The sequence below is a fragment of the Trichomycterus rosablanca genome, chromosome 24 (assembly GCF_030014385.1).
Source record: "Trichomycterus rosablanca isolate fTriRos1 chromosome 24, fTriRos1.hap1, whole genome shotgun sequence".
Lineage (NCBI taxonomy): Eukaryota > Metazoa > Chordata > Actinopteri > Siluriformes > Trichomycteridae > Trichomycterus > Trichomycterus rosablanca.
Genome location: NC_086011.1, coordinates 13,757,471 through 13,901,649, shown reverse-complemented (window position 1 = coordinate 13,901,649; position 144,179 = coordinate 13,757,471). Strand labels below are relative to the sequence as shown.

At 40.8% G+C, this 144,179-nt stretch overlaps 1 protein-coding gene across 1 annotated transcript; it reads right to left on the bottom strand.

The window, feature by feature from the left end:
• Positions 1 to 39,240: 39,240 nt before the first annotated feature.
• fbln2 (fibulin 2) lies at positions 39,241 to 137,879 on the bottom strand. The gene is made up of 16 exons (XM_062986762.1): positions 136,187 to 137,879; positions 116,587 to 116,701; positions 100,433 to 100,562; positions 96,280 to 96,469; positions 90,642 to 90,848; positions 86,620 to 86,727; positions 82,920 to 83,021; positions 61,216 to 61,350; positions 56,774 to 56,914; positions 50,755 to 50,898; positions 49,541 to 49,669; positions 49,318 to 49,443; positions 44,823 to 44,939; positions 43,603 to 43,731; positions 42,616 to 42,739; positions 39,241 to 41,025 (listed from the first exon to the last, which is right to left on the bottom strand). The coding sequence occupies exons 1-16, from the start codon at positions 137,877 to 137,879 to the stop codon at positions 40,668 to 40,670; spliced, it is 3,948 nt and encodes a 1,315-aa protein (XP_062842832.1). The 3' UTR covers positions 39,241 to 40,667.
• Between the last annotated feature and the right edge of the window lie 6,300 nt (positions 137,880 to 144,179).

Sequence of the window (144,179 nt, the reverse complement as noted above, 5' to 3'; positions counted from 1 at the left end):
TAAATAATACCTGCTCTGTGGTGGGCCTATGGGGGTCCTGACCATTGAAGAACAGGGTGAAAGCAGGCTAAAAAGGTATGCCGAGAAACAGATGGACTACAGTCAGTAATTGTAGAACTAGAAAGTGCTTCTATATGGTAAGTGGAGCAGATAAAATGGACAGTGAGTCTAGAAAAAAGGAGGTGGTTTTAATGTTATGGCTGATCAGTGTAATTAAATTAAATAAAAAGAAATGACATACACTTGACATTAACCAGTCACTACTAAATGTAAAATAACCGCTTTAATTATCAGTTGTCAGATGAATAATATAGAGATGATATATAGAGAGATACAATACATTTTTAATGATGTAAACAGCTTTATGAGTGTTATTTAAAATTACCACCAGTGGGGAACAATCTACTTCTAATGCAGGTCATTCCAACAGCAGAATTTGGCAAGAGAGGAAAACCCCACTTAGCTGCTTATCATGAAGTGCCTGAAGCCAGCTTCACTTCTCTGTCAATATTTTGACAAGTTTTTTGATCAAAGTGAAAATGGAATTCGGGGAAATTTTAAGAAATTGGACAAAACACAGAAACCTGTTGCCCAGAAACATGACGATTCCTATTTAAATTGAGTGAGGACTTCAAAGTGTCTGTGGTTCCTCAGGTAAAGCTGAAAGTACCTCCTGCTCACGGCTAATTATGTCTTCAGAAGCACAATCAGTCCAGACAAACAGGAAAATTAGTGAGTAGTCAGTAGAACGCTGGGGGCTGCATTAGCAGGAAGACATCTGCCTGAACTGAGTCTACCTAAGGCCAACAGGTTAATGCTGATGGAACAATGACTCTTATACAGTCTAAACACAAGAAACAGACCGCACCCCATAAATGTGGACTTAGAGTAAGTATTCAATTAGGGATTAAGGAAATGTTCATTCTTCTTCTTCTTCTTCTTCTTCTTGTTCTTATTATTATTATTATTAATTATTATTATTATTATTATTATAACTGTGATTAAGCTTCTATTATTATTATTATAACTGATTAAGCGTCTATTATTATTATTATAACTGATTAAGTGTCTATTATTATTGTTATTATTATTATTATTATTATTATTATTAATTATTATTATTATTATTATTATTATAACTGATTAAGCTTCTATTATTATTATTTTTTTTTAAATTATTATTATAACTGATTAAGCGTCTATTATTATTATTATTATAACTGATTAAGTGTCTATTATTATTATTATTATAACTGATTAAGCGTCTATTATTATTATTATTATTATTATTATTATAACTGATTAAGTGTCTATTATTATTATTATTATAACTGATTAAGCATCTATTATTATTATTATTATTATTATTATTATTATAACTGATTAAGCATCTATTATTATTATTATTATTATTATTATTATAACTGATTAAGCTTCTATTATTATTATTATTATTATTATTATTATAACTGATTAAGCATCTATTATTATTATTATTATTATTATTATTATAACTGATTAAGCTTCTATTATTATTATTATTATTATTATAACTAATTAAGCATCTATTATTATTATTATTATTGATTAAGCCTCTATTATTATTATTATTATAACTGTGATTAAGCATCCATTATTATTATTGTAACTGATTAAGCTTCTATTATTATTATTATAACTGATTAAGCATCTATTTGTATTATTATTATTGTTATTATTAAAAATAATAATAATAAAAGCTTAGTTAGTTAAAATAAAAATAATAAAAATAATAACAATTATTATTACTTTAAGCTTAATTATTTTAATCAATTACTAACTCTTGTAATTTATTTATGTTAGCAAATTTGAATTGTCTATTTATTATATCCAACACCAACTGTTATGACAGCATATTACATGGGGCATGGCAGGTTCATAACATGCTTTTTTTAGTCATAAAGTTCCCTCTTTTGGTGTTATATGGTTCAGACCCAATGAATTAAATGCATTTATTTAATAATACATTAAATAAAATAAAATATCTATTATATAATAATATATAATAGATATTTTTTTTCATTTAAAGAAAAGCAGTCCTTAGAATTCTAAACTGCACCGCAAAAATTAACAAAAATGTATAAAGCACAAATCTGGTGTAAATGAACTGAAACTGTCTGCATAGAGGACCTGATCTTAACGCAACTAAACATCCTTTGGGTGAATTTTGAACATTTAATGCAAGGCATCCTTTCATCCAGCATCACTTCACAAATACGAAAATTGACACAAATTTCCACAGGCACACTACAACTTCTCAAACTATTTCTCAAACTTGTGGACCCAAAATTATTGCATTAACATATACTTCTGAGCATTTTAACAATCTATAATTTCATAAGCTTTAACTGTCTATTTAATATGGGAGCATCACTTATTCTCATTCCAGTATCAGTATTTTTTTTTACTTTAACAGTGAAGTCACAAGAAAATCATGTTCTGTTAAACACATTTTTTAAATATTAATCATGTGAAATCCATGTTAATGCCCATGGTTTTGGAATGACCAGGTGTCCACATACTTTTAAATGTATACTGTATCTTACAAAAAGATCATACAAATATAACAAATGAACAATCGGGTAGTATGCACTGTATTACAAATCATATATTCAGAAAATCTTGGACATTTTTTATATAAAAATGAACAAGAATGCAAAAAAGAATCAGTGATGTGTTGATTAGCTTGAAGCTTTAATGAACTGACCAAAGTACAAAGACATTTTTACTTACCAACTTAATGTAGAACCAAATTCTGAATGTGATGCCTGCAACACACACACACACACACACAAATACTATTAATTACACATTTTATTAGTTCAGAAACTTGAAACTAACTACTTGACTAAGTAACTTGACTAATTACTGCTGTTCTGCAAGTGGAACCTGTGTCCAATTTTGCCTGACACAAAATTGAATTGATGTATGGTTTTCTTGTTTCATTGATGCAAGTTGACAACGTCGGTTTCGTATGCCATACAATCGGAGGGTTCAAAAATCACACGCATTCAGCATTTCTTTCTGGAGTTGCCCTACATGGACTGAGTTTCTTCAAGATTCTCTGAATCTTTTCATAATACTATGCATGGTAGATGGTGAAAGACCAAAATTTTCTGCAATTTTGCATTAAAATCATTTTTTGTCCCAAATAAATGACTACAGTAATCCCTCGCTGTATCGCACTTCGACTTTCGCGGCTTCACTCTATCGCGGATTTTATATGCAAGCATATCTAAATATAAATCGCGGATTTTTCGCTGGTTCGCGGATTTCTGCGGACAAGGAGTCTTTTTATTTCTGATACATGCTTCCTCAGTTGGTTTGCCCAGTTGATTTCATACACGGGACGCTACTGGCGGATGGCTGAGAAGCTACCCAATCAGAGCACGCGGTTAAGAATCCGAAGGAGAGAAGCATTAGATTCCGCTTTATGCTGTATAACTGTGCGAGAAATGTTTATAAGAGTGTGGGAGGGTTTATAAGGGCTTAAAATATATAAAAATAACCATATAAACACATGGTTTTTACTTCGTGGATTTTAACCTTTTGCGGGGGGTTCTGGAACGCAACCCCCGCGATCGAGGAGGGATTACTGTATTCTTTTACTAAGTTTGGTACAAAGTAGTGACTCTACCCCTAGTAGGGATCCTTCAATTATTCCCAATCATGATTCCCTTACCAGATCATAACACACTTTGCCTGCTTATTGTAGAACGCTTCAAGACTACAAATAAGTCAATACATTTTTGACTTTTCTGACCCGTTCCAACTTTTTTAATGTGTTGAAGGAATCAGATTCTAAATTTGTTTGTTATAAAACGTAGATTCACAAGAATTAACAAGAATTAGCAAGATACCAAGATAGATTCTTGCTTTTACTGCATTTTACAAAATGCCCAAATATTTATGGAAATGGCATTTATTGGGGGTATTTAATCACAATTATTTAAAGCATTGATCATGAGAGGTAACAGTTCTTTGGCGAAATAACCAGAACTACTTTCACTTTAGCTTAATGATTGGAGAAGGTTTCAACATTTGATAGACATGCCCAATATACACCGACCAGGCATATAATTATTTATTATTTTATTATTCGCCAAGTACCAGATGTTCAAGGAATTTCTTTTGGTGCAGGTGTCAACATACATACTGTACATACATACGTTAAGTTATACATAAGTTATACATACATAAGTTAAATAATAAAAAGGGACACTATATCTAAATGTATAATAAACAATAAACAATATAGCAGCAGCATGAACAGTACAACATCAGGCAAAGTGTGCAATGAGGATGTACAGTACGGTACACTGACACACTAAGTAAAAAATAGAAAGGGTATATCATATATAAACATAGAATAAAATAAAGAATATAGCCGCGATAAAAAAATTGTGCAATAGAGAATATTTACAAGTACGTAAGGTGCATATGTGCATTAACTGAATAAGGGAAAAATACGGGAAGCTCGTGTGTTAGAAGCAGGAAAAATGGACCAGTGTAAGAATTTGCGCGAGTTTGACAAGGGCTAAATTGTGATGGATAGATGACTGGGTCAGAGCATCTCCAAAACTGTAGCTCTTTTGCGGTGTTTCCAGTCTGCAGTGGTCAGTATCTATCAAAAGTGGTTCAAGGAAAGAACAGTGATAGACAGGCGACAGGGTCATGGGCGGCCAAGGCTCACTGATGCACGTGGGGAGCGAAGGCTGTCCCGTGTGGTCCGATCCAACAGACGAGCTACTGTAGCTCTAATTGCTGAAGAAGTTAATGCTGGTTCTGATAGAAAGGTGTCAGAATACACAGTGCTTATATATATATATATATATATATATATACACATCCTGATCGAGGAGGACGAGGCTGCTCCGCGCCCCCGCCGACACGTGCACAGCAATCGAACATCTTATCACCTACACTTGACGAGTGCAGTGCAGTGCAGTACAGCGCTGTGTACGGAGAGCCACACCCTCTACCGCACTCCTTTCCCATCTCCGTGCAGGCGCCACCAACCAGCCAGCAGAGGTCGTAATCGCACCAGTCTGAGAGAGAGTCCCCATCCGGCTTAATCCCGCCCCTATCGGAACAACAGGCCAACCGTTGTTCATGTGGCCGCTCAGCCGGCAGGCAGAGCCGAGATTCGAAACGATGTATTCAAGATCTCAGCTCTCGTAAACAGCGTAAGCTTTACCGTATATATTGACAAAATACAATCAAGTTTAGTGGCCAAAACATTAAAATCATTTATTTGTACTTTGGTTATTTAGATAAAGATCCACCAAAATTAACAAATGACAGATTAATGGTTTTAATGCATTTTACAAAATGTACAAAATGTCCTTTTATGGAAATGGGGGTTTATTGGGGGCATTTAATCACATTTAATTTAAAAGCACTGATCGTGAGAGGTAAGCTTTTGGCGAAATGACCAGAACTACTTCCATTGCTTAATAAACTCAAGAATAAAATGCTATGGCAGGCCCACCTTAGATTAATGATTAGAGAAGGGGCGGGGGGGTCAACACTGACAGGCACGCTTAAAATCTGTTCTGAGGAAGTTCAACACCTGGTCCACGTCCCGGCTTTGTACCTCCGATCGTACGTGTGTTTATCTGCCCAAATGAACATGTCTTAGTTATCTGACCCTTTCTGACTGATCTTTCATCTGACTCTACATCATTATCCCATCAGCTATTCATCTCCACTGCGAGATATTAATTGGTTTCATTTTGCTTTAATTACAGGTCATAACGTGCTGCTAATGACAGGGCAGTTCAGTTTTCTTTGAAGAGAGATTGCTGTCACCTGGAAGATGAATGAGCTTTCAACCTGGAGTTAAGATATGCGTTGTCTAATGTGATTCATTTCCATTCGGGTCTGCACCCTGTTCGGATGTTATAATTTATAAAACACACATTCTGGAGTCAAAGATGGCTCCGAGGAGATAATTTATGGATGAAATAGATGAATTATGGTTTGTGATTGAAATGTTATTGTTATTGCTGAAGTGTCTTGGTTACGGAGCAGGCAGGTATCTTCAGAGTCTGGGTTTAATGGGACTGCTTTTATCCAGAATGAATGAGAAATAAAATGTATAACTGTGATTTGTTTAATACACTGAAGCTATTATTACTACTTCATTAATATTAAATGCACTATGTTTGGAACCATTAATTCATTCATGCATTCATTTATTAATTCATTGTCTGTTTTATCACGCTTTATCCTATTCAGGGTCGCGGTGGGTCCAATTCACTTGGCGAAACACCCCAGACAGGTCGCTAATCCATCACATAGACAGACACACACACACACACACATTCATGCTTAGGGCAATTTTCAACCTGCTGCATGTCCAGAGCCCTTGGAGGAAACCCACACAGACACGAGGAGAACATGCAAACTCCACACAGACAGGAGACAACAGTGCAACCCACCAGTATATACACACTGATCAGCCATAACATTAAAACCACCTCCTTGTTTCTACACTCACTGTCCATTTTATCAGCTCCACTTACCATATAGAAGCACTTTGTAGTAGGGCTGCACGATATTGGAAAAAACTGACATTGCGATTTTTTTTTTGTTCCTGCGATATACAGTATATTGCGATATTTAAAAAATGCAGGAATTTTCACCACATTATTAATAATATTAATAATGCATGTATCTTACTCTATATAAGGGGCTCATCTGTGAAAAAGGGTGGTGCCTACAAGAGATACAAGAGATTATGACAAGCTACATCGTTGTACTCGGTTGAAACTGAGCATTAAACTAAGAAAGCTTCAATATCACGTGAGGGAATTAACAGGATTGACAAAATGGGTCATTTAATATTTTATTTCACAATCAAAACCTCTTCTAAGTAGTAAACATTATTTAAAAAAAAAAACTATACAAACAAAAGAGCAGCTATACACCTGTTCGAAATCCGAGATGCCTTACTAAGCTCACTACTGAGGCATCTTAATATTTCAATGTTATTTTGACTCAAGAACGAGTGAGAATCGGAAGCGTCCTTAGTGATGAGGGCAATCCCAGAATTCATTGCGGCATCTCTTCTCTCGGTGCGGACAAAGTTATTTTCAAACATAAATAAATAATTATCGATTTTTATTTGCAAGTTTGGGCTTGTCAGCAAATGTAACAGTTTTCTGTACACGAATCGAGATGTTATATTGACATGTTAGCGCTGTCCCACCTCATTCCATTGGTTTTAATGGCAAGATGCTAAATGCTAAACGCGAAACCCGATGGAATCGCTAAGTAGCGCGTTCCAATAACCTGCCTTATAAAAGTTAATGACTTATTAGAATCCTCTCTACTGAGGCAGCTGCATATGTAGGTAGTAAGACAGCGAGGCAGCTCACTAAAATTTTGAACACTCTGGTCGATATGTCGTGGAAAATGAGAACGGTGTGAATTTTCGTTTTGTCAAGCAGCAAAAAAGTTGTAGCGTGACGTATTTGATTTAATTTGCATTAAGTGACATCGCACGTCCTGCCATGTGGCTGAAACGAAATATCGTGCAGCCCTACTTCGTAGTTCTACAATTACTAACTGTAGTCCATCTGTTTCTCTACATACTTTTTTAACCTGCTTTTACTTTGTTCTTCAATGGTCAGGACCCCCACAGGACCACCACAGAGCAGGTATCATTTAGGTGGTGGATCATTCTCAGCACTGCAATGACACTGACATGGTGGTGGTGTGTTAGTGTGTGTTGTGCTGGTATGAGTGAATCAGACACAGCAGCGCTGCTGGAGTTTTTAAATACCGTGTCCACTCACTGTCCACTCTATTAGACATTCCTACCTAGGTGGTCCACCTTGTAGATGTGAAGTCAGAGACGATCGCTCATCTATTGCTGCTGTTTGAGTCGGTCATCTTCTAGACCGTCATCTGTGGTCACAGGACGCTGTGGGTGGACTATTCTCAGTCCAGCAGCGACAGTGAGGTGTTTAAAAACTCCAGCAGCGCTGCTGTGTCTGATCCACTCATACCAGCACAACACACACTAACACACCACCCCCATGTCAGTGTCACTGCAGTGCTGAGAATGATCCACCACCCAAATAATACCTACTCTGTGGTGGTCCTGTGGGGGTCCTGACCATTGAAGAACAGCATGAAAGGGGGCTAACAAAGCATGCAGAGAAACAGATGGACTACAGTCAGTAATTGTAGAACTAGAACTAGTACAAAGTGCTTCTATATGGTAAGTGGAGCTGATAAGATGGACAGTGTGTAGAAACAAGGAGGTGGTTTTAATGTTATGGCTGATCAATCTATCCAGACTGATCTGTAGCTCAGATTAAGATCAGCTCGGCTCTAAAACAATGTAGCCTTTATCTTTTCCATAGTGATGGGGATACATGAGTGTCTGTCAACAGACCACCCCCTAGCCAACACCCCCCTCCAAAATTCGCCTGCAGTCATACAGACAGACCTACAGGTCACTCTCTCTTTTCCACTCTGTCTCTCTCTCTCAATCTCAGGTGAGTCTAACCTGCTACTGAACTTTCCATTACCTCCCTGCCTCTCTCTTTCTCTTTTTCTTTCTCTCCCACTACAAAACAAATGGAGAATTCCAGCACAGTGCCTCAGGGTTCTCATTCTTCCAGCGCCTAATATGTTTCTACATGAAGCTTTTAATCAAGCTGGTGAATTGTTCTCCTCACAGTCCAAGCTCTAGGCAGGGATTAGGGACATAGTGCTCGTCTGTGCACCATCATGCGTGTAGGCTTCTGTTGGTGAGGTGCATAACACGGTAGTCATGGCATTGGCATTAACCCGGATTAATTATGCTAAACTGTTATTACAGGTTTTGGATCATTATACTTGGGTTCGAAACATACATTAAGCATCGTCATAATTGTTAATCCGTAATTCTTTCGTCTAGGCCAGGTATGATTATTTGTCAAACATATTTGCCTAATTATAGCAATTAGTTTAAGTTTAGTTTAGTTCATGACAAATTGACATGAAAATGACAAATCATAAGATTGCACAAGTCCACATTTTATGCATCACTTTAATCAGTAATTAAATCAATTAATTAAATGTAATTATTTTATTTATGCATTTAATGCCGATCCCCGCTCTGAACGAGGAGAACGGAGCTAACCCACGTCCCCTCCGACACGTGGCCAGCAGCCGTACGCAACTTATCACTTGCACTTTGACGAGTGCAGTGCAGCTCAGCGCTGTGTACGGAGAGACACACCCGGAGAGCACTCTTTTCTCATCTCTGTGCGGGCGCCATCAATCAGCCAGCGGAGGTCGTGATTGCACTAGTTATGAGAGAGAGACCCCATCCGGCTTAGTCCCGCCCATATGTGAACAACAGGCCAATCGTTGTTCGTGCGGTCGCTCAGCCCAGCCGGCAGGCAGAGCCGAGATTCGATACGATGTACTCGAGATCCCAGCTCTGGTTCCAGCGTGTGTTTTTACCGCTGCGCCACCTGAGCGGTAATCAATTAATTAAATTAGTGTGCTATCATACTTGAAGAACTTGTTGCAAATTGTTCTTGCTTCTTTAAACAACTTTATTTGCTATATTGAGTATTTCAGTAATAGAATAAAATATACAGTATATGCTGAACTTATATAATTATAGTACTTAACAAATATCCATATATCTATAGTATAAGCTGCAGTGTAAAAAATGCAGTGTTCCTTACATTTACTTCGACTTTAATTTGATTGCAGACAGTTTGAACTCAAGATATTTCATGTTTTATCTGCTCAACTTCATTTCATTTGTTAACATACCTTCATTCCTGCATTTCAGGCATGCAACACATTCCAATAAGAAGTTGGGATGGCGCAATTTAGGGCTAGTAATGAGGTGATGTGATTCCAAACAGGTGATTGTAATCATGGTTTGGTACAAAAGCAGCATCCATGAAAATACTGAGTCTTGATGAGCAAAGATGATCAGAGGATCTCCAGTTTGTCCACAGATGTGTGAGAAAATGATTGAAATGTTTAAAAACAATGAACCTCAAAGAAAGATTGGAAGGGATTTGCATATTTCTCCCTCTACAGTGCATAATATCATTGAACGATTCAAAGAATCAGGAGGAATATTAGTGCATAAAGGCCAAGGGCGCAAGCTTAAGCTGAACGTCTGTCAAACCTTTGTCAAACACTACAATACGGAGTAAAAGAAGCCTTATGTTAACCATGTCCAGAAGCGGCGTCGACTTCTCTGGGCTCGAAGGCATCTAGGATGGACCATCAAACAGTGGAAACGTGCATTGTGGTCAGATGAATCAGCGTTCCAGTTTCACTTTCCAATTTAAAGTATTTCCACACAGCGGACATGCTGACGTAAGACGAAGGATCGGCCTTAGTAAAGCCGATATTGATCAGTTAAAAAAATGACATGATCGGCCCCGATTCCGATCTTTGAGATCGGATCATCCCTACTCCGCTATGATAAGTAAATGCATAAATGAAAAAGCAAAAGATACCATAATATTATCCATTTTTATATTAGTTTTATAGCCAATATAAGAAAATAGCTAAATTAGGGTAAAATATGCACTTATTTACATTACATCACTGGAAAAATTTCCCATTATAAGAAATTGTTTGAATGCTGGTGATTTCCTAAAGGTTTAAAGCTTTTGAATAAGGAACCACTGGCCAAAAAACCTCTGCTAAAGCATACACCAAGTGCCTTGCAGTGCCATATACAAATGCCACCTATGTTTGAAAGGCTCTTTATCTAAAACAGTAGAGGGATAAGGATTTTGCTTAAGGGCTCAACAATGCTTCTCTCTCAGTCTTTAAACTTACAATCGTCCAATCGCTGAGATCCTCAGATCCTTAATCACTAGCAACACATACTTTCTGGTTTAATCTAAAGCCTGGGATGAATACCAAGTCCCTGATCTGTTGATGGCTATCGTGCCACTTTTGAGGAATACCAAAGCCACTTAGAAGATGATGCAATGATGATAAAAAATGCAAATGAGCTCTAGTGCTAAAGAAGAATAAAATTCAACAGTAATGACGATTTAGGGGACGTGATACGCACAAATGGGCAGGTAAGCAACGCGATGTTCGGTGTTGATGTCTTTACAGGCTGATAAGTAATGTTTTCAGGGAGCAGCTTTTTACCAGTAAGGACAAGACAGGGTTGGAATTCCTGAACCTCATTGTGTGGGACTGTTAAGTCTTTAGTAAAAACGCAGTGCCAGAGTGTGTGTCGCAGCGAGGTAGCTTTCAAAAGCACGCATGCATGTGCGCACACACAGGTTGCAGTGTAAAGTGGTCATGGATCCCGACGGATCTGTCACCAGCTGCTTAGTGAGTCCCTCAGCTGTTGATGGCTACTACCGTTATTCCCACCTACCGCCAAAGACACCGGCCTCACTTTCACGGGGTTTAAGATGGGCTGGGCGGTATGACGGAGTGTTCCTTACATTTACTTTGCCTTATATTTTATTGCAGACAGTTTGAACCCAAGGTATTTCATGTTTCAACTACATAATGATGTGATTCCAAACAGGTGATGTCAATCATGGTTTGGTGCAAAAGCAGCATCCAGGAAAGGCTGAGTCTCTGATGAGCAAAGATGATCAGAGGATCTCCAGTTTGTCCACAGATGTGTGAGAAAATGATTGAAATGTTTAAAAACAATGAACCTCAAAGAAAGATTGGAAGGGATTTGCATATTTCTCCCTCTACAGTGCATAATATCATTAAAAGATTCAAAGAATCAGGAGGAATTTCAGTGCATAAAGGCCAAGGGCGCAAGCTTAAACTGAACGCCTGTGATCTTCGATCCCTCAGACTGCGCTGCATCAAGAACCGCCACTCAACAATAGCTGATATAACCACATGGGTGAGGGATTACTTTGGCAAACCTTTGTCAAGCACTTAAAACTTTACTGTGCAAAAAAGAAGCCTTATGTTAACCATTTCCAAAAGCGGCGTCAACTTCTCTGGGCTTGGAGGCATCTAGGATGGACCATCACACAGTGGAAACGGCTATTGTGATGTCAGATGAATCAGCATTCCAGGTCTTTTTTAAAATAAATAAATGCCGTGTGCTCCGGACCAAAGCTGAACAGGACCGTCCAGACATTTATCAGCAACAAGTCCAAAAGCCAGGGTCTGTCATGGTATGGGGCTGTCTCAGTGCCCTTGCTAAAGGTCATTTACACTTCTGTGATGGCAGCATTAATGCAGAAAAGTACATTGAGATCTTAGAGCAACATGTGCTGCCTTCAAGACGTCATCTTTTCCAGGGACGTCCATGCATTTTTCAACAAGACATGGACTGGCCTGCCTGCAGTCCTGACCTGTCCCCAATAGAGAATGTGTGGAGAATTTTGAAACGGAAAATGAGACAACGACGACCCCGTACTGTTCCACATTTTCAAAGTGGTAAATGCTTTACCGTCTCAACTTTTTGAATGTGTTGCAGGCTTACAGCTGTTCAAAATGAACTACGGTAAGGTATGGCAGTATATGGAAAATCCATCCAGTACAAGGAATACCGAATGAACCGTCGTACCGCCCAGCTCTACGTTGTAAGCATACGGGTGGCCGGTCGTGCGTAATGACTCGATATTACAGCGTGAACGGTCGTCTTAGTCATCGCTCGGGCTGAAGAGCTCTCTGAGTGTTTATTTAACGTTGCGAGCCTCTCCACTTCCCCGCCGAGAGCACACAGCGTAAATCACCCGGCAGAAGACAGCCCAGGCTCGTGTAGCTCTCCCTCCGGTCCGGCCCGTCTCACGGAACGTGTCGCGGCACAGACCTCAACCTTGCGACGGTCCCACCTCTAAGGTGGAGGGAAAAAACAAAAACCTTTTGTAATAACAAATGCCCGGAGTAGACGTGCTGCCCCTGCCAGATTGTTTCTTTCTAGGCAAGCCCCAACGCTTCTGCATCATTATGAAACTCCTGCTTCCATTGCTGCACCTCTGGAGAATTTATTGCCTCAAATCCATTTTCAGACCGACAACATGCATTCCTTGGCTGATTTGTGAGTGAGGGCACTGGCTTTTTTTTTTTTTTTTTTTAGGAATGCTTCTAAGAGACTGAGGAGAGATATGAGGAGGTGCCTCAGAAAGAGAGAGAGAGAGAGCTGGGAAGGTGCTGGTACAAAAGGTACTACACATCTGTTGATAAAGATTACATGATTCTTTTAATCGTCTGCACATACATAAACATGCTATAATGGTTCTTCTGCTATCACCTAACAACTACACTGTCTGGCCAAAAGTATGTAGACACCCCTTTCTATTATCCCTTTATTTGTTATATATACACACCAGTGGCAATTTCTCTAAGACTGCAAGGGAAGCTCAGCTTCCCCTAAAATGTCCAAAATTAAATGGTCAAATAAGTACAGTTGTGTTAACATTTCATTGACTACAAATGCGTTAGAACACGTTCATCTCGAAGACGAGTTCGTTCAGAATCAGCTAATTATCACAAATCGACTCGATTTTCTTAACTTAACTCATACATTCCCGTAGCGTCATTGCATTTGCCCGCAGAAGCTGAGCGTCTCTTCACTTCTATGGGACTGCGTTGAGTTTTTTTTTTTTATGCTCCGAAACTCGCCGGTCATTGGATAAATGCCTCGATTTTGTCCCGCCCCCGGACGCTGAGCGTCTCTGGGGGTGAATGGGGCTGTGGCCGGGTGTGGACGCTGAGCTTCTGCAAGATGATTGGAGGATCAGTGGAAAGGCTGAATCCCGTTTCGATTGACAGCTAGTTTGAGCGCTACACCGTCACTTCTCAAACTCAAACTCAAAAGAAGCTTTATTGGCATGACAAATGGGGACATTCGTATTGCCAAAGCAATACACTTCATTAGTCACTTAATTACTAGGAGCTTCAGTCCCATCGCGGATTTTGCAAGTGAAGTCGAAAGACAAACTGCAACCAATTTTAGGCCATTTTCTTGTAAAAGGAACAGAGGGCAGAATTTATGTGTAAATAAATTGACAAATTTTATGATGTAAGCCGACAATGAGCTTCCCCTCTTTGAAAGACCAGCAGCCGCCACTGATACATACACGTGTACAGCACAATGTAATGCTTTTCCACATATACCAGCTGTTTTGTCAGCTGGGGTCAGAGCTGACAGAGCAGACAGGGTTAAGGGCCTTGCTCAAGGGCCCAACAGTGGCTGCATCACAATCTTCTGATTGATAGTCCAAAGCTTTACCCACTAGACTACCACTGTCCCAATTATATTATAATAATAGTAATAATTCAGTTCAGGTGTTTTAGTCACACCTATATGTAAATATATATATAAAGACACATAGGCATAACATTATGACCACCTTCCTAATCTTGCGTTGGTCCCCCTTTTGCTGACCCGTCGAGGCATGGACTCCACTAGACCCCTAAAGGTGTGCTGTAGTATCTGGCACCAAGATGTTAGCAGCAAATCCTTTAACTCCTGTAAGTTGTGAGGTGGGGCCTCCATGGATCGGACTTGTTTGTCCAGCACATCCCACAGATGCTGGATTGGATTGAGATCTGGGGAATTCAGAGGCCGAGTCAACACCGCAAACTCTGTGTTGTGCTCCTCAAACCATTCCTGAACCATTTCTGCTTTGTGGCAGGGCGCATTATCCTGCTGAAAGAGGGGAATACCGTTCTAATGAAAGGGTGTACACGGTCTGCAACAATGCTTAGGTAGGTGGTACGTGTCAAAGTAACATCCACATTGGTGGCAGGACCCAAGGTTTTTCAGCAGAACATTGCCAGCTTGCCTTCCTCCCATAGTGCATCCTGGATCGGACCACACGGGCCAGCCTTCGCTCCCTACGTGCATCAATGAGCCTTGGCCATTCATGACCCTGTCGCCGGTTTACCACTGTTCCTTCCTTGGACCACTTTTGATAGATACTGGCCACTGCAGACCGGCAGATTTGGAGATGCTCTGACCCAGTCGTCTAGCCATCACAGTTTGGCCCTTGTCAAGCTCGCTCAAATCCTCACGCTCACCCATTTTTCCTGCTTCTAACACATCAACTTTGAGAGTAAAATGTTCATCTGCTGGCTAATATATCCCACCTACTAACAGGTGCCGTGATCAAGAGATAATCAGTGTTATTCACTTCACCGGTCAGTGGTCGTAATGTTATGCCTGGTCGGTGTATATGACTAGTCCCATTTGCTCTAGATCACAACTGGAGTAGTATAAATGTCATTCTGGTCACTTGTACCTGCAGAACCTAAGGAATCTGGACCATTCCATCTGGCCATCTGGCTTTTTTGGGCACAATCCATTCCCAAAGCATAAAGGAGTCTTTGGATACTTTAATAATTGGCAGCACCGTGTACTTTTTGTGACCCACTGTCTTTTCGGAGCACAACAAACAGATCAAACGAACTTCCAACCCATCCGTTCTTCTCGGTGAACTGAAGCTAACGGTGGGAGCTGGAAGGCAGCGGTCTTTCTCAGAGCCGTAAACAGTCAGGCCGGACACGCCACACAGAGAGAGCACAGCATCGTCTCTCAACACCACCATTATCCTTTGTTGTAGCCAGACTCACCTAAGTCAGGTGATGAAAGTCCCGGGTTAAAGTGCATTCGTCCGCACCGGCTCCGGTTGCTATCCGATTTCTTTAATCCCCGAATTAATTCCCTTTTATAGAGCCACGACAAAGAGAAGGATATGTTTGTATTGATTACAAAGCCGCATGTTTTCCTTAAACAATTGCGGCACCGGAGACCTTCAGACGGGACCGATTTTTTCCCCCCTCAGAGTGACTCAGCACAGGGATGAGTTTCAGAATTTATTTTAAGAAAAAAAAAGAGACATGACTGCACTAAGATTAGGAATTTCAGACATTTGAGAAGCATTAGAGTCTTTTTACAGTTAATTAAAGCTTAAATATTGCTTGTAGTTAAATTTAACCCAACACAAACTAAAAAAATATAGAAATATAAAATACTAACCTTTTAAACTAAACAAAATTATTGGATTTATATTATTACTGTAAACAGAATTAACAATAAATAATTATATAGCAATTAAAATAATATTTGGGGAAGTTGTAGCCTATTGGTTAAGGTACTTGACTAGTAATCAAAAAGTTACCACTGTTGGGCCCTTGAGCAACACCCTTAACCCTCCTTAGACAATACACCGACCAGACATAACATTACGACCACTGACAGGTTTACTTTCTGTTTTACAACCCCAGATCAGAAAAAGTTGGGACAGTATGGAAAAAAATGTCACAAATCATTATTTATTTATTTATTTACACCGATCAGCCATAACATTAAAACCACCTCCTTGTTTCTACACTCACTGTCCATTTTATCAGCTCCACTTACTATATAGAAGCACTTTGTAGTTCTACAATTACTGACTGTAGTCCATCTGTTTCTCTGCATGCTTTGTAAGCCCTCTTTCATGCTGTTCTGAGTAGGTATTATTTAGGTGGTGGGTCATTCTCAGCACTGCAGTGACACTGACATGGTGGTGGTGTGTTAGTGTGTGTTGTGCTGGTATGAGTGGATCAGACACAGCAGCGCTGCTGGAGTTTTAAAACATCTCACTGTCACTGCTGGACTGAGAATAGTCCACCAAGCAAAAATATAACCAGCCAACGGCGCCCTGTGGGCATCGTCCGGTGACCACTGATGAAGGTCTAGAAGACAAGCAACTCAAACAGCAGCAATAGATGAGCGATCGTCTCTGACTTTACATCTACTAGGTAGGAGTGTCTAATAGAGTGGACAGTGAGTGGACACGGTATTTAAAAACTGATCCACTCATACCAGCACAACACACACTAACACACCACCACCATGTCAGTGTCACTGCAGTGCTGAAAATGATCCACCACCTAAATAATACCTGCTCTGTGGTGGTCCTGGGAGAGTCCTGACCATTAAAGAACAGCATAAAATGGGGCTAACAAAGCATGCAGAATAGATGGACTACAGTCAATAATTGTAGAACTACAAAGTGCTTCTATATGGTAGATGTATTGGTGTAGAAACAAGGAGGTGGTTTTAATGTTATGGCTGATCGGTGTGTTACATGGCAAAACATGACATATTTTGGATTAATTCTAGTCTGCAATGAAGCATATTTCATAACGTTTTCCAGTTCCTGCGAACGGCAGACCTTATGAAACAGCATAATTCCTTGTAAAGCGTCACAGTCAAGTGAACAACTACGAAGACTTAATTTCTTTCCAAGCATATTAACCACAAACTCGCACAGGGCCACCCAGAAATATGGCTTTTCATAACACAGTTCCCATTTCTACTGATAAGCACCGAGCCAAGGTAAATACGAACATGCTTCTCCGCCTGCCCCAGACCTTCAGTGTAAATAGTGCAAACGCGCGCAAAGCGATGGGTCAACATCCACTCTCTGATGTCTGACTAGCTAAAGCCAGGTATCACGATTACGGATTAGCACTCGTGCATCTTGTGACATCACTGAGCCTGTCAGGGGAGTATTACATCTTGGTAGCTGATGGTAGTTACTCGTGGTAGACGTCTAGTATGCAGCAGAGATAGCCGCTTTTGCACTGACTGTGCCGTTGTTTTCTATGGAGTGTGGCGCACTGATTGAATTTGACCTTGTTACAATGCCTCCAATGAGACAAACTGTTTGATATGACATGGTAAAAGTGTTCTTATGTACTTATGTTGTCCATTTACTACATGAATCCCCATTAAGCTTTTTTTTTTTTTTTTTTTTTTTTTTTTTTTTTAACGATAAGCTTTTTAGACTCAGCACCTTCAGCAATAACACAAGTTTAAAAGTGAAACATCTCGTCTGCCTTCACACGCATATGAACTTGAGTGACGTCCCATTCTTAATCCACAGCGTTTAATATGATGTCGGCCACCCTTTGCAGCTATAACAGCTTCAACTCTTTAGGGAAGGCTTTCCACAAGGTTTAGGAGTGTGTTTATGGGAATTTTTCACCATTCTTTCAGAAGCGCATTTGTGAGGTCAGACACTGATGTTGGACGAGAAGGCCTGGCTCGCAGTCTCCGCTCTAATTCATCCCAAAGGTGTTCTATCGAGTTGAGGTAAGGACTGTGCAGGCCAGTCAAGTTCTTCCACACCAAACTGGCTCATCGACGTCTTTATGGATCTTGCTTTGTGCACTGGTGCGCAGTCATGTTGGAACAGGAAGGGGCCATCCCCAAACTGTTCCCACAAAGTTGGGAGCATGAAATTGTCCAAAATCTCTTGGTATGCTGAAGCATTAAGAGTTCCTTTCACTGGAACTAAGGGGCCGAGCCCAACTCCTGATAAACAACCCCACACCATAATCCCCCCTCCACCAAACTTTACACTCGGCACAATGCAGTCAGACAGGTACCGTTCTCCTGGCAACCAAACCCAGACTCGTCCATCGGATTGCCAGACGGAGAAGCATGATTCGTCACTCCAGAGAACACGCCTCCACTGCTCTACAGTCCAGTGGTGGCGTGCTTTACACCACTGCATCCGACGCTTTGCTTCGCGCTTGAAGATGTAAGACTTGGATGCAGCTGCTCGGCCATGGAAAACCATTCCATGAAGCTCTCTACACACTGTTCTTGAGCTAATCTGAAGGCCACATGAAGTTTGGAGGTCTGTAGCGCTCGACTCTGCAGAAAGTTGGCGACCTCTCCGCCCAAAATCTGAATTCGGAAGCTCTGATTGGTTTATACAGCTGGTTTTCGAAGAGTGTGAAAAACTCAATGCGGTTGGCTGCCTGCATTTTTATTTTTACATGAACTATTTGTTTCTAACTAAAATAAGAAAGGTCATTCATATGTTTAGTTATTGACTACGCCTTCCTGCCCTGCTGGGATTGCACTTCATTCACGGAGCATCTCTGTCTCAGCCCCGTTCTGGATCAGGCCGTGCAAGCTGTTCGTCCATAACAGGCAGCACAGCCTCCCCCAAAGTGATGGCGGTGATGACGGCTCGGACATGAAATGCATTCTTTAACTCCTGCTGTGGCTTTATTAAACAGAGAAACCGATGCCAGACGCTCACATGAATGGAAATCTTCAGGCCTCTCTTTTAAGGGTGAGTAACGACCGAAATCCTGTCAACAGACACCTCACAGAACGGAAGCAGTATCTGGCTTTGTTTGCTGGTTGGGTGTCACAATGACATTGATTCGACATTGACCCCTTAACAGGAACAACCTTGAGGTGAAAAAACTAAACAATGATGTGATTCCAAACAGGTGATGTCAACAGGTGATTGTAATCAAAAGCAGCATCAAATGTGTGAGAAAATGATTGAAATGTTTAAAAACAATGAACCTCAAAGAAAGATTGGAAGGGATTTGAATATTTCTCCCTCTACAGTGCATAATATCATTAAACCATTCAAGTAATCGGGAGGAATTTCAGTGAGTAAAGGCCAAGTACGCAAGCTTAAGCTGAAAGCCCGTGATCTTCGATCCCTCAGACGACACTGCATCAAGAACCGCCACTCAACAATAGCTGATATAACCACATGGGTGAGGGATTACTTTGGCAAACCTTTGTCAAGCACTACAATACAGAGTTACATGCACAAATGCCACTTAAAACTTTACTGTGCAAAAAAAGAAGCCCTATGTTAACCATGTCCAGAAGCGGCGTCGACTTCTCTGGGCTCGGAGGCATCTAGGATGGACCATCACACAGTGGAAACGTGTATTCAGGTCATTTTTGAAATAAATGGACGCCAGACTGTTATCAGCAACAAGTCCAAAAGCCAGGGTCTGTCATGGTATGGGGTGTGTCGGTGCCCTTGGCAAAGGTCATTTACACTTCTGTGATGGCAGCATTAATGCAGAAAAATACATTGAGAGCTTAGAGCAACACGTGCTGCCTAAAAGACGTCAATTTTTCCAAAGACGTCCATGCATTTCTCAACAAGACAATGCAAAACCACATGCTGCACATATTACAAATGCACGGCTGCGGAAGAAGAGGGTACGGGTACTGGACTGGCCTGCCTGCGGTCCTTACCTGTCCCCCAATAGAGAATTTTGAAAGGAAAAATGCGACAGCCCTGTCCCAACTTTTTTTTGGAATGTGTTGCAGGTCTGAAATGCAGGAATGGACCTGCATTTCAGACCTGCATTTCAGACCTAAATGAAATGAAGTTGATCAGATAAACTGTCCCAACTTTTTCTGATTTGGGGTTGAACTGTATCTACAATGAAAGACTATAGATATGGAAGCATAATAAGACATGCTGTTGAAGAAAGAAATAGTAGGATCCATGAAAGATGGTTATCTCTTGCTTTTGGCACGGATTCAGTAGTACCCATGGCGTAACCATGGCAATGGCTGGCGGGCTGGCACGTCGAATTACTGGAGGCACATGGCTAAGTTCACACATGAGTAAACAGTAGGTAAAGTCATCCCTCATACAATTTATGATTGTGCAATGTTTGTTGCTATTATTGAGACCCTGGCATGATCTAAATACACAAATGAGACCTATAACACAATGTATTACTAACTGGCAACCGTACTAATCTAGACATCAGTCTAGGCATTATTACAATGAGCGGTAATCACTTCAGGTAGGTCCGCCACTTCCTTGCTGGGCTCCATGTCACCGTGGTAGATCTTAGCCAGACAATGCGTGCTTTCAGCCTCAGCCAAGTCAGTAATTTGGAGATACTGAGTACCTGAACTGAGCTAATGACACCGCTACTGAGTAGTTCTGGGCTTAAACCTTTCCCACCATTAGTGTCGCCGGGACAAACAGAGCAAGCGAAAGCAAGGAAACCCTATCTTCAGTATGAGCTTGGTTTGTGTACGGGCCTTTTAAAGTCATTGCAAACTGTGGACCAAATCCAGCTTGTTGCTAAATGAGTATAAATATTTTCTGTCTTGGAAGAATAAAATTACTTACATTTAGTTTCTTACATTTACTTTGACTTTTATTTGATTGCAGACAGGATGAACCTGAGATATTTCATGTTTTATCTGCTCAACTTCATTTCATTTATTAATAAACATCCATTCTTGCATTTCAGACCTGCAACACATTCCAAAAAAAGTTGGGACGGTAAAGCATTTACCACTTTGTAATGTTGCCATTCCTTTTCACCACACTTAAACGACGTTTTGGCACCGAGGAGACCGAGTGATTTAGTGTTTTATCTTTTATTTTGTCCCGTTCTTCCTGCAAACACGTCTTAAGATGTGCAACAGTACGGGGTCGTCGTTGTTCGTTTCCTGTCTCTATTAGTGACAGGTCAGGACTGCAGGCAGGCCAGTCCAGTACCCGTACCCTCTTCTTCCGCAGCCGTGCATTTGTAATGTGTGCAGCATGTGGTTTTGTTGAAAAATGCATGGACGTCCCTGGAAAACATGAAGTCTTGAAGGCAGCACATGTTGCTCTAAGATCTCAATGTACTTTTCTGCATTAATGCTGCCATCACAGAGTGTAAATGACCTTTACCAAGGGCACTGACACACCCCATACCATGACAGACCCTGGCTTTTGGACTTGTTCCTGATAACAGTCTGGATGGTCCTTTTTATCTTTGGTCCGGAGCACACTGTCCACATTTTTCCAAAAAAGACCCGGAATGCTGATTCATCTGACATCACAATACACGTTTCCACTGTGTGATGGTCCATCATAGATGCCTCCGAGCCCTGAGAAGTCGACGCCGCTTCTGGACGTGGTTAACATAAGGCTTCCTTTTTTGCACAGTAAAGTTTTAAGTGGCATTTGTGCATGTAACTAATGTAATAAATGTATTGTAGTGCCTGACAAAGGTTTGCCAAAGTAATCCCTCACCCATGTGGTTATATCAGCTGTTGTTGAGTGGAGGTTCTTTTATTTTTTTTATTTTTACCCCTTTTTCTGCCCTTTTTAGCGCATCCAATTGTTCAATTAGCATCGTGCTTCCTCTCTGTCTATGCCGAACCCTGCCCTGACGGAGGTGATTGAAGCTAACCCGTATCCCCTCCGAAACACGAGCAGCAGCCAGATGCATCTTTGCCACCCACACATTGACGAGTTTGACGAGTCAGAATCCAGCCCTGGTTGCAGCGCGTTTCTTTTTACCGCTGCGCCACCTGAGCGGCGAGCGGAGGTTCTTGATGCAGTGTCGTCTCAGGGATGGAAGATCACGGGCGTTCAGGTTAAGCTTGCACCCTTTGCATTTACGCACTGTAATTCCTCCTGATTCCTTGAATGATTTAATGATATTATGCACTGTAGAGGGAGAAATATGCAAATCCCTTCCCATCTTTCTTTGAGGTACATTTGTTGTTTTTAAACATTTTAATAATTTTCTCACACATTTGTTGACAAACTGGAGATCCTCTGGCCACCTTTAAAGACTCAGCCTGTCCTGGATGCTGCTTTTGTACCAAACCATGATTACAATCACCTGTTTGGAATCACATCATTATTTAGTTTGCCCCCGTCCCAACTTTTTTTGGAATGTGTTGCAGGTCTGAAATGCAGGAATGGCTGTTCATTAATAAATGAAATGAAGTTGAGCAGATAAAACATGAAATATCTTGGGTTCAAACTGTCTGCAATCAAATTACAGTACATTACAAAGGCAGCGCGAGAAGCCGATCTTCTTTCTGATATCACAGCAGCATACCTCCTAATAATGTACCCATTCAACCCATTGTTACAATCTCTCCACCCAGTGCCAAGTTACTGTCATATATCAGAGTATTAAAGCATCTAGTTGGAAATGCAAATCCCAAAGCCTCATTCTTTATCCCAGTGTTCAAATTTAAACTTTTTTTTTTTTTTTTTTTTTTTTTTACTCGGTGCATAATACGCCCTGAGCGAAACATTGAACAGCGCATGACATGCTTGATCAGACTGAGGCAGATACACAAAACCATGACTGAACGATTGAGGTTATTACCGTGGTGGAAACTCCCTCGGTGAACTCTTAATATTTCACCTGCAAATAAAGCTCCCGTAATTAGAGTCAGATCAACAAACGAGGGAATTTCACGAACAGCCGAATGAGCCAAACGTCTTGAAAAGCTGTAATCAGTCACCATTGTGACACATACAGGTGATGTCTGTGTGTACTGTGGGTACATTTTTTTTCTTCACTTATATAGTTCATTTTTATTAACAAAGTGGAGAAGCTAATTACAGTATACAGTAGACCCTTGACTTACAAATTTAATTAAATTTAGTTCTGAAGGGCTGTTCTTAAGTCAAAACCTATTTTTCCAATAAGAAATAATGTAAATAGAATAAATCCGTGCCAGACTTCCCAAACCACCCCCCCTTAGCTAACCTTTGTAATGTCTTAAATGGTCTTTTTTGTTATAAATACAAGCATACTTTGTTAAATCTTAAATTATAGAATAGACATTACTGTAATAAAACACAGTAGTACTGTACATAAAAAAACACATCACATTTCAGTACAGTACGTGTGCTGTACCATACACCATAATACATTTCCTTCTTTTTTATAAAATGTTTCTACCAGAAACAACAATAACTCTCATATTTCTCTATTATTCCCTTCTTTATTTTAACAGTGTTGTATTTTGTAGGTGTAATTGCACGAAAGAAAGAATACTTTACTCAGCGAGTTCCTTCTTCTCTCTCACTCACTGTCCCCTCTGTCTGATACACAGTGACAGCTCCTGGCAGGAGTAATTATACAACAACAAATACAATAACAGATTCAATTTCTCACCACTACGATTTCTCTGCACATCCTTTGAGGCCATTTTAATATAGAATTTTACAAAATATAAATTGAACACACAAAATAGATCAGACTAAAAATATATATTATTAATTTAGAGTCCAACCCTTAGCCCAATTAAGACACAGTGGATGACCTGACTAGAGCTGTTCAACCAAGGAATCTGAGTAAAATTTAGTTGTAAAACCAACGTCTTCCACCGGGAGGAACCGTACAAGTGAAAGTTACCACACAAAGGCATTTAAAAGAGTCAACTTGGATACCCCTACCTCTCCGAGAGCACCAGATCCCCGAGAGACAGACGGCCTCAGATGGGAATCAGAATCACTCAACCCTGGCTTGTATCAGGGTCTTTCCGCTCACCGTGCTACAGAAGATCGGGCCGATAGAGCACACAGTCGGCCCTCAGCGCAGGCCGAGATATGCCAGAGATTGCACAAGACGACCAAAAAAAAAAAAAAAACAGCAGCAGCCTGGGCTTAATGCAAAGGTGCAGTGTCATGTAGCCAAATTCCATATGTTTCCTGAGGTGAGACAGTTACGCAGCAGGACAACAGGACTATATTCACCGAGGCGCTGCGATCCTGCCATGCATAAGTTGCGCTTTATGCGATAAACAAAATTCCATAGGTTGAAAAAGGACCCACATATAAACACAGCCACAACTACAAATCCTGAACTGTGCCTGATGGGATTTCAGGAACAAATATCATTTTACCATGTGGGATCTTAACAGGAGTGCAACAGCCACTGATAAAATATAATATTTATAATATTTTAGTGCAATTTTGAATGTTGTAGGGCATTGGTTTCCAGAAAAAGTTGGGACAGTATGCAGTGTTCCTAATGAGCAAAGATGTCCTGAGTGTTACAAACCTACTTTTAAGGTTTAAACTAGGCCTGGGTGATTTAATGATAATAATACCAACTATAGGGATGTCCGGGCCGATCAAGGCATTTTTTAACTGATCGGTATCGGCTTTACTAAGCCCGATCCTTTGTTTTACGTCAGCATGTCCGCTGTGTGGAAATACTTTAAATTGGAAAGTGAAACAAGTCCAACAGCGAAGTGTAATGTCTGCAATGCGAGCGTTTCACGAGGCGGTAGGAGCGTTCATTACTGTAGAATTTTACTGTTTATATGGTGTGTGAGTCAAGGATCACTCCGGTTTACAAAACTTCAGGACCATAACATACAGTTTTTACGAGTTTACGTGTTACAAGACTGAACGACATCTCAGTATCAAGCACTCTGATTGGCTTAGTTATGTAACCGAGCGTCGTAGTGATGCACTTGCTTAATAAAGAAATATACACGGTATATTCACAAATTAACGGGAGCATTTAACACTTGCACTATGCACTATGGAAGCCCCAAAGGGTCAAAACACACTCACTTCGCGTAGAAACGTCCATCAAACCATTGTCACAATACAACCACAGAAAAGTTTGTTACAGTTACAACACGCATACAAGTACGGTGGCTCATAAGAAACAAACCAGATATAATTTAACCAAACGATCTACAATTACTACCAATTTGATACGGCACCTAAAAAATAAACACTCAGCCGAATACAGCGAGTTTATTATTATATGATGAGAAGATGAACCGGCTGTCCGCTAACACGACAGAGATGCTGATTTTCCTCAGAAAGAACCTTCACTTCTTTTTGAGTGTTCTAGTTTTACTACTACAACGCTGCACTAAGTTTGTTTACTTTTATTTTGTAAAAATAAAAGAACATTAAGCAATAGCTTGGATGCAGGCATTTTTTTCCTACAGCACTGCAGAGCTATTCAGTTGTTAAACATATACATTGGATTAATTTGAATAACTGTAATGTACTTGAAGTGTGCACTGTGTGAACAGTATTATCTAGTTCTTCCGACCCCCCCCATTTTCTCCCCTTTTCACCCTCTACTGCTGACTGAGGAGCCTCGCAACCGACACACGCCCCCTCCGACACATGTGCAGTACCGACTGCATCTTTTCACCTGCATGGGCACAGAGAGCCACACCCTGATCAGCATTATTCCCCAACGTCTGCGCAGGTGCCATCAATCAGCCAGCAGAGGTCGTAATTACACCAGTTATGAGGAACCCTGGTCCGGCTCATCCTACTCTGAACAACAGCCAATCATCGTTCATATAGCCGCCCAGCCCAGGCGGATGGCAGAGCCGAGGTTCGATACGATGTATTCGATACTCGCTGTATTATCACAAGACATAAATTGGCAATAGAATTTCAATTTTAGTCCGAGCTGCCCCCACAAACAGCCACTGTATATGCACGCCAGCATCTACTGCAGGGATGTCCAAACTACGGCCCACTACGGACCATTAAAGAACAGCATGAAAGGGGGCTAACAGAGCATGCAGAGAAACAGATAGACTACAATCGAAGTGCTTCTATGTGGTAAGTGGAGCTGATAACGTGAAAGTGTGTGTAGAAACAAGGAGGTGGTTTTATTGTTATGGCTGATCGGTGTATCACTGCAGTGCTGTGTGTGCTGCCACTCCTAATGGGTGACACATTTTCCATGATCATGCTTTGGAACAGCAGTATTGGAAAGGCCTGGAAACAAAAAAAAAAAGAAACACATTTACGGAAAAAGATCACTCTCCTGTGGGGATTCGGAATGACGGCCTACAACTTCCGACCGTTTTTCCACACAACCCACGGGCATGAGCTCAAGCAATGCAAAGCCATCACTGACGTTTCATGAGATTCCAAAATCATAGACATTAATACAATTTTTTTTTTTTTTTTTTACAGTTTTCACATAAAGAATAAATAAACACTGAGTCTGTTTTAAGTAAAAATGTAATATATTCCACAGACTGAGCTTGTTTAGATGAGCAAGGGATTACTTTGGCAAACATTTGTTAACCATGTCCAGAAGCGGCGTCGACTTCTCTGGGCTCGGAGGCATCAAGGATGGACCATCGCACAGTGGAAACGTCTATTGTGGTCAGATAATTCAGCATTTCAGGTCGCACGCCGTGTGCTCTGGACCAAAGACTAAAAGGACCATCCAGACTGTTATCAGGAACAAGTCCACAAGTCAGGGTCTGTCATGGTATGGGGGTGTAACAGTTCTCTTAGCAAAGGTCATTTACACTTCTGTGATGGCAGCATTAATGCAGAAAAGTACATTGAGATCTTAGAGCAACATGTGCTGCCTTCAAGACGCCATCTTTTCCAGGGACGTCCATGCATTTCTCAACAAGACGATGCAAAACCACATGCTGCTCACATCACAAAGGCATGGCTGCGGAAGAAGAGGGTACGGGTACTGGACTGGCGAAACAAAAAATGCGACAACGACGACCCTGTACCGTTGCACATCTTAAGGCGTGAAGGGGACAAAAATAATCGCTTGCTATCCTCGGTGCCAAAACGTCTTTATAGTGTGGTGAAAAGGAACGTAAATGCTTTACTGTCCCAACTTTTTTTTTCTCCCCCTTTAGCGCATCCAATTGTTCAACTTGCATCGCGCTTCCTCTCCGTCTCTGCCGAACCCTGCCCTGACCGAGGAGATCGAAGCTAACCCATATCCCCTCCGAAACATGGGCAGCAGCCGGATGCAATTTTGCCACCCACACATTGATGAGTGTTGTGCCACCTAGCGTTGCACGCGGAGAGACACACCCTAAGGGCACTCTTCCTCATCTCTGTGCGGGCGCCTCTAATCAGCCGGCAGAGGTCGTAATCGCATTCCGACAGAGACAGACCCAACCCAGACCCATTTAGCAGACGCCTTTATCCGAAGCAACTTACAGTAGTGTGACAGTATACAGTCTGAGCAATTGAGGGTTAAGGGCCTTGCTCAAGGGCCCAACAGCAGCAACGTGGCAGTGGTGGGGCTTGAACCAGTGACCTTTTGATTACAAGTCCAGTACCTTAACCCCTAAGCTACAACTGCCTAATAAAAGTCAATAAAAGTGAATGTAAGAAACTCTGTTTTTTTTATTATTTGCATTTTCCATACTGTCCCAACTTTTTCTGATTTGGGGTTGTAAAATACCATCAAGACCAGCCAAAACAAAGTTCCTGCATTGCTCTTTAACATTACCGTTACATGGTATTATAAACTCTGAAGACATGCACGCAATTCCCATATCACCACCGTCAGCGGGAGGAAGAGATGTGACACATCTGCATAACCTCCGTCTCATACTCCGTGTCTGTTCTCACCTCGAGTATGATCTGTGTCATCGGGTGTTTGGTTCAAGTGGAATTTGTAAGCTATCTGATCCGGCATGAAAGGCGTGTTTGTTGTTTGCTTGTCAGTGTCTGTTATTGGAGGAACAGCAATATCGATGTCCGTCAGAAAGACAACGTGACAACAGTTTCTTCAACCTGACAGTTTACTGTTACTGATGCTGTTTAATGTGGAGGAACGCTACACAGGTGGTCTACAGACGTATACCTACATATTAAAGCTTTCCAAAAAAAGATGTAATGGTAAAACTAGAAAGAAGCACCTTTTACATGTGAGTTTTGTAAAGGCAGTATCAGTAGAAGCTTTAAAAAGTCAGTTATAGAACAAGGGAATCGTGTAAGGGGGTCTTTTTTTTGCAGGGTCAGGTGTTAGTGTCTCTATGTCTCCCTCTAGTGGCTGCATCGATCAGCTGCGCTCATATTTTCCATGCTAACGCCTTTGTTTGAATACATGCTAACATGGACAATCCGTTCCAGAATTGTACAACCCCAAATCAGAAAAAGTTGGGACAGCATGAAAAATGCAAACAATAACAAACACAGTTCTTACATTTACTTAGACTTTCATTATATTGCAGATTTCATGTTTTGTCTGGTCAACTTCATTTCATTTATTAATAAACGTCCACAGACATCCCGAGTCTCCCGGAAGTTCCGGGAGTCTCCCGCATATACGTAGCGGCTCCCTGATGCCCGCAAGTCAGATAAAATCTCCCGGAATCTAGAACGAGCGGCCAAGAGAGACACACACGCGTATTAAATCCGTTATCTGATATACAATCTAGCGCACTGTGTAAGGAACATAAATCAATTGTCTAATATACTGTCTAGTGCACTATGTAGGGAACATAAATTATTTTCTGATATACAATCTAGTGCACTATGTAGGGAACATAATTAATTATGTAATACACTATCTAGTGCACTATGTAGGGAACATAAATCCGTGATCTGATAGACAATCTAGTGCACTGTGTAGGGAACATAAATCAGTTGTCTAACATACAATCTAGTGCACTATGTAGGGAACATAATTAATTATGTAATACACTATCTAGTGCACTATGTAAGGAACACACATCATCATCTAGTTATACTTTCTAGTGCACTATGTAGTGAACATGAATGCATTATCTAATACACTATCTAGTGCACTATGGAGGGAACATAAATCCGTGATCTGATATACAGTCTAGTGCACTGTGTAGGGAACATAAACCAATTGTCTAATTTACTATCTAGTGCACTACGTAGGGAACATAAATCCATTATCTGATATACAATTTAGTGCACTATGTAGGGAACATAAATCCGTGATCTGATATACAATCTAGTGCACTGTGTAGGGAACATAAACTAATCGTCTAATTTACTATCTAGTGCACTACGTAGGGAACATAAATCCGTTATCTAATATACAATTTAGTGCACTATGTAGGGAACATAAATCCGTGATCTGATATACAATCTAGTGCACTGTGTAGGGAACATAAACTAATCATCTAATTTACTATCTAGTGCACTATGTAGGGAACATAAATCCGTGATCTGATATACAATCTAGTGCACTGTGTAGGGAACATAAACTAATCGTCTAATTTACTATCTAGTGCACTATGTAGGGAACATAAATCCGTCATCTGATATACAATTTAGTGCACTATGTAGGGAACCTAAATCCGTTAACTAATACGCTACTTAAAGCATTATGTAAGAAACATAAGTCTATTATCTAGTACACTATCTAGTGCACTAAGTAAGGAACATAAATTCTTTTCTAATATACAGTCTAGTGCATTATGTAGGGAACATAAATCTTTTATCTTTCACACTATCTACTGCACTATGTAGTACACATTAATGTGTTTGTGACGTGAACAGTTAGCTTAGTAGCTCAGTTAGCAGCTCCTAAAAGTTCTGTTATCACCCATATCCTTTGGTGTGTGCGAGAGGTTTTTTTTGTTGTTTTTTTTGGGCTTGGGGGGGTCTAGGTCCGGGAGAAATATGAAAATCCCTTCTAATCTTACTTTGAGTGTCTAATGAGTGGACAGTGAGTGGACACAGTATTAAAAAACATTTGGAAAACACACCGTTTAACATTTTTTAGCTCCTCAGGATGAGAAAATTCCAGAAATTCACTTCACATCACTGTATGTTGACGCTGATAAAAAAATACATTTATTTTGTGACGCCTCAAACTCGTTCTTATCAGTAATGTTCTAACCATTGAAGCAATTCAAAAACTCATTTAGCTTAATGTTGGAGGAAAGAAACCATTATTCTCAATAAACTGAATGAAATAAGGGAATTTATTACTGATCTTAGTGAGAATACCATCAATCACAATAAGCCATTATAGTCTGTTGATGAGGTAAAGAAATAAATCATTAGCAATATAAAGGGAAATTAGGTCAAACTATTAGTTGGTGTTTGTAATATACACCGATCAGCCATAACATTATGACATTATGATCCTTGTTTCTACACTCACTGTACATTTTATCAGCTCCACTTACCATATAAAAGCACTTTGTAGTTCTACAATTACTGACAGTAGTGCATCTGTTTCTCTACATACCTTTTTAACCTGCTTTCACCCTGTTCTTCAATGGTCAGGACCCACACAGAGCAGGTATTATTTAGGTGGTGGATGATTCTCAGCACTGCAGTGACACTGACATGGTGGTGGTGTGTTAATGGATCAGACACAGCCGCACTGCTGGAGTTTTTAAACACCGTGTCCACTCACTGTCCACTGTATTAGACACTCCTACCTAGTTGGTCCACCTTGTAGATGTAAAGTCAGAGACGATCGCTCGTCTATTGCTGCTGTTTGAGTCGGTCATCTTCTAGACCTTCATCAGTGGTCACAGGACGCTGCCCATGGGGTGCTGTTGGCTGGATATTTTTGGTTGGTGGACTATTCTCAGTCCAGCAGTGACAGTGAGGTGTTTGAAAACTCCATCAGCACTGCTGTGTCTGATCCACTCATACCAGCACAAACAGTGTCACTGCAGTGCTGAGAATGATCCACCACCCAAATAATACCTGCTCTGTGGAGGTCCTGACCATTGAAGAACAGGGTGAAAGCAGGTTAAAAAAGTATGTAGAGAAATAGATGGACTACAGTCAGTAATTATAGAACTACAAAGTGCTTCTATATGGTAAGTGGAGCTGATAAAATGGACAGTGAGTGTAGAAACAATGAGGTGGTTTTAATGTTATGGCTGAAGTTCTCATTAACATCCGATCAATGTTCTGCAAAAGGACACGTCTCCCAAGTGTGCACTAGAGTAGTTTGATCTCAGAAAGTACAAGGAGTTAAGTCAAAGCCAGTTCTACTGCATGATGAAGTGAAGAACATTAAGCCTCTCTTGGACCACCGTGAGTGTGCATCCACTGTTAGTTTTGGACAGGGATCCAGAAGAATCAATCAATTTTAATGCAAAACCCGGCTGATAAATCAGAAGATTTAAAAAATAAATCAGTAAGCTCCCCATGAGGGTGAAGCGAGGGATGATGAATGGCTTCTCTTGCTAATGCAGACTTTTTGTTCTCCATTATAGTAGTTTGTGGCTTTTAATAAACAGCCCCTGAATTTAAAGTATTACTGTTAGTTAACTATTCTCCGGTGAATGATTATAATGATTATAATTACCTTCGGGATTAATAAAGTATCTATCTATCTATCTATCTATCTATCTATCTATCTATCTATCTATCTATCTATCTATCTATCTATCTATCTATCTATCTATCTATCTATCTATCTATCTATCTATCTATCTATCTATCTATAATTATATTTATAATTATAAGTTTGGACACTTTGTAAAATGTAATAAAAAGAAGAATCTGTGATTTGTTAATTGTCTTGAATCTTTTTTTCCCCAAATTTTTATCCCCCTAATCTAGTCGTGTCCAATTACCCTGATTGCGTCCTCTATACCGATCACCGCTGACTGAGGACGCCTCTCGACCGACATGCGCCCCCTCCGGCACGTACAGTCAGTACAGACTGCATTTCTCACCTGCACGAGTCGAGTTCATACACTTAACGGGCACTGTGCACGGAGGGCCACACCCCCATCGGCATTATTCCTCAGCCCCGTGCGGGCGCCATCGGTCAGCCAGCAGGGGCCGCAGTCTCACCAGTTATGAGGACCCATGATCCGACTAACAACCCTGAACAACAGCCAGGGTGTCGCTGTTTATACAGCCGCCCAGCCTAGTCGGAAAGGCAGAGCTGAGGTTCGATACGATGTATTCGAAACCCCGACTCTGGTGAGCTAGCGTACTTTACCGCTGCACCACCTGAGCGGCTACTTGTCTTGAGTCTTTATTTAACTGAAAAATGTAAAAGAAAAGTATAAATGTAAACAATTAAAGAATTTGATGCCTGCAACACACTTCACAAAGTTGGGACAGAGGCAGAATAAGCATCAGAGCTGATAAAACATTAAGGGTACAGTGTTTTAAAACATCCCATAATATGCTAAATTAGTAACAAGAGAAGAAAAAAGACAGTTAGTGTAGAAACAAGGAGGTGGTTTTAATGTTATGGCTGATTGGTGTATGACAGCTGGTCACAATAACAAAACATGCAGTATTTATGGATAATGCAAAAAACTAATCGATATTTATACTAATGTTTTAACTCAGGAAGTGTTCAGCAATCATTAGGCATATTCCTTGGTGGAATAAACCTGACAAAACATCATGACAACCCCTCAGAATAGGCATGACATGGTCTATTGTACTGATGATATTTTCTTATAGTACATGTGTTTATGGTAGCAAATATGAGCTGGCATAACAGCCTGAGTGACCTAGATACAGGACAAATCACTATGCACAAATGATTGGGTTAATGTATCTCCAAAACAGCAAGCGGTGCTCCCAGGCAGCCATGATGAGTACCCCTGACAGTGGTCCAAAGAGGTACCACTGACAGGTGTTTGGGCAGCCAAGACTTACACATGCAATGGCAACTGAAGAGCCGCCATGGCTCAAATTGCAATTATAGGTGATGAGGTGAATGTGTCAAAACACAAACAAAACACATCAAACTCATCAAAGTTGCAGGCGAGTCATGGCATACCTGCAGGTCAGGCAGGCAAGTTTCCATGCTAACTCCTGTCCGTCATGAAAAGCACCTGTTGTTGTTTTCTTTAAGGTCATGTTGATGGTGGGCGTAGGTACCAACTATCTATCTATCTATCTATCTATCTATCTATCTATCTATCTATCTATCTATCTATCTATCTATCTATCTATCTATCTATCTATCTATCTATCTATCTATCTATCTATCATCTATCTACAGTATCTATCTACCTACCTTCTTACAAATGTTACCTACCTATGTACCTTCTTATGAATCTTACCTACCTACCTACCTACTTACTTTCATTTCTATCTATCTATCTATCTATCTATCTATCTATCTATCTATCTATCTATCTATCTATCTATCTATCTATCTATCTATCTATCTATCTATCTATCTATCTATCTACCTACCTACCTTCTTACAAATCTTACCTACCTACCTACCTTCTTATGAATCTTACCTACTTACCTACATACTTTCATTTCTATCTATCTATCTATCTATCTATCTATCTATCTATCTATCTATCTATCTATCTATCTATCTATCTATCTATCTATCTATCTATCTATCTAGTCAGTCTGTCTGTCTGTCTGTCTGTCTGTCTGTCTGTCTGTCTGTCTGTCTGTCTGTCTATCTATCTATCTATCTATGGGCGGCACGGTGGCTCGGTGGGTAGCACTGTCGCCTCACAGCAAGAAGGTCCTGTGTTCGATCCCCAGGTGGGGGGTCCTTTCTGTGTGGAGTTTGCATGTTCTCCCCGTGTCCGCGTGGGTTTCCTCCGGATGCTCCGGTTTGCTCCCACAGTCCAAAGACATGCCAGTGAGGTGAATTGGAGACACTAAATTGTCCATGACTGTGTTCGATATAACCTTGTGAACTGATGAATCTTGTGTAATGAGTATCTAATGTTCCTGTCATGAATGTAACCAAAAGTGTAAAACATGACGTTAAAATCCTAATAAACAAACAAATCTATCTATCTATCTATCTATCTATCTATCTATCTATCTATCTATCTATCTATCTATCTATCTATCTATCTATCTATCTATCTATCTATCTATCTATCTATCTATCTATCTATCTATCCACCTAGCTACCTTCCTACCTTCTTATGAATCTTACCTACCTCCCTACATAATCATCTATCCATCCCTGAAATGCAGGAATAAATGTTAACAATGGATGTATTTTACTAACATACATATCTACCTAACTTTTTGCTGTTTCCATACTGATTAAAGGTGCTTCAATGATTCCTAAGGCTTCCCTCTAACTGACTAAACCAGGTACAACCACCATGTTTAATATGCCAATAATCACAGTCGCAGCAAAATGAGATACATTAGATGTAGATGGGAACTGGAACACAGATCCAGGTAACAATTCTAGTGTTATAATAAAACACACTTGATTTACACTGACTTTCATGTTAACCTGTGAAGCATGAACTGACAGGGGTTAAGTTTCAGGATTGGTCACCCTGTTTGAAAGTGTTTGAAGTGGAATGTCAGCAATCAATCCAGAAGCACTTGTTCACAATGAAAGGCTTGTTGACCTGACCCGGCTCACCATGCTCCCAGGTAATGATCATCTGCTGCTTTTATCTTCGAATTCCCAATTCACGATCAAAGAGTGGCAGAACGTTGAGATGAATACTGTATGGGTGCCAGCTCTCCACACATTAATGCACAAAGGCACTCTGTGGCACAACCAGCTAAATTTCTTTTAATTATTAACCGAGTGAGAGGATTAGCCAATTTAGTGATGTAGGATGTTGAGTCAGGATGAAAAGTTTAAATCAAACCTGGCAGATTAAAGAATGAAAACATTGGCAATGTAATGCAAGTGGTAAATATAATGTAAAACATATCTGCAATATGGGTGTAGCTAGAATACAGTATATATTTTCTTCTTATGCTTTTTGATCTGATGTATAGCTTTGATCTGGTTCCACAAATGATTTAATATGATGTCACAACTGAAGAGATCAAAGCTTGGTACAAAGAACTAGCACTGTTTGAAGAGATTCACTTCAAGTTCAATCTAAACTTTACTACAGTACAGTGGTACCTTGAAACTCAACATCAGTTGGTTCTGGGAGTGGCGTTGAGTTTAAAAGGCGTTGAGTTTCAAGGCATGTTTTCCCATAAGGATGTATGGGAAACCTGGTAATGCGTTCTATGGTCCTGCATATATTCTAGGCTTATGTAAAATAATGGGGTTGTTTTTGACACTTATACACTGCAAATAACACAAATGTAATATAAAAAAAACACTGAAATATAACCTGCACTGTACTTTTACTTATTTATTGTTACCTTATGCTTTTTAATGGGGGAGATGATTGATCTTGGAATACTGTATTCTGTTCAGTAAAGGGGGGTGGCCCGGTGGCTCAGTGGGTAGCACTGTCGCCTTACAGCAAGAAGGTCCTGGGTTCGATCCCCAGGCGCGGCGGTCCGGGTCCTTTCTGTGCGGAGTTGCACTTGCATACTAAAAGAGCTTACTGCTTTACCGAACAAGCAGTGCACTCTGCCTCGAATTTAGTTTAAGTATGTGATTTCGAATGCAGCCAGTGTTATATATAAATCATATACATAATCATATACATATATGGAATCATATACATACATTGACCATACCTGAGGAAAATAAGACCTGCATTTTTTAGATGTTTTTATGGGTTCATTTCTTACCTCCTGGATGAGTGCTTGATGCACTCTTGATAGAATCTTGGGTGGCTGGAGACTCCGTTTGTGGATAATGACTCTCACTGTGGTTCACTGGATTTCCAGAGCTTTAGCAATAGCTTTGTAGCCTTTGACAGATTTCCAGATTGGTAGAATCACCGAATTTGCATTTGGATTTGAATCGCTTTAGATGCTGCTTTTTGAGACTTTCTAGCCTGATTTCATTGTCAGACAGGTGCTATTCAAGTGATATTTAGATTTAACAGGTCTGGTAGTAGGGGCGGCACAGTGGCTTAGTGGGTAGCACCGTCACCTCGCAGCAAGAAGGTCCTAGGTTCGATTCCCGGGCGGTCCGGGTCCTTTCTGTGTGGAGTTTGCATGTTCTGCATGGGTTTTCTCCGGCTAGTAACCATACCTAGGTGTGGCTGGTAAAACTAAGCACAATTGTTAATTAAACTTGGTTAACTGGTGGATTTATTAGCTACAGGGCCAATAACTTAATCATATTTGATTGAACCACATATTTATTTTAATAAATGAAATCATTATCATCATTAAGGGGAAGGAAGTAAACTCAAACCCACAAACTCACCTTTACTTTCTGTTAGTTTACTACAGATGGAACAATGCGTCAATTTGAGACTCCTACAGCCAAGTTTTATCTAAAGATTCATAATTTCCTGTCAGCATCTTTATCAGAAGAACGAGCACTCGCTTTCCTGAAACACAGTTTATATATTTAGCCCGGCTGATAAAAAGCTCTCAGGGAAAGTCGATAATCAGTCAAAGGCTGCACACTCCTATGTGTGGACGCCACCTAAATGGCAGGAAGCGTTTGAGGCTCAATTTTGTCTACATGGAGGAAACAAACCTCCCCTATGCTACAGTTTAATGGAACATGTTGTCTCTGTTTGCAGCTGTAAGTGTTAAGAAGATTGATAAGTGATACTCACCGGGATATCATGCTTTTTTTTGTTTTGCAGTCATAAAGAATATAGACGATTGGTATATTGTGTATAGCTGTGCATATGACACAATGTAAATCTGATTTGTAGTGTTATACTGTAAATAATACTGTTTTATTTTCGAATGTACTAAAACGCTCTCACTGGATTACTCATCCCACTTAGTAAGTCAGAAGACAGAGGTTATCTGAGGTGCTGTGTAACCTACACGGCTCCGAACGCTGCACGCCCTTTTCCGATACCTACACAATAGGGAGGGAGGGATCGAGCGGCCTCCAGGGTGGACCAGCACATGATAGCGTAGGGATGATAAGTAATTAAGTGGGAGGCATGAGGAGAGTCTGTAGTTTTAAAGCCAAAAAAGCTAAAAACAGACTGATTTTCCATGACGGATAAGCTGAGTGACCTACGGGGTTGTCGAGGGTTCCACCTGCCAAAACAGTTTAACTAGACCTTATAGGAGAGTTTTTTTTATTTTTATTAAAAGTAACTCACTAGCAAGAGAAGTAACGTATAATAATAAAAATAAATACAATAATAATGTATAATAATGTAAATAATATATGTATTTAATATAATACACAAAGGGTGGCACGGTGGCTTAGTGGGTAGCACTGTCACCTCACAGCAAGAAGGTCCTGGGTTCGATCCCCGGGTGAGGTGGTCCGGGTCCTTTCTGTGCGGAGTTTGCATGTTCTCCTCGTGTCTGCGTGGGTTTTCCCGGGGAGCTCCGGTTTCCTCCCACAGTCCAAAAACATGCAGTCAGGTGAATTGGAGATACTGAATTGCCCTATAAGTGAACAGGTGTGTGTGTGTGTGTCTGCCCTGCGATGGACCAGGGTGTTACTGTGTTTTACATGGCCTACCACTTAGTGGCTGAGTTGCTGTCGATCCCAATCGCTTCCACTTTGTTATAATAGCACTGACAGTCGACTGTGGAATATTTAGTAGCAAGGACACTTCATGACTGCATTTGTTGCACAGGTGGCGTCCTATCACGGTACCACGATGGAATTCACTGAGCTCCTGAGAGTCTGCATGCCTAGGTGCTTAGTTTTAATGCCTGTATTTGTAATATATACATATACAGTACAGGTGTACAGTACAATTAAATTCTTTCTTCGTGTATCCCAAGCTTGTTTGGAAGCTGGGGTCAGAGCGCAGGGTCAGCCATTGTACAGCGCCCCTGGAGCAGAGAGGGTTAAGGGCCCAACAGTAGCTGCATGGCAGAGCTTGGATTCGAACTCTCAACCTTTCAGTTGATAGCCCAAAGCTTTACTCACTAGGCTACCACTGTCCTAATTATTTTATTATTATTATTATTATTATTATTATGTGAAACTGTCCAGTCCATCCATTATCATTACTTAGTGACCAATACTGCATTACAGTAGTGCAGTACTTTAGATTAATGGGTTCATGAGTGGCAAAGACCATACTATAAATGACTGAATTCTGTTATTAGCTTTTTATATAAATGTCCCAACATTTCTATAATGGGGGTTTGTATAGAACACACTATACACCGACCAGGCATTATGACCACTGACAGGTGAAGTGAATAACACTGATTATCTCTTCATCACGGCACCTGTTAGTAGGTGGGATATATTAGGCAGCAAGTGAACATTTTATCCTCAAAGTTGATGTGTTAAAAGCAGGAAAAATGGACAAGCGTAAGGATTTGAGTAAGTCTGACAAGGGCCAAATTGTGATGTCTAGACGACTAGGTCAGAGCATCTCCAAAACTGCAGCTCTTGTGGGGTGTTCCCGGTCTGCAGTGGTCAGTATCTATCAAAAGTGGTCCAAGGAAGGAACAGTGGTAAACCCGGCGACAGGGTCATGGGCCGGCCAAGACTCATTGATGCACGTGGGGAGCGAAGGCTGGGCCGTGTGGTCCGATCCAACAGACGAGCTACTGTAGCTCAAATTGCTGAAGAAGTTAATGCTGGTTCTGATAGAAAGGTGTCAGAATACACAGTGCATCTCAGTTTGTTGCATATGGGGTTGCATTGCTTTCAGCATTGTTTCAGACCATGTGCATCCTTTCATGGAAACGGTATTCCCTGATCGATGTGGACTCTTTCAGCAGGATGATGCACCCTGCCACAAAGCAAAAATGGTTTAGGAATGGTTTGAGGAGCACAGCAACAAATTTGAGGGGTTGACTTGGCCTCCAAAGTGTCAGGGCTGTTTTGGCAGCAAAAGGGAAACAACACAATATTAGGAAGGTGGTCATAATGTTATGCCTCATCGATGTATATGAAAATCCCTGTCCAACGAATCAACCCATAGTTATTATTCACAGCTAAATGTAAAATTTTACTACTATGTATTAAAATTCAGGTTAATCTCAATCAACATGCGGCCAAATACTTGAATATAAGCAGTCAGGTAGTGTTGCGAATGTTGTTGCAGTTCTGCTTATAACCACCAGGTGGTGATCTTTACCCGCTGTTTAATACAAATCAATAAACAACTCACTTCTGCACTGTCAGTTCTGGTTTGTGTTATTTTATTGAGTCAGTGGTAACTGGGAATTGCTCTTACAAACGGAATATCGAAAGATAATTAGGATCTGATGCTTTTACCCTGAGAGAAACAGATACACACAGAAACAGGTGCGGACAGTATAAGTAAAATAACATACATTTAAAATAGCATGTCTACTGCATGTCTGGAATGTCTTCAGTGCTGAATTATACACCGATCAGCATAACATTAAAACCACTGTCCATTTTATCAGCTCCACTTACCATATAGAAGCACTTTGTAGTCCATCTGTTTCTCTGCATGCTTTGTTAGCCTTCTTTCATCAACCCCTGTTCTTCAAGGGTCAGGACCCCCACAGGACCACTACAGAGCAGGTATTATTTAGGTGGTGGATCATTCTCAGGACTGCAGTCACACTGACATGGTGGTGGTGTGTTAGTGTGTGTTGTGCTGGTATGAGTGGATCAGACACAGCAGCGCTGCTGGAGTTCTTAAACACCTCACTGTCACTGCTGGATTGAGAGTAGTCCACCAACCAAATATATCCAGCTAACAGCGCCCTGTGACCACTGATGAAGATCTCAAAAATGACCAACTCAAACAGCAGCAATAGATGAGCGACCGTCTCTGACTTTACATCTACGAGGTGGACCAACTAGGTAGGAGTGTCTAATAGAGTGGACAGTGAATGGACACGGTATTTTAAAAACTCCACTCATACCAGCACAACACACACTAACACACCACCACCATGTCAGTGCAGTGCTGATAATTATCCACCACCTAAATAACACTGTTGTAGTAACTGTAGAACTACAAAGTGCTTCTTTATGGTAAGTGGAGCTTAGTGAGTGTAGAAACAAGGAGGTGGTTTTAATGTTATGACCAGTGTAGAAGTGTTAGAAGATACCAAGTAAAGAAGAATAAGAAACTATCATACGTCCCTATTTATCACAGTGATTACAAAAGATACACGTGCAGCAAAAGTGTAATAAGTGTAAAGTGTGTGGTAAAAATAATGAATTACTTTCCTTTAGCAAAATCCTGACGCTGGATTTCTCTACTTGGAAATATTGCCTAAGAAACATGTAATGAGGCATTACAAAAACAAAGTTTCAAGCAATTAGGATAAATTGGTACAGCGAGAGTAACATCTGGCAGTGGGTACGTTTTACTACCTTACAAAAAGAATAGCCGGAAATGAAGTATGTTTTTAGTCTTTGCAGTTTTAAGCTTTCCAGTTCTTCTTCCAGATCTGACAGAACACAAGCTGTTAGATCCTTGTCAGTAAAAAAAAAGCACCATTAAAACTTTCAGCCTTCAGAAAAGTCAGAATCTGTTCAGCACAAAGCTAACAAGACACCTCTGACAACTTCTGACAACCCCACCGCGAGCTTAGCACCTTAGGAAATCGTAGGAGATGATGTCATCATCACATGGACTGAGCTGTGATGAAGACGTAGATGCGCGCGAGGAACGAGGTGACCGTGCCCTGGCGCAGCAGCTTCATCTCCACGTCGATGAGGAAGTCGCGAGGGGCGTGGAGCTGTCGCTGCAGGTACACGGCCCCCGTGTGGCTGTTGAGCCGGCGCGTGCTGAAGTAACCCTCCTCGTTGCCTCGTGGGACGCTGATGATGATGTTGTCGCCCGTGTAGGCCGGGGAGGGCCCGATGCCGAAGATCTGAGCCGGGATGACGATGTTGGTCTGGAAGCTGAGCTGGTAGTAGGTGATGCGGATGGGCAGGTTCTGGCACTCGCGAGAGATGAGGCAGCTCATTCGCTCACAGCGTCTGTAATAGAGAGAGAGAGATTGTAATTAATGTTATTAAGAAACTTTATTAGACTGTAGTGGGACTAAACCTCGACTACATGTCTTTGGACTGTGGGAGGAAACCGGAGCACCCGGAGGAAACCCAGGACCTTCTTGCTGTGAGGCGGCAGTGCTACCCCTTGTTTCTACACTCACTGTCCTTGTTATCAGCTCCACTTACCATATAGGAGAACTTTGTAGTTCTACAATTACTGACTGTAGTCCATTTGTTTCTTTACATCCTTTTTTATCCTGCTTTCATGCTGTTCTTCAATGGTCAGGACCCCCACAGAGCAGGTATTATTTGGGTAATGGATCATTCTCAGCACTGCAGTTACACTGACATGGTGGTTGTGTGTTAGTGAGTGTTGTGCTGGTATGAGTGGATTTTAAATACCGTGTCCACTCACTGTCCACTCTATTAGACACTCCTACCTAGTCGGTCCACCTTGTAGATGTAAAGTCAGAGACGATCGCTCATCTATTGCTGCTGTTTGAGTCGGTCATCTTCTAGACCTTCATCAGTGGTCACAGGACGCTGCCCACGGGGTGCTGTTGGCTGTATGTTTTTGGTTGGTGGACTATTCTCAGGCCAGCAGTGACGGTGAGGTGTCTTATCCACTCATACCAGCACGACACACACTAACACACCACCACCATGTCAGTGTCACTGCAGTGCTGAGAATGATCCACCACCCAAATAATACCTGCTCTGTGGGGGTCCTGACCATTGAAGAACAGCATGAAAGGGGGCTAATAAAGCATGCAGAGAAACAGATGGACTACAGTCAGTAATTGTAGAACTACAAAGTGTTTCTATATGGTAAGTGGAGCTGATAACATGGACAGTGTGTGTAGAAACAAGGAGGTGGTTTTAATGTTATATACTGAATATTTTCTGAATCCACTGTATCTCTAAGCCAACTTCATATCAATACCCATGGTTTCGGACAGAGGTGTCAGGCGTCCACATACATTTGACCTCATATCAAATCTGATCTCTGTGTACTGTAGCTGATTGGACACGTCTGTCCAAAAAATCCCTCATCCTCCCTCATCTTTCAGCCTAATAGAACCTGTGCTTTGTCACAAGCTGGGTTTATTAGACCTGCCCCAGTATGGATCTCCTTATTTATTCGAGTCAATGCTAGCACAGCACACACAGGAGACTAGGGCACAACATACGGGCATAAAACAAACAAACCAATTACATATGCACACACACACACACGTGTATGCACATGCATATCACAGAAGTGGACATAATAATGTGACTCGACTTTATATATTACAGCAAAAAATTATTATATTTATTATAAGTTTGAGCATATAAGTGCTGGTTTAATTCTTTGGGTAATTTTCCACTACTTATATGTATTATATCATATTCCATCTATCCCAGTTTGGTTTTCAGTGTTGTATCTGATGCACTCTGTTAGTTGCCTCATGTAGCTTTGAAGACGTTATTTATCACAGATGTTAATAGGACTTGCATGTTGCTGTATGTCTTCCAGATCCAGTCACTATAAAGTCAAGCTCGACAGTGTAATGAGTAGCTGATGTGACTTACGTTCCGGACACCTTCCTGTAGTTCTCGGGACAGGTAAAGGAGAGGCAGCGGAAGCCTCCCTGGAGGTTGTAGCAGGTCTGGGTGGATGAGCAGTTGTGTGTTCCAGTCGCACACTCATCAATATCTGGAACAAAAAATAAAATTAGAACGTTAGGTATATGCATATACACTGATCAGCCATAACATTAAAACCACCTCCTTGTCTCTACACTCTAGACGATGACCAACTCAAACAGCAGCAATAGATGAGCGATCGTCTTTGTCTTTTACATCTTCAGGGTGGACCAACTAGGTAGGAGTGTCTAATAGAGTGGACAGTGGGAGTGTCTGATCCACTCATACCAGCACAACACACACTAACACACCACCACCATGTCAGTGTCACTGCAATGCTGAGAATGATCCACCACCTGAATAATACCTACTCTATGGTGGTCCTGACCATTGAAGAACAGGGTGAAAGCAGGCTAAAAAGGTATGTAGAGAAATAGATAGACTACCAGTCAGTAATTGTAGAACTACAAAGTGCTTCTATATGGTAAGTGGAGCTGATAAAATTTACAGTGAGTGTAGAAACAAGGATGTGGTTTTAATGTTATGGCCGTCATTGTATGTATATATATATATATATATATAGAGGACACCTTCCTCCTGCAACCGAGCCTCCGTGCCCCATCCTCTGGCCAAACTAGGCAGTGCAGAGGGATACAAGGCACTGCTGATTGTTTATTTATTTATTTAATTAGATGTTTTACGCCGTGCTTACACAGTGGTTACATTCACGGCAGGAAGGGTGGGTAATTATCATGTCAGTCCTTGTCCAATGTTGTTCTTATACAGTATGTTATTTAAATGTGCTCTTCAAGACCCTTTTTTTGTTGTTTTAATGAAGTATTTTTGGCTTGGTTATAATATTGGGTATTGCTGTTCCTGTAGGTATTTAGGACATTCAGTCAGTATGTAGGACAGAACTAGTCTTAGTTTTACCTTGACACGTATGTCCGTTAGGAGACATGGAGTAGCCATCAGCAGGACAGGAACACTTATAGCTGCCTTGGGTGTTGACACACTGGAAGGAGCACATGTTTCCAATGTTCTGGGAACACTCATCAATATCTACAAGACAGTAAGAGAATAACATTGTTACAGCCGCGGGGGTAAACAGGCTACGATTACGGCTACAGAGCTAACGGTGCATGTTTGAACATTAATAACTTATGTCGCCTTTTATTATGTACAATATCATCTGTCACTTGGGAGTAACAGTAACTGATCCCATTATGATTCTATCGATCTGATTCTATTGATCTACAGGAGAACACTGAATCATCAGCTTTGAATCAATCAACATTATATTGACTCTTTGAACAGTGTTACTATTTATTTTTTTATTAAAATTACCTCCTTGTTTCTACACTCCCTGTCCATTTTACCAGCTCCACTTACCATATAGGAGCACTTTGTAGTTCTACAATTACTGACTGTACTCCATCTGTTACTCGGCATGCTTTGTTAGCCCCTTTCATGCTGTTCTTCAATGGTCAGGACCCCCCCACAGGACCACCACAGAGCAGGTATTATTTAGGTGATGGGTCATTCTCAGCACTGCAGTGATACTGACATGGTGGTGGTGTGTTAGTGTGTGTTGTGCTGGTATGAGTGGATCAGACACAGCAGCGCTGCTGGAGTTTTTAAATACCGTGTCCACTCACTGTCCACTCTATTAGACACTCCTACCTTGTTGGTCCACCTTGTAGATGTTAAGTCAGAAATGATCGCTCACGGGGCGCTGTTGGCTGGATATTTTTGCTTGGTGGACTATTCTCAGTCCAGCAGTGACAGTGAGGTGTTTAAAAACTCCATCAGCATTGCTGTGTCTGATCCACTCATACCAGCACAACACACACTAACACACCACCACCATGTCAGTGTCACTGCAGTGCTAAGAATGATCCACCACCCAAATAATACCTACTCTGTAGTGGTCCTGGGAGAGTCCTGACCATTAAAGAATAGCATGTAAAGGGGCTAACAAAGCATGCAGAGAAACAAATGGACTACAGTTAGTAATTGTAGAACTTCGAAGGGCTTCTATATGGTAAGTAAAGCTGATAAAATGGACAGTGAGTGTAGAAACAAGGATGTGGCAGTGACAGTGAATTTTAAGCGACACTTTGTGAACTTATGCAGTGAGGCTAATGTGTCACCTTCGCAGGTGTGGCCATCCTCTTTTAGGTAGTATCCCACACGGCAGTAGCACTGGTAGGAGCCGTAGATGTTGGCACACTCCTGACTACAGGGATTGTTCTGGCATTCATTAACATCTGCAAATAAATAGTAAAATATCACATTTTTAGGCAGGTGGTCAGCACAACAGTAAATTAATTGTCTAGAATATATATATACTGATTATCTCTTCAACACTGCAGCTCTTGTGCGGTGTTCCCGGTCTGCAGTGGTCAGTATCTATCAAGAGTGGTCCAAGCAAGAAACAGTGGTAAACCAACGACAGGGTCATGGGCGACCAAGGCTCATTGATGCACGTGGGGAGCAAAGGCTGGCTCGTGTGGTCCGATCCAACAAATGAGATACTGTAGCTAAAACTGCTGAAGAAGTTAATGCTGGTTCTGATAGAAAGGTGTCAGAATACACAGTGCATCACAGTTTGTTGCGTATGGGGCTGCGTAGTCGCAGACCAGTCAGGGTGCCCATGCTGACCACTGTCCACTGCCGAAAGCACCAAGAATGGGCACGTGAGCATCGGAACTGGACCACGGAGCAATGGAAGAAGGTGGCCTGGTCTGATGAATCACGTTTCGCTTACCTGGGGAACACATGGCACCAAGATGCACTATGGAAAGAAGGCAAGCCAGTGGAGGCAGTGTGATGCTCTGGGCAATGTTCCTCTGGGAAACCTTGGGTCCTGCCATCCATGTAGATGTTACTTTGACACGTACCACCTACCTAAGCATTGTTGCAGACCATGTACACCCTTTTATGGAAACGGTATTCCCTGATGGCACAAAGCAAATATGGTTCAGGAATGGTTTGAGGAGCACAACAACGAGTTTGAGGTGTTGACTTGGCCTCCAAATTTCCCAGATCTCAATCCAATCGAGCATCTGTGGGATGTGCTGGGCAAACAGGTCCGATCCATGGAGTCCCCACCTCACAACTTAGAGGAGTTAAAGGATCTGCTGCTGACATCTTGGTGCCAGATACAACAGCACACCTTCAGGGGTCTAGTGGAGTCCATGCCTCGAATAATATAAGTGATATGTATTTGAAAACAGAAATTTGTGTCATATCCAGCCACACTAACACGATTTTATGTTCTGTTATGTAGAGGTTTATAGTGTGAATACACCATAAACTAGATATGCAAGAGAGAGGGTACAATTCAGAGTTCAGACCTGGTATATGGTTTAAATATTTCACTGACAAGTTGAAACCATCCTTGTTTGTTCAACTGTAACCTCTAACACACAGAAATTAAAACATAATAATAATAAATTTAAAAAATCATTAAAACACCCTCCTGCTGTTTTAATAAGCATGCCAAGCTTTCCCATTTATTGGGTCTCCAAAGCTCGTATACACACTATGTGGTGATAATTATGTGGACGTCTGACCATGGGCTTGTTAGACATCATATTTTAAAACCATGGACATTAATAGAGTCTCCCTCCCCCTTAGTGGCTATAACAGCCTCCACCCCTTAGTAGTAAAGTAGTAAAAAGAGCTTTCACGAGGTAAGGCACTGACGTTTGATGTTCAACCTGGTTCGTTATTGAAATTCTAATTCATCCCAAAGATGTTCAGGTGTGTTAAGGACAGAGGTCCTTAAAGGCTACTAAAAGGTTTGCCCATAACTAAAAGTAATCCCTTGCCCATGTGGTTATATCAGCTACTGTTGAGTAGCGGTTCTTGATGCAGTGCCGTCTTTTCAACCCTGCATTCTGCACAGGCGTCTCTTCCGCCAATCAGGGTCCTTACACAGCGTATGAAGACCCACCCACCCACACATAGTCTGGCCCCCACCCTGCAGATACGGTGGCCAATTCGTATCTGCTGCAGGCACTGCCAATTATGCCCGCCAGCTGGCACCCAGCCGACCGGTGGCAACACCGAGTTTCAAACCAAGGAGTTCAGAAACTGTCATTATGTCACATCACTATTTCCTTTTTTCACCTCATTACTAGCCCTAAATTGCCCCTGTCCCAACTTTTTTGGAATGTGTTGCAGGCCTGAAATGCAGGAATGGATGTACAGTGTATCACAAAAGTGAGTACACCCCTCACATTTCTGCAAATATTTCATTATATCTTTTCATGGGACAACACTATAGACATGAAACTTGGATATAACTTAGAGTAGTCAGTGTACAGCTTGTATAGCAGTGTAGATTTACTGTCTTCTGAAAATAACTCAACACACAGTCATTAATGTCTAAATAGCTGGCAACATAAGTGAGTACACCCCACAGTGAACATGTCCAAATTGTGCCCAAATGTGTCGTTGTCCCTCCCTGGTGTCATGTGTCAAGGTCCCAGGTGTAAATGGGGAGCAGGGCTGTTAAATTTGGTGTTTTGGGTACAATTCTCTCATACTGGCCACTGGATATTCAACATGGCACCTCATGGCAAAGAACTCTCTGAGGATGTGAGAAATAGAATTGTTGCTCTCCACAAAGATGGCCTGGGCTATAAGAAGATTGCTAACACCCTGAAACTGAGCTACAGCATGGTGGCCAAGGTCATACAGCGGTTTTCCAGGACAGGTTCCACTCGGAACAGGCTTCGCCAGGGTCGACCAAAGAAGTTGAGTCCACGTGTTCGGCGTCATATCCAGAGGTTGGCTTTAAAAAGTAGACACATGAGTGCTGCCAGCATTGCTGCAGAGGTTGAAGACGTGGGAGGTCAGCCTGTCAGTGCTCAGACCATACGCCGCACACTGCATCAACTCGGTCTGCATGGTCGTCATCCCAGAAGGAAGCTGACGCACAAGAAAGCCCGCAAACAGTTTGCTGAAGACAAGCAGTCCAAGAACATGGATTACTGGAATGCCCTGTGGTCTGACGAGACCAAGATAAACTTGTTTGGCTCAGATGGTGTCCAGCATGTGTGGCGGCGCCCTGGTGAGAAGTACCAAGACAACTGTATCTTGCCTACAGTCAAGCATGGTGGTGGTAGCATCATGGTCTTGGGCTGCATGAGTGTTGCTGGCACTGGGGAGCAGCAGTTCATTGAGGGAAACATGAATTCCAACATGTACTGTGACATTCTGAAACAGAGCATGATCCCCTCCCTTCGAAAACTGGGCCTCATGGCAGTTTTCCAACAGGATAACGACCCCAAACACAACCTCCAAGATGACAACTGCCTTGCTGAGGAAGCTGAAGGTAAAGGTGAGGGACTAAACCCAATTGAGCACCTGTGGCGCATCCTCAAGTGGAAGGTGGAGGAGTTCAAGGTGTCTAACATCCACCAGCTCCGTGATGTCATCATGGAGGAGTAAAAAAGGATTCCAGTAGCAACCTGTGCAGCTCTGGTGAATTCCATGCCCAGGAGGGTTAAGGCAGTGCTGGATAATAATGGTGGTCACACAAAATATTGACACTTTGGGCACAATTTGGACATGTTCACTGTGGGGTGTACTCACTTATGTTGCCAGCCATTTAGACATTAATGGCTGTGTGTTGAGTTATTTTTAGAAGACTGCTATTTTACACTGCTATACAAGTTGTACACTTACTACTCTAAGTTATATCCACGTTTTATTTCTATAGTGTTGTCCCATGAAAAGATATAATAAGATATTTGCAGAAATGTGAGGGGTGTACTCACTTTTGTGATACACTGTATATTAACAAATTAAATAAAGTTAAGCAGATAAAACATTAAATATCTCAGGTTCAAACTGTCTGCAATGAAATAAAACTTTTTCTGATTTGGGGTTGTATATGAATACAATATACATGTATAATATGCGCAATATGTATACAAAAAGTTGTGTTAATGGTATAAAAAATGAACAAAATTAGCTTTGTTCATAGTGTTCTTGAAAAGTCAGAACCTTCAGGGTGTGCACTGTAAACAGTTGGTTTCTATTTATAGCTGGGTGGGCCATTAATTTTCCCACCATCATTGTGTAGCCGAGCCAAAAGTAACATTGTGAGTAATGCCTCGGGCCAGAACTGACCAGCCAAGTCCTTGAATGCATCAACTCTCCAATGAATGCCAGCGCCTGAGTGAGGTGACTCGGACAGACGGCAAGCTCGACTAGGTTCCCTAAATAAAATAGACCCCAAATGCACAGAGTCATTCTCATGTACTTGTTATTTATATGCTTTTTCTCCACCTTTAATAGACATACTTTACTTTTTCAAGTCATGTTGTGACCCAAAAAGAAAGTGATCAGTATGTGGTCCTTATATTTAGGCTTATCAATGTATAGTCTCTTTGGTCAAGGTAAAATGTAAGATTAATTATCAAAGTATTTATTATTTCTGACTTGAAAGTTAGTTTATTGGGTATTTGGCAATCACGTTAGCAAACCCCTGTTTAATATTTACACATGACATCAGGGTTAGGGGTAGGGTTAGGGGTAGGGTTAGGGTTAGGGTTAGGGTAAGGCACAATTTATAAAAAAAAAAAAAAAAACTGTGTATGTGTTTTCATGGATAAAATAAAGAGTACATACCCTCACAGTTCTTCCCATCAAAGGCGAGCGAGAAGCCAGTGGTGCAGGAACACTGGTAGGAACCCACAGTGTTCTCGCACGTCTGGGCGCACAGACGACCCGGGTGACGCCAACACTCATTCACGTCTATCAAGGAAGTTAACAGACGATTATTATTTTTCATTTGTTGCAGGTCAGCTGTTTGTAGAGTGCTTGTTTGGGTTCATGTGGTTGCATTACATACCCACACAAACCCTGCGGTTGGCATCATACTGGAAGCCAGTCTGGCATTCACAGCGGTAGCTGCCAGGGAGGTTATGGCAAATCTGACCCTCAGTACAGTGGTGTGTTCCAGTCGTGCACTCATCCACATCTGCACACAGAGCAGGACATGCTTGTTAATTACACTGAAGACAGTGAACCATGTCAATATGTGTTCAAAAAAGCTAATAAATTTACCCAGAATACAATCAGTATTAGATAAAGAAGTAAATCACTTTCTGCTTGACTTGGATTGTGGTTATGTCTCTTCTGCTACTAATAAAATAGAGTATTTAAAATCAAAAGACCTGACAACTGACAAGTGTTTATAGACCATCACCAGTTCAACTGAAAATTTCAAAGAAACTAATAAAAGGCAATATGGTGTCCTCAAAGGGTCTGTTGAAGGTATTCTTTTTTTATCTAAGAAAGGGATACATTGCCCTAAAAACTTGCAACAAATGATCCATAGATTAGTCAAAACATTTTAAGTCCTTCATAAGAAATTAATTATGTAAATAGTCTGTTAATAGTGCAAAAATCATCCATCCATTCATTCATTCACTGTCTGTTTTACTACAGCTTTATCCTGACCAGGGTCGTGCTGGGTTTGATTCACTGGGTGAAAGACAGGAAAAAAAACTCGAACCCAGACAGGTCATCAGTCCATCACAGGGCAGGCATACACGTACACACACTCTCTCACAGCATTTTTAGGAGCTCTGATAGGCGAGGGCGGAACGGTGGCTTAGTGGGTAGCACTGTTGCCTCACAGCAAGAAGGTCCTGGGTTCGATTCCCAGGTGGAGCGGTCCGGGTCCTTTCTGTGCGGAGTTTGCTTGTTCTCCCCCTGTCTGCGTGGGTTTCCCACCGGGAGCTCCGGTTTCCTCCCAGTCCAAAAACATGCAGTCAGGTGAATTGGAGACACTGAACTGCCCTATATGTGAATGGGTGTGTGTATGAGTTTGTGCGTCTGCCCTGTGATGGACTGGCGCACCGTCCAGGGTGTTACTGTGTGCCTTGCGCCCATTGAAAAGCTGGAATAGGCTCCAGCATAGGAAAAAACCATGGAGAAAAGTCTCCTGGGCATGTTGGTGAACTTCAGACTGTTTCAGTACATGGGATTAAAAAAAATGTTTTATTTTAAGTTCATCTACGCAATTTACTTATGCGTGTGTGTGTACGTGCTCACACTCACCGACACAACGTGCTCCGTCAGGACTGGAGTGATATCCTCGACTGCATATAATACTCTTGCGCTGACAGGTGTAGGAGCCCACAGTATTGATGCAGTTAAAGCCTGCAGTACATGGCTCAGACACGACTCTACACTCATTAATGTCTGACAGACAGAAAAAAAAATGCATATTATAGAAAAATAAATACAGAAAATCAGGTATACAATGCATACAGTGGGCGGGATGCCATTCAGGACCTTTAACATCAACCTTTTAAAGGTCTCTGGACTATTACGTAGACCGAAAGACAGAACAGTAAATTCACGCAGACTATTTTTTCAATAGAATGCAGCATCAGGATATAGTGGCACCTGCCAGTTCCCACTGCTCAGGTCCTATGAGGTGTACCAGATGCACCCTGACAGCATGGGGTAAGAATCCTTACGTTTAGGTGACGGTAATCCACACAGAATCCATGACAAGTCCTTTTAATTCACCAACACCACTGGCGAGGATCACTGGCTTCCTGAAGGCTTGATCAAAACAGCTTTGGCTATTTCCTTCACCATCTGGTCAGGTGGTGGGCACGTTGTCTGATCTGGGCAGCACTGCTGGTGTGGATCTTGCGTTGGCACAGTGTAGAGCAATGGCAATCAATGGCAAAGAGGTGGTGATACTTGTTCACCAGTGATGCCAGCTTTTTAGGCCCTGTCTACTTGCAGCACGCAAAAGCTGGTAAAAAACACCACTGTGTTTGTGAAGGATCCACCCTTTTACAGCTGCACCCAGCCTCAGCGCTGGCACCGCCGGGATGATCGTACCAGTTCATCAAAGCTCAAAATTGTAAATGGTTTTTCATGGAGCATCAAGAGTACCCACTGCTGGTAAAGTGCACCACTGTGTTTGTGAGGAATCCACCCTTTTCCAGCTGCCCCCGCAGAGTTGATCGAAGCATTGTCACCAGTACATCAAAGCCCAAAATGCAAATATCGCCCACTTCAGCAATGAAAAACTGATGCATAATGTTCTGTTTGCCAATATTCAAGGTAACAGTTGTTCACCTTGGATCTGGATGGCTTGGCCGATGACCACAGGCTCCACTTTTTGAATGCCATCTTCCATCCTTGCAGGTGTACAATGATTCCTGATCGCAATCTGTGCCTTAACGGATGTTCTGTCAAGTTGACATGGAATGCTCAGCAAATGTCATGTCCCAGTTGGCTGATTCACAGTGTGAAGGATGTTTTCCGACAGGTGTGTCCTCCTTCACGCCTGTCTGTCGGTGTTCGGATCGATGTTGGCAAGAACACAGCTTGAAATTGGCAGAGCTGTCTGCATGTATGGCAAAGCATTCTTGACGATATATTACGCTTACCATTTGCCTAGTGGGTAGAGCTTCGGGCTATTAGTTGGGAGATTGTCGGATCAAATCCATGCTCTGCTACCATATACAGTGTATCACAAAAGTGAGTACACCCCTCACATTTCTGCAGATATTTAAGTATATCTTTTCATGGGACAACACTGACAAAATGACACTTTGACACAATGAAAAGTAGTCTGTGTGCAGCTTATATAACAGTGTAAATTTATTCTTCCCTCAAAAAAACTCAATATACAGCCATTAATGTCTAAACCACCGGCAACAAAAGTGAGTACACCCCTAAGAGACTACACCCCTAAATGTCCAAATTGAGCACTGCTTGTCATTTTCCCTCCAAAATGTCATGTGACTCGTTAGTGTTACTAGGTCTCAGGTGTGCATAGGGAGCAGGTGTGTTCAATTTAGTAGTACAGCTCTCACACTCTCTCATACTGGTCACTGAAAGTTCCAACATGGCACCTCATGGCAAAGAACTCTCTGAGGACCTTAAAAGACGAATTGTTGTGCTACATGAAGATGGCCAAGGCTACAAGAGGATTGCCAACACCCTGAAACTGAGCTGCAGCACAGTGGCCAAGATCATCCAGCGTTTTAAAAGAGCAGGGTCCACTCAGAACAGACCTCGCGTTGGTCGTCCAAAGAAGCTGAGTGCACGTGCTCAGTGTCACATCCAACTGCTGTCTTTGAAAGATAGGCGCAGGAGTGCTGTCAGCATTGCTGCAGAGATTGAAAAGGTGGGGGGTCAGCCTGTCAGTGCTCAGACCATACGCCGCACACTACATCAAATTGGTCTGCATGGCTGTCACCCCAGAAAGAAGCCTCTTCTGAAGTCTCTACACAAGAAAGCCTGCAAACAGTTTGCTGAAGACATGTCAACAAAGGACATGGATTACTGGAACCATGTCCTATGGTCTGATGAGACCAAGATTAATTTGTTTGGTTCAGATGGTCTCAAGCATGTGTGGCGGCAATCAGGTGAGGAGTACAAAGATAAGTGTGTCATGCCTACAGTCAAGCATGGTGGTGGGAATGCCATGGTCTGGGGCTGCATGAGTGCAGCAGGTGTTGGGGAGTTACATTTCATTGAGGGACACATGAACTCCAATATGTACTGTGAAATACTGAAGCAGAGCATGATCCCCTCCCTCCGGAAACTGGGTCGCAGGGCAGTGTTCCAGCATGATAATGACCCCAAACACACCTCTAAGACGACCACTGCTTTATTGAAGAGGCTGAGGGTAAAGGTGATGGACTGGCCAAGCATGTCTCCAGACCTAAACCCAATAGAACATCTTTGGGGCCTCCTCAAGCGGAAGGTGGAGGAGCGCAAAGTCTCGAATATCCGCCAGCTCCGTGATGTCGTCATGGAGGAGTGGAAAAGCATTCCAGTGGCAACCTGTGAAGCTCTGGTAAACTCCATGCCCAGGAGAGTTAAGGCAGTTCTGGGAAATAATGGTGGCCACACAAAATATTGACACTTCAGGAACTTTCACTTAGGGGTGTACTCACTTTTGTTGCCGGTGGTTTAGACACTAATGGCTGTATATTGAGTTATTTTGAGGGAAGAATAAATTTACACTGTTATATAAGCTGCACACAGACTACTTTTCATTGTGTCAAAGTGTCATTTTGTCAGTGTTGTCCCATGAAAAGATATACTTAAATATCTGCAGAAATGTGAGGGGTGTACTCACTTTTGTGATACACTGTATATACAGTATGTATATACGACAAATAAAGCCATACTTCTTCTACTTCATTAGATATTAGGCTCTTTTTTGTATATCCATACTGTTTTTACACCAAACCCGCCTTGTCTGCCTCTCTAGCCAACCTACTGTTGGTGCATAGGGGCAAAACACATTTGTGTCCTTTTCCAGGCTGTTATTTCAGCTCCAGTTGTTTTAAACTACTTCATTAAGGTCCTTAAAGTGGATTTAGGTATTTTATGTGTATAGCTGTTTTAAAGAAAATGCCAAACTTATAAAGGTCAACACATTTTCCTCTTATTACATTTTTATATTCTCTCTCTCTCTCTCTATACATATATACAGTGTATCACAAAAGTGAGTACACCCCTCACATTTCTGCAGATATTTAAGTATATCTTTTCATGGGACAACACTGACAAAATGACACTTTGACACAATGAAAAGTAGTCTGTGTGCAGCTTATATAACAGTGTAAATTTATTCTTCCCTCAAAATAACTCAATATACAGCCATTAATGTCTAAACCACCGGCAACAAAATTGAGTACACCCCTAAGAGACTACACCCCTAAATGTCCAAATTGAGCACTGCTTGTAATTTTCCCTCCAAAATGTCATGTGATTTGTTAGTGTTACTAGGTCTCAGGTGTGCATAGGGAGCAGGTGTGTTCAATTTAGTAGTACAGCTCTCACACTCTCTCATACTGGTCACTGAAAGTTCCAACATGGCACCTCATGGCAAAGAACTCTCTGAGGATCTTAAAAGACGAATTGTTGCGCTACATGAAGATGGCCAAGGCTACAAGAAGATTGCCAACACCCTGAAACTGAGCTGCAGCACAGTGGACAAGATCATCCAGCGTTTTAAAAGAGCAGGGTCCACTCAGAACAGACCTCGCGTTGGTCGTCCAAAGAAGCTGAGTGCACGTGCTCAGCGTCACATCCAACTGCTGTTTTTGAAAGATAGGCGCAGGAGTGCTGTCAGCATTGCTGCAGAGATTGAAAAGGTGGGGGGTCAGCCGGTCAGTGCTCAGACCATACGCCGCACACTACATCAAATTGGTCTGCATGGCTGTCACCCCAGAAGGAAGCCTCTTCTGAAGTCTCTACACAAGAAAGCCCGCAAACAGTTTGCTGAAGACATGTCAACAAAGGACATGGATTACTGGAACCATGTCCTATGGTCTGATGAGACCAAGATTAATTTGTTTGGTTCAGATGGTCTCAAGCATGTGTGGCGGCAATCAGGTGAGGAGTACAAAGATAAGTGTGTCATGCCTACAGTCAAGCATGGTGGTGGGAATGCCATGGTCTGGGGCTGCATGAGTGCAGCAGGTGTTGGGGAGTTACATTTCATTGAGGGACACATGAACTCCAATATGTACTGTGAAATACTAAGCAGAGCATGATCCCCTCCCTCCGGAAACTGGGTCGCAGGGCAGTGTTCCAGCATGATAATGACCCCAAACACACCTCTAAGACGACCACTGCTTTATTGAAGAGGCTGAGGGTAAAGGTGATGGACTGGCCAAGCATGTCTCCAGACCTAAACCCAATAGAACATCTTTGGGGCATCCTCAAGCGGAAGGTGGAGGAGCACAAAGTCTCGAATATCCGCCAGCTCCGTGATGTCGTCATGGAGGAGTGGAAAAGCATTCCAGTGGCAACCTGTGAAGCTCTGGTAAACTCCATGCCCAGGAGAGTTAAGGCAGTTCTGGGAAATAATGGTGGCCACACAAAATATTGACACTTCAGGAACTTTCACTAAGGGGTGTACTCACTTTTGTTGCCGGTGGTTTAGACATTAATGGCTGTATATTGAGTTATTTTGAGGGAAGAATAAATTTACACTGTTATATAAGCTGCACACAGACTACTTTTCATTGTGTCAAAGTGTCATTTTGTCAGTGTTGTCCCATGAAAAGATATACTTAAATATCTGCAGAAATGTGAGGGGTGTACTCACTTTTGTGATACACTGTATATAAGTTGCAAGGTGGGGCATTTGGAGGCCAAGTCAACACCTCAAACTCGTTGTTGTGCTCCTCAAACCATTCCTGAACCATGTTTGCTTTTTAGCAGGGCGCATTATCCTGCTGAAAGAGTCCACAACCATCAGGGAGTACCATTTCCATGGAAGGGTGTACATGGTCTGCAACAATGCTTTGGTAGGCGGTACGTGTCAAAGTAACATCCACATGGATGGCAGTACCCAAGGTTCCCAGCAGAACATTGCCCAAAGCATCACACTGCCTCTGCCGGCTTGCCTTTTTCCCATTACGCATCCTGATGCCATGTGTTTCCCAGGTAAGCGACACACACACACCCGGCCATCCACGTGATGTAAAAGAAAACGTGATTCATCAGACCAGGCCACCTTCTTCCATTGCTCCATGGTTCAGTTCCAATGCTCACGTGCCCATTTCTGGAGCTTTCTGCAGCTATACAGCCCCATAAGCAACAAACTGTGATGCACTGTGTATTCTGACACCTTTCTATCTGAACCAGCATTAACATCTTCAGCAATTTGAGCTACAGTAGCTCATCTGTTGGATCGTACCACACGGGCCAGCCTTCGCTCCCCATGTGCATCAATGAGCCTTGGCCGCCCATGACCATGTCGTCTTCATCGGGACCATTCTTCTAGTGAAAACAGTGTTTGCTATTATCAAATTCCAACTGAAAAGATTGTCTTATTCTTTATAAAAAAGAACACATCTCAGTCCCCATTATTGCTGGACGTTACGCACAATATAGAACTTTGAGCCCAGACAAGATCAGAAACAGCAACACAAATACAATTTTTAAACGGAGCTCTATAGTCACTAGTGCTATTTTTAGAACATGCCCTGCGGGCAAATCACACGGTCCCTTTGGGCGACTAGGTGCCCGCGGGCACCGTGTTTGTGACCCCTACTTAACACTCATTCTTTCACTTTCTTACCGATGCAGTTGCCGTGAGGGTCCTGAGAGAAACCGGTGAGACAGCGCTGCTGCTTTGGGCTGCAGTGGAACGAGCCAAGCGTGTTCTGGCACTGAAATCCTGACCCACAGTTATGGCTCTTCATCACACACTCATCAATGTCTGCGGAGACGAATCAGACCAGGTGTTAAAGCAGCCGGACGGCCTACAGGTTCTAAAACCTCACAGTCAGGCGTCATCATTAAGCTAAACTGATTTGTCTAGACTCTGACATTAATAGCTGATGGAATCAGGACGTGACTGATGATTTGCCTGATGGAGACTGGTACGGTACACTTCACTGTTGGACTAAATAAAGAAATAAAGAACAGGTTTTATTTGAATACACCAGCAATGAACATTAGGTGGCACTGTGGTTTAAGGCTGAAGAAGAAGCAACCCTTTTAGATCACATCCAGCCCCAGCACTCCGCCTTCCAGCTCCCTGTATACTCATTCGGGTTGTGGAAAAGAAGTATGATAATATTTAAGTCGACTTCACAAGACTAGCATGGGTGCACCACAGCTGTGCCACGTCTGCTTACCTTCTCAAGATGAGGATTAACTCCTGTAAAAATTGGATTTTAATTGGAGACTTTTGTTGGGCAGTGCTGAAAATTCTCAGCCTCCCTTTTGAGCACCTCATTAGCTCACTTCCATGTTTCCTGTCTTTGCCAAATATGATCTTAATGATCAGTCTACACATATTGCTTTATTCGACATCCAAATTTGGACGCTAATCAAAGAAAACCTTTTTCCTCAAGAATATACTGTACATTAATTAGTAATAAATGCTGTCTGATCTTCGTCCCAACTATTAGAGAAACACATTTTGTATTTGTCCGTTTCATATCATATTAAACACATTGATTTCATAAAAATGCCTGTAGTTGCTGACCAGATTGAGGAGAAATTTTAAACAAATTTGGGATTCTTTGCATAAACAGGCATCTCAGGTCATGTAACTGACTCGTAATTGGAGTCACTGGGGTGGTAAGAAAATCAGGCAAAGGTGGACTCACCACCAGGTCGATTTTAAACCCAAAATCAAAACGGGGAGGCATTGCCCTGAGCAAGATTTGAGCAATGGTGCTTTGATACTATCACTCTACAGCCTTTACTAAATGGCAGCCTGAAAAGACTCAAGGAGTCGATTTTGTCTTTGACTCACACTCTTGCGACACTACACCTAATGGGAGAAAGAGCTAGATGGAACTGCGACCATGGCCCACCAGATAGCTACTCGTTCCACCAAGTGACACCCAGTCCCGGCCCTGGTTTTCTCCCAACACTAAAGTAAAAAAGGCAGAAGGCAACAGGAGTGGTTGGGAGTCGGTTCAAAAAACCAATATACGCTGATGATACAGTGAAACAAGTGAGTATTCACACCAGACGACTACCTTACCGGATGAAATTAATTTAATGACTCAGCGCCACGCTGATCTCTGGGGTTTCCTTAAATAGCTCTACATTCAGATAAGGCGCATTAGCTCTCATTAGCGCTAAAGCTCCTCAGATTTGTAGTCTGTTTTGGATTACGACAGGTCGATCTATGCTTCCTGCCACAAGATGAAATGTACAAGTTAACTGTTAGAGATCCCCCCCAATCCCTAAGAACAGCTCCTGATGTTTCAAGGCCTGCTGCTTGATTGCAGAAGAACTTCGGGATGAGATCTGGGTTCAGAATGAGCCAGGCTGGAACCAAAGATCATTCTTCTAGTCTGTGACCCTCCCAATCAACAAGATACTGGTTGCTGCCCTTGAATTTGCTGGCGTTTGTTGCCTCTGGTGGGTGGCAACCCCCTTAAAAAGTCAAGGGAGAAGTAAAACCAAGGATAGGACCAGATGGGGGGTGCAGAAGGCCCACAGACCAAGTTCGAGGTTTCTTGTTTTGGGTGCACACCTGGCAAGCCCAATGTACTCCTGTACGTCCCTGTTTGCCAAGGGCCACCAGAATAATCTGTTCTGTTGGTTGTGAGGTGGCCCATGAAGGGGGAGGAGTGCCCCCATTGCAGGATATCACCCCTGACAGATGTAGGGACAAATACTTTCTTTAGAGTGCCATTGCTTGGCATATGCCCTCTTCGTGCCCCCCTCCATAAAGATGAAATGGACAAAAGTAACTCAACTGTAACAGTTTAACTCCCCCATCCCAAGAACAACTCCTGATGTTTCAAGGTCTGCTGCTTGATTGTGGAAGAACTTCTGGATGAGATCTGGGTTCAGAAAGAGCCAGGCTGGAACCAAGGATCATTCTTCCAGTCTGTGACCCTCTCAATCAACAAGATACTGGTTGCCTTCGCTCCCCATGTGCATCAATGACCCAGTCGCTGGTTTACCACTGTTTCTTCCTTGGACCACTTTTGATAGATACTGACCACTGCAGATCGGGAACACCCCACAAGAGCTGCAGTTTTGAAGATGCTCTGACCTAGTCGTCTAGCCATCACAATTTGGCCCTTGTCAAACTCTCTCAAATCCTCACGCTCGCCCATTTTTTCTGCTTCTAACACATCAACTTTGAGGTAAAATGTTCACTTGCTGTGTAATATATCCCACCCACTAACAGGTGCCGTGATGGAGATAATCAGTGTAATTCACTTCACCTGTCAGTAGTCATAATGTTATGCCTGGTTCACTGAGAGTACAAAAACAGGCGTTCTGCTACTTCAGAATGTACAGCTAATACAGAGATCATATGCATTGAAAACAAAATCATTTGGCCTGTGTGCTACTCCTGAGGGCATGGTGTGCAGAAAATTGCATATGATTTTCATTGGAACTGCATATGCTTATTACAGTGGGTAAATAAATAAGTGCTGTAAAGAGAGAAGCATAAGGCTCCACAGCAGTTGGCACGACAGTGGGTAAACACTGGCATAAGAAACAGAAAATTCATACACATAAAACTGAGGCTTATATAAGGCGGTTTCTCTGATGATGTTAAAAAGGGTGGTGGATAAAATAATAGTAATGCATGAAGTGGGGACACCTTTTTGGAATACTAGTCCCAATCCTAATGGTGGTATACTATTTTTTTTTTTTTTTTTAATTACACTGATCAGCCATAACATTAAAACCACCTCCTTGTTTCTACACTCACTGTCCATTTTATCAGCTCCACTTACCATATAGAAGCACTTTGTACTGTAGTTCTACAATTACTGAATGTAGTCCATCTGTTCTTCAACGGTCAGGACTCTCCCAAGACCACTACAGAGTAGGTACTATTTAGGTGTTGGATCACTCTCAGCACTGCAGTGACACTGACATGGTGGTGGTGTGTTAGTGTGTGTTCTGCTGGTATGGGTGGATAAGACACAGCAGCACTGATGGAGTTTTTAAACACCTCACTGTCACTGCTGGACTGAGAATTGTCCACAAACCGACCAACTCAAACAGCAGCAATAGATGAGCGATCATCTCTGACTTTACATCTACAAGGTGGACCAACTAGGTAGGAGTGTGTAATAGAGTGGACAGTGAGTAGACACTGTATTTAAAAACTCCAGCAGCATTGCTGTATCTGATCCACTCATACCAGCACAACGCACACTAACACACCACCATGTCAGTGTCAGTGCAGCCAGTGCAGTGCTGAGAATGATTCACCACCTAAATAATACCTGCTCTGTGGTGGTCATGTGGTGGTCCTGATTATTAAAGAACAGCATGAAAGGGGGCTAACAAAGTATGTAGAGAAATAGATGGACGACAGTCTGTGATTGTAGAACTGCAAAGTGCTCCTATATGGTAAGTGGAGAAGGAAACAAGGAGGTGGTTTAATGCTGATCAATGTGTATGTCCACATTGCTTAAATGTACAGTGTCCATTGTAGGTAGACAAGAGCTCACATGACGCCATAGCCTTCAGACACTATGATGGTACTCACCACAACTGTCTATGACCATCCCTTGCTGTTCTGGAGATACTTCAACCTAGTTGTCCAGCAATAATAATTTGGCCCTTATTAAACCACCTATTAATAACAAATAATACCATGGAACATCAATTGCTATTTGATTAAATATGCACTGACTGTTTTACCTGCAAATGGGGGGGGGGGGGGTGGGGGGTGGTAGGTGGTTTGAAATGTGGTGTCTAAAAAGCTCATGGTCAGGACTTCCCATAATAATGGTCTTTTAATGGGTGGTTTGAACAGCAAGGGATAGTAATGGGAAGCTCTGGCAAGTACCCACTGACAGAGGTCCAAGGAGGGACAAGGCATTAGCTGCTGACATGTTGTTGGGTGGCCAAGATTTAGAGATGCCAAAGTGTCTGAAGGCTATGATGTCTGGCACCAGGATGCACTGTAGGACTTTTAGTGTACATGTTCTTAACAAGTGTATGTAAACATTCAATGTATACCGTATGCTTTAAAGTGATAAAGAAGAAGAATGAAATCAAAAGGAGGGTAACACCTACCTTCACACACTTCATTCCTCAGTTGGTAGCCATTCTGACAGGAAATCTGCTTCTCACACCCGAAAGCTCCCACCGTGTTCACACAGCGCTCATTAGGCAGGCAGGTGTGTGTGTTTGTCAGACACTCGTTCATATCTAAAGAGGGCCAAGAAAGCACAGATTATTTAATATGGTGTACATGAGACAAAGGCAGATTAACCACATTGTATTTAACCATGAAGGTGGTATCACACCCAAATCCTTCAAAACCAGTAGTATTCACACCATCTTTAAGCCCTACAAACACAAACAAGGCAGACTCCCATCTTGAATGGCTGGCATCTCTGTACTAACATCGTAAGTAAAACACTGCTTCCAAAAATTGGATTATATATATAAAAACCCATACCGATCAACCGTAACATTAAAACCACCTCCTTGTTACTACACTCACTGTCCATTTTATCAGCTCCACTTACCATATAGAAGCACTTTATAGTTCTACAACTACTGACTGTAGTCCATTTGTTTGTCTACATACTTTTTTTGCCTGCTTTCACCCTGTTCTTCAATGGTCAGGACCCCCACAGGACCACTACAGAGCAGGTATTATTTAGGTGGTGGATCATTCTCAGCACTGCATTGACACTGACATGGTGGTGGTGTGTTAGTGTGTGTTGTGCTGGTATGAGTGGATCAGACCCAGCAGCGCTGCTGGAGTTTTTAAACACCTCACTGTCACTGCTGGACTGAGAAGAGTCCACCAACCAAAAAAAATCCAGCCAACAGTGCCCCGTGGGCAGCGCCCTGTGACCACTGATGAAGGTCTAGAAGATGACCGACTCAAACAGCAGCAATAGATGAGCGATCGTCTCTGACTTTACATCTACAAGGTGGACCAACTACTGTAGGTAGGGGTGTCTAATAGAGTGGATAGTGAGTGGACACGGTATTTAAAAACTCCAGCAGCACTGCTGTGTCTGATCCACTCATACCAGCACAACACACACTAACACACCACCACCATGTCAGTGTCACTGCAGTGCTGAGAATGATCCACCGCCTAAATAATACCTGCTCTGTGGGGGTCCTGACCATTGAAGAACATATGAGCTCATTCTGTTTGATGGGTGCAAAGAATTCTACATTTTCTTTTAGCAGGAACATGTTTCGACTTTGTTACATCATCTTAACAATGTTCTGGAATAATTTGGAACTGAGAACACCAAGTGATGCACCTTTAAACTATCCAGCCTTACTTGGTCCCTGAAACAGAGGCCAACGCATGACTCTTACAATCCCCCAAAACTCCTAGAATCCACACCCATCTTAAAGCCACTCCCATCTCAAATGTAACAAAACAAAGTCTGCTTCCAAAAACATGATTGGAAACTGTAAGATTTTCCAATCTGGGGAAACATAAGGGGTAAACAATGAACTGCAGATTTGTTTCAGATTAGGGATAATACATAGAATATAATAGAATGCCTTTATTTGTCATTTATACATATACAAGTGTACAGTGCAACAAAAGACTTTCTTCACATATTCCAGCTTGTTTGGAAGCTGGGGTCAGAGCGCAGGGTCAGCCATTGTACAGCAACCCTGGAGCAGACAGGGTTATGGCCTTGCTCAAGTGCTGCATGACAGCCTAGTGGGTAGAGCTTTGGAATATCAATTGTAAGGCTCTCTCACTGTACCCAGTTTTACTGGGTTCTGTTGTACAACCCCAAATCAGAAAAAGCATGGAAGATGTTTCTTACATTTACTTAAACATCCATTCCTGCATTTCAGGCCTGCAACACATTCCAAAAAAAGTTGGGACAGTAAAGCATTTACCACTTTGTAATGTTGCCGTTCCTTTTCACCACACTTAAAAGACGTTTTAGCACAGAGGATACCAAGTGATTTAGTGTTTCAGCTTTTATTTTGTCCCATTCTTCCTGCAAACACGTCTTAACATGTGCAACAGTACGGGGTCGTCGTTGTCACATTTTCCGTTTCAAAATTCTCCACACATTCTCTATTGGGGACAGGTCAGGACTGCAGACAGGTCAGTCCAGTACCCGTACCCTCTTCTTCCGCAGCCGTGACTTTGTAATGTGTGCAGCATGTGGTTATACATTGTCTTGCTGAAAAATGCATGGACGTCCCTGGAAAAGACGACGTCTTGAAGGCAGCACGTGTTGCTCTAAGATCTCAATGTACTTTTCTGCATTAATGCCGCCATCAAGTGTAAATGACCGTTGCCAAAAGCACTGACACAACCCCATACCATGACATACCCTGGCTTTTGGACTTGATAACAGTCTGGATGGTCCTTTTCGACCTTGGTCCAGAGCACACGGTGTCCATTTTTGATTGATTCATCTGACCACAATACACGTTTCTACTGTGTGATGGTCCATCCTAGATGCCTCCGAGCCCAGAGAAGTCGACGTCGCTTCTGGACATGGTTAACATAAGGCTTCTTTTTTGAACAGTAAAGTTTTAAGCGGATTTGCCAAAGTAATCCCTGACCCATGTGGTTATATCATATTGTTGAGTGACGGTTCTTGATGCAGTGCCGTCTGAGGGATGGAAGATCACTGGCGTTCAGTTTAAGCTTGCGCCCTTGGCCTTTATGCACTGAAATTCCTCCTCATCCCTTGCATTGTTTAATGATATTATGCACTGTAGAGGGTGAAATATGCCCTATATAAATATGTCCTAACATTTCTTTGGAATGTGTTGCAGGCCTAAAATGCAGGAATGGAGGTATATCAACAAATGAAATGAAGTTGAGCAAATAAAACATGAAATATCTTGAGTTCAAACTGTCTGCAATCAAATAAAAGTCTTAAGTAAATGTAAGGAACACTGGGGTTGTACAGTGCCTTGCAAAAGTATTCAGCCCCCTTGAACTTTTCAACCTTTTGCCACATTTCAGGCTTTAAACATAACGATATGAAATTGTAATTTTTTGTGAAGAATCAACAACAAGTGGGACACAATCGTGAAGTGGAACGAAATTTATTGGATATTTTAAACTTTTTTTAGAAATAAAAAACTGAAAAGTGGGGCGTGCAATATTATTCAGCCCCCTTGCGTTAATACTTTGTAGCGCCACCTTTTGCTGCGATTACAGCTGCAAGTCGCTTGGGGTATGTCTCTTATCAGTTTTGCACATCGAGAGACAGACATTTTTGCCCATTCTTCCTTGCAAAACAGCTCGAGCTCAGTGAGGTTGGATGGAGAGCGTTTGTGAACAGCAGTTTTCAGCTCTTTCCACAGATTCTCGATGGGATTCAGGTCTGGACTTTGACTTGGCCATTCTAACACCTGGATACGTTTATTTGTGAACCATTCCATTGTAGATTTTGCTTTATGTTTTGGATCATTGTCTTGTTGGAAGATAAATCTCCGTCCCAGTCTCAGGTCTTTTGCAGACTGCAACAGGTTTTCTTCCAGAATGGTCCTGTATTTGGCTCCATCCATCTTCCCATCAATTTTAACCATCTTCCCTGTCCCTGCTGAAGAAAAGCAGGCCCAAACCATGATGCTGCCACCACCATGTTTGACAGTGGGGATGGTGTGTTCAGGGTGATGAGCTGTGTTGCTTTTACGCCAAACATAACGTTTTGCATTGTGGCCAAAAAGTTCGATTTTGGTTTCATCTGACCAGAGCACCTTCTTCCACATGTTTGGTGTGTCTCCCAGGTGACTTTTTATAGATATCTTTGAGAAATGGCTTTCTTCTTGCCACTCTTCCATAAAGGCCAGATTTGTGCAGTGTACGACTGATTGTGTCCTATGGACAGAGTCTCCCACCTCAGCTGTAGATCTCTGCAGTTCATTCAGAGTGATCATGGGCCTCTTGGCTGCATCTCTGATCAGTCTTCTCCTTGTTTGAGCTGAAAGTTTAGAGGGACGGCCGGGTCTTGGTAGATTTGCAGTGGTCTGATACTCCTTCCATTTCAATATGATCGCTTGCACAGTGCTCCTTGAGATGTTTAAAGCTTGGGAAATCTTTTTGTATCCAAATCCGGCTTTAAACTTCTCCACAACAGTATCTCGGACCTGCCTGGTGTGTTCCTTGGTCTTCATGATGCTCTCTGCGCTTTAAACAGAACTCTGAGACTGTCACAGAGCAGGTGCATTTATACGGAGACTTGATTACACACAGGTGGATTCTATTTATCACCATCAGTCATTTAGGTCAACATTGGATCATTCAGAGATCCTCACTGAACTTCTGGAGTGAGTTTGCTGCACTGAAAGTAAAGGGGCTGAATAATATTGCACGCCCCACTTTTTAGTTTTTTATTTCTAAAAAAAGTTTAAAATATCCAATAAATTTCGTTCTACTTCACGATTGTGTCCCACTTGTTGTTGATTCTTCACAAAAAATTACAATTTCATATCATTATGTTTGAAGCCTGAAATGTGGCAAAAGGTTGAAAAGTTCAAGGGGGCTGAATACTTTTGCAAGGCACTGTATATATGAGCTTATTCATTTTGAAGGATGCAAAAAATTCTACATTGCCTTTTGGCCCATGTTTACAGCTGTGTTACATCATCTTTCCTTTTAATAACGTTCTGGAATAATCTGGGAACTACAAACACCAACTGATGTACCATTAAACTATCCAGCCTCACTCAGTCCCCGAGTTAGAGGCATAAAATAACTCGGCTGTAGAAGGCCTGCTGAGAGTTTGACACACTGCAGAATCATCATCATGAGTGGAGCTGCAGATGCAAGCAAATGAATTGGGCAAAACCCCAAAATGGGCGAACAGACACAGACCTCCGAGCCTGTGAGGAGTGCTGGTGGCTGGGGGATAACGTTGGCAGGAGATATCAGCTTGGGGGGATTTTGTATGGACAATGACTGGACGTTGCTGCTAATAAATGATTAAAAAAGACGGTTTAGAAAACAGCATGAGGCAGTAAAACTCATAATAGACAAAAAGGAGGTAATTACTTGAACAATGACTGCTCGCTAAGCCAAATAGGAGGACGCACTGTCATTATTGCCAGGAAAAATAATTATGTTATGTGTTATGCGTGGAAAGAAGATTGGAACTTGCCGACAGGGTTCATCTCCGAGTTCTGAGTGCAGCGGGGCGAAAATCATGAGACGCCTCACCAGTGCACGACAACAATGGGTAAATACTGGTGCGAAAAACATCAATTTATAAAATGAAGATTTCAGTGAAGCACAGCAGAGGACGACGGTGCAGCTGCTCAGCTCAAATCTCCTGCCATGGAGTCATTACGGAAAGGTCACCAAACATGACTGCTGGGGTTTCACATACGGTGTGTGTGAGAGGGAGAGATTGGGGCTTTGTTTGTGCCAGTTTGAGCATCCATGGCTACCATCCACCACGGTTTTACAAACAAAAACAAAGCAGACTCCCATTGCATAGAATATTGGGACTAAAGTTGGACCAAGAATACACAGTCTGTGTTAAAAAATATGACAATAATAGATATGTGTTCCTTACATTTACTTTGACTTTTATTTGATTGCAGATAGTTTGAACCTGATATATTTCATGTTTTATCTGCTCAACTTTATTTCATTTATTAATATACCTTCATTCCTGCATTTCAGGCCTGCAACACATTTCAAAAAAAGTTGGGATGGGGGCAATTTAGGGTTGGTAATGTCATGGTTTGGTACAAAAGCAGCATCCAGGAAAGGCTGAGTCTTTGATGAGCAAATATGATCAGAGGATCTCTGATGTTTAAAAACAATGTACCTCAAAGAAAGATTGAAAGGGATTTGCATATTTCTCCCTCTACAGTCCATAATATAATTAAACCATTCAAGGAATCGGGAGGAATTTCAGTGAGCAAGGTCAAGCGCGCAAGCTTAAGCTGAACGCCCGTGGTCTTTCATCCCTCAGACGGCACTGCATCCAGGACCGCCATTCAACAATAGCTGACATGACCACATGGGTGAGGGATTACTTTGGCAAACCTTTATCAAGCACTACAATACAGAGTTACATGCACAAATGCCACTTAAAACTTTGTGCAATAAGAAGCCAGAAGTGGCATCGACTTATCTGGGCTCAGAGGCATCTAGGATGGACCATCACACAGTGGAAACGTGTATTGTGCTCAGATGAATCAGCATTCCAGGTCTTTTTTGGAGAAAAAGGACATCGTGTGCTCTGGACCAAAGATGAAAAGGACCATCCAGACTGTTATCAGTAACAAGTCCAAAAGCCAGGGTCTGTCGGTGCTCTTGACAAAGGTCATTTACACTTCTGTGATGGCAGCATTAATGCAGAAAGGTACATTGAGATCTTAGAGCAACACATGCTGCCTTCAAGACGTCATCTGTTCCAGGGACAATGCAAGACCACATGCTGCTCACATTACAAAGGCATGGCTGCGGAAAGTAGAGGGTACGGGTACTGGACTGGCCTGCCTGCAGTCCTGACCTGTCCCCAATAGAGAATGTGTGGAGAATTTTGAAATGAAAAATGCGATGACGACGACCCCGTACTGTTGTACATCTTAAGACGTGTTTCCAGGTAACAATATACACTCATTTTTAAAAAAGTTGGGACGGTTGAGGGAAAAAAAAAACAGCAAACATAAAAAGAGACAGCAATAAAAAGCAGGTTTGTTTCCAATTAATAATAATACATAGATAAGCTATTCATGTTTTAACTTGGCCGGTTCTTTTGTACCTTTAAGCTTATTCAAACTGATGGGTGCAAAATATTCTAATGTTTATTTTTTGCCAGGAACATGTTTATTAAAAGCTGATGTAAAAGATGATGTAACACAGTTGTAATGTTCTGGAATCATTTGGGAACTGATTTGTTCCTCCTCATTCTTGCTTGATTTAACACTTCAGCTGCTCAACAGTCTGTATTCTTTGCTGCCATACGTTGCAGTTTAGCACCTGCGCTACGTTTCCCCCCGTTCAGTCTTCCACTGCTTGAGACCCCAATGGCGTCCAAGGAGGGCATATATGCCTGACGTACGCTCCCTCCGATACGTGAGGGATTTCCCTCCCCCTTTATATCGTCCTATACTTCGGTAGATTCGTGCGTGAGGCCAGTCTCTCGCATGAAGAGTCACACACTGATCTCCATGTTCCTAGACTTATGTACAGGCACATCAGGCTACAAACCAAGGGACTTACACAGCGTCGAAGACCCTACCCCTTTTTTTTTAGTCTGATCTTTTCCCACCCAGCAGACTAGTGACCAATTTTGTCTGCTGCAGGCATGCTGGGCGCCTGCTAGGGGGCACCCAGCTGACCGGTAGCAGAGCTGAGATTTAAACTCAGAGTATCCCAAGACCATGAAGCATATACTGTATACTTTTAATAAATTTTCTCAGCTCCACTTACCATATAGAAGCACTTTGTAGTTCTACAATTACTGACTGTAGTCAGTCCATCTGTTTCTCTGCATGCATTGTTATCCCCCTTTCATGTTGTTCTTCAATGGTCAGGACCCCCACAGTGTAGGTATTATTTGGGTGGTGGATCATTCTCAGCACTGCAGTGACACTGACATACTGACATGGTGGTGGTGTGTTAGTGTGTGTTGTGCTGGTATGAGTGGATCAGACACAGCAGCGCTGCTGGAGTTTTTAAATACCGTGTCCACTAAATGTCCACTCCTACCTAGTTGGTCCACCTTGTAGAAGTAAAGTCAGAGACAATCGCTCATCTATTGCTGCTGTTTGAGTTGGTCATCTTCTAGACCTTCATCGGTGGTCATAGGATGCTGCCCACGGGGCGCTGTTGGCTGGATATTTTTGGTTGGTGGACTATTCTCAATCCAGCAGTGACAGCGCTGTTGTGTCTGATCCACTCATACCAGCTGACACACACTAACACACCACCACCATGTCAGTGTCACTGCAGGGCTGAGAATGATCCACCACCCAAATCATACCTGCTCTGTAGTGGTCCTGGGAGAGTCCTGACCATTAAAGAACAGGGTGAAAGCAGGCTAACAAAGCATGCACAGAAACAGATGGACTACAGTCAGTAATTGTAGAACTACAAAGTTCAAAATATAAATGTTCTAGTGTGTTCTAGGGTGCAATGTTGGGTCATACTTCTAGTTCTTTTAGGAATCAAGTAGTAGTCTGCATTTCAGAACATACCAAACATGAGTGTTTGAATCATAGGGTGTAGTTTGTTCTGCAAAATGTTCTCATAAGCCTTTCCTGCCTCTTACATTACTATGCAAAAATCCTTGGAATTTGGAATTCTTGATTTACACGAGTTAGCCCCTCTGTAGTGAGGACTGGGAAGCAGAAACTGTGGGTTACACGTGTTCTTCTACTCCCTCCGAACATTAATCTGTCCAGATGCAAGATTTACGATGACGCTGACTCCTCAGGCTATACAACGTTTTACTGCAGGTCCAGATTTTATGCTCTGTATACAAGTTATGTGTTTTTGCACGCTGAACTTTGATATAAAAGGTTCCTAAATGGTGGACCAGTCATACATTCCAGCTTTGTGAAGCTCACCATGAACACCTGTTAACTTATAGAGGTGTTTATCCCAGACATCCCAAGTCTCCCGGAAGTTCCGGGAGTCTCCCGCATATACATAGCAGCTCCCTGATGCCCGCAAGTCAGATAAAATCTCCCGGAATCTAGAACGAGCGCACACACACACGCGCACGCATATTAAATCCGTGATCTGATATACAATCTAGTGCACTGTGTAGGGAACATAAACAAATTGTCTAATTCACTATCTAGTGCACTACATAGGGAACATAAATTCATATCTAAACTACTATCTAGTGCACTATGTAGGGAACCTAAATCCGTTATCTGATATACAATCTAGTGCACTATGTAGGGAACCTAAATCCGTTAACTAATACGCTACCTAAAGCATTATGTAAGAAACATAAGTCTATTATCTAGTACACTATCTAGTGCACTAAGTAAGGAACATAAATTCTTTTCTAATATACAATCTAGTGCACTATGTAGGGAACATTGTGTTTGTGACGCGAACAGTTAGCTTAGTAGCTCAGTTAGGAGCTCCTAAAAGTTCTGAGAGAGAGACGGGGGGTCTCTGCACAATACTGTACTCTTACTTAATCTCTGCTGCTATAACAACTCTACGCTGCTAACTGTACACCAATCAAGGCAAGGACTCTACTAGACCGCTGAAGGTGTGCTGTGGTATCTAGCACCAAGATGTTAGCAGCAGATCCTTTAACTCCTCTAAGTTGTGAGGTGGGGCCTCCATGGATCGGACTTGTTTGTCCAGCACATCCCACAGATGCTCGATCGGATTGAGATCTGGGGAATTTGCAGGCCAAGTCAACACCTTAAACTCAAGGGAATAGCATTTCTATGAAAGAGTGTACATGGTCTGCAACAATGCTTAGGTAGGTGGTACGTGTCAAAGTAACATCTACATGGATGGCAGGACCTAGGGTTTCCCAGCAGAACATTGCTCAAAGCATCAAATTGCCTCCGCCGGCTTGCCTTCTTCCTATAGTGCATCCTGGTGCCGTGTGTTCTCCAGGTAAGCAATGCACACGCACCGTGATTTATTAGACCAGGCCACCTTCTTCCATCGCTCTGCGGTCCAGTTCCGATGCTCACATGCTCATTATTGGCGCTTTCAGGGGTGGACAGGGGTCAGCATGGGCACCCTGACTGGTCTGCGGCTATGCAGCCTCATACGCAACAAACTGTGATGCTCTGTGTATTCTGACACCTTTCTATCAGAACCAGCATTAACTTCTTCAACAATTTGAGCTACAGTGGCTCATCTGTCGCCCTGGACCCTGTCGCCAGTTTACCACTGTTCCTTCTTTGGACCACTTTTGATAGATACTGACCACAAGAGCTGCAGTTTTGGAGACGCTGTGACCCAGTCTGTGTTCTGGGTTGCACACTGGCCTTGTATATAGCTGAAATGACAATAAAGCCTCTCTTAAACTTAAACTCTACAGCTTGTAGAACTGTTTATACACATGTTCTATAAGGTCCATGAGGGTTGACTTCACATACTTAAATTTTTTCTCACCACCCAGACACACTATGCTCCTAGACGTGAGTAATTCAGTAACTGATTGTGTTAGCCTATTGTCCAGGGTCAGGGTAATTGAAAATGACTGAGTAATGAACACATGACCTGCACTGCCCACCAAGTAGAGATTAATGATTATTAAAAATATCTGCTAGTAACTGGTAGGAAAATTTGACCCCACGCACCTTCAAGATTTGATTTGGGAATATGACTAGACACCTTAACAAGAAACAGACTGTAAGAATAGCCTATTTTCCTTCACACGGCGAGTCCTCCTGGACAAATCTCGCTGTAGGGCACTATAATATCGCATGAAATACTGTATAATAGAGCAATATCTTCCTAGCGTGAGCATATGTCTGAAAGAGCGTGTACGTGTGAGAGAGAGACAGAGCTAAAGAAAATGAGAAGGGCAGAGTTATTGGGGCTCATTATACTCTCTCCCAGCTCTGTTTTATTGGACCGAAACACGAATGGGTTCAACCTTGAGAAGTAAATTAGCTGATTATTTTCCTCTAAGCAAGCAAAGCCATCACTCATAGAGCTTTTAGATTAAAGCAGATCAAAGCCGACTGCCAGAAATTGTTCGGTCGTTTTAATAAGCATCTGCTTTTTGCATTTCTGAGACCTAAGCAAAGTTCATATTGCAATGCCGCGTGCGGGTAAAATTAATTTTGTTTGCTTTTGATGGAAACGTCTTATTTTCTTGGGTTGCTAGGGCAATGGGTGGAGGATTATAGGAGTCTGGGGACCTGTTTTTTTTTTTTTTAACAGATGAGTCATAGAAATAAGGAAACTCTGGGGTAACAGCTCTTAATCAATGTCTTTTCTATTAGCACAGTCTCATAAAGAGTCTCCTAAAGCTTTTATTGCACAAACCAAAGCAGACCAAGCTCTATTTTTCTGAATCAATTGTCTTTTTCTCTCTAGACGTCCCAAACTTTTTCACCAAAGTATCCTAATTTACATTTTCATTAACATTTTCAGCATTTAGCAGACGCCTTTTATCCAAAGCGACTTACATTACAGTTACAGTATATAGTGTGAGCAATTGAGGGTTAAGGGCCTTGCTCAAGGGCCCAACAGCAGCAACCTGGCAGTGGTGGGGCTTGAACCAGCGACCCTCTGATCACTGGTCCAGTATCTTAACCACTAGGCTACAACTAGGTGTTTAATAATGATATTTTGCAAATGTCTTGAGTGCTTGAGTTGAATGCGACTGGACTTTTTTAGGTTCTTGAAGACATTTAACCTCGCAACAGTAGTTAACCCCCCCTGGAGTAGTCACTTCAAGGAGTCACCTCAAAGTTGCTGACCCAACATGTGTGTCGCTGAAATCACAAGAGCCAAGGTGAGCCTCATTTGAGAGTCATTGTCCAACCCTGCCATCCAAGGAGTCGTTTGGATCACAAGGGTCGAGTTGTCAATGGGGTTAAACCTAGGACAGGATCTTAAGCTTTATACATGGCTGACAATTGGTGACTGTTTTATTCCACATAGATACAAGTAGAAACCAGTATGACCAGTATCGAACCTAGGTCATTAGAACCCTGGGGCAAAACCAATACTCCCTGCCAGCCACTACGATACACTAATGTAATTTGTTTTTCCCACAGAATTTACATATTAAAAATTTTGGCCGCAAGCATATTAGCTTATTGACCTGCTTACAGTTAGCAGGCAAAAGTTTCTCCACCAGAGAGCACTATTTGCATTTTGGTACTGAAGGCTGCTTCAAATCATTAACATTGACTCTGTTTAATTCATTTGTGCTTAGTAACTGCTTTATTCTTATCAGACTATGTAATGGCAGGTTTCACCTCACTACTGAAGCTGCCCGTACCTGTGAGACCAGGAGTAAAGAACCCAATTGAAGGACATTTAACCAAGGTAGAACAACATGGTGGCTAAGAAGCCACAAACCCAAAATTAAACCAAAAAACCTGCAGCCCAAAGCAGAGAGGCAAAAGAAAAGAAGGACATTCACCCCACAGGGGCATAAGCCTAAGGTGCTATCGGTGAATGTCGAATGACAAATAGCCATTAGCTCTTTCTAAGCCCCCAGTGAAAAGCACAACCACTTAAAAGAAGACAGGAAGAATAGATAAAAGGAAAAGTACAAAAGCCAAGTTAACAGGCTCTCAAGTAATAAGACCACAGGCAGGAAACTCCATAAAACCAGTGGCAACTAACAAAAAATAAAGGTGGACGTTCTCTACAAAGCCAGATAATTAATAAAGCACGAAGGCTATTGATTTAAAAATGACCAATGGCATGGCAGGTGAGCATAATACTTCAATCCATACCTCCTGCTGCTCTATATGGCAAAATAACAGTGAGAATTCCCAGACACAAGGAGAGACAAACTAAACAGGATGGCAATCAATTGTTGGGCATCATTCACTCACTCATCAACTGAATAATCAGTTCGTCTTCTGCATGTCGCAAATACATGGACAAAAATCATAGTACCAAGAGGATGCCAACACAGACACAGGAAAATGTGACTCCATCCCCAAAATGTACCCATGTGATTTCTGTCTATTTCCCCAAAGCCTACTCCTTCCCAAAATGTACCCATGGTTTGTCCAAATCAATAGCACTTGCATCCCTACATGGAGAACCAACAGAATTCCTTACCTTTCAACATCCCAGTCCTTCCACACAGAAACCTGCCCAGCATATTTTCCCTCTTATTCTGGCCCTGCTAAGATAATGAGCTACCGCTGCCAATCTGAAATGCATGGAAGGGCGTGCATGTCATGAATAATGCATTTGCATGGCCAGCCGAGGGCCTGCGAGAGCCTGTTAGCGTGAGTCGGCGCGACCGAGGAGCAAGCGACGAGGATTAAGGGCCGTGAACATTATTTCTTTGTCGGGCGCAACACAACTCGAATCGCACACTCGAAGCCTAAGTGATGAAGAGGGATTTCATCACAAGGACAAACTCCGGTTCGCAAGTCAATACGTGACTCAATTTGTTTTCATTTGAGAAGCTCCAGAACACAGTTCATTGTTCACCAAGTAATTAATTTAGAATGATTGTCTTGTGTCAAAGATCGAATCAGTTCTGCTTAAAGTATTTATACATAATCATGCACTAATTAGAGTATTAACCAATGCAATTGAAAAAAACAATTAAATATTTACATGTGTCTCGTTTGAGTCACAGACTTTTCGGGGAGTTCCCTTAGTTAGCTCAGCCAAGGAATGAATTTGTTAATATACAGTGACTTTTGTGCAGAAATGGAAACACATTGTTAGGCTCTGTGGCATCAGGGGAATGTACCATCTCTCCCTGATGCCACAGGCCTTACAGAGCAGAAACGAGCTGTGCCTTTAAATACCTGGCCAGCTCGTTAGGGCGAAGTGGCTACACCTGTGCCTTCCCTTATTTAAGGGATAGGTGCAGAGCTGTAGCCGTCGCACCTTCTGCTCATATTGGCTGATTCTTTTTTCTTTCTTTGAGTTTGTTTGACACTGCGGTGTCCTTTTATGTTTATTGTTTTTTTTTATTATCTTTAGGTTGTGCCGCCGCACTGTGCCGCCGCCGCCGTGCCGCTGCCGCCGGGCCACCGCTAGTGGGCGCCACCACGCCGCCGCCGCCGCCAAGCTGCCGCCAGAGTGCCGCAGCTGTCGTGCCGCCGCCGCCGCCTGGTGGTTGCTCTCAGGTCGCTGTCGGGCCGCTGCCGCCGAGCCGTCGAGCCGCCGTGCCGCCGCCACCTAGAGACCCCATGACTGCGCCCAGAGGAACGTGACCCCCTCCCAGCTACCGCTGGTGACAGCGTCACGTTCCGCCCTCTGGAGCGCAGGAGCAAACGGCCACTTCCCAGCCACCCTGGCTGGTGACAGCGCCTTTGCTTTTAACTTTATAAATCCGCAAGTAAATCACACCCGGTGGATGGCATGGCGCTGACCAGCATTAACTGCTGGTGAGCGCCGTGCCATTTATCTACCGGCGGTGTCATCCCCCCTTCTTCGGCCAACAGCGCGAGGTTTCCCACCTCGCGAACCCGGTCGCTTCGCCTCTTTAGTGCTGGGAGCGGTTTTGCTTTCAGCGTTGCTGTGGCAGCGTGCTTAAGCTCCCAGCCTGGAGGTGAGCGACCAGGGTTCGCGCCTCGCGCTTTCCCTTTTTCCCTTTTATGTTTTTTCCCTTGTTTCTTTCAGTCTGGCGTCACCGGCTGCCTTCGGGATTCCCCGAAGTGTTTTTTGTTACTGTTATTCCTTTATTTTATTGTATATTATGTTTATGATTTTATAAATAAAACCCTTTTAAGTTAAAACCTCCGCATCCTTGGGTCCTTCCTCCCACCTCATAACAGTAAGGTGCGACCATTACTGGACCCAGCGGAGGACCCCGTCCTCTCCCAAAGATTTTTTTGGGGGGGCACTCCCCCAGTGGCTTTTAGCCACTGGTGGGGACGGGACCGCCGGCTGGAGACCTCAGGAGAGGTCTCCTTAAGAAGGGGGTACTGTTAGGCTCTGTGGCATCAGGGGAATGTACCATCTCTCCCTGATGCCACAGGCCTTACAGAGCAGAAACGAGCTGTGCCTTTAAATACCTGGCCAGCTCGTTAGGGCGAAGTGGCTACACCTGTGCCTTCCCTTATTTAAGGGATAGGTGCAGAGCTGTAGCCGTCGCACCTTCTGCTCATATTGGCTGATTCTTTTTTCTTTCTTTGAGTTTGTTTGACACTGCGGTGTCCTTTTATGTTTATTGTTTTTTTTTATTATCTTTAGGTTGTGCCGCCGCACTGTGCCGCCGCCGCCGTGCCGCTGCCGCCGGGCCACCGCTAGTGGGCGCCACCACGCCGCCGCCGCCGCCAAGCTGCCGCCAGAGTGCCGCAGCTGTCGTGCCGCCGCCGCCGCCTGGTGGTTGCTCTCAGGTCGCTGTCGGGCCGCTGCCGCCGAGCCGTCGAGCCGCCGTGCCGCCGCCACCTAGAGACCCCATGACTGCGCCCAGAGGAACGTGACCCCCTCCCAGCTACCGCTGGTGACAGCGTCACGTTCCGCCCTCTGGAGCGCAGGAGCAAACGGCCACTTCCCAGCCACCCTGGCTGGTGACAGCGCCTTTGCTTTTAACTTTATAAATCCGCAAGTAAATCACACCCGGTGGATGGCATGGCGCTGACCAGCATTAACTGCTGGTGAGCGCCGTGCCATTTATCTACCGGCGGTGTCATCCCCCCTTCTTCGGCCAACAGCGCGAGGTTTCCCACCTCGCGAACCCGGTCGCTTCGCCTCTTTAGTGCTGGGAGCGGTTTTGCTTTCAGCGTTGCTGTGGCAGCGTGCTTAAGCTCCCAGCCTAGAGGTGAGCGACCAGGGTTCGCGCCTCGCGCTTTCCCTTTTTCCCTTTTATGTTTTTTCCCTTGTTTCTTTCAGTCTGGCGTCACCGGCTGCCTTCGGGATTCCCCGAAGTGTTTTTTGTTACTGTTATTCCTTTATTTTATTGTATATTACGTTTATGATTTTGTAAATAAAACCCTTTTAAGTTAAAACCTCCGCATCCTTGGGTCCTTCCTCCCACATCATAACACACATGTTGTTAGTTTTGATAGGTTCGGTGCAGAACAAGTCCTGGCCTGTGAGTTTGTGAGAAAAGTTACCAAGAAAACAAATCTGATCTTCATAGTTTGACCAGATTGCACGAGAGCGCAGTGATAACCTTATGATATTTTCTATATTTGTCTATAATTATGACTTGAATGCAGATCAAACCAGATTCTTTTCAGTTGATGGAATGCAATCTGTACGTTCTAGACCAGCGATCCCTAACCTTTTTTGCACCACGGACCAGTTTCATATAAAATATAATTTCACGGACCGGCGGGGGCGGGAGGATTTAAAATAGAATAACTATACTGCTCACAAATGAGCTTTTTTCGCTGCAACGAGACGCTGCTTCCACCTGGGGGTGATATGAGACAATAAACACCCGTGTGTTGGAAATGGAAGCAGTATTTTCATTGCTGATGTAGCGATCTCTTATTATCTCTTATTTATTCTTTCTGTGACCCTCGGACCAGTACTGGTCCACTGCCCGGTGGTTGGGGACCACTGTTCTAGACTAGTAATACATATTGTACAGGAACCTTTTGGCTAGTATCTTCTAAAGAGAGCAAGAATTACACTATATGGTGAAAAGTATAAGGGCAAAGTATAAGATATACTAGCCACAACAAATTTTGAGTTTGTCTGTGGAAATGTGTCCACCTAGTAACTGATACTGAACATAAAATTCCAGCCTGGCAATTTATCATCGTCTTTATCCCAGTAGTGGGGTTTAGTTCCAAACCCATCACATCTGTCTTTATGGAACTTGTTTTGTGCACAGCAACATAGTCATACTAGAGCAGAAAAGAGGCTTTCACAAACTGTTGGAAGCAATTCAATTGAAAACAGTATAACTAAGGGATACTAGTGGGTAAAGCTTTGAGCTATCAATTGGAAGACTGTCGGTTCAAATCCAGCCTTTGCTATGCAGCCAATGTTGTGCCCTTGAGCAAGGCTCTTAACCCCTTAATCCAGGGGTGCCATACAATGGCTGACCCTTCACTCTAACCCCAGCTTCCAAACAAGTTGGGATATGCAGAACAAGCATTTCATTGTACTGTACAAGTGTATATGTATATATGACAAGACATTCGTCTTGAAGTATTTTCTAGCACCCGCACTCAGAGCCAAACTGTTGCAAAACATGCAGAATGTGGCTTGGCATTGTCTTGTTGAAACAACCAAGGACATTCCTGAAAAGTCATTTAATTGGCAGCATACGTTGCTCTAAAATTACCCCTCAGCATGAATGCATTACCCACTCCTCTGGCACTTACACAATACTGTACTATGATAAAAATCTGGCTTTTAAGCTCTGCATTGGTTATAGCTGGAATTACCCTTTTTATTTGTGGCCAAAAAAATCACGACCTTTAGTAAGGTGGACTGGTCAGATGCCCGCTCAAATTACTGATATTGTTTTGTGTGTGGTGGTAAAAACCACATCAGAGGGCTCACCACCAAAATAATGTAGGCCCCAATTACAGAGAAAGAACATGATCAAACAAACAGAAGCGCCAACCAAAAGATCAACCAGTGGCTGGCAAGCAGGGGATAAAAAGAAAAAAGCCAATTGCCCAGAGAAAGGATTAAACCAGCTTGAACTAACCGGTGAGGGTATGGTTACTTCTAATACCAATTAATCCTCATAGACCAATTAAGGTGTAACCTGTGTGCAACAGAATCCATTTTCAAGAGACTTAATAATAGCTCCAAATATCTGGGACCTTGTTTCTTGTCCAGGTTGTCCAGAGGGTGGCACGGGCCTTCTGCCAAGCCCTTCTGAAGCAGCAAGCAAATTGCTCGGCCAGTAGAATTGTATGCATTCCAAAGAGTGCCCAAAAGAAAGAGGACCCATAGGGAAGGACCCATAGATTGTGCTGCTACAACCACAGAGAGTTGTAGCTTAGAAATCCTCTTAACATTGTTCCTCAACTGCATGCTGAGAGGATGCCTAACCTTGGTAAGCGCAAGAGTCCCTTTGGAAAGGCAGTTTGTCTGGAACTACTAACATGTCTGGCTGTGTTTCCCTCTGTTAATAGAAGCGGGGACCTTAGATTGACCCGTTACAGATATATCGCCTCCAGAAGGTAGTGTATTTTAATGGAATGCATTATTCATTTAATAAATACAAATGATTAAATACTATACTACCATGAATACCATTTAAAGTACCTTGACCAACAATACACAATGCATGCACTTACACACAGACACTTATTAAATAAATAGTACCTTCAAGGTCTTGGCTCACTGGTCTATAAAGCCTTTTGTGCTTTAAAATAAAAGCTGAAATTAGCATATAACCGAGTTACTGGGTTGAACTTGCTTTCAATGTGCTTTCAGTCAACAAATTAAGTGTGGTGAAATTGCATGAATTTCTAATTTTCTGGATCCATTACATATTTGGTCCACGTGATTACAGCTCATAAGAAGAAACAGATGCCTTAGAGGAGAGGATAAAAGTGTTTCATGAGTTCAGTGTTGATTGGCTCACTGTGTTTCCTCCAGTGATCTAATAACCATGTTTTCAGACTCATATCAAGATCGTATGAAACTAATAAGTTCAAGAGAGGTAAAGCGGTAAAGCTCAATTTCCCTTTTTCTTCAGTGTGAAAAGTATCTGGCTGGCAATGTCAGTATATGTAAACCTGCTGTTTGTTTTATCCCAGACAAAATCAAGCTTTTGGCCCACCCGTACTGGAACATATGGAAACGATTTAAAAATAAGAGTGAGAGAAAAACAAAAGGGAAAACGTCAACCGTTACAGTTGTTCCTTACACGAACGCAGCATTTTCTGCCAGATCCATAACACCTAAAGCACACAGACTTACTGACACTGCATATACAAATAGCAAAAGTATAGTAGGAGTTTTGACTGGTTCCATTCATAATAGAACAGTAAGATAAACACACTGCTAGCTTGTTAGACATGGCATACCATATCAAAACCATGGGCATTCATACAAAGCTATCGACTGGGTCAGAGCATCTCCAAAACTGCAGCTCTTGTTGGGTGTTCCAGGTCTGCAGTGGTCAGTATCTATCAAAAGTGGTCCAAGGAAGGAACAGTGGTAAACCGGCGACAGGGTCATGGGCGGACCATGGGAGGCTCATTGATGCACATGGGGAGCGAAGGCTGGCCCCTGTGGTCCGATCCAACAGACGAGCTACTGTAGCTCAAATTGCTGAAGAAGTTAATGCTGGTTCTGATAGAAAGGTGTCGGGGCTGCATAGCCGCAGACCAGTCAGGGTGCCCATGCTGACCCCTGTCCAACTCCGAAAGCGCCAACAATGGGCACGTGAGCATCGGAACTAAACCACAGAGCAATGAAAGAAGGTGGCCTGGTCTGACGAATCACGTTTTCTTTTACATCCTATGGATGGCCGGGTGCGCGTGTGTCGCTTACCTGGGGAACACATGACACCAGGATGCACTATGGGAAGAAGGCAAGCCGGCGGAGGCGGTGTGATGCTTTGGACAATGTTCTGCTGAGAAACCTTGTGTCCTGCTATCCATGTGGATGTTACTTTGACCCGTACCACCTACCTAAGCACTGTTGCAGACCATGTACACCCTTTCATGGAAACAGTATTCCCTGATGGCTGTGGCCTCTTTCAGCAGGATAATGCACCATGCCACAAAGCTAAAATGATTCAGGAATGGTTTGGAGCACAACACTGAGTTTGAAGTGTTGACTTGGCCTCCAAATTCCCCAGATCTCAATCCAATCTCGCAACTTAGATGAGTTAAAGGATCTGCTACTAACATCTTGGTGCCAGATACCACAGCACACCTTCAGGGATCTAGTAGAGTCCATGCCTCGGCAGAGCAGGGCTGTTTTGGCAGCAAAAGGGGGACCAATTATGCCTGATCGGTGTATTCAGGCTTTTGAGAACAAGTGCAATAAACAATAAACTGTTGATAATCCTATGCAGGAAGATGACGACCACTGAGCGAGTTTACAAGACGGCCAGAACAGAAAAGAAGCTAATGAACCACATTCCAAGTTAAGTTACTCTGGGCTAGGATGAGGCACCCACATGACAACACTGAAGGCAGTGTTATGACCGGGACAAGGAAGACAACAATAAGCTTGATTGACAACATCTTGATGTGAAATGCATTATTTGGGTTAGTCTGTTAAAGGCGACATAATACAGAGGGCAGCGAACCATCACAGAGACACAAATAGTGAAGAGGGCAACTCATTATTAATGTCATGTCATGTCACTATGCTGTCATCACTTTACCAACCTTGTAACCTTCTGGGAACATGTACCATACTTTTAGAAATTTAGAAGTAGGGACATGAAGTAAAATGCAATAAAAACTAGATGTAGTTTTTTAATTAACTTGTAACAAATGTACAAAGAAAATATTTCCAGCTTGACGCCTGCAACACAGTTCAAACAGAGGCATTTTTACCACTGCATTACATCACTTACCAGTTTTGCAAATGGAATTTTTCATCCAGTCCTGCTCAATGCAAGATTCCAGCTGGTAAACAGTCTATAGTCAGAACTGTCTGATTCTCCTCTTCATGACGTGCGATACATTTAAATAGGAGAAAGATCTGGCCTGCAGGCAGGTCATTCACTCTGTATCTGCAAAGCTACACTGCTGTAGTACATACTGAAATGAGTTACTTGTAGTACACGTGTTGGTTACACCAGATTTAGGCAAATACAAAGACCTGAATCACTTATACCCCTTTTCCACTGACGCGGCACGGAGCTACACAGATACATGTGGTATTTTAGAGTAGATTTGATGTTTATTTCACACAGATGGATGTTTGTGTTGTGGTACTTTATGTGGATGATGTTTCACCGCTTAAGCTGAGCGCTGAGCTAGTCGGCTATTTGCGCCGAGAGTCGCGGTGAAAGCGAAGCGCAAAACTCCTCTCACGTTAATGAACTAAAGAAAACAACAACTAAAACAAACACGTCACGTCTTCTTATCACCGATAGTTAGATTGATGCTTTTTACATAAAAACAAACATCTGTAACAGCAGCACAAATGCTCGCACATAATCCACACACTCCGCCACACACTTCTCTTAACTCTTAGTAAGTAACGCCCACCGTTGATGACGCTGCTTGGTTCTTAAAAACTGGTGGAAACACGAGTCGGTTCTCTACAGAACACCAAGGTTCAGAGAAACCCGAACAGAACCGGTTCAAGAACCATGGTTTTTTTGGTGGAAAAGGGGTATTAGATAAGGGCTAAATCCTTATAGCGAGACCACACTGGCTTGTATCTCCAAAACAGCAAGGGATGCTTACAGGGAGTCATGCTGAGTACCAATCAACAGTGAGTGGTCCAATGCGAGATAAGCCACAAAATTGCTGCAAGAGGACATTAAGGTCTATGGAGTCTGGTACACATCAACAGGAGGGCTACTGTGGCTTAATGATGTGATAAGGTTAATGTATGAACACTAAACCCTTCTTTTAATAGGGCTGCATAGTCAGAGACCAGTCAAAGCACTTAGGCTAAATCCTTTCCACTATCAAAGGCATCTACTAAAGGCATGCAAGCATTGGGACTGCATATCGGAGCATAGAAGATAATATGGTAATATGGACAACCAGGATGCACTCCCAGAACAAACTGATGTTAAGGTTCAAGGTACCACTGTAAATCTGAATGGAATTATGGCAGCAATCATTTATATTTACATTTTAGGCATTTAGCAGACACCTTTGTCCAAAGTGACTTACATTACGGTTACAGTATACAGTCTGAGCAATTGAGGGTTAAGGGCCTTGCTCAAGGGCCCAACAGAAGCAACCTGGCAGTGGTGGGGCTTGAACCAGCGACACAGTTACACCTTTTCCATCGACTATAGTCAGTAATTGTAGAACTCCAAAGTGCTTCTCTATGGTAAGTGGAGCTGATAAAATGAACAGTGAGTGTAGAAACAAGGAGGTGGATTTAATGTTATGGCTGATCGGTGTATATGTTCAGGTTATTAAACGTCCCGACATAGTAATGCTGCTTCTTTATGACATATATACATAGATTATCGCTGCAATAACAGGTTTATCAGCACCTGGTTGCATTTTAGGTTATGGCTTACCGAGAGAGAGAGAGTGTTTGTGTTTGATTCATTACTTGTTAAATATTGCAAGTTTACCTTCACATGTGTGTCCATCAGGCTTCAGAGAGAATCCTGGGAAACAGGAGCAGCGAGCCCGTCCATCTACTACAGAGCAGTGCTGAGAGCATGGGACGTTACCTACAATAAACACGGCATAAAATTAAGACATCCTACTCAATATTTACTGTATTCAGCACGTTTGTTCTGTGTAGTTGTGTATCCGGTAAGCTAGTGCTAGGTTAAGCTGTATTAATTACACTATATTGCCGAAAGTATTCGCTCGTCTGCCTTCACACGCATATGAACTTGAGTGACGTCCCATTCTTAACCCACAGGGTTTAATATGATGTCGGCTCACTCTTCGCAGCTATAACAGCTTCAACTCTTCTGGGAAGGCTTTCCACAGGGTTTAGGAGTGTGTTTATGGGAAATTTTGACCGTTCTTCAAGGAGCGCATTTGTGAGGTCAGACACTGATGTTGGACGAGAAGGCCTGGCTCACAGTCTCCGCTCTAATTCATCCCAATGGTGTTCTATCGGCTTGAGGTCAGGACTCTGTGCAGGCCAGTCAAGGTTCTTCCACACCAAACTCGCTCATCCACGTCTTTATGGATCTTGCTTTGTGCACTGGTGCGCAGTCATGTTGGAACAGGAAGGGGCCATCCCCAAACTGTTCCCACAAAGTTGGGAGCATGAAATTGTCCAAAATCTCGATAAACAACCGCACACCATAATCCCCCCCTCCACCAAACTTTACACTCGGCACAATGCAGTCAGACAAGTACCGTTCTCCTGGCAACCTCCAAATCCAGACTCGTCCATCGGATTGCCAGACGGAGAAGCGTGATCCGTCACTCCAGAGAGTCTAGAGTCCAGTCCACTTCCACTTTGTTATAATAGCACTGACAGTCGACTGTTGAATATTTAGTAGCGAGGAAATTTCACGACTGGACTTGTTGCACAGGTGGCATCCTATCACTGAAATTCACTGAGCTCCTGAGAACAACCCATTCTTTCACTAATGTTTGTAGAAGCAGTCTGCATGCCTAGGTGCTTGGTTTTATACACCTGTGGCCATGGAAGTGATTGGAACACCTGAATTCAATGATTTGGATGGGTGAGTGAATACTTTTGGCAATATAGTGTATCTGTGGAGAATGTGTGTTCGGTATACAGTCGGAACTATCTGTGGAGGGTGTGTTTACCGTGAGAAGCTTTGTATTTACATGTTTGGTCTAAGTTAAGCTGTTTGAATGAACTATAAAGGGTGTGTGTTATGTGGCTCTGGATTCAGTTGGTTTGTTCCTGGCAAAACATTATAAAGAAACCATGGGGGGGTTGGTGGCAAGTAGTTTTGTTTTTAGATGTTTGGTCCAGGGAAAGCCATCGGAATGAACTGGGAGGCTGTTGGGATGCTGGGAAACACTGTGATTACAGACTGTATGTTGATATTGGGAAACCACAGAGCCAAAATGTTTCTGTCTATATTCCGAATGGATGTAATTTGTGTCAGAAAGAGGAAAACCACTACAAACTGTCATCCGAAGACAGTGTGTGGTGTGTATGCTGTACATGTCTGGTCCACATTAGGTGTGTCTGGGTGGGCAATAATGCCACAGTGGATGTTATCCATGATCCAACACTGTTAGTTGTATAGAGCTGATCTGAAGCTGCTTTGTACATATTAAATTAACAATTCACAAAGTCCTGTGTTATGTATATGATACAGAGACCACAGATGAGATTTTAATAGATATAGTTGGCTCGGCTAAAAGTGACCTTACAATAACTGTAGCTAAGCTGCATTCATTGTCTGTTTCACCACTTCTTTATACTATTTAGGGTTGCGGTGGGTCCAATTTACTAAGCGAAAAGCAGGAAACATCCAGGGCAAGCACACACACTCATACCTAAAGGGACTTTAGTTTCTCAGATTAACCTGACTGCATGTCTTTGGACTGTGGGAAGAAACCGGAGCACTCGGAGGAAACCCAAAGAGACTGGAAATTGAACCCAGGACCTTCTTGCTGTGAGGCGACAGTGCTACCCATCAAGCCAACAAGCCATTATATGATAATGCTAGGCAATTTGTTCTTTACTGCTACCTCTGCTACTAATCACTTTATCCTTATGTTTCTCTGTCATTACACGTGCTGAGATCTCGAGTTCGAATCTCAGCTCTGCTATCAATTAGGCAGACAAGCACACAATTGGCTGGGTGTCTGTAAGGGGTGGAGCAATGGTTAAAGAGTTCCTCATAAGTGCTGCAATTACAGCATCTGCTGGCTAAGTGACAGTGCCTGCACAGAGACTGCGGATAATGGGGATCAGAATTTATATTTTTGTTGGAAACGGTGTGGTGGGAGGAGTAGTAATTAATTGTGTCTGAGAGACTGAGAGAGAGCTTATAGTCCGGATTTAGCACCATCTGATTTCCACCTTTTTGATTCGCTCAAAGAAGCTTTAAGGGGAAGAAGATTTTCATGTGATGATGATGTGAAAGCAGCGCTGCATCAGTGGCTACACGCTCAACCAAAGACATTTTTGCTGATGGCATCGGAGGGTGATTATGTAGAAAAGTGATGTCATTCGTTTCTAAAATTCGCAATAAATAGAGTTTAAAAAAAAAGTGAGGAAACTTTTTGAAGAATTCAGGTGTTCCCATCACTTCCATGGCCACATGTGTATAAAACCAAGCTCCTAGGCATGCAGACTGCTTCTACAAACATTTGTGAAAGAACGGGTCGCTCTTAGGAGCTCAGTGAATTCAAGCGTGGTACCATGATAGGATGCCACCTGTGCAACAAGTCCAGTCGTGAAATTTCCTCACTACTAAATATTCCACAGTCAACTGTCAGTGGTATTATAACAAAGTGGAAGCGATTGGGAACGACAGCAACTCAGCCACGAAGTGGTAGCCACGTAAAATGACAGAGTGGGTTCAGCGAATGCTGAAGTGCACAGAGGTCGCCGACTTTCTGCAGAGTCGATCGCTACAGACCTCCAGACTTCATGTGGCCTTCAGATTAGCTCAAGAACAGTGTGTAGAGAGCTTCATGGAATGGGTTTCCATGGCCGAGCAGCTGCATCCAAGCCTTACATCACCAAGCACAATGCAAAGCTTCGGATGCAGTGGTGTAAAGCACGCCGCCACCGGACTCTAGAGCAGTGAAGACGTGTTCTCTGGAGTGACGGATCACGCTTCTTCGTCTGGCAATCCGATGGACGAGTCTGGGTTTGGCGGTTGCCAGGAGAACGGTACTTGTCTGACTGCATTGTGCCAAGTGTAAAGTTTGGTCTGGGGTTTGATTATGGTGTGAACTCTTAATGCTTCAGCATACCAAGAGTCCTGACCTCAACCCGATAGAACACGTTTTGGATGAATTAGAGCGCAGACTGCGAGCCAGGCCTTCTCGTCCAACATCAGTGTCTGACCTCACAAATGCGCTTCTGGAAGAATGGTCAAAAATTCCCATAAACACACTCCTAAACCTTGTGGAAAGCCTTCCCAGAAGAGTTGAAGCTGTTATAGCTGCAAAGGGTGGGCCCACATCATATTAAACCCCATGGATTAAGAATGAGACGTCACTCAAGTTCATATGCATGTGAAGGCAGACTCCATACAGACTGCAAAACAACAGTTCGACTGTTTCAGGTACATATATGAGGGTACTTATTAGGTGTCCACATACTTTTTGGCAACACAGTGTATAAAAAACAATATTGCATTAGTATACCTTCACATGGATTTTGTACTGTGAAGATCTGGGTGGTCTCTTGCACTGGTGTAGCTGGAGTAAACAGTCCATCCTCCTCCATCACTCGGTTGTCTTCCTCTGAATTCTCTAAAAATATAAAATCACAATGAAGCAATCTTACTCCTGTCCCAATTTTTTTTTTTATTATCATTATTATTATTTTTTATTATTATTATTATTATTATATTTTTATTTTTATATTTTTTATTTGTTATTATTATTATTATTATTATTATTATTATTATTATTATAATTATTTTATTATTATTATTTTTTTATTTTTTTATTTATCCCAATTCTATCTGCATAACCATGACTATTTAAGCTAAGAGAGTCGTAATTCATGCTAGGCTAACAGCTACACTAATGCTAAATGCTATTTCTGACCAAGCACTTAGTGTAGTTCAAGCTTTAATAAGTTTAGAGGTATATTTAAGGGTAAGTAAAACCACCTTCATGTTTCTACACTCACTGTTCATTTTATCAGCTCCACTTACCATATAGAAGCACTTTGTAGTTCTACAATTACTGACTGTAGTCCATCTGTTTCTCTAGATGCTTTGTTAGCCCCCTTTTATGCTGTTCTTCAATGGTCAGCACTGCAGTGTTGACACAGCAATGCCGCTGGAGTTTTAAAACACCTCACTGTCACTGCTGGACCGAGAATAGTCCACCAACCAAAAATATCCAGCCAACAGCGCCCCGAGGGCAGCGTCCTGTGACCACTGATGAAGGTCTAGAAGATGACCGACTCAAACAGCAGCAATAGACGAGCGATCGTCTCTGACTTCACATCTACAAGGTGGACCAACTGGGTAGGAGTGTCTAATAGAGTGGACAGTGAGTGGACACGGTGTTTAAAAACTCCAGCAGTGCTGCTGTGTGTGATCCACTCATACCAGCACAACACACACTAACACACCACCACCATGTCAGTGTCACTGCAGTGGTCCTGGAGCTGATTAAATGGACAGTGAGTGTAGAAACAAGGTGGTGGTTTTAATGTTATGGCTGATCGGTGTATACTGAGCATTATAAACTATGACAAAACAATATCAGATCAACCCAAAAGCTAATTTAAGCCATAAGAAAAGGAAATGGAATGAGAAACAGTCCAAGCAGACTATGCATACAATCTGTACTTGAATCAGATTACTCTTAGAAAGGTGAGCCGGACCCAGGGAAAGCCTTACAGCTGACACTGATCCACATAGGCAGGTTATAAAACTGCAAAGAAATGCATTCTTCTCTCTGAGTGTGAGCGAGTTAGATCGTACAATGCTTCCACTCTACATCGCAATCGGATCATGAATACAAATGGCTGCTGTACTGGCAGCCATTCTTCGTAAGTCATGTGTTTGAGAGAAGCAGATTCTATTATGGCTTAAAGTGTCACTGACGCAGCATTTGTAAGCCGGTGGGATAAAAAAAAAAAAAGGATATGAATGCGAGAGTGAAGCTAAAAGGGAGTCAAGGTGACTATTTTTTGTATATTCTCCTTGTTTCTACACACACTGTCCATTTTATCAGCTCCACTTACCATATAGAAGCACTTTGTAGTTCTACAATTACTGACTGTAATCCATCTGTTTCTCTACATACATTTTAGCCTTCTTTCACCCTGTTCTTCTATGGTCAGGACCCCCACAGGACCACCACAGAGCAGGTATTATTTAGGTGGTGGATCATTCTCAGCACTGCAGTGACACTGACACTGAGTGGATCAGATACTAAGTCCACTCACTGTCCACTCTATTAGACACTCCTACCTAGTTGGTCCATTTACATTTTCAGCATTTAGCAGACAATTTTATCCAAAGCCACTTACAGTACAGTTACAGTATATTGTCTGAGCAATTGAAGGTTAAGGGCCTTGCTCAAGGACCCAACAGTGGCAACCTGGCTGGGGTGGGGCTTGAACCGAGAACCTTCTGATTATTTGACCAGTACCTTAACCACTAGGGCTGCAACTGCCCTTGGTCCACCTTGTAGATGTAAAGTCAGAGACGATCGCTGATCTATTGCTGCTGTTTGAGTCGGTCATTTTCTAGACCTTCATCAGTGGTCACAGGACGCTGCCCATGGGGTGCTGTTGGCTGGATACTTTTGGCTGGTGGACTATTCTCGATCCAGCAGTGACAGTGAGGTGTTTAAAAACTCCATCAGTGCTGCTGTGTCTGATCCACTCATACCAGCACAACACACACTAACACACCACCACCATGTCAGTATCACTGCAGTGCTGAGAATGATCCACCATCCAAATAATACCTGCTCTAAAGCATGCAGGGAAACAGACGAACTACAGTCAGTAATTGTAGAACTACAAAGTGCTCCTATAAATAAAATGGACAGTGTGTGTAGAATCAAGGATGTGGTTTTAATGTTATGGCTGTTCAGTGTATAAGGCTTGTATGGACCTTGCCTTTCATACAGGTTCATGAAAAAACCCTTGGTAACTGTTGCCACCACATTAAAGCACTTTAATATTCTAGAACTGATTTTGGACATCTGTTAGAATCGGATCTTGAGGAGTGCCACATATGGTTTAGTAGAGTCTTAATACAATAAGAGCTACAATATCCAAAAGGCAGTGGTCCAGCTTCTAGAATTTCTCCAATGGCTCAGTGATGACTTCTCCAGGACGGCTTAAGCCCCAGCTCAAACGTTAGCAATAGTAAATCAGCTATAAGACCATAAAAATTGAATCATGGTAGGGTAGCAAAGAGGAAAACCACTGCTAACCAACAGCACCATTTATTCTTGTCTGACACTGTGATGACACAAACTGGGCTGGAGGCAGTGGTTCCATATGCAGAGGTTTAATGCATTGGCTTCCTGTAGCTGCCAGCATTCAGTTTTAAACAACGACGCTTGCCTACAGAGCCAAAAATGGACCAACACCCAAGCTACTTTAGAGGAGTCATAAAACCCTGGAACCTTTGAGTCTCGCTCATCTTGACTTGATCCTCCACCCAGAACTTGAAAGCAGGCATCAAGGCTGCAAAGTGTTAGCAATCGTAAATCAGCTATAAAGACCATAAAATTGAATCATGGTAGGGTAGCAAAGAGTAAAACCAATGCTTGTCTGACACTGTGATGACACAAACTGGGCTGGAGGCAGTGGTTCCATATGCAGAGGTTTAATGCATAACAACAGTACCAAAACACAATCCAAATCTGTATTTGAATGTACACTGATCAGCCTCCACTTACCATATAGAAGCACTTTGTAGTTCTACAATTACCGACTGTAGTCCATCTGATTCTCTGCATACTTTTTAGCCTGCATTCACCCTGTTGTTCAATGGCCAGGACCCCCACAGGACCCCCACAGAGCAGGTATTATTTAGGTAGTGGATCATTCTCAGCACTGCAGTGACACTGACATGGTGGTGGTGTGTTAGTGTGTGTTGTGTTGGTATGAGTGGATCAGACACAGCAACACTGCTGGAGTTTTTAAATACCGTGTCCACTCACTGTTTACTCTATTAGACACTCCTACCTAGTTGGTCCACCTTGTAGATGTAAAGTCAGAGACGATCGCTCATCTATTGATGCTGTTGCTGCATCTATTACGCCCACGGGGTGCTGTTGGCCAGATATTTTTGGTTGGTGGACTATTCTTAGTCCAGCAGTGACAGTGAGGTGTTTAAAAACTGATCCACTCATACCAGCACAAGACACACTAACACACCACCCACCATGTCATTTGACAAGGCCTTTAACCCTCAATTGCTTAGACAGTATACTGTCACAGTACTGTAAGTCGCTCTGGATAAGAGTGTCTACTAAAACACTCTTATCCAGAGTAAAAAACAGGGTAATCAGGGTGTCCGTTTATAAATAGCAATGCAAACTGTGTAGTATCATGTTTTGTTTAATTAACTAAAACTACTAAACTAACAAAGGGAACAAAAGTATGTTTACAAAATTGTATTAATAAATTTAAGAACTATTTTCACAATTTCCTATGATCCATAGTAGTAGCATTCACATACCGGGTGCACACGTGTATCCATCCTGCATCAGAGCGTATCCAGGGTGGCATTCACACCTATAGGAGCCGGCGGTGTTGATGCAGGTATGATGGCAGAGTTGACCCTCGTATATCTCGCACTCATCTTCGTCCTCCAGCTTTTCAACCGAGTTGGCCTGATCGGAGTCCTCGATGGAGAACGGCTGATTGGGGAACTGTCCGTCGGCCACTTAATAGGGTACACAAAGATTCAAGTCATTTTTGTAAGGCATCTGTCAAGATAGGCATTAATGTAGGACCACATACATGCCACCTTATTGTGTCTGTTGGGTGCCTGTCCAGACAATTAGACTGCTGCTATTATGAATACAAACCTTAACAAGCCACTCCATATTAACACCCATGGCTTGTATTTCTCACCCTTGTTCTCCCAATTTAGCATAGCCAATCAGTCGTCCACTGCTGGGGACCCCAATGGTGTCCAAAAAGGGTGTATAACACCTGTATGTACCTAACACACGTTCCCTACGATGGGTGCGCAGTCCACCAATCCTTTCTTACTCTCCAATACTTCGAAGGAGGTCTTATTCGCACGCCCGGATCTCCATGCTGCTCCAATTATGTTCAGGCGCCTCAAGCTGCTAACCAGAGTCCTTGCACAGCGTTTGAACACCCCACCCACTTTTTAGTCAAGGCTTTCCTACCCAGCAGACTAGAACCAATTTTGTCTGCTGCAGGCACTGCTAATTGTGCCTGCTATGGGCGCCCAGTCAACCAGTAGCAGAGCTGAGATTTGAACTTGAGGAGTTCAGAATCCCAGTGCTGATGCGCTAGTGGAATTTCCCGCAGCACCACCTGTGTGCCCCAACAGTCATGGTTGTGATATATACCGAACAGGCATAACCCGGTCTGCAGTGGTCAGTATCTATCAGAAGTGGTCCAAGGAGGGAACCGTGGTAAACTGGTGACAGGGTCATGGGCGGCCAAGGCTCACTGATGCACGTGGGGAGCAAAGGCCAACAGACGAGCTACTGTGGCTCAAATTGCTGAAGAAGTTAATGCTGGTTCTGATAGAAAGGTGTCAGAATACACAGTGCATCGCAGTTTGTTGCGTATGGGGCTGCAGACCAGCCCAGTCAGGGTGCCAATGGGCACGTGAGCGTCTGAACTGGACCACGGAGCAAGAAAAAGAAGGTGACCTGGTCTGATGAATCATGTTTTCTTTTACATCACGTGGATGCCCGGGTGTGTGTGCGTCGTCTACCTGGGGAACACATGGCACCAGGAGGCAGTGCGATGCTTTGGGCAATGTTCTGCTGGGAAACCTTGGGTCCTGCCATCTACAGTATGTGGATGTTACTCTGACACATACCACCTGCCTAAGCATTGTTGCGGACCATGTACACCCAAAAGAGGGACCAACACAATATTAGAAACGTGGTCGTAATGTTATGCCTGATCTGTGTATAATGTCCAATAAAGTCATGAGCCATATAGTGTATAGCTGTGTAAGCGAGAATGAAACGTTTATTTTCACGCTGTCGTCTCTGGACTTTTGCATAGACCTTGGCATTGTGCCAGTCGTATCAGTTTCGAAAAAGACCCCACAAGAATCGCAAGCCTCATTTCCTCAAGGACGGACTGCCAGTAGTCAGACAGGACCGGGCAAGCGCTAATTAGGGTGCTTCCATGTGTTTGGCACCCATTAAACCCAACCTTGCAACTCAACATCTGCAGCCCTGCCTTCAACAGCTGCAAACGCGACACCTCTCCCTTTCCGGCTGCCAATCACGGGTGGTTCTGCATAGCGTATACTGTACGTTATATGCTGCACAACCCTTCTGCTCACCCCATTACCACAAGTAAAATAAACAAGTGTGCACCAGTATCGCACTGCATAGAGGCTTAAAGTAAATATACCTCACAGTCATTACCTGAATGTAAATGTGACACAGTGATTATACACTTCTGCTGTAATTAATCACAGTTCGCTTGGAGTGTGGAGGCAGGGGGTTAAAAAGGTTTCCCTCGTGGATATAATTACCTCTCCAATGTTTTTCCAGCTTAGAAACGAGTGAAATAAAAGCAACTTCTATTCTCTCTTTTATGCAGAATAAGGTTACATTTATAGCTCCTTGTTTCTACACTCACTGTCCATTTTATCAGCTCATACTGACTGTAGTCCATCTGTTTCTCTGCATGATTTGTTAGCCCCCTTTCATGCTGTTCTTCAATGGTCAGGACCCCCACAGGACCACTACAGAGCAGGTATTATTTGGGTGGTGGATCATTCTCAGCACTGCACTGACACTGACATGGTGGTGGTGTGTTAGTGTGTGTTGTGCTGGTATGAGTGGATACGTTTTTAAACACCTCACTGTCACTGCTGGACTGAGAATAGTCCACCAACCAATAATATATCCAGCCAACAGCGCCCCGTGGGCTGCGTCCTGTGACCACTGATGAAGGTCTAGAAGATGACCAACTCAAACAGCAGCAATGGATGAGCGATCGTCTCTGACTTTACATCTACAAGGTGGACCAACTAGGTAGGAGTGTGTAATAGAGTGGACAGTGAGTGGACACGGTGTTTAAAAACTCCAGCAGCGCTGCTGTGTCTGATCCACTCATACCAGCACAACACACACTAACACACCACCTAAATAATACCTGCTCTGTAATGGTCCTGTGGTGGTACTGACCATTGCAGACCAGAGAGCAGGTAAAAAAGTATGCAGAGAAACAGATGGACTACAATCAGTAATTGTAGAACTACAAAGTGCTTCGATATGGTAAGTGGAGCTGATAAAATGGACAGCGAGTGCAGAAAGAAGGAGGTGGTTTTAATGTTATGGATGATCAGTGTCAAGGGTCCAATATTGGAAACCTTGAAGAACCGCTGAGCAACTCTGTTGGCTGATCGATGGCGCCTGCACGATGAGACAATGAGATGAACCCGTATCATGCAGGTGAATCATCATGCACACGTGTCAGGGGGCAGTGTGATGGTTGGGCAGAAGTGGAGGTCGGCAGCACTAGCTTTGTGGCCCAATGTACTAAAACTACAAGCTATACACAAACATGCATTTAAATGTTAAAAAGGGTGCATTTCCACCCTCTACACCTACATGTTTCAGGCTGTTTTCGTAAACCCTTATGGTGGCATATCACAGCCCTTAAACTAATCGACAAAAGGTCTGCAGGACTTAAAGTACCAGGTGGGCTCTTGGGCGTAGTAAAGCTGAAAAAGCTGGATGTGCTTTGTGAGAAATACAGGGAGGTCAAGTCTGGGTTTTTCATTTCAGCCACAAGTCTGCTGGCTGTCTGACAACTGTTAGAAATGAGTGTAAAAACTAGATCAGACCCGCATTCAGCCACAAAGCGGCGTGTCACAGCGGTCCAGACCGACGCTCACTCAGCCAGGACGGTCTCACTGTGTAATTCTGTACGGTCTAGGCAGTACGGCAGCTGGGATAGCAGTCAGTCAGAAAAAATATAAATCCAAATCCACTACAGGATGGAAGACCAAATCCATTGTTTGAACTGCTTCATTATTACAGATTGAATACAGAGGACTGGATTCATGAAAAGAAGGAAAGTAAGAAAGCAGATCTGTCGTCTGCCATTGATTCAGTCTCACCCACTGGCAACTTTCTCAGCCGTTCTAAACACTGACATGAACCTGACCAACGTCTGGATCGTGTCTTTCAGCTATTCATCAAAGAAGTGCTTCTTGCTACTCGAATGGTGCGGCGGTAAAACACGCTAGCACACCAGGGCTGGGATTTCGAACACATCGTATCGAATCTCAGCTCTACCTTCCGGCTGGGCTGAAGGGCGGGCTATACGAACAATGTTGTTGATCCGAGGAGGGAGGCGGATAGGGACTTCATAACTGAGGCTGTGTGATGATCAGGGTGTGGCTCTCCGTGCACAAGGCTGATCCGCACATGAACTCGCCTCGCGCAGGTGAAAAAAAGCAATCGGGTACTGCCCACGTGTCAGAGGGGGCGTGGGTCAGTTCGCTCCCCTCAATCGGGGCGGGGGTCAGCACCAGTAGAGAGGAAGCACAACGCAATTGGGTAAAAAATTGGGAGAAAAAATGCATTTAAAAAAAGTGCTTCTTTGCCACATACCACAATGCAAATATGGGGAAAAAAAAGAATAACCCAATGTTCCTCTATTTAGTCATGTCCAATTACCCGATTGCATTACTCCTCCACTCCTGACTGAAAAGAGCCATGACTAACATGAGCCCCCTCCGACACGTGTGCAATACCGACTGCATCTTTTCACCTGCACGATGCGAGTTCATATGTGGATCAGCTTTGTGTATAGAGAGTCACACCCTGATCACATTATCCCTCGTCTCTGTGCAGGCGCCATCAATCAGCCAGCAGAGGCCGTAGTTGCATCAGTCATGAGGAATCCCCACTGGCCCCTCTTCCTGCGGAAGAGTCAATCATTGTTCGTGCAGGAGCCCAGCCTGCCAGTAGCGGAGCTGAGATTCAGACTCATGAGTTTGAGATGTCAGCTCTGGTGTGCTAGAGTGCCTTTAACTTCATTACAGTAGGAATGATTAAAAGCAGAAAAAGTATGGATCCTGGGCTGCTGTCTTTTTGGGGGGTGGGACATAAACTAGAATTATGTATAATAATAAAAGACTTCATACTGTTTAAATATACACTAAACGACCAGATGTATGTGGACACCTGACCATGAGACTGTCGGATATCCCTATTCAAATCTATAGGAAGTACTATGAAGTCTCCAAAGCACCGACGATTGTGGGTACGACAGCTGTCACTCCTCTGAGAGCGCATTTGTAAAGCCGTATAGTGGTCCAATGTATCCGAAAGTTCTTCAATGGGGCGAGGTTAGGGCTTTGTGCATGCCTTTAGAGTTCCTTCACACCAGTCTGGTCCAATTATGCCTTTAAGGACGTTGTCTGGTGCACAGGAGTACAGTCATGCTGAAACAATGGAATGTCCAGCAAGCTTACCGTCAGGTGTCTACATACTTATGGCCATATAGCGCTGTCAAATGTCCTTATGTCTTGCTTTTATGTAGGGTGTAGTGGAAAGGTTAGATTTTATACATAATATGATTTGAATATTAGTATTATGCTGCTTGTGCTTTAAATCATCATAGATAGTGTAAAATGTTGTAAGCAAAATAAGGAACAACAGTTACCACAGAACAGCTTACACCAAAGCTTTAGAGAAAGTGCTGAAACTGTAACGTGACTAGAGCAGTATAAAGGGGCATCCATAGTTCTGTTCTTCAGCTAATACACTGCATAAAGAACCCATGATCATACCAATAATTTGTCCTAATCAGTCAACCTTAATCTTTGCCTTCTTTGATCATCTGACCTTATTTTTCCACCACAAGTGCAGCGGTAGATCAGTGGTTAAGGTACTAGACTAGTGATCAAAAGCTCATTGGTTTAGCCCCACAACTGCCAATCTGCCAATAAAAGCAGCTGCTAAATGCTATAAAAAGAAAACAGGTTTCAGCCTTTCTTCAAGCTGGCAGTGGTGTTCAAAAATGACCTTCCTTCAACCTTCAAAACTTTTAATACCACATTTCCACTAAACCGCCACGCCCATCCTTAAAAATGTTGCCAGCTGTTATATCTATTGTGCATTTTTTCACACCTCTCTTTGGCAGGACGGTAGGTCTAGGTCTTTCCTTCTTTTTTAGCACGGGATTGCTGAGCCCATCCTCGTCTTCCTCACAGCAGGTGAGGAAGATGTGCCCACATGGGTAGCCAAGGTGGTGATGAGCTTCACAGCCTTTTCCTTCTTGGTGAAATCGCAAACCAAGGGCACAGCAACTGCAGCACTCCTGCCAAACAAATAAACAAATAAATACGGCATACAATTTAAAGTTTTTTGATTAAAGAATTAATTTACCATATGCAATTATGGTTGCCAGATCTCTGTTTTTTGAACAGACAGTCCAGTTGGTTGTCTGATTTTAGTCTAGATAACCATTTATGTGCATGTCTACATACATTTCTAAAGAGCATTTACACTGATCAGCCATAACATTAAAACCACCTCCTTGTTTCTACACTCACTGTCAATTTTATCAGCTCCACTTACCATATAGAAGCACTTTGTAGTTCTACAATTACTGACTGTAGTCCATCTGTTTCTTTACAAACATTTTTAGCCTGCTTTCACCCTGTTCTTCAATTGTCAGGACCCCACAGGACCAGCAAAGCGCAGGTATTATTTAGGTGGTGGATCATTCTCAGCACTGCAGCACTGTGTTGTGCTGGTATGAGTGGATCAGACAAAGCAGCGCTGCTGGAGTTTTTAAATACCGTGTCCACTCACTGTCCACTCTATTAGACACTCCTACCTAGTTGGTCCACCTTGTAGATGTAAAGTCAGAGACGATCGCTCATCTATTGCTGCTGTCTGTTTGAGTTGGTCATCTTCTAGACCTTCATCAGTGGTCACAGGACGCTGCATATGGGCGCTGTTGGCTGGATTATTTTTGGTTGGTGGACTATTCTCAGTCCAGCAGTGATAGTGAGGTGTTTAAAAACTCCAGCAGCACTGCTGTCTGATCCACTCATACCAGCACAACACACACTAACACACCACCACCATGTCAGTGTCACTGCAGTGCTGAGAATGATCCACCACCTAAATGTAGTGTAAATGTACTCTGTAGTGGTCCTGTGGGGGTCCTGACCATTGAAGAACAGCATGAAAGGGGGTTAACAAAGCATGCAGAGAAACAGATGGACTACAGTCAGTAATTGTAGAACCATAAAGTGCTTCTATATGGTAAGTGAAGCTGATAAAATGGGCAGTGTGTGTAGAAACAAGAAGGTGGTTTTAATGTTATGGCTGTTCAGTATATATACTGTATATATATTTAAATACTTGTTTAGCACGTCCAACTGACCAATTGTAATATGCTTCCTCTCCACTGATGCCAATCCCAGCTCTGATTAAGGAGAACAAAACGCGCGCGGTAGCCGACTGCAACTTTTCACCTGCACAAGACGAGTTCATATTTGGATCAGCTTTGTGTACGGAGAGCCACACCCTGATCAACACATTATTCCTTGACTCTGTGCAGGCGCCATCAATCAGCCATCAGAGGTCGTAACTGCATCAGTTATGAAGAGCCCCCATCCGGCTCCCATCTGTACGAACCCAGAACCACTGGGTTTAACTATGGGAACTCCTAAGCGTGTTGGACAGCTTATTCCAAAACCATAAGCATTCCGACAAGATTTTGAAGTGTATCCGTGTGGGTATTTGTGGGGTCACTAATATTGAACTCCTGGCTGGCAGTCAGTGATGAGTGGGGCTGAGATCAGGGCTCTGTACAAGCTATTAAAGTTCCTCCAGGCCAAACTTGTTAAGCCATGTCTTCATCTGTACACAGGGAAACGGGCATGCCTAAATAAGAAAGAACCTCAAAGCTGGAAGTAATCACTTATTTTTTTTAATTGATTTCATACACCTGTTAGCAGTGGGTGTGGGAAGGTTGTCCTGGGATTATAATTCATTACATTGGCATGACATTCCATTTCCATGAATTTAGATAAGACTCAAAACGCAGACAGACCATTAAACAAATTTGCTAGCGGCGGCGAGCTTACCAGCCTGACATCACAGACGAGAAACGCTAAACAGAAAACGTTCAGGAAGATTAACAGTATTAAGCTGGTACTGTTAAAGTGTTCAGTAATTCTTTGAAGCATGTGGTACTCATTTTATTTGATCCTGTTCAGGGTCATACAGGGTCCCCGTTCCACCGGGAAACAATGAGTGCAGGGCAGGAATATCCTGGACAGGGTGCCAATCAATTCCAGGCTTTGACGTAGCCAGACATGCTTAGGCGCCCAACCGTCTGTTAGCACCACTAACGTTCGAATTCAGCCATTCTGCCTCAACTGTAACTAACATACTCATACAAGTCAAGTCAAATTTATTTGTATAGTGCTTATTACAGACATCCCAAGTTGCAAAAACTAATCCCCCCCCCCACACACACACACACAAAAAAAAAAAAAAAAAAAAAAAAAAGGTAACAAACCTCTCGCAAACACCAAAGTATATGGGTGATAACAGAACTTTTGGGAGCTGCTAACTGATCTACTAAGCTAACTGTTCGCGTCACAAACACATTTATGTTCCCTACATAGTGCACTAGTTTGTATATTAGAAAAGAATTTATGTTCCTTACTTAGTGCACTAGAGAGTGTACTAGATAATAGACTTATGTTTCTTACATAATGCATTAGGTAGCGTATTAGTTAACGGATTTAGGTTCCCTACATAGTGCACTAAATTGTATATCAGATCATGGATTTATGTTCCCTACATAGTGCACTAGATATTATATAAGATATGAATTTATGTTCCCTACGTAGTGCGCACTAGATAGTAAATTAGACAATTGGTTTATGTTCCCTACATAGTGCACTAGATTGTACATCAGATCACGTTTCCTATGTTCCCTACATAGTGCACTAGATAGTGTATTAGATAACGCATTCATGTTCACTACATAGTGCACTAGATAGTATTTTAGATATGAGTTTATGTTCCCTATGCAGTGCACTAGATAGTGAATTAGACAATTGGTATTTGGTATTTTCCTTACACAGTGCACTAGATTGTTTATCAGATCACGGATTTATGTTCCCTACATAGTGCACTAGATATTATATAAGATATGAATTTATGTTCCCTACGTAGTGCGCACTAGATAGTAAATTAGACAATTGGTTTATGTTCCCTACATAGTGCACTAGATAGTGTATTAGATAACACATTCATGTTCACTACATAGTGCACTAAATAGTATTTTAGATATGAGTTTATGTTCCCTACGCAGTGCACTAGATAGTGAATTAGACAATTGATTTATGTTCCCTACACAGTGCACTAGGTTGTATATCAGATCACGGATTTATGTTCCCTACATAGTGCACTAGATAGTGTATTAGATAACGCATTCATGTTCACTACATAGTGCACTAGAAAGTATAACTAGATGATGATTTGTGTTCCTTAAATAGTGCACTAGATAGTGTATTACATAATTAATTATGTTCCCTACATAGTGCACTAGATTGCATATTCAATCATAGATTTATGTTCCCTACATAGTGCACTAGACAGTATATTAGACAATTGATTTATGTTCCCTACACAGTGCACTAGGTTGTATATCAGATCACGGATTTATGTTCCCTACATAGTGCACTAGATAGTGTATTAGATAACGCATTCATGTTCCCTACATAGTGCACTAGAAAGTATAACTAGATGATGATGTGTTCCTTACATAGTGCACTAGATAGTGTATTACATAATTAATTATGTTTCCTACATAGTGCACTAAACAGTATATTAGACAATTGATTCATGTTTCCTACATAGTGCGCTAGATTGTATATCAGATAACGGATTTAATACGCGTGCGTGTGTGTGTGCGCTCTTGGCCGCTCGTTCTAGATTCCGGGAGATTTGATCTGACTTGCGGGCATCAGGGAACCGCTATGTACAGTATATGCGGGAGACCCCCGGAACTTCCGGGAGACTTGGGATGTCTGCTATTACAACAGACATCGTCTCAAAGCAACTTTACAGCATCAAGAAGCATCATGCAGAGAAACAGATGGACTACAGTCAGTAATTGTAGAACTACAAAGTGCTCCTATATGGTAAGCTGATTAAATGGACAGTGAGTGTAGAAACAAGGAGTTGGTTTTAATGTTATGGCTGGTCGGTGTATATAAATGAATAGTATATGTGTATGTATGTATCTTACCTTTTGGGTATCCTCTGCACAGTGCGGAACGTTGCTTTCCTCACACACCTCGCCAGCTTTGGCAGCGACCATGCCAGCCAAACACCTGTTCTCTCTCAGAGCGCCCACACAACACTGCTCCTGAACCATTCTAACACACACACACACGCGCACACACACACACACACACACAACATAGTATTTAAAAATTAAAAAGGCAAAAGTTGTGTAGTAAAACTCTGTCAGCACTCTAGTAACACTAACATGGTGATAAAATGGTTAAGTGTGTTGTTCTGGTAATCTGGATTTAACTTACTGGCATCTTTACACTGATGAGTGTTTACAGTTTATGTTTCTTGTACAGTTAGGGACTAGAGCTATTTTATTATGCACAGTGTGTGGTCATTTTCCTCTAATCTGTAACAGTGGACACTTTCTGATTACAGGACACTGACCGAGCATGGTCCGAGCACTTATGCCAAATTCACACTACACGACTTTCCAAGTCGTCGGGTCGCTGTACAGTTCACACTACACGACTGGATCTCTTGTAATCGGGAGTCTTTGCCAGTCGGGCAACTCAGATCCAGATATCTGACATGCTAGAAATCTTGCTCGGATCGAGTCGTTGAGTAGTTCACACATACAGTGCCTTGCAAAAGTATTCAGCCCCCTTGAACTTTTCAACCTTTTGCCACATTTCAGGCTTCAAACATAACGATATGAAATTGTAATTTTTTGTGAAGAATCAACAACAAGTGGGACACAATCATGAAGTGGAACGAAATTTATTGGATATTTTAAACTTTTTTTAGAAATAAAAAACTAAAAAGTGGGGCGTGCAATATTATTCACAATGAATATTTTAGCAGCTATTGACGTTTTAAAATAGCTAAATACTTGCAATGCTATTGAGGTGTTGGCTATGCTGTTTTTTAATGGTATTAATGTCATGGATAAAATCAGTTTTTTTTTAGGTATTAAAGGGTATATGTTGGAAAATAAATATTGTAGTGTGTTTTGTGTGTTTTTCTTGATACAATAATATTAGTTTTAAAGAAATTTAATGAATATTTTAGCAGCTATTGACGTTTTAATATAGCTAAATACTTGCAATGCTATTGAGATGATGGCTATGCTGATTTTCAATGGTATTAATATCATGGATAAAATTAGTATTTTATTAGGTATTAAAGGGTAAATGTTGAAAAATAAATATTGTAGTGTGTTAATTTTTTTTTTTTTTATACAATAATATTAGTTTTACACACATTCAATGAATATTTTAGCAGCTATTGACGTTTTAAAACAGCTAAATACTTGCAATGCTATTGAGGTGTTGGCTATGCTGTTTTTCAATGGTATTAATATCATGAATAAAATCAGTTTTTTATTAGGTATTAAAGGGTAAATGTTGAAAAATAAATAATGTAGTTTGTTAATTGGGTTTTTCTTGATACAATAATATTAGTTTTAGAGACATTCAATGAATATTTTAGCAGCTATTGACGTTTTAATATAGCTAAATACTTGCAATGCTATTGAGATGATGGCTATGCTGATTTTCAATGGTATTAATATCATGGATAAAATTAGTATTTTATTAGGTATTAAAGGGTAAATGTTGAAAAATAAATATTGTAGTGTGTTAATTTTTTTTTTTTTTATACAATAATATTAGTTTTACACACATTCAATGAATATTTTAGCAGCTATTGACGTTTTAAAACAGCTAAATACTTGCAATGCTATTGAGGTGTTGGCTATGCTGTTTTTCAATGGTATTAATATCATGAATAAAATCAGTTTTTTATTAGGTATTAAAGGGTAAATGTTGAAAAATAAATAATGTAGTTTGTTAATTGGGTTTTTCTTGATACAATAATATTAGTTTTAGAGACATTCAATGAATATTTTAGCAGCTATTGACGTTTTAAAATAGCTAAATACTTGCAATGCTATTGAGGTGTTGGCTACGCTGTTTTTTAATGGTATTAATGTCATGGATAAAATCAGGTTTTTTTTAGGTATTAAAGGGTATATATTGGAAAATAAATATTGTAGTGTGTTTTGTGTGTTTTTCTTGATACAATAATATTAGTTTTACACACATTCAATGAATATTTTAGCAGCTATAGACGTTTTAAAACAGCTAAATACTTGCAATGCTATTGAGGTGTTGGCTATGCTGTTTTTCAATGGTATTAATATCATGAATAAAATCAGTTTTTTATTAGGTATTAAAGGGTATATGTTGAAAAACAAATAATGTAGTTTGTTAATTGGGTTTTTCTTGATACAATAATATTAGTTTTAGAGACATTCAATGAATATTTTAGCAGCTATTGACGTTTTAAAACAGCTAAATACTTGCAATGCTATTGAGGTGTTGGCTATGCTGTTTTTTAATGGTATTAATATCATGAATAAAATCAGTTTTTTATTAGGTATTAAAGGGTAAATGTTGAAAAATAAATAATGTAGTTTGTTAATTGGGTTTTTCTTGATACAATAATATTAGTTTTAGAGACATTCAATGAATATTTTAGCAGCTATTGACGTTTTAAAATAGCTAAATACTTGCAATGCTATTGAGGTGTTGGCTATGCTGTTTTTTAATGGTATTAATATCATGAATAAAATCAGTTTTTTATTAGGTATTAAAGGGTAAATGTTGAAAAATAAATAATGTAGTTTGTTAATTGGGTTTTTCTTGATACAATAATATTAGTTTTAGAGACATTCAATGAATATTTTAGCAGCTATTGACGTTTTAAAATAGCTAAATACTTGCAATGCTATTGAGGTGTTGGCTACGCTGTTTTTTAATGGTATTAATGTCATGGATAAAATCAGGTTTTTTTTAGGTATTAAAGGGTATATATTGGAAAATAAATATTGTAGTGTGTTTTGTGTGTTTTTCTTGATACAATAATATTAGTTTTACACACATTCAATGAATATTTTAGCAGCTATAGACGTTTTAAAACAGCTAAATACTTGCAATGCTATTGAGGTGTTGGCTATGCTGTTTTTCAATGGTATTAATATCATGAATAAAATCAGTTTTTTCTTAGGTATTAAAGGGTATATGTTGAAAAACAAATAATGTAGTTTGTTAATTGGGTTTTTCTTGATACAATAATATTAGTTTTAGAGACATTCAATGAATATTTTAGCAGCTATTGACGTTTTAAAATAGCTAAATACTTGCAATGCTATTGAGGTGTTGGCTACGCTGTTTTTTAATGGTATTAATGTCATGGATAAAATCAGGTTTTTTTTAGGTATTAAAGGGTTTATGTTGGAAAATAAATATTGTAGTGTGTTTTGTGTGTTTTTCTTGATACAATAATATTAGTTTTACACACATTCAATGAATATTTTAGCAGCTATTGACGTTTTAAAACAGCTAAATACTTGCAATGCTATTGAGGTGTTGGCTATGCTGTTTTTCAATGGTATTAATATCATGAATAAAATCAGTTTTTTATTAGGTATTAAAGGGTAAATGTTGAAAAATAAATAATGTAGTTTGTTAATTGGGTTTTTCTTGATACAATAATATTAGTTTTAGAGACATTCAATGAATATTTTAGCAGCTATTGACGTTTTAAAATAGCTAAATACTTGCAATGCTATTGAGGTGTTGGCTATGCTGTTTTTTAATGGTATTAATATCATGAATAAAATCAGTTTTTTATTAGGTATTAAAGGGTAAATGTTGAAAAATAAATAATGTAGTTTGTTAATTGGGTTTTTCTTGATACAATAATATTAGTTTTAGAGACATTCAATGAATATTTTAGCAGCTATTGACGTTTTAAAATAGCTAAATACTTGCAATGCTATTGAGGTGTTGGCTACGCTGTTTTTTAATGGTATTAATGTCATGGATAAAATCAGGTTTTTTTTAGGTATTAAAGGGTATATGTTGGAAAATAAATATTGTAGTGTGTTTTGTGTGTTTTTCTTGATACAATAATATTAGTTTTACACACATTCAATGAATATTTTAGCAGCTATAGACGTTTTAAAATAGCTAAATACTTGCAATGCTATTGAGGTGTTGGCTATGCTGTTTTTCAATGGTATTAATATCATGAATAAAATCAGTTTTTTATTAGGTATTAAAGGGTAAATGTTGAAAAATAAATAATGTAGTTTGTTAATTGGGTTTTTCTTGATACAATAATATTAGTTTTAGAGACATTCAATGAATATTTTAGCAGCTATTGACGTTTTAAAACAGCTAAATACTTGCAATGCTATTGAGGTGTTGGCTATGCTGTTTTTCAATGGTATTAATATCATGAATAAAATCAGTTTTTTATTAGGTATTAAAGGGTAAATGTTGAAGAATAAATAATGTAGTTTGTTAATTGGGTTTTTCTTGATACAATAATATTAGTTTTAGAGACATTCAATGAATATTTTAGCAGCTATTGACGTTTTAAAATAGCTAAATACTTGCAATGCTATTGAGGTGTTGGCTATGCTGTTTTTTAATGGTATTAATGTCATGGATAAAATCAGGTTTTTTTTAGGTATTAAAGGGTATATGTTGGAAAATAAATATTGTAGTGTGTTTTGTGTGTTTTTCTTGATACAATAATATTAGTTTTAAAGAAATTTAATGAATATTTTAGCAGCTATTGACGTTTTAATATAGCTAAATACTTGCAATGCTATTGAGGTGTTGGCTACGCTGTTTTTTAATGGTATTAATGTCATGGATAAAATCAGGTTTTTTTTAGGTATTAAAGGGTATATGTTGGAAAATAAATATTGTAGTGTGTTTTGTGTGTTTTTCTTGATACAATAATATTAGTTTTACACACATTCAATGAATATTTTAGCAGCTATAGACGTTTTAAAACAGCTAAATACTTGCAATGCTATTGAGGTGTTGGCTATGCTGTTTTTCAATGGTATTAATATCATGAATAAAATCAGTTTTTTATTAGGTATTAAAGGGTAAATGTTGAAAAATAAATATTGTAGTGTGTTAATTGTTTTTTTTTTTATACAATAATATTAGTTTTAGAGACATTCAATGAATATTTTAGCAGCTATTGACGTTTTAAAATAGCTAAATACTTGCAATGCTATTGAGGTGTTGGCTATGCTGTTTTTTAATGGTATTAATATCATGAATAAAATCAGTTTTTTATTAGGTATTAAAGGGTAAATGTTGAAAAATAAATAATGTAGTTTGTTAATTGGGTTTTTCTTGATACAATAATATTAGTTTTAGAGACATTCAATGAATATTTTAGCAGCTATTGACGTTTTAAAATAGCTAAATACTTGCAATGCTATTGAGGTGTTGGCTACGCTGTTTTTTAATGGTATTAATGTCATGGATAAAATCAGGTTTTTTTTAGGTATTAAAGGGTATATGTTGGAAAATAAATATTGTAGTGTGTTTTGTGTGTTTTTCTTGATACAATAATATTAGTTTTACACACATTCAATGAATATTTTAGCAGCTATAGACGTTTTAAAATAGCTAAATACTTGCAATGCTATTGAGGTGTTGGCTATGCTGTTTTTCAATGGTATTAATATCATGAATAAAATCAGTTTTTTATTAGGTATTAAAGGGTAAATGTTGAAAAATAAATAATGTAGTTTGTTAATTGGGTTTTTCTTGATACAATAATATTAGTTTTAGAGACATTCAATGAATATTTTAGCAGCTATTGACGTTTTAAAACAGCTAAATACTTGCAATGCTATTGAGGTGTTGGCTATGCTGTTTTTCAATGGTATTAATATCATGAATAAAATCAGTTTTTTATTAGGTATTAAAGGGTAAATGTTGAAGAATAAATAATGTAGTTTGTTAATTGGGTTTTTCTTGATACAATAATATTAGTTTTAGAGACATTCAATGAATATTTTAGCAGCTATTGACGTTTTAAAATAGCTAAATACTTGCAATGCTATTGAGGTGTTGGCTATGCTGTTTTTTAATGGTATTAATGTCATGGATAAAATCAGGTTTTTTTTAGGTATTAAAGGGTATATGTTGGAAAATAAATATTGTAGTGTGTTTTGTGTGTTTTTCTTGATACAATAATATTAGTTTTAAAGAAATTTAATGAATATTTTAGCAGCTATTGACGTTTTAATATAGCTAAATACTTGCAATGCTATTGAGGTGTTGGCTACGCTGTTTTTTAATGGTATTAATGTCATGGATAAAATCAGGTTTTTTTTAGGTATTAAAGGGTATATGTTGGAAAATAAATATTGTAGTGTGTTTTGTGTGTTTTTCTTGATACAATAATATTAGTTTTACACACATTCAATGAATATTTTAGCAGCTATAGACGTTTTAAAACAGCTAAATACTTGCAATGCTATTGAGGTGTTGGCTATGCTGTTTTTCAATGGTATTAATATCATGAATAAAATCAGTTTTTTATTAGGTATTAAAGGGTAAATGTTGAAAAATAAATATTGTAGTGTGTTAATTGTTTTTTTTTTATACAATAATATTAGTTTTAGAGACATTCAATGAATATTTTAGCAGCTATTGACGTTTTAAAATAGCTAAATACTTGCAATGCTATTGAGGTGTTGGCTACGCTGTTTTTTAATGGTATTAATGTCATGGATAAAATCAGGTTTTTTTTAGGTATTAAAGGGTAAATGTTGAAAAATAAATAATGTAGTTTGTTAATTGGGTTTTTCTTGATACAATAATATTAGTTTTAGAGACATTCAATGAATATTTTAGCAGCTATTGACGTTTTAAAACAGCTAAATACTTGCAATGCTATTGAGGTGTTGGCTATGCTGTTTTTCAATGGTATTAATATCATGAATAAAATCAGTTTTTTATTAGGTATTAAAGGGTAAATGTTGAAAAATAAATAATGTAGTTTGTTAATTGGGTTTTTCTTGATACAATAATATTAGTTTTAGAGACATTCAATGAATATTTTAGCAGCTATTGACGTTTTAAAATAGCTAAATACTTGCAATGCTATTGAGGTGTTGGCTATGCTGTTTTTTAATGGTATTAATATTATGAATAAAATCAGTTTTTTATTAGGTATTAAAGGGTAAATGTTGAAAAATAAATAATGTAGTTTGTTAATTGGGTTTTTCTTGATACAATAATATTAGTTTTAGAGACATTCAATGAATATTTTAGCAGCTATTGACGTTTTAAAACAGCTAAATACTTGCAATGCTATTGAGGTGTTGGCTATGCTGTTTTTCAATGGTATTAATATCATGAATAAAATCAGTTTTTTATTAGGTATTAAAGGGTAAATGTTGAAAAATAAATAATGTAGTTTGTTAATTGGGTTTTTCTTGATACAATAATATTAGTTTTAGAGACATTCAATGAATATTTTAGCAGCTATTGACGTTTTAAAATAGCTAAATACTTGCAATGCTATTGAGGTGTTGGCCAATTTTTCAATTTTCCAACATTTACCCTTTAATACCTAATAAAAAACTGATTTTATTCATGATATTAATACCATTGAAAAACAGCATAGCCAACACCTCAATAGCATTGCAAGTATTTAGCTGTTTTAAAACGTCTATAGCTGCTAAAATATTCATTGAATGTGTGTAAAACTAATATTATTGTATCAAGAAAAACACACAAAACACACTACAATATTTATTTTCCAACATTGGAAATTGGGTTTTTCTTGATACAATAATATTAGTTTTAGAGACATTCAATGAATATTTTAGCAGCTATTGACGTTTTAAAATAGCTAAATACTTGCAATGCTATTGAGGTGTTGGCTACGCTGTTTTTTAATGGCATTAATGTCATGGATAAAATCAGGTTTTTTTTAGGTATTAAAGGGTATATGTTGGAAAATAAATATTGTAGTGTGTTTTGTGTGTTTTTCTTGATACAATAATATTAGTTTTACACACATTCAATGAATATTTTAGCAGCTATAGACGTTTTAAAACAGCTAAATACTTGCAATGCTATTGAGGTGTTGGCTATGCTGTTTTTCAATGGTATTAATATCATGAATAAAATCAGTTTTTTATTAGGTATTAAATGGTAAATGTTGAAAAATAAATATTGTAGTGTGTTAATTGTTTTTTTTTGATACAATAATATTAGTTTTAGAGACATTCAATGAATATTTTAGCAGCTATTGACGTTTTAAAATAGCTAAATACTTGCAATGCTATTGAGGTGTTGGCTACGCTGTTTTTTAATGGTATTAATGTCATGGATAAAATCAGTTTTTTTTTAGGTATTAAAGGGTAAATGTTGAAAAATAAATAATGTAGTTTGTTAATTGGGTTTTTCTTGATACAATAATATTAGTTTTAGAGACATTCAATGAATATTTTAGCAGCTATTGACGTTTTAAAACAGCTAAATACTTGCAATGCTATTGAGGTGTTGGCTATGCTGTTTTTCAATGGTATTAATATCATGAATAAAATCAGTTTTTTATTAGGTATTAAAGGGTAAATGTTGAAAAATAAATAATGTAGTTTGTTAATTGGGTTTTTCTTGATACAATAATATTAGTTTTAGAGACATTCAATGAATATTTTAGCAGCTATTGACGTTTTAAAATAGCTAAATACTTGCAATGCTATTGAGGTGTTGGCTATGCTGTTTTTTAATGGTATTAATATTATGAATAAAATCAGTTTTTTATTAGGTATTAAAGGGTAAATGTTGAAAAATAAATAATGTAGTTTGTTAATTGGGTTTTTCTTGATACAATAATATTAGTTTTAGAGACATTCAATGAATATTTTAGCAGCTATTGACGTTTTAAAACAGCTAAATACTTGCAATGCTATTGAGGTGTTGGCTATGCTGTTTTTCAATGGTATTAATATCATGAATAAAATCAGTTTTTTATTAGGTATTAAAGGGTAAATGTTGAAAAATAAATAATGTAGTTTGTTAATTGGGTTTTTCTTGATACAATAATATTAGTTTTAGAGACATTCAATGAATATTTTAGCAGCTATTGACGTTTTAAAATAGCTAAATACTTGCAATGCTATTGAGGTGTTGGCTATGCTGTTTTTTAATGGTATTAATATTATGAATAAAATCAGTTTTTTATTAGGTATTAAAGGGTAAATGTTGAAAAATAAATAATGTAGTTTGTTAATTGGGTTTTTCTTGATACAATAATATTAGTTTTAGAGACATTCAATGAATATTTTAGCAGCTATTGACGTTTTAAAATAGCTAAATACTTGCAATGCTATTGAGGTGTTGGCTACGCTGTTTTTTAATGGTATTAATGTCATGGATAAAATCAGGGTTTTTTTAGGTATTAAAGGGTATATGTTGGAAAATAAATATTGTAGTGTGTTTTGTGTGTTTTTCTTGATACAATAATATTAGTTTTACACACATTCAATGAATATTTTAGCAGCTATAGACGTTTTAAAACAGCTAAATACTTGCAATGCTATTGAGGTGTTGGCTATGCTGTTTTTCAATGGTATTAATATCATGAATAAAATCAGTTTTTTATTAGGTATTAAAGGGTAAATGTTGAAAAATAAATAATGTAGTTTGTTAATTGGGTTTTTCTTGATACAATAATATTAGTTTTAGAGACATTCAATGAATATTTTAGCAGCTATTGACGTTTTAAAACAGCTAAATACTTGCAATGCTATTGAGGTGTTGGCTATGCTGTTTTTCAATGGTATTAATATCATGAATAAAATCAGTTTTTTATTAGGTATTAAAGGGTAAATGTTGAAAAATAAATAATGTAGTTTGTTAATTGGGTTTTTCTTGATACAATAATATTAGTTTTAGAGACATTCAATGAATATTTTAGCAGCTATTGACGTTTTAAAATAGCTAAATACTTGCAATGCTATTGAGGTGTTGGCTATGCTGTTTTTTAATGGTATTAATATTATGAATAAAATCAGTTTTTTATTAGGTATTAAAGGGTAAATGTTGAAAAATAAATAATGTAGTTTGTTAATTGGGTTTTTCTTGATACAATAATATTAGTTTTAGAGACATTCAATGAATATTTTAGCAGCTATTGACGTTTTAAAACAGCTAAATACTTGCAATGCTATTGAGGTGTTGGCTATGCTGTTTTTCAATGGTATTAATATCATGAATAAAATCAGTTTTTTATTAGGTATTAAAGGGTAAATGTTGAAAAATAAATAATGTAGTTTGTTAATTGGGTTTTTCTTGATACAATAATATTAGTTTTAGAGACATTCAATGAATATTTTAGCAGCTATTGACGTTTTAAAATAGCTAAATACTTGCAATGCTATTGAGGTGTTGGCTATGCTGTTTTTTAATGGTATTAATATTATGAATAAAATCAGTTTTTTATTAGGTATTAAAGGGTAAATGTTGAAAAATAAATAATGTAGTTTGTTAATTGGGTTTTTCTTGATACAATAATATTAGTTTTAGAGACATTCAATGAATATTTTAGCAGCTATTGACGTTTTAAAATAGCTAAATACTTGCAATGCTATTGAGGTGTTGGCTACGCTGTTTTTTAATGGTATTAATGTCATGGATAAAATCAGGGTTTTTTTAGGTATTAAAGGGTATATGTTGGAAAATAAATATTGTAGTGTGTTTTGTGTGTTTTTCTTGATACAATAATATTAGTTTTACACACATTCAATGAATATTTTAGCAGCTATAGACGTTTTAAAACAGCTAAATACTTGCAATGCTATTGAGGTGTTGGCTATGCTGTTTTTCAATGGTATTAATATCATGAATAAAATCAGTTTTTTATTAGGTATTAAAGGGTAAATGTTGAAAAATAAATAATGTAGTTTGTTAATTGGGTTTTTCTTGATACAATAATATTAGTTTTAGAGACATTCAATGAATATTTTAGCAGCTATTGACGTTTTAAAATAGCTAAATACTTGCAATGCTATTGAGGTGTTGGCTACGCTGTTTTTTAATGGTATTAATGTCATGGATAAAATCAGGTTTTTTTTAGGTATTAAAGGGTATATGTTGGAAAATAAATATTGTAGTGTGTTTTGTGTGTTTTTCTTGATACAATAATATTAGTTTTACACACATTCAATGAATATTTTAGCAGCTATAGACGTTTTAAAACAGCTAAATACTTGCAATGCTATTGAGGTGTTGGCTATGCTGTTTTTCAATGGTATTAATATCATGAATAAAATCAGTTTTTTATTAGGTATTAAAGGGTAAATGTTGAAAAATAAATAATGTAGTTTGTTAATTGGGTTTTTCTTGATACAATAATATTAGTTTTAGAGACATTCAATGAATATTTTAGCAGCTATTGACGTTTTAAAATAGCTAAATACTTGCAATGCTATTGAGGTGTTGGCTACGCTGTTTTTTAATGGTATTAATGTCATGGATAAAATCAGGTTTTTTTTAGGTATTAAAGGGTATATGTTGGAAAATAAATATTGTAGTGTGTTTTGTGTGTTTTTCTTGATACAATAATATTAGTTTTACACACATTCAATGAATATTTTAGCAGCTATAGACGTTTTAAAACAGCTAAATACTTGCAATGCTATTGAGGTGTTGGCTATGCTGTTTTTCAATGGTATTAATATCATGAATAAAATCAGTTTTTTATTAGGTATTAAATGGTAAATGTTGAAAAATAAATATTGTAGTGTGTTAATTGTTTTTTTTTTATACAATAATATTAGTTTTACACACATTCAATGAATATTTTAGCAGCTATTGACGTTTTAAAACAGCTAAATACTTGCAATGCTATTGAGGTGTTGGCTATGCTGTTTTTCAATGGTATTAATATCATGAATAAAATCAGTTTTTTATTAGGTATTAAAGGGTAAATGTTGAAAAATAAATATTGTAGTGTGTTAATTGTTTTTTTTTTTATACAATAATATTAGTTTTACACACATTCAATGAATATTTTAGCAGCTATTGACGTTTTAAAACAGCTAAATACTTGCAATGCTATTGAGGTGTTGGCTATGCTGTTTTTCAATGGTATTAATATCATGAATAAAATCAGTTTTTTATTAGGTATTAAAGGGTAAATGTTGAAAAATAAATAATGTAGTTTGTTAATTGGGTTTTTCTTGATACAATAATATTAGTTTTACACACATTCAATGAATATTTTAGCAGCTATTGACGTTTTAAAACAGCTAAATACTTGCAATGCTATTGAGGTGTTGGCTATGCTGTTTTTCAATGGTATTAATATCATGAATAAAATCAGTTTTTTATTAGGTATTAAAGGGTAAATGTTGAAAAATAAATAATGTAGTTTGTTAATTGGGTTTTTCTTGATACAATAATATTAGTTTTAAAGAAATTTAATGAATATTTTAGCAGCTATTGACGTTTTAATATAGCTAAATACTTGCAATGCTATTGAGATGATGGCTATGCTGATTTTCAATGGTATTAATATCATGGATAAAATTAGTTTTTTATTAGGTATTAAAGGGTAAATGTTGAAAAATAAATATTGTAGTGTGTTAATTGTTTTTTTTTTATACAATAATATTAGTTTTACACACATTCAATGAATATTTTAGCAGCTATTGACGTTTTAAAACAGCTAAATACTTGCAATGCTATTGAGGTGTTGGCTATGCTGTTTTTCAATGGTATTAATATCATGAATAAAATCAGTTTTTTATTAGGTATTAAAGGGTAAATGTTGAAAAATAAATATTGTAGTGTGTTAATTGGTTTTTTTTTTATACAATAATATTAGTTTTACACACATTCAATGAATATTTTAGCAGCTATTGACGTTTTAAAACAGCTAAATACTTGCAATGCTATTGAGGTGTTGGCTATGCTGATTTTCAATGGTATTAATGTCATGGATAAAATTAGTTTTTTATTAGGTATTAAAGGGTAAATGTTGAAAAATAAATATTGTAGTGTGTTAATTGGTTTTTTTTTTATACAATAATATTAGTTTTACACACATTCAATGAATATTTTAGCAGCTATTGACGTTTTAAAACAGCTAAATACTTGCAATGCTATTGAGGTGTTGGCTATGCTGTTTTTCAATGGTATTAATATCATGAATAAAATCAGTTTTTTATTAGGTATTAAAGGGTAAATGTTGAAAAATAAATATTGTAGTGTGTTAATTGTTTTTTTTTTTATACAATAATATTAGTTTTACACACATTCAATGAATATTTTAGCAGCTATTGACGTTTTAAAACAGCTAAATACTTGCAATGCTATTGAGGTGTTGGCTATGCTGTTTTTCAATGGTATTAATATCATGAATAAAATCAGTTTTTTATTAGGTATTAAAGGGTAAATGTTGAAAAATAAATAATGTAGTTTGTTAATTGGGTTTTTCTTGATACAATAATATTAGTTTTAGAGACATTCAATGAATATTTTAGCAGCTATTGACGTTTTAAAATAGCTAAATACTTGCAATGCTATTGAGGTGTTGGCTATGCTGGTTTTCAATGGTATTAATATCATGGATAAAATTAGTTTTTTATTAGGTATTAAAGGGTAAATGTTGAAAAATAAATATTGTAGTGTGTTAATTGGTTTTTTTTTTATACAATAATATTAGTTTTACACACATTCAATGAATATTTTAGCAGCTATTGACGTTTTAAAATAGCTAAATACTTGCAATGCTATTGAGGTGTTGGCTATGCTGTTTTTTAATGGTATTAATGTCATGGATAAAATCAGGGTTTTTTTAGGTATTAAAGGGTATATGTTGGAAAATAAATATTGTAGTGTGTTTTGTGTGTTTTTCTTGATACAATAATATTAGTTTTAAAGAAATTTAATGAATATTTTAGCAGCTATTGACGTTTTAATATAGCTAAATACTTGCAATGCTATTGAGATGATGGCTATGCTGATTTTCAATGGTATTAATATCATGGATAAAATTAGTTTTTTATTAAATATTAAAGGGTAAATGTTGAAAAATAAATATTGTAGTGTGTTAATTGGTTTTTTTTTATACAATAATATTAGTTTTACACACATTCAATGAATATTTTAGCAGCTATTGACGTTTTAAAACAGCTAAATACTTGCAATGCTATTGAGGTGTTGGCTATGCTGTTTTTCAATGGTATTAATATCATGAATAAAATCAGTTTTTTATTAGGTATTAAAGGGTAAATGTTGAAAAATAAATAATGTAGTTTGTTAATTGGGTTTTTCTTGATACAATAATATTAGTTTTAGAGACATTCAATGAATATTTTAGCAGCTATTGACGTTTTAAAATAGCTAAATACTTGCAATGCTATTGAGGTGTTGGCTACGCTGTTTTTTAATGGTATTAATGTCATGGATAAAATCAGGTTTTTTTTAGATATTAAAGGGTATATGTTGGAAAATAAATATTGTAGTGTGTTTTGTGTGTTTTTCTTGATACAATAATATTAGTTTTACACACATTCAATGAATATTTTAGCAGCTATTGACGTTTTAAAACAGCTAAATACTTGCAATGCTATTGAGGTGTTGGCGTAAAAGCAACACAGCTCATCACCCTGAACACACCATCCCCACTGTCAAACATGGTGGTGGCAGCATCATGGTTTGGGCCTGCTTTTCTTCAGTAGGGACAGGGAAGATGGTTAAAATTGATGGGAAGATGGATGGAGCCAAATACAGGACCATTCTGGAAGAAAACCTGTTGCAGTCTGCAAAAGACCTGAGACTGGGACGGAGATTTATCTTCCAACAAGACAATGATCCAAAACATAAAGCAAAATCTACAATGGAATGGTTCACAAATAAACCTATCCAGGTGTTAGAATGGCCAAGTCAAAGTCCAGACCTGAATCCCATCGAGAATCTGTGGAAAGAGCTGAAAACTGCTGTTCACAAACGCTCTCCATCCAACCTCACTGAGCTCGAGCTGTTTTGCAAGGAACAATGGGCAAAAATTTCTGTCTCTCGATGTGCAAAACTGATAGAGACATACCCCAAGCGACTTGCAGCTGTAATCGCAGCAAAAGGTGGCGCTACAAAGTATTAACGCAAGGGGGCTGAATAATATTGCACGCCCCACTTTTCAGTTTTTTATTTCTAAAAAAAGTTTAAAATATCCAATAAATTTCGTTCCACTTCACGATTGTGTCCCACTTGTTGTTGATTCTTCACAAAAAATTAAAATTTAATATCGTTATGTTTGAAGCCTGAAATGTGGCAAAAGGTTGAAAAGTTCAAGGGGGCTGAATACTTTTGCAAGGCACTGTAGCAATCGAGAGCCGAGTTTTGATCGCCGAGCGAACGCCGAGTTGCTCTCGAGCCGGCAAATCTAGCGCCGACCAGTCGCCGAGCGAAAATCAGAGCAAAGATCATGTAGTGTCAACTAGGCATTATATAACATCTGATCAGTGGTGATACAGTATATGGGCCACAGGGGAGAGACAAAGTGTACAGAGCAATAACTGGGCTACAGTCAGTAATTGTTATAGGACTTACCTAATTCACACCCGTGAGAATTACATCACGAACCGTATAATGAGCGTTTTCTCATGTAATGTGCAATTTGCTTTATCGCGTCCAATTGCCCAATTTGCATCAGGCATCCTCTCTCCCCCTGCCGATCCCCGCCCTGACCGAGGAGATCGAAGCTAACCCACATCCCCTCCGTGTGTTGTGCCACCTAGCGTTGCGTGCGGAGAGACACACCCTAAGAGCACTCCTTCCTCATCTCCGTGTAGGCGCCTCTAATCAGCCAGCAGAGGTCGTAACCGCACCATTCTGACAGAGAGAGACCCACTTCCGGCCTTAGTCCCGCCCATCGGAACAACAGGCCAATCGCTGTTCATGTAGCCGCTCAGCCCTAGCCGGCGTACTCGTGATCCTGCTCCGGTTGCAGCGTGTGTTTTTACCGCTGCGTCACCTGAGCGGCCTTAACATTTTAAATTTGCGTAGCGTTCAAGTGCTTTACGTCTATTGGTTAATTTGCACTATGAGGCGGTCCTAGCAATCCTACGGCAATTCAGTTAGCAATCGGTTAGTCAAAATGTCCAAAATGCCGAAGTGTAAAGCAGCTGGATGTTCTAGGTTTTACATTCAACCGGGTAGGCTATACAATGGCTGATCTTACATTAGTTGCTGGATGAAATGAGAAAAACAAACATCTCTACTGGTATGTAAATTACTATTAGTAAGTGTGATTGGGTCTTACCCACATACAGAGTCGCGGTCTGTCGGAGAGGATAGATGGTTGCAGTGCTGGTTCTCGGAGGCCCATTTCTGCCCAGCTTCACAGCAGCTCTCTACTAGGGCCAGAGCAGACAATCCTGCCAACATACACACACACAAATATTAGGATGGACAGAGTGTGTGCATGTGTGTGTGTGTATATACAGTGTATCACGAAAGTGAGTACACCCCTCACATTTCTGCAAATATTTCATTATATCTTTTCATGGGACAACACTATAGACATGAAACTTGGATATAACTTAGAGTAGTCAGTGTACAACTTGTATAGCAGTGTAGATTTACTGTCTTCTGAAAATAACTCAACACACAGCCATTAATGTCTAAATAGCTGCAACATAAGTGAGTACACCCCACAGTGAACATTGTGCCTAAAGTGTCAATATTTTGTGTGACCACCATTATTATCACTGCCTTAACCCTCCTGGGCATGGAATTCACCAGAGCTGCACAGGTTGCTACTGGAATCCTCTTCCACTCCTCCGTGATGACATCACGGAGCTGGTGGATGTTAGACACCTTAAACTCCTCCACCTTCCACTTGAGGATGCGCCACAGGTGCTCAATTGGGTTTAGTCCATCACCTTTACCTTCAGCTTCCTCAGCAAGGCAGTTGTCATCTTGGAGGTTGTGTTTGGGGTCGTTATCCTGTTGGAAAACTGCCATGAGGCCCAGTTTTCGAAGGGAGGGGATCATGCTCTGTTTCAGAATGTCACAGTACATGTTGGAATTCATGTTTCCCTCAATGAACTGCAGCTCCCCAGTGCCAGCAACACTCATGCAGCCCAAGACCATGATGCTACCACCACCATGCTTGACTGTAGGCAAGATACAGTTGTCTTGGTACTTCTCACCAGGGCGCCGCCACACATGCTGGACACCATCTGAGCCAAACAAGTTTATCTTGGTCTCGTCAGACCACAGGGCATTCCAGTAATCCATGTTCTTGGACTGCTTGTCTTCAGCAAACTGTTTGCTGGCTTTCTTGTGCGTCAGCTTCCTTCTGGGATGACGACCATGCAGACCGAGTTGATGCAGTGTGCGGCGTATGGTCTGAGCACTGACAGGCTGACCTCCCACGTCTTCAACCTCTGCAGCAATGCTGGCAGCACTCATGTGTCTATTTTTTAAAGCCAACCTCTGGATATGACGCCGAACACGTGGACTCGACTTCTTTGGTCGACCCTGGCGAAGCCTGTTCCGAGTGGAACCTGTCCTGGAAAACCGCTGTATGACCTTGGCCACCATGCTGTAGCTCAGTTTCAGGGTGTTAGCAATCTTCTTATAGCCCAGGCCATCTTTGTGGAGAGCAACAATACTATTTCTCACATCCTCAGAGAGTTCTTTGCCATGAGGTGCCATGTTGAATATCCAGTGGCCAGTATGAGAGAATTGTACCCAAAACACCAAATTTAACAGCCCTGCTCCCCATTTACACCTGGGACCTTGACACATGACACCAGGGAGGGACAACGACACATTTGGGCACAATTTGGACATGTTCACTGTGGGGTGTACTCACTTATGTTGCCAGCTATTTAGACATTAATGGCTGTGTGTTGAGTTATTTTCAGAAGACAGTAAATCTACACTGCTATACAAGCTGTACACTGACTACTCTAAGTTATATCCAAGTTTCATGTCTATAGTGTTGTCCCATGAAAAGATATAATGAAATATTTGCAGAAATGTGAGGGGTGTACTCACTTTCGTGATACACTGTATATATATACCGTTAAGCCATAACATTAAAACCACGTCCTTGTTTCTACACTCACTGTCCATTTTACCATATAGAAGCACTTTGCAGTTCTACAATTACTGACTGTAGTCCATCTGTTTCTCTATATGCTTTGTTAGCCCCCTTTCATGCTGTTCTTCAATGGTCAGGACCCCCACAGGACCACCACAGTGCGAGTATTATTTAGGTGGTGGATCATTCTCAGCACTGCACTGACACTGACATGGTGGTGGTGTGTTAGTGTGTGTTGTGCTGGTATGAGTGGATCACACACAGCAGCGCTGCTGGAGTTTCAAAACACCGTGTCCACTCACTGTCCACCCTATTGGACACTCCTACCTAGTCGGTCCACCTTGTAGACGTAAAGTCAGAGACGATCGCTCATCTACTGCTGCTGTTTGAGTCGGTCATCTTCTAGACCTTCATCAGTGGTCACAGGACGCTGTGGGAGCATCTGTGGGACCACCTTAATCATTGTGTTCGCTCTATGGATCCTCCCCCACACACCCTCCAGCAGCCGTGGGATTCACTGCAGTCAGCATGGCTCCAGATACCTGTGACAACCTACCGGGACCTTATTGAGTCACTCCCGGCCCACGGCAGTTACTCTGGATAATAGCTGGTGGTCATAATAATGTGACTTGACTGCATATATATTATGCAGAATCCAGCAGCCAGTAACATTTCCATGCTATGACTTCCAGTAATTGCTTCTAATCACATCAATTGTATTTAGCAGATATACAGCATGTGCATCACTTACATGAGCCAATTCATTCAGTTCTTATTCAGCAAGTCGATTTTCTTCCTGTATTTACGTATATTCAACCCCGTCTCTCATACAAAGATGGAATATTTAAATTAATGTGTGTGAATGTGAGTCATTACTACACTCATGTTTCTTTTTTACAGATTTCATTGCGTATTTTTTAATAGAATGAAAGGGACCGACTCGATTAATACGAATGAAATTTCTTAGCTTTTTGTATTTAAAGAGCTTACAGCAATACGTCGTTTCAACGTCGTTAACTATTCATCGGGACTTTTGCTCAGAACGCCCGATGACGCACATGCCACTAGTCATTCTGATCCTCCATACTTCCTTTTCTTTATTTCACAAGTGTTAGTTCTTTATCTGCAGTCGATCAAAGCAGTGCTTCACAGATGACGGCCTGATTTCTATTGACACAACAGATCTACAGACAGAGTTTAACGGCTATATATGCTTAAAGGTCTGTTAGTTATTGAGTTCAAGGGTTTCAGCCACACCCATTACTGACAGACATTACATGGATTGACTGAGAATAGTCCACCAATCGAAAACATCCAGCCAAAAGCGCACCGTAGGCAGCGTCCTGTGACCACTGATGAAGGTCTAGAAGATGACCGACTCAAAAAGCAGCAACAGATGAGCGCTCGTCTCTGACTTTACATCTACAAGGTGGACCGACTAGATAGGAGTGTCTAATAGGGTGGACAGTGAGTGGACACGGTGTTTTAAAACTCCAGCAGCGCTGCTGTGTCTGATCCACTCATACCAGCACGACACACACTAACACACCACCACCATGTCAGTGTCACTGCAGTGCTGAGAATGATCCACCACCTAAATAATACCTGCTCTGTGGGGGTCCTGTGGGGGTCCTGACCATTGAAGAACAGCATGAAAGCAGGCTAAAAAAGCATGTAGAGAAATAGATGGACTACAGTCAGTAATTGTGGAACTACAAAGTAACAGTGAGTGTAGAAACAGGGAGGTGGTTTTAATGTTATGGCTGATCAGTGTGTGTATACACACACACACACACACATATACATGATTTGTGGAATTTATAATAGATAAAATGCATAAAACAACAATTTACTGATATTCGTCCTTAATACCTGCTGTATACAATTTGATACACACATATTCAACTCGATTTCACAACTAAACTGGAAAACAATATACAACCTGATGATGTACAGGTTGCTAAAACTCATGTATCAAATATGATACACAAGCATTATAGGGTTAAAGAAACCACATAACACTCTACTGTATATTCTTAACATATTCCAAGACAGATTTATTTACTGGAAGTCAATGTTAAAGGTTTTGTACAAATCCCCTGCACATTACACAACCCATATGAGGTCCCGACCCCATGGTGCAATACGTTTATGTCTGTTCAGCGTCAGCTGTCCGACTTTTACTCTCCATGTAAATCCCTCCGCACAAAATACATCATGTTTTTACATTACTTGATCTATGCTACACATGGGTAAACAAGAACAAGTCTATAAATTTCGGGCCCTCTAAGAACAGCGTTCTGTGGATCCGACCCCGCCTCACGCTTGTGCCTAGAACCACATGCTTTAGGGCTTTAAATCATTTAGGGATTCCCACTTTTATGGTACGCTTTGTGTAAACATTGTTTTCAGTAACTACATGTGTTTTTGACTGTGATACTGACATTTTCCCAAGTAAACTAAATACATAGCCTCGTTGCTCTTGTTCTTCATTTTACGTCTTAAACCAAAAACATTAAGTGCATAACAATGACACCCACATCAAAAAATAACAACATAAGGGACAGATTGCATTAGAGGTCCACGAGACTGTACTAGAAGGATGATATTGACACAGACACAGCAGCGCTGCTGCAGTTTTTAAACACCGTGTCCATTCACTGTCCACTCTATTAGCCACTCCTACCTAGTCGGTCCACCTTGTAGATGTAGAGTCAGAGACGATCGCTCATCTATTGCTGCCGTTTGAGTCGGTCATCTTCTAGACCTTTATCCATGCCTACGGGGCGCTGTTGGCTGGATATATTTTTGGTTGGTAGACTATTCTCAGTCCAGCAGTGACAGTGAGGTGTTTTAAAACTGATCCACTCATACCAGCACAACACGCTAACACACCACCACCATGTCAGTGTCAATGCAGTGCTGAGAATGACCCACCACCTAAATAATACCTGCTCTGTGGTGGTCCTGGGAGAGTCCTGACCATTGAAGAACAGTATGAAAGGGGGCTAACAAAGCATGCAGAGACACACATGGACTACAGTAAGTAATTGTAGAACTTCGAAATGCTTCTATATGGAAAGTGGAGCTGATAAAATGAACAGTGAGTGTAGAAACAAGGAGGTGGTTTTAATGTTATGGCTGATCGGTGTTCTGGTTTAGGGTTGTAAATAACCCCACAAAACCCAGAGCATGTTGCAACCAGCGTTAAAGAATTTATGAGAGGTCAGAATGTAGTTAAAACTGGAGTGGGGGAATGGTGTAAAACGATTCGTCACCCTTACACTACAATGTTGTGACAGAACATGTGATTAACGTTTGCACCGTGACAGCAGATTTCTCAGAACAAACTGGCTAGTGAAAGAGAGAAATCCCAAACGCAGGCAGTACCAGTGGGTGTGGGTGACCAAACAGGGCAAAGTTGAGAAGCTATTCAGTGGATTATTCAGAGCTCAAGTCTCCAAAGCTTAAAATGAGCGTAATGAACCAGATGTTCAGAAATGATATCTCCTGTGAACAAAATTACATGGCTTTGGCTTGACATCACCTCATAGATGAAGTACTGTTCATAGCTACATGGGTGAATGAACATTGCAATTTTGTTGGCTTGCTTCGCGTCTGAAGGAACTCATCTGCGAAGCAGATGGTCGCAAAACAATGCACTTTAAAGACACAACTTTACTACATCTGTTGTAAAGCAAAGCTGGAGGAAGAATACAACGATTCCTTTGTTGCAACGTGACCCTTTACTATTAACGATGGCTATTCTGTAGTCAGACGGCAGGAGGAAATCATCTACATCTCTACAGCTGCTGAGGTTAAAGTAGAGTTTGACTTCCAGGTGTTAATTTAGTTCCCTTTCTGACCAGACATACTAAATACCTCCAGACTTACCTAATCTTAAATAGTTTTCTTTCTTCTACTGAGGCTCAAACACATATACACATACACTATATTGCCGGAAGTGTTCACTCACTCATCCCAATCACTTCCATGGCCACAGGTGTATAAAACCAAGCACCTGGGCATGCAGACTGCTCCTACAAACATTTGTGAAAGAACGGGTCGCTCTCAGGAGCTCAGTGAATTCCAGCGTGGTACTGTGATAGGATGCCACCTGTGCAACAGGTCCAGTCGAGAAATTTCCTCGCTACTAAATATTCCACAGTCGACCGTCAGTGGTATTATAACAAAGTAGAAGCAACTCAGCCACGAAGTGGTAGCCACGTAAAATGACAGAGCGGGGTCAACTTTCTGCAGAGTCAATCGCTACAGACCTCCAAACTTCATGTGGCCTTCAGATTAGATCAAGAACAGTGTGTAAAGAGCTTCATGGAATGGGTTTCCATGGCTGAGAAGCTGATTTCAAGCCTTACATCACCAAGCGCGATGCAAAGCGTCGGATGCAGTGGTGTAAAGCACGTCGCCACTGGACTCTAGAGCAGTGTAGACGTGTTCTCTGGCAATCCGATGGACAAGTCTGGGTTTGGCAGAACGGTACTTGTCTGACTGCATTGTGCCAAGTGTAAAGTTTGGTGGAGGGGGGATTATGGTGTGGGGTTGTTTTTCAGGAGTTGGGCTCGGCTCCTTAGTTCCAGTGAAAGGAACTCTTAATGCTTTAGCATACTGGCTTCAGCATACTTCAGCATACTTTCCAACTTTGTGGGAACAGTTTGGGGATGGCCCCTTCCTGTTCCAACATGACTGCACACTAGTGCACAAAGCAAGGTCCATAAAGACCTGGATGAGCCAGTCTGGTGTGGAAGAACTTGACTGGCCTGCACAGAGTCCTGACCTCAACCCGATAGAACACCTTTGGGATGAATTAGAGCGGAGACTGTGAGCCAGGCCTTCTCGTCCAACATCAGTGTCTGACCTCACGAATGCGCTTCTGGAAGAATGGTCAAAAATTATTAATAAATGATAAAACATTATGACCACACAGAGGAGTGGTAAGAGATAGATCAGAAGAAGAATGCAGGAGAACTGGGTTGCCAATTTTGCCAGCTACTTCTTCCACCAGTGAATGACAACCCAATCTCTCAAAAAAGATCAAAGATAGGAAACATAGTAAAGCTGGCAGTGTCAAGAGCCCCCTGGAAAAAGATGGGCTAATATAAGCACATCAAATGTTATGCCTCATAAATAAAAGTAGGCAATGGCGAATGAGGCCGGTATTCATAGGGTCCTGCCCTGCAGCAAATTACAGTTTAATGAGGTGCGGAGACTGCCGATCGAAGGAAGCGGCACTGGCAGTCGCCTGCACCTCCATACCCGGTGCCTAGCCATAACGGCATGACAGGTAGGCATGATACTATAATCCACGCACTCAAAGTAACTGTAGGGTATCTGTTGCTCAGTTCACTTTGTCACCCCTATGTACCCTATTTACTACTCACAAGGTACCCCCTTAGGATCTCCACTGACCAAATGTTTCTCAGCACCAACATGGTAGTGTGTGTTGTTCTGGTATGATTGTATCAGAAGCAGCAATGTTATTGGGATTTGTACCACACTACACGTTGTTTATTAGGAAAACTACTTACATCGGCGTCTCAATCCAGTCAATTACATTCTGTAATGGTGTAATACACTCAGCACCACAGCAGGCATCTACAATGTGACTCATTAAAGGATAAACGTCGTTTCAGAGCACCAAAACTTCGTAACCACATCCAACATGATGAAAAGCCACTCATCCAAGTCTAATGGCAAATACTATCTCACAGGGGACTTCAGTGTTCGCCTGGTCACCGACACTGGAGCATCCCAGACTCGGCTTTAACACAGAGAAATGGACACATGAACGTTAACACACAGCCAATTAACTTTGTGCAAACATCACTATAAAATTACCAGAGGGTTTTAACGGCTTGTTTTCTTTCCGGGCAATTTAGCACAGCAACACTCATTATGCATTGTGCCTGATTTCTTTATAAGCAACATGCTAAAACCCTTCATTCTTTAAGCAATTCCTAAATAAAAGACCAAAGCTTTTACATAGTAAACAAACTTGTCTTCCACTCAGAGAGAAAATCAATGTTTAGATATTGGCTTTGTTTCCAATTAGTGCTATGTAGGTCCTTCATACATAAACACTTCCACCACCACCACCAAGAACTGTGCAACTAAATTCGTACTAGCCGGTAGTAATCTGATGCACATTTTGCCCAATGGCTGAAGTAACTCCAGGAGAACAAGGTTCTTTACATTCACAGTTGCAGCATTTAGCGGGCACTTTTATCCAAAGTGACTTATGACTAATTATGACTAATTGGCATATGACTAAATGACTAACACTGCCTGGCCAAAAAAAAGGTCACACACTCTAATATTTCGTTGTAACGCCTTCGCTGTGGCATCGTTTCCACAAGCTTCTGCAATGTCACAACATTTATTTCTGTCCGAGTTAATTCCCCCCCCCCCCCCCCCCCAAGATCTTGTATTGATGATGGGAGATTTGGTCCACTGCACAAAGTCTCCTTCAGCACATCCCAAAGATTCTCAATGAGGTTCAGGTCTGGACATGATGGGTGCATCACTTCAGCCGCCTCTCTTCTTACCCTGATGCGCCCATCACTCTGGAACAGGGTAAATCTGGACTCATCAGACCACATGACCTTCTTCCATTGCTCCAGAGTCCAATCTTTATGCTCCCTAGCAAATTGAAGCCGTTTTTGCCGGTTAGCCTCACTGACAAGTGGTTTTCTTAAGGCTACACAGCTGTTTAGTCCCAATCCCTTGAGTTCCCTTCACATTGTGCGTGTGGAAATGCTCTTACTTTCACTATTAAACATCTCCCTGAGTTCTACTGTAGTTTTTCTACCATTTGATTTCATCATTCAAGATTTTTTTCCGACCACATTCCTTCCTCGAAGATGATGTTTCCCCACTGTCCTTCCACTTTTTAATAATGCGTTGGACAGTTCTTAACCCGATTTTAGTCGTTTCAGCAGTCTCCTTAGATGTTTTCTCTGCTTGATGCATGCATGAAACAGATGAACATCTTTTCCACGACCACAGGATGTGTCTTTCGACATGGTTGTTTAACAAATGAGAAGCTACTCACTGCATCAGTTAGGGTTAAATAACTTGTTGCCAGCTGAAACAATCACCCATGCAGTAATTATCCAATGGAAGGCTCTTACCTATTTGCTTAGTTAAATCCAGGTGGTGACCTTTTTTTTTGGCCAGGCAGTGTATATAAAGTTAGTTTTAGTTTTAGGTCATCAATGTATGGTTTGATTCAAATCCCAAATGGTTGAATTTTATTTTGTCTGTTGTGTCGGATTGGGGGACGTGACGGGTGTATTATTCTGTATACTGGGTTTCTGGGGTTGCCAATGGTTCTGATTGTGTATTGTAATGCTAGTTCAAGCGAGGGTTCTTGTGACTATGTAGAGGCTTTGATGAATCTTATGTAACCAATAACTTCTTGTCCTGTCATGGATGTAACCAAGTGTGTAAAACATGACGTTAAAATCCTAATAAAATACTTCCTAATTATTGCTAAGGCCAAGCAGCCGTAGAATATCTGAAGAATGTAATATTTTCTATAACGGACCAACAATAATGAGGGATTAACTTGTCCAACCGAATTATTATGCATCACTGAGGACTCGCACAATGGCACGCATGAGAACACATTTTAATAACATATAGTATGTAACATCTACTGCTTTTACTGAGTGTGTGGCTTAACCAATCAAACCATAAAATAACCATCATGATCAGTCAAAAAGTAAATCACTGTATCCACATCCATTTTCTTTATTCAGTTCCAAATGAAAACCTTTAGTGTCTAGGCAAGTATTGAATTCCCAACAGGGTTAATTAAGACACACGAAGAATACATCAGCACTAATTAAGACCACTATAGAATGCATCTCCCAAGACATAAAGCTCATAAGCCTTGTTGATTTAACACTGTATGCTCTTATTGTTTAGTGAGGCTAATCGATCGCACTGACCCACATTGGTCTCCAGACTCACATCACGACCTAATGGCATGTCAACACAGCCTGTGACTAAAAGGCCAGTCAAACATAAGGGTTAGGAAATCAATATACAGCTGTGGTCAACATTATTGGCACCCTAAGTATCAACCACCTCCTTGTTTCGACACTCACTGTCCATTTTATCAGCTCCACTTACCATATAGGAGCACTTTGTAGTTCTACAATTACTGAATGTAGTCCATCTGTTTCTCTGCATGCTTTGTTAGCCCCCTTTCATGCTGTTCTTCAATGGTCAGGACTCTCCCAGGACAACTACAGAGCAGGTATTATTTAGGTGGTGGATCATTCTCAGCACTGCAGTGACACTGACATGGTGGTGGTGTGTTAGTGTGTGTTGTGCTGGTATGAGTGGATCAGACACAGCAGCGCCGCTGAAGTTTTTGAATACCCGTGTCCACTTACTGTCCACTCTATTAGACACTCCTACCTAGTTAGCCCACCTTGTAGATGTAAAGTCAGAGACGATCGCTTATCTATTGCTGTTGTTTGAGTTGCTCATCTTCTAGACCTTCATCAGTGGTCAGAGGACGCTGCCCACGGGGCGCCGATGGCTGGATGTTTTTGGTTGGTGGACTATTCTCAGTCCACCAACGCTCAGGAGTGTCTTATCCACTCCTACCAGCACAACACACACTAACACACCACCACCATACCAGTGTCACTGCAGTGCTGAGAATGATCCACCACCCAAATAATACCTGCTCTGTGGTGGTCCTGACCATTGATGAACAGGGTGAAAGCAGGTTAAAAAGCATGCAGAGAAACAGATGGACTACAGTCAGTAATTGTAGAACTACAAAGTGCTTCTATATGGTAAGTGGAGCTGATAAAATGGACAGTGAGTGTAGAAACATAAAGATGGACATGTACTTTTGGCTATAGTGTGTACCTTACTGTGTTGGCAACCACTTTATCTGGTGCACCACAGGGGCAATCGATTAGTCTGCAAGTACCATTTATTTAGGATCTTAGTTTATTTTACCCACTTCTTGCATAGTTATCAAATACCAACAGCCATTTATTTCTTTTGCAGGAAGATTTATCCTTATGATGTGATTCTGTGTAATTATAATCGACTGTTATGTCATCGTACACATCCGGACGAATGATAAGTCCTGTTCAATCCATCACTGCTTGATTCATTTCTCATGAATGACCGCTGTTTCCAATATCACTCAATCTGTTACTAATGCATCAGTGGAAGCATTTGGCCGGCCTCTTTGGACGGTCACCAAGGCAGATCATTGAGACCGAACTACAAAGCACAGCCCGGGTTTGAGAAGATGGAAATAAATCAAAATAATCCTAATGATGCACAGACTCTTGTCAAGACGTTTCCTGCCAAGTTCACAACATAAATCAGTTCACTGGGGTTTCCTAACTTAACAAGCGTGTCCAGCATGACAGAGTCAAGAAGCTCTGACCCTGCCTTTTACTTATCCCCGGGTAAAAAGCTTTTGTTCATCGTAATCATTCATTTTTACTACTTTATCCTGGTCAGCGTTGGTATGGTACCAACTGGAAACACTGTAAGCAAGGCAGAAATGCAGTCCGAGCAGGGCATCAATATAAACCAGAGGACCCTGTGAACACCTTTTTCAGTCTCATTTCATTAAACCAGGGTCTATTTACATATATTCATACATATGCAGTTTAAGAATTTCCCATAACCAGTTGTGGGTAGTATTTAAATTGTATCGTCGTATCCATGTTAACCAAACGTGTTAAATTATACTTTTACTAATTGTATTCCATAGAATTGGAAGTGAACAACAACAGCTCCATCCTAAACTGCCAACAAATGTACTCAATAGCATCTTAAATTAGTGCACTACAAAAATAAATACATACATAAAAAAACAACCACCCTATTTAATTAATACATTTATTTAGCAATTTATTCATGTATAAGCTATTTATTCAATAGCTAATAAACAGCTAAATTGCTACTTATTCACTAACCTTCCACCCAGTGCAGGTGTCCTTCCGACCCATGCTACCATCCTGCCAAGTGTCCTCTTTTTGGAAGCCAAAATATGGTTAAACCATAGTATTCCACCAAATCTTAAAATGTATTTTAAAAAAATAGGTGGGTCCACCTCACAGCAGAGATTGGAACTCGAGTCTGCAACACACTCGTTGCAAATGACTCAGACTTGACTCATGACTCGTCAACAACAAGAGTCCCTAGCACGAGCATGTGTTAACATTTGTTGCCTGTGAAAATATATATTTATGCCCGCAACACACACCAATGGGTAAATGTTACAGCCAAAGTCCGGCATGGTGATGAAGCGTCGTTCCCTACTCCCTACACAGTTTAAAGTTCACTTCATTTGAACATTTTCATTACCTTTGGATTGTGATCTCACTTAAAATGGAGGAATACCCTATGTAGTGCACTTCACAGGTACAACTGGGGTGAATGGAACGCTCCTACAGAATTGGCGCTAATGGTTGAAAGACCGCTTTCTGAACCAATCAGACCTGATTTAAATTTTTAGTAAGAAATGCTGTTATTTGCATTTATTCAGTTTGCGTCACACAGATGATGCGTCCATGAAACGCTTGATTGGCTTTCTAACGAGTTAGTGTTTATACTTCACAACCGGGAAAAATTTGGAGGTTTTTAATTATAAGCACATTTACAAAATGACGGATTATATTCCTAATGGGACACAAGGTTATAAATTTAATAGCATCTGGAAGAACATAAGCTCAGGTAAGCAGTGGTTATAATTTTTTTTTGCTGTGTTTTGGATTTTGGCCACTGTGCCCTGATTTATCGCGCGCTTTTGTTTCGGAATGAAAACAAAACGTATCCGTTTAAGCTTTTAACTGGTATCTTCTTGTTATGGAAATTACATTCATTTGCACAATGACTATGAAAGTAAAGACACTAAGTAAAACGGCAAAATACAGTCATTAATCTGTTGTTTTTTATCTGAACTTACTTGTTATTTGTTTATTTCTACACTACATTTCCAATATATGTTTTGTGTATATTATATTGACTCGTGACTTGACTCAGACTCTAGCCTAAAGACCTGTGACTTGACTCTGACTCGTATTTTGTGAACATCTCTGCCTCACAGTCAGTTTCTCTGTTTTAAACAGAGAAAAGCAATTTTGTGCTGTGAGTAGTAATCCACTTTCAAATTTCAGAGGATCCAAAAGCCCCAAGCTGTACTGACTAATGTCATCCATCTATTTACTCCAAATCAGCAATCGAACTGAATTTATTAATTACACAAAATCCACCACCCTCTTACTCCATCCCCGCATGGACTGTATTTAAAATATCCTCTCCAGAGTCCCATTGTTTTGCATGTTTGTCAAAGATGTTTATCTTAATTAGTCTCAAAAATAGCAACGTGGGGTCCGCAATCAACCCGCCCGCAGATAAAAAGTGCATTCTATCGCCGGCGCTCTTGATGAACGACTTACAATTACGGTTTCCAGAATGAGCCTCTCACCCAAGACCAAACAGTCCCATGAAGTTATCAATGCTGACAGGTTTCTCAGTGCCAGTGTAAAATTAGCTTTAAGCTGCAGCTGGGAAAGGGTAAAAGGTAAACACACCAAACTGTTACAGTGAGTTAATAGAGCCTGAACAAAGGGAGGAAAGTGTTCAGCATTCCTATTCATCCTAATGGACTTTGAGATAAGCCAAATGACTCCAGCGAGTTCAGTGAACGAATGAAACATGGTGTACTTAATTATTACCAGGTCTCAACTCGAATTACACCTGATATTCAGGTTATTGATCGTAATTAACAAGGACTGTACATTTTAACACAGAAGAAAAACCCTCTGCATGTAGTATATCTAAAACCCTACTTAATTTACGACCGTGAAATGGAGTTTCTTACATTTACTTTGACTTTTATTTGATTGCAGACAGGATGAACCTGAGATATTTCATGTTTTGTCTGCTCAACTTTATTTAATTTATTAATAAACATCCATTCCTGCATTTCAGGCCTGCAACACTTTCCAAAAAAGTTGGGACAGTAAAGCATTTACCACTTTGTAATGTTGCCATTCCTTTTCACCACACATAAAAGACGTTTTGGCACAGAGGAGACCAAGCGATTTAGTGTTTCAGGTTTTATTTTGTCCCATTCTTCCTGCAAACACGTCTTAAGATGTGCAACAGTACGGGGTCGTTGTTCTCCACACATTCTCTATTGGGGACAGATCAGGACTGCAGGAAGGCCAGTCCAGTACCCGTACCCTCTTCTTCCGCGCCATGCCTTTGTAATGTGTGCAGCATGTGGTTATACATTGTCTTGCTGAAAAATGCATGGACGTCCCTGGAAAAGATGACGTCTTGAAGGCAGCACATGTTGCACTAAGATCTCTTAGTGTATTTTTCTGCATTAATGCTGCATCACAGAAATGTAAATGACCTTTGACAAGGGCACTGACACACCCCATACCATGACAGACCCTGACTTTTAGACTTGTTCCTGATAACAGTCTGGATGGTCCTTTTTGTCTTTGGTTTGTTGATTCATGACCACAATACACGTTTCCACTGTGTGATGGTCCATCCTAGATGCCTCCGAGCCCAGAGAAGTTGACGTCGCTTCTGGCCACTTGGAATCACATCATTATTTAGTTTTTTCACCTCATTACTAGCCCTAAATTGCCCCTGTCCCAACGTTTTTTGGAATGTGTTTCAGGCCTGAAATGCAGGAATGGATGTTTATTAACAAATGAAATGAAGATGAGCAGATAAAACATGAAATATCTCAGGTTCAAACTGTCTGCAATCAAATAAAAGTTAAAGTAAATGTAAGGAACACTGTGTTTTTATAACTGAATAAGCTTTGGTTCTTATTAAACTGTAAGTAAAGCTGTAACACACTGTAACTAGCATCATGCTATGAATCGGCACAGCATGAATTTATGTGTTCTCACGTTTCAACATATGATATTCATTTAGGTTTTGCTCTCAGGCTCCTTTGAGGATACCAGACTGAAATCCATAGATCTAAACTGCTCTACAGCTCCAGACGACAAGCCTTTGAGTGGATTCCACTAAAAGTGACAGGTGTTCATGATTCATGAGGTGTATTTTATCTCAGAATGTGAAGCACTGTATAATGTAAAAGTACTTTATAATCAATTTAAATTCAATACGTGTTTCTACAGTCAGCATTCATGCATTATGATTAGCACAGAGGCAAAGTTAGGGAACGGTCATTATCTGCATGACAAACAGCTCTTCTGTCTCTCTGTTATCTGACATGATAGGTGAAGATGGTGCAAGTTAAAATCTTCAAGTGTTCCTATTATGGGAAAGTGCTTTACATTGAACTATGGTCAACTCTTAAGGAAGAAGATATCTGTCATATTAATACCTCCTTATCTACCTAGACATAATAGTATGCTCCGGGAGGACACCAGTCCACATTGACCCATGTATGAATGTAAAAAAAGACCCAATTTTATAAGGCAATAAATGCCATGATGATCCTGGATCAGTGTTATTAGAAACAGTTGAGAGAGTACTTTGAATTTAATTTGATTGCAGACAGTTTGAACCCAAGATAGTTCAGGTTTTATCTGCTCAACTTCATTTAATTTATTAATAAACATCCATTCCTTCATTTCAGACCTGCAACACATTTAAAAAAAAGTTGGGACAGGGCCAATTTAGGGCTAGTAATGAGGTCAAAACTAAATAATGATGTGATTTTAAACAGGTGATGTCAACAGGTGATTGTAATCATGGTTTGGTACAAAAGCAGCATCCAGGAAAGGCTGAGTCTTTGATGAGCAAAGATGTTTAAAAACAATGTACCACAAAGAAAGATTGGAAGGGATTTGCATATTTCTCCCTCTACAGTGCATAATATCATTAAACCATTCAAGGAATCGGGAGGAATTTCAGTGCATAAAGGCCAAGGGTGCAAGCTTAAGCTGAACGCTTGTGATCTTCCATCCCTCAGACGACACTGCATCAAGAACTGCCACTCAACAATAGCTGATATAACCACATGGGTGAGGGATTACTTTGGCAAACCTTTGTCAAGCACTACAATACAGAGTTACATGCACAAATACCACTTAAAACTTTACTGTGCAAAAAAGAAGCCTTATGTTAACCATGTCCAGAAGCAGCGTTCGACTTCTCTGGGCTCTGAGGCATCTAGGATGGACCATCACACAGTGGAAACGTGTATTGTGGTCAGATGAATCAGCATTCCAGGTCTTTTTTGGGAAAAGATGGACGCCGTGTGCTCCGGACCAAAGTCGAAAAGGACCATCCAGACTGTTATCAGCAACAAGTCCAAAAGTCAGGGGCTGTCATGGTATGGGGTGTGTCAGTGCCCTTGGCAAAGGTCATTTACACTTCTGTGATGGCAGCATTAATGCAGAAAAGTACATTGAGATCTTAGAGCAACATGTGCTGCCTTCAAGACGTCATCTTTTCCAGGGACGTGCACGCATTTTTCAACAAGACGATGCAAAACCACATGCTGCACACATTACAAAGTCACGGCTGTGGAAGAAGAGGGTACGGGTACTGGACTGGCCTACCTGCAGTCCTGACCTGTCCCCAATAGAGAATGTGTGGAGAATTTTGAAACGGAAAATGCGACAACGACGACCCCGTACTGTTGTACATCTTAAGACGTGTTTGCAGGAAGAATGGGACAAAATAAAAGCTGAAACACTAAATCACTTGGTCTCCTCGGTGCCAAAACGTCTTTTAAGTGTGGTGAAAAGGAATGGCAACATTACAAAGTGGTAAATGCTTTACTGTCCCAACATTTTTTGGAATGTTTATTAATAAATGAAATGAAGTTGAGCAGATAAAACATGAAATATCTCAGGTTCATCCTGTCTGCAATCAAATAAAAGTCAAAGTAAATGTAAGAAGCTCTGTTTTTTATTATTTGCATTTTCCATACTGTCCCAACTTTTTCTAATTTGGGGTTGTATAAAAAGATGAATGCCATGACTATCCTGGATCAGTGTTATTAGCTTAGTTTGATTGCCGCATAAAAGTTACATTGTTTGGCTTGCTCCTTAGAAGCACATAATTAGCTGACCTTTTCTCATCAAGGAGACAGATGACAGAACAGCTTAATTGGTTAAATAATTAAAGTCAGGATCTGACGAGAAAAATACCCAACAGTAATTAAAAATAAAGACAGATTGGGTCATTAGAGTAACGTATTTTAAAAGCTATGTTAATGCTGTAAAGCAGCATTTGTAATGGAATTGAATGCGGAAACGGTGGTGTAATTCAAAATTCAGAAGTAATGGTTTAAGCAGACAATAAACATCAATCAAACTGCTATTGTTAGCATTATTTATAGAGTTAACCTTAATGTGTGGCCAGAATTATACTGAACAGTACGCGAAAAGTACCCGGATAATCTACATTATCCTAAAGATTAAAACCACCTTCTCGTTTCTACACTCACTGTCCACTTTATCAGCTCCACTTACCATATAGAAGCACTTTGTAGTTCTACAATTACTGATTGTAGTCCATCTGTTACTCTACATACTTTTTTAGCCTGCTTTCACCCTGTTCTTCAGTGGTCAGGACTCTCCCAAGACCACGACAGAGCAGGTATTATTTAGGTGGTGGATCATTCTCAGCACTGCAGTGACACTGACATGGTGGTGGTGTGTTAGTGTGTGTTGTGCTGGTATGAGTGGATCAGACACAGCAGCGCTGCTGGAGTTTTTAAATACCGTGTCCACTCACTGTCCACTCTATTATACTCTCCTACCTAGTTGGTCCACCTTGTAGATGTAAAGTCAGAGACGATCGCTCATCTATTGCTGCTGTTTGAGTCGGTCATCTTCTAGACCTTCATCAGTTGGCTAGATGTTTTTGGTTGGTGGATTATTCTCAATCCAGCAGTGACAGTAAGGTGTTTAAAAACTCCAGCAGTGCTGCTGTGTCTGATCCACTCATACCAGCACAACACACACTAACACACCACCACCATGTCAGTGTCAGTGCAGTGCTGAGAATGACCCACCACCCAAATATTACCTGCTCTGTGGTGGTCCTGTGGGGGTCCTGACCATTGAAGAACAGCATGAAAGGGGGCTAACAAAGCATGCAGAGAAACAGATGGACTACAGTCAGTAATTGTATGGTTAAGTGAAGCCGATTAAATGGACAATGTGTGTAGAAACAAGGAGGTGGTTTTAATGTTAAGGCTGATCTGTGTATAAGAGCCTAAATAATTCTGAGCCGTTTTCTTAGCTAACAGGAGAACAATGTTCCACCTCTTAAAACAACAACAACAGGAACCGTTCCTGATCCTAATTGACAACAGTTCCTAGCACAGTCCGAGTATTATACTCCACCTGACGTGGCATGTTTCTGACCTGAACAGCACAAGGATAAACATGAGAAAATATGTAAACTCTAATTACAGACTTTGCAAGACAGGCCCTTGTATTAAACCTTATTATACAGGAACACTCGTTATGTTCTACTGCTCTCCATCTACACACAGCAGCAGTTTTATGCAATTATAATGAACAGTACTGTACTACCTGTTACATGCCGGCTAATAATCACATTTCTTAACATTAATTAAACTGTCAAGCTTATGATGTTTAGACAATAGTGCTCTTACATGCTGAACGGTACAACCCCAAATCAGAAAACTTTGGGAAAGCATGGAAAATGCAAATAATAAAAGCAAGCGATTTAGTGTTTCAGCTTTTATTCTGTCCCAATTCTTCCTGCAAACACATCTTAAGATGTACAACAGTACGGGGTCGTCGTTGTCGCATTTTCCATTCAAAATTCTCCACACATTCTCTATTGGGGACAGGTCAAGACCGCAGGCAGGCCAGTCCAGTACCCGTACCCTCTTCTTCCGCGCCATGCCTTTGTAATGTGTGCAGCATGTGGTTTTGCATCGTCTTTTTAAAAAATGCATGGACGTCCCTGGAAAAGATGACGTCTTGAAGGCAGCACATGTTGCTCTAAGATCTCAATGTTCTTTACTGCATTAATGCTGCCATCACAGAAGTGTAAATGACCTTTGCCTAAGGGAACTGACCCTGGCTTTTGGACTTGTTGCTGATAACAGTCTGGATGCTGGAATGCTGATTCATCTGACCACAATACACGTTTCCACTGTGTGACGGTCCATCCTAGATGCCTCAGAGCCCAGAGAAGTCGACACCGCTTCTGGACATGGTTAACATGAGGCTTCTTTTTTGCACAGTAAAGTTTTAAGTGGCATTTGTGCATGTAACTCTGTATTGTAGAGCTTGATAAAGGTTTGCCAAAGTAATCCCTCACCCATGTAGTTATATCAGCTATTGTTGAGTGACGGTTCTTGATGCAGTGCCGTCTGAGGGATAGACCACGGGCGTTCAGCTTAAGCTTGCGCCCTTGGCCTTTACGCACTAAAATTCTTCCTGATTCCTTGAATCGTCTCATGATATTATGCACTGTAGAGGGAGAAATATGCAAATCCCTTCCAATCTTTCTTTGAGGTTCATTGTTTTTAAAACTTTTAATAATTTTCTCATGCATTTGTTGACAAACTGGAGATCCTCTGATCATCTTTGCTCATCAAAGGCTGCTTTTGTACCAAACAATTATTACAATTGGGTTAAAACTGTTTACTTGTACTTGGGTACTTGAGTTCAAACTGTCTCCAATTAAATAAAAGTCAAAATAAATATAAGGAACACTGCAGTTTTATTGTATCTGCATTTCCCATACTGTCCCAACTTTTTCTGATTTGGGGTTGTATTTAAATAAGAACAAAGCTTGTAGTACTCACCTTCCTGAGGCTTTTGAAAGATATTTAGAGTGTTCTCTGTCTCCTCCCTCGTCTCACTCGTCTTCCTTTCCTCCTCTGCAAGTGCTAACAGACTTTCTGAGTCTACGTTTAAAAGTGAACGGTTGGTTGGGTTGATCATCACAGGAGGAACTGTATAAACTTCAGGTTCTTTGGTTTCTCCTAAAAGTTTGTCAGGTGCTGCTGTGGATACTTCTTGTCCTGATGTGTTTTCTTGTACAGTCTCTAAGCTGCTAACGGTATACATGTTCTGTTTGGTATTCAATTCATCAGTTTCATGATTTCCGTCACTATCTGTGACATTTTGCAATGTGTGGTCCAATTGTTGCTCATCTTGGTGCACTTGTGTGTTCTCCTCTGTAGTTTCGGTGCTGGGGTAAATCTGATCTGGTAACGGACTACCCTGAGTAGTCTGCCATTGGGTTGTAGTTACCTCAGTTTCTGGTGTAGTTTGAGGTGTAGTTGTAAATATAGTCGCTGGAGAGTCGGTGACTGGTTCGCTGTATGTGGTGTCCTCGTATGAATCAAAAATCTCACCATCTGTGGTTTCCTCGAGGGTAGCAAGAGGATTACCGTCTCGGTCGCTTCCCTCGAGTGCTTCTGCATTGATATCGTCTTTGAGAAACGTTGGCTTTTCTGTTGAATCTCTGTTAATAGAGAATTGTAGTTCTTCTGTCTCTGTGTGAGGAATCTCCTCTTCGTTTGCAGAAATATTCAATTTTGCCTCTTCAATTATTGGGCTTTCAATTTCACGACTATGATTTGCCCCATCTGTCCTCTCTTCCTGCAAGAAAAACCAGGGTTTATCCGTGGCTCCTTCATGAACACCAAATTCCTCTTTAAGTTCCTGCTTTGGTGCCCTGGCCTGTTGGGGGGGTACGTTCTTTTCCAAATCAGAAACTGAGATGATACGCGGCTCCTGTGGAGAAGCTATCCCGTGCACAGACGACTCTGTGGTATCCGTGGTTGAATAGTCATAGTCTTCGGTCTCGTCTTCATCAGAGTGGCTTGACGTCGGTTTAAAAGGAGGCATGTGGTGACTCTGTAGAAAGGGTTTGGTAAGGGAAGATCTCGGGCCTTGGTGGTTAAATACATTCCTGACAGGAATACTCTGATGTCTGTATAGCGCGTTTTCATCTGTAGTGGTGGCAAGCATGGGTTTATGGACCTTCCTCGGGTCGCAGTTTGGAATCGGGTAGCACATTAATTTCCCTCCATCTTTAGGGCAATGGCAGACCTGACAGGTGTCTATGTGGAAGGAATGACCAGCCTCGTACTTCTGGCCTTCGAACACGCATCCGACTCGTTCACACTGAGTACACCCATCCGTTGGCTCGGACACCTCAATACAGTTCGGTGGAAGCTCTGGACATGGGATGAAATGGCAACTGATCCTCCCACCTCCCTGTGCGCAGGAGCACTCTGTACTTCCAAAATCCACAAAGTAAGACTCCCCCTCCGGCACTCGGCCGTTTCTGTATCCAGCGTTTACACAGTCGTAGTATTGGTAGCCCTCACACTTGCAGCCGGTTTGTAGACAAGTGGAACAACAAGCCCCCTTTTCTAAAACTTCCTCGATGCAGTTATTAAGAACAGGGCAATCCACTCCGGTACAGTCTTTCTGGCAAAGACATCCACTTACACAGAGCAAGAGCAGCAACTTTAACAGTCCCATTCTGTTCTGACAAAGTGAGCTGCCAGTTATCAAAATACAACACACACAGCTGACAAAGTTGGATGCTGGTTTCCGCAGTCTTCGAGAATCTGACAGAAGGTTCCCTGTTGTCTTATAAACCGGCAGCAGCCAGTGGAACCTAGAAGAGAGTTTGACAGAAAGAGGGGGAAAAAATGGGGAGGTAAACTGGTAAGTGTTTTGCAGTTCTTGTTTGCTTTTTCAGGCAGAGGTCATGGAATTTAAAGTCAATGATGTAAAGCTTAGCCTCATACACCCATGGAAACTGATCTCTGTTAAAACAAATGTCATAAGTACCTGCTTTCAATACCTGAAACATTGGGCATAATGCAAAATAAATACAGTATGTAGGTCCAACAAATGACATCAAAAAGAACAGTGTTACATTCATGCAGCTGCAACAGCAAAACCTATTGTTTATCTGAGGCTGCAGAAGTGCAGAAGCAGAGCATAGCATGTTCCTCTTAGCGTATTCTATAAGAATAAGCTGTTAGCTGGTTACACCGATCAGGAATAACATTATGACCACCTTCCTAATATTGTGTTGGCCCCCCTTTTGCTGCCAAAACAGCCCTGACCCATCGAGGCATGAAGTCTGACACCTTTCTATCAGAACCAGGATTAACTTCTTCAGCAATTTGATCTACAGTAGCTCGTCTGTTGGGCCAGCCATCAATGAGCCTTGGCCGCCCATGACCCTGTCGCCGGTTTGCCACTGTTCCTTCCTTGGACCACTTTTGATAGATACTGACCAATGCAGACCGGGAACACCCCACAAGAGCTGCAGTTTTGGAGATGCTCTGACCCAGTCGTCTAGCCATCACAATTCGGCCCTTGTCAAACTCGCTCAAATCCACCCACTAACAGGTGCCGTGATGAAGAGATAATCAGTGTTATTCACTTCACCTGTCAGTGGTCGTAATGTTATGCCTGGTCGGTGTATAAGCAGCCTCTTAAGAAGCTCTACACATTTCAGATGAGACATGTGCCACTACTTGGCCAGCTTTGGTGATATGTCTTTGGTTAAAGTCACAAGTACAATGGGGGGGGGATGTCTGTACCCTCTTCTGCTCCAAAGTAAAAACTTGAAACTGGGTCATTGGACCTTGGTGGCGTTAATACCTGCTGTGTCAATGGTAACTTATCAAAACTACATATGGTACTATGTCTGAAGACAAAGGCATACTTACCACTGTGATACTATATACATCTATAAATTACACTTTGCAATTGCTTGGGAACTGAAGAGACTGCTCAACCATGGTCACTGTTGGCTGATTTCCCTCTTTATTATGCATTACACATTTTCAATAGGAAACAGATTGGGCTTTGATGAACTCTCATACTATGACAGATGTTGGCTTATTTCACAAAAACAAGCTAAAACCTGGACTCATCTGACCACAGCACACGATTCCAACATTTTTAGTCCATCTAAGATTAACTTAGGGCCTAAGAACTTGCATAGAATTGGTTATTTTTGCGTAATAGAGTTTTAGGTTTCAATTGACAATGGTTTTTAGAAGTACTTCCAATCCCATGTGGCTATATATACGTATAACAGCAGCAAGATGGTTTCTCAAGCAATGTCATCTGAGCTGAGATTTTTCATATCTCCCTAGTCTTTTCACATTATTATGTATGTCATGAGCCACAATTTAGCCTTAATCCTAATCATAACCCCCCCAACATTTTGAGTATGTTTATATATCCAAAATAAATTGGTCTCCTTAAAACACACAGGGTACAAAGGTACACAGTGGAAAAGGTGCCAATCTTATGCCAAGTGCCAAGTACAATGTGCAATGACAATAAAGGATTCATTCATTCATTCAATCAATTGACCCAGACCACCTAACTTAACCACACTCACCAATGATCTATAGGCAGTGGTAGCTTAGTGGTTAAGGTACTAGACTAGTAATGACTGGTTCAAGCCCCACCACTGCCAGGTAGCAACTGTTGGGCCATTGAGCAGGGCTCTTGACCTTCAACTGCTTAGACAATACACTGTCACAGTACTGTAAGTCGTTTTGGATAAAAGCGTCTGCTAAATACTGAAAATGTAAATCTAGTACACCCAATAAACAACAAGATGGAAGAAAACCAGAGTACCTGAAGAAAACCTCTATGGACAATGATTAAATATGCCAAACCACACAACAGAACTCATTGTAGTAGGAAGGCATGTTGGATCAGTTAGTAAATTTGGTTTGTTTTCCTAAATGGTGCCCTGTCTAGGGTGTATTACTGCCTTGCACACTGGTAGCAACAGCCTCACTAAGTCTCTGACCAGTACGAAGCTGTTAATTACTAACATGAATAAGTGATTTAGCAGTGTTACCTTTAAAAAGGGGGGGTAAGCAAAGCTATGTAGAGGCATAAAAAGGCAAGCTTTTAAGTATTTTCCCAGTGTTAGCTAAATTGCTTTTGTATGGACTTGCCCTGGGAATCATCTGGGGAACAGATTCTATTTGCTTTGGAGGTTGTTCAAGCACTACAGAACTGAACTTTGGTTTACTTCATTTTAAAAATGTGTAACAGCCTAAAAGAAGTATTTACAAATACATAATACAGAATTTGTTCAAGTTTTCCACATGAAGGAGCATGCTTGTAAAGATACTATACGTGGAGTAGTGCAGGAATGTTGTATACAGTATATAGCACTGTAATAATACTGGAGGATTAGAGTTTTTTAAGCTTTAATTATTTATTCACATTTTATTACCAGACATCCCAAGTTGCAAAAACTCATTTCAGGGAGGTACCCCCGGACCCGGACCTCGACCCCCCAAGCCCAAAAAACCCCCCAAAAAAGCTAAAAAAAAAAACCTCACACCAAAGGATATGGGTGATAATAGAACTTTTAGGAGCTGCTAACTGAGTTACTAAGCTAACTCTTCGCGTCACAAATACATTAATGTGTACTACATAGTGCACTAGATAGTGTAAAAAATTATAGATTCATGTTCCCTACATAGTGCACTAGATTGTATATTAGAAAATAATTTATGTTCCTTACTTAGTGCAATAGATAGTGTACTAGATAATAGACTTATGTTTCTTACATAATGCTTTAGGTAGCGTATTAGTTAACGGATTTAGGTTACCTACATAGTGCACTAAATTGTATATTAGATGAAGGATTTATGTTCGCTACATAGTGCACTAGATAGTATTTTAGATATGAATTTATGTTCCCTATGTAGTGCACTAGATAGTGAATTACACAATTGGTTTATGTTCCCTACACAGTGCCCTAGATAGTGTATTAGATAACGCATTAATGTTCACTACATAGTGCACTAGAAAGTATAACTAGATGTTTATTTGTGTTCCTTACATAGTGCCCTAGATAGTGTATTAGATAACGCATTAATGTTCACTACATAGTGCACTAGAAAGTATAACTAGATGTTTATTTGTGTTCCCTACATAGTGCACTAGATAGTGTATTACATAATTAATTATGTTCCCAACATAGTGCACTAAATTGTACATCAGATAACGGATTTATGTTCCCTACATAGTGCACTAGATAGTGTATCACATTAAATTATGTTCCCTACATAGTGCACTAAATTGTATATCAGATAACAGATTTATGTTCTCTACATAGTGCACTAGATAGTGTATTACATAATTAATTATGTTCCCTACATAGTGCACTAAATTGTATATCAGATAACAGAATTATGTTCCCTACGTAGTGCACTAGACAGTATAGTAGACAGTTGACTTACACGTAACTTTATGCAAAAGTAAAATAACAAACAAGCGAATTACAGAGCGCGCGCGCGTGCACACACTTATATACACATTTAGCATATAGACATTTCGAACTGCATGCATTCTCTGTTGTTGTCGGTCACGCGGTGCGCGCGTGCACACTATCTGTGACAGAATAAACAGAAATAGCGGGAAAGTTTGTGCTTACCTGCAGCGTGTGCTCGCGCGCTTTCATTCCTGTGAGAGAAGTTCCAAGTGTGTGCAGCCTCACAGCAGCTTAAACTCACTAACTGTACCGGCGAGCAGCCACGGCCCCGGTAAGTCCAGCACTGAGGGGAGGGACACAACATACAGCCTTTCCCACCATATTTCATTCAAACTAGAGAAAAAAAGTCCTAATTTTCGGTTTCCTGAGATAAACGCTGTCGTGTGGTGGCTGTAAATGCTACTAGTTAGTTAACATGGGTTAGCAAACGTGTCTGACAGAGTTAAACTACCTTCACCGTCTGCTGCTATTAACAGAAAGAAAACAGGTATTCAACTTTTATTTTCTTCTTTCAGTGACACACTATAAAATGTGAACTCAATTTATAGGCTATAATAATCTATTGTTAAATAACAAACCATTGTTCCAACACAGAAATGTAATATATAACAATATTTTTCCACACCTGTAAGGTGACTTTATATTATTATAACAAGTGTTTACTATGGATCAGCCATAACATACACTAACTGTTCATTTTATCAGCTCCACTTATCATATTAAAGCACTTTGTAGTTCTACAATTACTGACTGTAGTCCATCTGTTTCTCTGCATGCTTTGTTAGCCCTCTTTCATGCTGTTCTTCAATGGTCAGGACTCTCCCAGGACCACCACAGAGCAGGTATTATTTAGGTGGTGGATCATTCTCAGCACTGCAGTGACACACTGTTGTGCTGGTATGAGTGGATGAGTTTTTAAACACCTCGCTGTCACTGCTGGACTGAGAATAGTCCACCAACCAAAAATATCCAGCCAACAGCGCCCCATGGGCAGCGTCCTGTGACCACTGATGAAGGTCTACAAGATGACCGACTCAAACAGCAGCAATAGATGAGCGATCGTCTCTGACTTTACGTCTACAAGGTGGACCAACTAGGTAGAAGTGTCTAATAGAGTGGACAGTGAGTGGACACGGTATTTAAAAACTCCACTCATACCAGCACAACACACACTAACTCACCACCACCTTGTCAGTGTCACTGCAGTGCTCAGAATGATCCACCACCTAAATAATACCTGCTCTGTAGTGGTCCTGACCATTGAAGAACAGGGTGAAAGCAGGTTAAAAAAGTATGTAGAAAAATAGATGGACTACAGTCAGTAATTGTAGAACTAAAAAATGCTACTATATGGTAAGTGGAGCTAATAAAATGGACAGTGAGTGTAGAAACAAGGAGGTGGTTTTAATGTTATGGCTAATCTGATATATTTATTATCTTTACTAAAACAAATGCGTGATGAAAAATAAGTCACGGCGACGACTCGTGTAATGACACTTGTGACATTTTTTAACTCAATTCAATTAAATATTTGATCTGCAATCAGGTGTGTATCTACCAAGCATGCACCCACAAATTCCAGACCATTAGCCTGCAAAATGATATAGTTTTATTTGTAATCTGCATGTTATTGGAAAGACGCATGGGTAATGTGCATGTGATTGAAGCCAAAATGCTGTATTATTAAATAAATACTGATTTTATATTTCTAAATAATTGAAAGTTTATGCTTGTTAAACACTGCCCGCACAAACTATTTGGAAGGCTTGCCAGGAAACAGCATTTCCTAACATTAAAACCACCTCCTTGTTTTTACACTCACTGTCCATTTTATCAGTTTGTAGTTCTACAGTACAATTACTGACTGTAGTCCATCTATTTATTTACATACTTTTTTTTTAGCCTGCCTTTACCCTGTTCTTCAATGGTCAGGACCACCACAGAGCAGGTATTACTTAGGATCATTCTCAGCATTGCAGTTACAATGACATGGTGGTGGTGTGTTAGTGTGGATCCGACACAGCAGCGCTTCTGGAGTTTTTAAATACCGTGTCCACTCACTGTCCACTCTATTAGACACTCCTACCTAGTTGTAGATGTAAAGTCAGAAGACGATCGCTCATCTATTGCTGCCGTTTGAGTCGGTCATCTTCTAGACCTTCATCAGTGGTCACAGGACGCTGCCCACGGGGCGCTGTTGGCTGGATACTTTTGGTTGGTGGACTATTCTCAGTCCAGCAGTGACAGTGAGGTGTTTAAAAACTCCAGCAGCGCTGCTGTGTCTGATCCACTCATACCAGCACAACACACACTAACACACCACCACCATGTCAGTGTCACTGCAGTGCTCAGAATGATCCAACACCCAAATAATACCTGCTCTGTGGGGGTCCTGTGAGGGTCCTGACCATTAAAGAACAGGGTGAAAGCAGGCTAAAAAGGTATGTAGAGAAATAGATGGACTACAGTCAGTAATTGTAGAACTTCAAAGTGCTTCCATATGGTAA

What these genes read in the sequence shown, in the direction of transcription:
- fbln2 (XM_062986762.1), bottom strand. Translation starts at nt 137,879, where the DNA reads ATGGGACTGTTAAAGTTGCTGCTCTTGCTCTGTGTAAGTGGATGTCTT. An exon ending in CTTTCAAAAGCCTCAGGAAG is followed by an intron (nt 116,702 to 136,186) that starts GTGAGTACTACA and finishes GTATGTTGGCAG; the next exon opens with GATTGTCTGCTCTGGCCCTA. An exon ending in AGTACAAAATCCATGTGAAG is followed by an intron (nt 83,022 to 86,619) that starts GTATACTAATGC and finishes TGTTTATTGTAG; the next exon opens with GTAACGTCCCATGCTCTCAG.